Genomic DNA, 144,179 nt, shown 5'->3' with positions numbered 1-144,179 from the left:
TAGCCACAGAGCTAGCTTCAGCCCCACCTCCAGCACATAACATGTCTTCCAAATAACAAAACTCTTCCACATACTCGAGACACTCACCAACAAGGTCAGTCCTTCCATGCCTGACAATCTTCACCTGCTCTCCCCGACACACGGCACACATGAAATCCATTATCCCGCAGTCTACCTCTAGTACCACTACATATCTTATGCACTCACTTATCACAGACTGCACAAGATGGAATTACTTTCCATGCCCTTGTGGCAGATCTCACATGGCCACTCTCCCTCTTCTTTGACAGTACTGCCACCAGCCTTATACACCATCTCTTTAGTATCTGCATTTACTTTGAGCCCTTGTGTTTCATACCATCTCTGCACTTCCCAAATCTTTCCTCTGTCTTCCTTTCATTCTCTGTAATCAACACCAGATCATTAGCATACATCATCTCCCACGGGAGTCCATTTCTGGCGTCACATGAGAGGGTTTCAAGTACCATGATAAACAACAAGGGGCTCAAAATTGACCCCTGGTGCACACCAGCATTCTTGGAAAACTTGTCACTCAAATTTCCATTCACACTCACCTGGGTGTGAGCACCCACATAAATGGCCATAACCACCCTAACCAGCCACTCCTTGATCCCAAGCTTTCTCATTGCCCACTTCACCACCTCTCTAGGGACTCTGTCAAAGGTCTTCTCCAAATCAACAAAAACAAAGTACAGTTCCCTTTTCTTTCCTATATATTTTTTCCTGAAACTGTCAAACAATGAATATGGCATCTGTGGTCCCTTTGCCTGACATAAACCCAAACTGTATCTCATCAATATTCACATTTTCTCTAACCATACCTTCTAGAACTCTCTCCATTACCTTCATTTTCTGGTCTAAAACTTTATGCCTTTATAATTTCTTCTTTCCAGGGCATCACCCTTCCCCTTGTAGACATTTACAATTACTGTACACTCTTCAGCTAATCATCAGGGACAACACACTCAGTTATAATCGTATTTATCAGGTCAGTTACTAACCTTGCTTCTGTATCTCCTGAGGCTTTCACTGTTTCACCAATCAACCCAGACACACCTGGTGCCTTCCCCACCTGCATTATTATTATTATTATTATTATTATTATTATTATTATTATTATTATTGTTCAGGGAGCTCTTGCCTCTCCTGACATTTAGAGGGCTCTCCCTACGTGCTGGGGGGGTCTTTGTTTGCAGCATGTGTTAGGAGTGTAATGCTGTATGGCAGTGAGACCTGGGCAGTGAAGGAGAAAGATATTCGCTGGCTCAGACGTACAGAAATGACAATGATTAGGTGGATGTGCAGTGCGTCCCTGCGTCCAAGGCCTGGAGGGGCTGGGTTTACAATGGAAGAGTTGAGAGGTAGGATGGGACTGGAGTGTATTGGTGTTGTGATGAGGAGAGGTAGATTGAGGTGGTTTGGACGTGTGGAGAGGATGGGGGATGATAATTGGGTAAGGAAGGTGAGAAGTGTTAATATTGGGGGTGGGGTTATGAGGGGTAGACCGAGAAAGACATGGGACGAAGTTATTAAGTGTGACCTTAGGGTTAAGGGACTGAACAGGGAGGCTGCAATGGATCGTGCAGCGTGGAGAGCCGCCATTAGGTGACCAAGGCCGACACATGCAAGCATGTTGGAGCCTTTAAAAACGAAAACGAAAACTTAGTCCAAGTAACATAATAATGCTTTCATTTTGGCAACTTCATCATAATTGACAGAATGTAGCATGGTTACATAACCTAAAAATGGATTGTAGTTTCTTAAAATGACCATTCGATTAGGTTATACATTTGGTAGAAAATTACTTTGTATTTTCCTGTAATGATTTTGTACCTTATTTCTACTTACTTGCCTGAGAACCAAACCTTCACTTGTAGTAATACTTTGCAGAGGTTGTATAAAAGACATAACTAAATACATACACAACTATAAGCTTTATTTTTTTTTTAATATATTGCATATATGAAATAACAGATTATCACATAATACTGCCCACAGCTTATGGGTAGAGAGCATACAAAAGTTTGTAAGGAAGTAAGTCCCTCTACATTACATAACTACATACTTAACCCTAAACTTTGGATGTGTATATTAGCACACTTAGTATTACACAGCAGGTACAAAGCTGAAATATTAATTGCACACACACCATATTTAATGCTGGACTGATTATCCTGGTACTATTCCTGCACAGCTCATTATTAAAACATGTGACATTCTTTAATATCGGTTCTATTCTTTGGTTCAGTATACTGTATATGCATGCAAGGGAAATATTTAAAACACCTGATATCAAAGTGGATTGTCATACTGTTGTGTATTGCTTAACATGGGTTATAGTAATGATATGCATATGTAATATGGGATGAAACTTCAATAAATACTTAAATGTAAACTTTGTTTCAGAAATGCATCGCATAAATGTCAGAAATCACAGAGGATAATCACACAATATTATTAAGAGTTTGTGAGCAAAGAGCATACTTGAACATTACATAACTACATACTTAACTTTCAAATTCTGATTAGCAAGTTAGCACACTTGGCAACACACTTCAGGTACAAAACTGAATAATACATTGTATAGGTGTCTAAAATCACAGAGGATTATCACATAATACTGCTAAAAGCTTATGATTAAAGAACATACAAAGGATGTATAAGGAATTTAGTACCTGTACATGACTGCATACTTATCTTTGGTGAGTATGTTAGCACACTTGGTATCAAACTTTAAGTAAAAAAGGAATTATACATTGCATAAATGTCTAAAATCACAGATAATTATCACATTATACTTGTAAGAGCTTATGAGTAAAGAGCATACACAGTATGGAAATTTGGCTTACAAGAGATATCTAGTTATTTTACAATGATAGCCTCAAGAGGTTGTACTGTATAAGGAATTAGCCTATACCTGTTCATTGCATAACTCATTAGTATAACATGTGACATTCTGTAACAATGAATTGAGTATGACATTTAACTACACTCCATATTTAAGCCTACCTATAATTATTTGACTGTTTTTGTAATTTTCCTAAACTTTTTTCGCATGTTACCGAGACTCACTTCCTTATTCAGTTTCCGTATACGAAACTGTAATCTGCAGCCAGATGGAATTCTATGACATCTTTAGGAATTTCAGGGACGATATTAGTTGCCTTGTTGACCATTGACCCAAGTTAGTTGCTCCCTGCTCTTAACCTGTCTCCATGCTCTTCTCGGAAAACCTTTTCAACCATCATAAATTTTGTAGCATATTGCTGCATCATGCGGTTAAGACCTCCATTACTTTTTAAACTTACCCAGTCAGAAGAGGCATCCGCTACTCCACCAAGGAAGGGATATCTTTTTTTAAACTTGTTGACAATATATCCTAAAACATAAGCATGTCCTTCAGTTTCATTTTCTGGTATACAGTGTTGATCAACCAAGATGGTTTCATCCATAGTGTCATCATTTACCAAGTCCTTAACCACAATATCTCTACATAAATCTGCACTAATACAGAGGTTGTCTAAGATGTTTGCTGAATTCTTTTTAATAGGTGAACTACAAGCTTTAAAATATTGTAATCCTTTTGCAATACTTGGATCATCTCCATCAAATTCAATATTTGCTTTTAAAGATAGAAGAACTTGTTTATGATGTACCGGTAGTATATATCTCTTGATTCTCTGTTTGAAAGTAACTGGACAAGGGTGGTCGTAAAAACTACCCATCTGACGAATCACCCCAAAGAAATTTTCTAAAACATCCTGATTCAAGCGTCTAGTGAACAAGTAAGTGAATCCAAATCTTTTATGCAAATCATCATACATGGAAACAGGTGATTTAGATGTAATGACAATTCCATTCTGAAAAGGATACACTTTGTTTGATACTTTTGATAACTTTATCAAAGAGATCATTTTATTAATTATGTCCATTTGGTAAGAGGAATGGCAAAATGGCTCTCTCTCCTTCTTATCCTCTGTACCACTGGAATTCAGTACATCAAACCACTGGTCAACAATAGGAATGCAATCAGCTGTTGCCCTCCAGATGCCACTTTTCAAAACTTGATTTTTCCCCAGCTGTTTAATAGCTTTGCCCACTGAAGATGAGAGGAGATGTGCTGCACTTCTGACCTTTTGCCGTTCTGAACCAATAACCAGTAGAGATTGTTTGCTAATTTTGTATGCCATTTTAAAGGCACCACATTCATAATCAACCAATTCAAACAAGGGTATTTTACTGACTGGTCCTAAGGGTGTTTCTATTCCATGATCAAGGAGATTGTTTCGAATTAACATTAACAGATATGGAGCATCAGCAAATACATAGACACATCTACTTTCATCAGCTGGATTTCTGAAAGATGTGGTGTCCTGGCTTATCCCTAAAGTAGAGAACAAGCCTCTGTTGGAACCACTCATATCACATACTGTACCCCACACCTCAAAACCTACTTCTTCAGCACTGTTAATAATGGAAAATAACAGTTCCTTGATCATTTTTGTGTCAAAATTATAATAAACAGGTTGCTTCCACTTGCCAATAATGCCTCTAGCCATAACAACTTGAACATATTCATGGCTACAATAAAGCTTGTCTGCAGTTCTGTCATATACATAACACCTGTCAACTTTCATTTCATCAAACGATATCATGCAAGCTTTTTCCCCATTGGTCATGGATTGTCCTTTTGCCTTCATCATTCTTAATATTGAGTTTAGAATACCTGGTTCAAAATTAATATCTTTAACCCATTTATTCAAAGTCGAAATTGAAGGAAGAGGCAGTTTCCAGTGCTTTCACATCCCTCTGTAGCATTTGGCACTCACACTTCTAACAGTCAGAACAAAGGCAATGTCATCTTCAGTCCAATGTCTTGCTGATCTTTTGGTTATTAGACATTTGATCTGAGTATCAGTGAAGTATGGTTTCAGATATTCCTCAACAGCCTTTACTGTATTATTTTTCATACACTGCTTTGCATCGTTAATGGCAAAAATTAGTTTTTTTTTTTTTTTTGGTCAACTTTTAACATTTTATTTTTATATCTCAACTTTAAATTTTCTTTTTTTAATCTTTCAGTATCACTCTGTTGTTTCTCCAACTGCAATTGTAAAAAATTTTCATCAACCAGTGTCAGTGGCAAATTAGAGGAGGCTTTTGACATACTGCTGATGTTGGCTGAAGGAATGGCAAGGGCTGACGGCAGGAGGTCAGCACCGGTTGTAGGCATGGCAGAGGCTGATGGTAGGTGGTCAGCGCTGGTTGTAGGCATGGCAGAGGCTGACGGCAGGTGCTCAGCGCTGGTTGTAGGCATGGAAGGAGCTGGTGGCAGGTGCTCAGAGCTGGTTGTAGGCACGGTAGGAACTGACGGCAGGTGCTCAGTGCTGGTTGTAGGCATGGTAGGAGCTGATTGTGGATGACCAGTATTTCTAGGAGGAACAGTATCCTCTGTAGTAACAGCACCTGAAGTAAATATATTATGGTATAAAGACTGGAGAAAGAGAAGAATATAAGAGAGCAGTGGAAGAGCGATTAGACAGGTACGAGTGGGAACAGATGAGCAATGTGGAAGGAATGAACAAGATATTTGTGGAGGAAATATGTGCAGCATGTGAGGAAGTATGTGGAGTGAGGAGGAGATGCAAGGGAGAGCAAGGAACAGCATGGTGATGTGATGAGGTGAAAGTGGCTCTGGCACAAAAGAAGAAAGTGTATAAGAAATGGATGAGAAGTAAAGGGCAAGGAGAAATAGAGAGAAGGAAGCAGGAAATATATGTAGGAGAGAGGTAAAATTGATAGTAAGAGAGGTTAGGAGGAGGAACTTGAGTGAGAAGTGGAAGGAATCAAAGAAATTGTTCTTGAAGGAGGTGAAAATAGTGCAATAGGGTAATAAGGGAAGTGTTAGTAAAACTTAGTAAAGGGAAGTAATAAGGGCATGTTAGGCAAGGTTACATAATAGCGTACAACATATTGTGATGGCATGTTACAAGTTCATACTTCCTCCATTATATATTACAGCTCATCAGCATACACCACTATGTACTCAAAAGGGGTTAAAAATTATATATTAGGGTTGAACTCAAACTTCAATGTTCATATTTTGAAGGCCAGGTATGAGCACTAGCTAAATCTGATTTACTTTAAATGAAGCATAACCATACCTGTGAAAGTTAATGTTTTAGTGTTTTTTCAATGGGGTGATAATGAACCTTATGAAAAGAAAATAACATTCACTCCAATATATGGTACCCAGACTATATTGTAATTGGATCCAAAATATGAATTATTGCTCAATCAATAAACCTGTCTATTTTTTTGTAAAGTTTAAATCACTTACAGGTACCAGCAATATGAAAAAAGCAATGTGTAAAAATCTTGCTAACTTTACTTCTTAATTAATGCCAATGGGCAAAAATCCCTATTGACATTTCTGCATGCAAAATGTTGTTGCTAGTTTTGGTTAGCCCCAGTCCTGCCAGGCCAGCAGGCCCATCTGCAGCTGGTTTGCAACTGCCCCTGTAATTTGTAATACAGTAATATACAGCTACTGTACCTTTTAAGAGGAAATTCAGTGTACACCAGACATCTGATGGCCTATCATTTTCAGGGGATGGTTGAATTGTAGTTGAACCACTTGAGTTCCACACCAATTCTGCAGCAAGCTTCCTGTTGTTCCTTTCAGTAATCCGCTTCTGCCTTTTGGTTGTGGATGATTCTGTAAATGATGATAGAGCCTGGATTATAGTTCCAAAACATGAACAGCACCTTGGTAAAATAACTTTAACATGACCTCATTTGACACCCTGGTATTTAGGTATTTTACAAGTTGGCAATATGCAGTTCAGGTTAGGTTATGTGAATTATTTTGGTTATTATTTCCAACTGGGATTATGGGGGTTCACTGATCCTGAGGGAGTACTGTATACTATACACATATAATATTCCTGAACTGTTTATTGCCTACTTGTAAAAACCTGCCAGTACAGTATTTATACAGCCTTATGCAAATAGATGTAACTTAACAAGTATCCTAACATTACTGTGGGTAATGCTAACATGACAAAAATAATCATATCTCTCTGTGTCTGCAAAGGATGATTAATTAAAAGTAAATGTTCTTCATTACCATATTGGAAGCTGCCTCATAACTCATTTACTGTAAATTGTCTCAAGATCACACCACTGAAGTTTAAATTTTCCATAGTCCATGAAAATATGTTTAAAAATTCTGCTAGATATTTGCTCTGATCAACACAATCGTTAACAGGTATTTTAGATGACTTTCATCACCATGTATGTGCAAGCCATTTTACCTACGGTACCTACCTTCATTTTCATGTGTTCTTTGGCAGATTTATGTCTGGAACTGCATCAGGTTTCAGTAGGCGAACCTTAGCAGGTGGTTCCCTGGACAGAAGTTCGTATTTCAAATGTCTGGCATACTGGGACTGGCTAAAATGATAAGAGCAGACTTGGCCAGCATCTGGAGAAAATGTGTCTGCTCTTCTGCACAAACTTATCCATTTTTTTCTGATTTCACTGTTTTTTGGGAATCTATGGAGTTTATAAATACAGTAGTTCCCTTACTCCTCCCGCTACACCCATAGACGCTACAGCAGCCCATTTGTATTAAAAGTACTAATTAAAGCAAAAAAACAAATAAGTGAATCACCATACTTACACAGTTGTCTGAGTACTTGATAAGACTGCTATACATGTATATATCTTGTACAGAACTAAAATCTGTTCATTAGGGATAGGCTGGATTTGTTAATTGAACACGACACTCAGGCAGGAAACTCAACCAAATGTACGCAGTTGTCGTAGGCAGAGACAACAGTTAGGCATCAACTGAGCTGAAAAGGTTGAGAGATCTTTGTTAGGCTAAACACACTATAGGAACTCAACCAAATTTATGCAGTTGTCATAGTTTGGGGAGAGAGAGCATTCAAGCATCAACTGAGCTGAAAAGGTTTAGGGATCTTTGTTAGGTTAAACCCATTACAGTACATGTATACTGTAGATGCCATCAACAGGTTATTAAAGGCTTGCATGTGGATAAAAGCAAATGTAATACTGTACTGTTGATAGTTCTAGTTTTGTACTTTTATTATTATTTTTATTATTAATGCAGCCCACCTTATCTATTAGGTGGAAATTATAGTGAGGATGAAGATGATGAAGATGATGATGATGATGACAACAGCTCACATACTTGTGTGATAGTTTCAGTTTCCTTGGTTCTGGATCCTACCTTGCTTCTGTGTGGGAATTAGGGTTGGGATGATGACCATGAATATTTTGTGCTGGTCTTTTGCCAAATCCTTTTTAATGCCTTAGGGAAAATGGCCTAAGGTTCACATTAATCATCAGGAGTTAACTAGAAAGCATTAGTACAGAAGGATCGGATATGTTATGTCACCATGACATGGCTTGGAAATTATCATTTGATGATCCTTATCCATAACATTGCACTCTTAGTTGTAATAATATGGCCATAAATCCTCTTTATAAGTCTGGGATGCATGCAGGCAAATTTCTGCTTTAAGTGAAGTACCTTAGAGATGTGTTAGAGTCATGAGGAGGGCTAAAAAGCCAAAGGCAAATCTAAAACAACAGAACAAAGCAACTTTATGAAGAATGACAAGCAGTGTTAACAGGAAAAAAGGTGTTATTTATCAGCAGTGTATTTTGAAAGTTTTCAAGGAAACAAAATTGGTACATCAGTCTGTTTCATGACAGTAAAGAAAAAAAATCTTATGCAGTTCTTTAGTACCCCTTCAGAAGCGTAGGAGTACGAGGCTAGTGTTTTCAGTCCAGACATTTAATGGCAGAGTGACCAGGGCCGTTTCTTGCTATAGGCAAAGTATGCGGTTGCCTAGGGCCCCCAATGCCACTAGGGGGCCCCCAGGCTGCCAATATTAGCTTTTTAAGAAATTAAAATATGTGTAAAGTGACTCGAGGTTGTGGTGCTTGGCTATTTCTTGGCCGTCTTGGCTTTTGTTCGCGCCTTTTCGTCCGGCATCCCTGGTCTAAGATAGGGGCCCCCAAACAGCATTCTGCCTAAGGCCCCCAAAAGGCTAGAAACAGCCCTGAGAGTGACCATTGGTTCATGTATATCTGATCTGATCTTGTTTCTCCTGATTTACAGTATGAGTTGAATGGAAAAGTTTGTAATATTTTCAAACATTGCTGCCTGATATGGGAAAAGTTCTGATAATTTAGCGTGATCCCTGACTTATGAGAGGACTGGCTAAATGTATGATACAGTATAAAAAAATTGTACAGTATATACTTTCAGATGGATTTATGATCAGTTTTCTGCCATAGCTGTGATTTCTTTTTTTCAAGTTGGATGAGGAGAAGAGAGAACTGAATTTAACCCATGTCTCTTAGTTATGAGATGAAATTGATCCTGAGTCAGTTGTGAATCCCTCATAAGATTTATAGTCCTTAACCCCATGTACCCCATAAGAATTAAAGTAAGCCTGGTTAAACTGAGGTAATATTGAGCTGGTTAAATTAAATGTTATATGTAGTAAGTTAAATCTAGTAGGTTAAACTAAGTACAGTAAGTTGAGTGTTGTAGGTTAAAGCAAATAAGTTAGAATGAGTATATTAATTCTATTATGTTAAATCAACTAGAGTTCATTAAGCCACTGTGATTCAGTAGATCAGATCTGCCAGGCATTGGTTTTGAGACTTGACCCATGAGTGAGGGTCCCATCATACTGAAGGAGTTAAATAAATCTTGTACCCCGTTCCCTGTGGCCACAAGAGAATTTTCTCATAAGCCCTTCAGAATTACTGTATTATGTAGCTATATCAATTTTCAGAAGTTTTGACATGTTTGAGGCAATCATTCTACCTCCTGACTGTATTTCACTTACTGTTCAATTTTAAGGTCTTTTAGTAATGTCTTTTATGTAACATTTCTTCATGCTGCTGTTTCCTTTTTATTGCCATGTCTTCTTGATTCCATTTCATTATATAATTCAGTGTCATGGCCTGTATTACTTGGCGATTGGAGTTTGTTATGTAGTTCAGTTTTTTGGGCCATGGCATAATTTAATAATGGTAGATTAAATATAATATTGGCCATCATTTTTCCTGAAAATCTTGCACCTCAAAATTTGCCAATGAACCCCTGCATAAAACTTCCAGCATTTAATCAGATAATCATAGTACTGTCTGAGTTACTAATATTCATGAAATTCACCCTGTTTTACCTCAAAGCGTATGTGTGGTTGATATGACCCTTCTGGCTCAATAGTCGAGATGGAGAGAAGACAGTTTTATTGTCCCTCTCCAGCATCAACCAGAACCTAATTCTCAATACAAAGAAGGTGAGGTATGATTCAGCAACAGGTAAGAAAAAATAAATAAATGAAGATGAAAAAATATAAATTACTATCAACAGTACATCATGGTTAATGAAATGGCCCACACATATACATTCAGATGGTTGTAATTACATAACTTGTTTTAATATGAGGGACCTGGGTCACTCATACAATTCAAATACCAGTTTGTGGTTGCTTAGAATGAGTCATAGTTGTAAGGAAGGAGTAAGTCTCCTGGGTTACCATTCATACTGACACCCAGTCTAACAACAAGTGGCCATCAGCTCAATTACAAGGGATTAGGAATTTATGTTAGGATAGAATTAATGCTCTGTAGGCAATTTTGATCACCTTAGGAGTTCCCTTCACACTGTCTCTCTTCATATGACATCTCCTTGGTTACTAGTCTTATCATCTGTGCAGTCTTGCCACACTTGCCATCAACTAATCTGAAAGGGTTGGAGATCTCTCAGGCTAGAAAAAATAACTTGTAGACAGTTTTAATAATCTTCAGAGACCCCATTAGCCATTGTTTCCTCTGGTAGAACTAGGCCAGTAAGCAAGTTTAATCTCCTTTGGAAGAGTCTCCAAGTAGTAAAGAAGTTGATCAAGGCTTTAGCCACTCCAGTTCATGTACTCTTTCCTAAGCTGAATGATATTACTTAGAATTAACAGGATTAAAATACAATACCAGATGCAAAGACCCATGGATTAAGTATTTTATTTCAGTTTTTTCCCGTTCATTCTTTCCTCGTCTTTCTGCCTACGGGTGACTTTACAGTCCCAATTCTGTCTTGCATTCATTCATTCTTTCCTCTTCCTTCTGCCTGTGGGTGACTTTACACTGAGTGACAAGCCAAGTGGTTTCCTGTACACCAGGAAACCATAAGCCGGTGAAGGTTCATATCCAAGGGATGATTGGGGTTTATTGCTCACGTAATGCCTCTCAGGGATGAGTGAGGTTGGTCCCTCTCATCTTAAATGTCAGGACCAACTGCCTAGCCCCGGGCTCCTACGTGCCTCATGGGGCAACGTAGGATTGGATGATGGATGGATGGATGGATTTCAGTTTTAACCACACACTTGAAAGATGAACTGATTTTATTCATGCTTCCTTCAGATGATATTCAGCATGGGAAAGACTTTGAACTGGAGGGGTTATATCGTATCATTTATGAAGGTTCCAACATGCTTGCATGCATTGGCTTTGGTCACCTAATGGCGACTTTCCATGCTGTTCGATTGCAGTAGCTCAGTAGTAGCGCTTGCTCTTCACAACCATAAAGTTGACAGTTCGAGCCCCCACCAGGGTAGCGTATACGAGGTCTCTCCTTGCCCTTCAGAGCTATGTGGTCCATTGATCCTAGCTGGTTGGGATTAGTCCTCTGGCAACCTTTGTGATCAGCCTCCTATCCCTGATGTCACACTCTATGACCTTGTTCCAAGCCATTTTCAGTGTCCAGTTGCCATCCTCCATCCTTTCAACATGCCCCATCATTCAATCTACCCCTTCTTATTACAGCACCGATACAATACTCTTCAGTCATGTTCTTCCTCCATTAATCCCTTTAATACTGTACTATATGTCTGTCTCAAGTTAGATATGATGGTCTGGTGGTAGAAATAGATAGTAAAATGAGAATATAACTACATCTTTTGGATTACAGGGCACAAACTGCTCCAATGATTAGCCTTTATTCTTGCTAATTTAAGACTGTTATTCAGCTTGGGTAAGACTTTTCAAACTGGAAGGGTCACATTACAACCTTCAGGAACCTGTTCAGTAGGAAAGTAATTAAAGGTTGATAGCTTTTGGACTGAAGGGGTTAGGGACAGGCTTCATTAAGCCATTCTTGTTACCTTTAAACTGTGTTAATCAGCATAGGAGAGACTTTTCAAACTTGGAGTCCCATATGACATTCTTTAACATGTGTAGGAGAGACACTGGATAAAGCCTGATTGGAGATATAGTATATTGAACTGGAAGGACTGCATACCTTACATCCTTCATTAGCCATTGCTGCTACCTCTAAATAAGAATTATCATACTGAAGGTAATTACTAGCAGCCTTCATTAACATATTACTGTACTGTAATTAGGAGAGAGGTTTCATAAGTTGATTGGAAGTCAGGAGACAGCAGGAATATACCATTACTGTTGAGGGGGATGAATTTGTGTGTAGGCTATGATATAGGAAGCATATCTCAGAATATGGATGTACAAGGTTAATCATATCTTGTATAGTACTGACACTTTCAGATTTGATAGCTTTTCCTTTTGTAATCTTTACTGAATGATGCAATCAGTTCATGATTACACATTATATAATCTCAGACTTCATCTGTGTCATTGTAGTTGGCTCACCTTGACAAATTTTAGTCCTTCTGTTGCTTAGTTCCTGTATCTAAGTGGCAGAATAAGACAGTATTATGGTTTTGCATCCTCCCCATAGATCTTCATTGTGATTTGCATGATAATATAGTCTTTATCTCTAGAAACAGCTCAGCATTCAAGGTGGAGAGATGCCAGGTTTTTGTCAGTTTAGGGTGGACATGTAGTCTATATAGTTTGTCTTTATTGTTTTATGTATTCATTATTATTATTATTTTTTACTGTGGATCAAATTTAGCGATTCATCTCTTCCGTTTATAAATCGGTACAACAGATAGGCTTTCATTCTCTGAGTTCGCACGGAAGGTATGAGCAATGAGTACTGTACTGTCTTCCTGTGCAGTGTATATTTTGTCATTTGTACTCTCATTATAAGTTTCATTAAAGAATTTGTATCATATGTTTAGTTTCTGTGTCACTCAGTGTGTTAAGTTTATGTAATATATGGTTAATCGTTTAAGTCCTGCCGTTCGCTAGCAGTCTAAGTTGCAGTTTTTACTTTCTCCCTTTATATAAGTAGCAACTGCTCTATATTCTTTCCATAGCACTTGTTCATGATTAGCATTAAACTGCAGGCTTAGGTATTCCAAGTAGCTCAGGAAATTTCGAGATATCTCCACCTAAAGCGACATTAATAGGTACATAACAATTTAGTTTAGTCTGTGCATGTTGTTCAATTTCCCATTTTTTGTAAACATGTAAAGAAATAAAATACAGTAGAAGTTTTAGCCGCTATCCTTGTGGGGCCGCGGTAGCAGGGTCAGCATGGTGCTGGCTTGCTGGTCAGGAAGACCCGGGTTCAAGTCCCGGTGTGATAGAGGTTTGTTTAAAATGTGGCTGAGGGAAGTTTGCGTAGCAGGCTTTCCTTAAAACCACAAGGCCCCATACTTAACACTTCAGCTCACATACACCAAGACACTTGCACACACTACTACACACATCAAGACGCGCACACACACACACACACTACTACATACATACACACATCAAGACACACGTACACAGCCACCTTCACACACACACAAGACACGTACACAGCCACCTTCACACAGTAGACACACACACACACAAGACACGTACACAGCCACCTTCACACAGTAGACACACACACACAAGACACGTACACAGCCACCTTCACACAGTAGACACACACACACAAGACACGTTCACAGCCACCTTCACACAGTAGACACACACACACAGTAGACACACACACACACAAGACACGTTCACAGCCACCTTCACACAGTAGACACACCACACACACACAGAGGGTGAGACAGACAGAGAAGGGTATATACAAATCACAGGGAGTGAGAGAGGAGGGGGTTTTATTAAAAAATACAATTTTGGTATACCTCCTGTGGCAAAATTGATATAGCCCCCCCTTTAATATTTTTTGGATATTTTCATTTAGTGCCCCCCAGGCCCCAGACCCACTCGGCTGAACCAATTGTCTGGCGTCAGCTGGAACATGATGCTAGAGTTATGTCGGTCGTGAGGGGGTTAATGGTGACAGTATTGACACTGTCAGGCTCCTATGACTCACTCAGTCGAATAAAATCGTCTGAGTCCGCTGAAATGGAATACTAGAGTTGTCCCAAGCACCAGAGGGTTAAGAATCTTACTCAGGGGGTTACCCCCTGAGTGAGATTCTTAACCCTCTGGTGCTTGGGACAACTCTAGTACCCCATTTCAGCGGACTCAGACGATTTTATTCGACTGAGTGAGTCATAGGAGCCTGACAGTGTCAATACCGTCACCATTAACCCCCTCACGACCGACATAACTCTAGCATCATGTTCCAGCTGACGCCAGACAATTTGGTTCAGCCGAGAGAGGATCCTAGGATCCTGAGAGATACTATAACATCACAAACAAAATACAAAATGCCTTCCCTCCATCTTGAACGTACTATAATTCATTTACATTAAGTAAGCTCGTATTTTCGTATTTTTGCAGCTTATTTCATGTATCTTAGTTAAAAGAAAAAAATACTACGAGCCGGTGAATAAAACCAACACTTGTAGACGAAGAATATAATTACCAAACAGTTTCGGTGGACACTGCCACCATCTTCAGTGGTCAAGATAGTGAGAGGGAGTGACATACTGACCCTACAAGAGTTCCTTTTTATGCGTGTGTGTGTGAAAGGGTGGGGTAAATGTGAGGTGGGGTGGGGTAGATTGTAAGCGGGGATTAACCCAAGGGGGATTTTTTTTTGGGGGGGACATTACCGGACGGTCAGGTGTAATTCCTATCTGACCTTACCTGTGTCGTAGCAGGAAGGGACGTCTCTTCCTGCTACGACACAGGTAAAGTCAGATAGGAATTACACCTGACCTGTCCGGTAATGTCCCCCCCCAAAATCCCCCTTGGGTTAATCCCCGCTTACAATCTACCCCACCCCACCTCACCTTTACCCCACCCTTTCACACACACACGCATAAAAAGGAACTCTTGTAGGGTCAGTATGTCACTCCCTCTCACTATCTTGACCACTGAAGATGGTGGCAGTGTCCACCGAAACTGTTTGGTAATTATATTCTTCGTCTACAAGTGTGGGTTTTATTCACCGTCTTTGATTATCACGCAAGAGTGATTCATCCAGCCAATACTACGAGCTCTGTATCTTTTCATAGCCCTTCTTCGTGACTAGCATCGTATTCTAGTTATCTATAGTTACAACTGAGCATTCAAGTTGGAGGGATCACAACTTTAAGCAATTACAGTAAACAAACAAACAAAAAGCAAGTGTCGTCCTCTTGACCTCTCGTCTTCGCAGGCATGCAGCGGTGGCGCCATCTTGTGCGTGGAATGCGTGAAGTGCAGGCTCTTGAGTGGAAGGAGCACGGAGCCACGGAAGACTTAATAATATTCGCTAGTCAGCCAGTCTAGAAGCCTGGGACATTTGCCTGAAATAATAATAATAATAATAATAATAATAATAATAGAAATAACAAAACCAGCCATATACATAATTCAATATCTTAGTCACTCGATCTGTCCATTCCGCCCCTTCAGTACGAGGACGCATTTCTGTAAGCTATTTTTTATAACATGGGAGGTTTGATACGTTTGATTAAGCCTATCCATAAGACTCCTAAAGCTGAGTAAATGCCTCTGAAAGTTGCAAAATATAAAATATAAAACGTCTATATGATACAAAAAGCTTTGTTCACCTTCGGGATTCGATCTGTGGCGCCTAGAACAAGTGCTGACGTCATGTTTACACTTTGCTACTTTTAGACGATTTCCTGGAGCTTAAAGAAACCCTCTCGGGATGATGGGACACACAATAACCCCTTCAGACAGAGAATGACTTAGTTACTTTGTTCTAGGTAACCGGACGATTTTATTCAGCTTAGGAGATCCCCTCGTAATGAAGGGGTTGATGGTGACTGTATCTAACCCCTCCAGTACGAAATTTCTCTCCAGAGTTGAAGAAAATCGTCTGGAGGAAGAAAGATGAAAATCGAAAATAGTGTTAATGTGGCGCGGTGTTGCTCCCGTAGTAGGGAAAAGCTACACGTACGATAGCAAGGGTTCTTTACCCTGGTACGTACTCTGGCCGTAGCCGGGAGCTGATCTTTCCGACCAGAAGCAACTGAAGGGCGTACAAGGCCGCTCCTTCCCCGCCACGTATAGAGACCGTCGGCGCGGTGTTGCTCCTGTAGGGGAGAACAGCAGGAGAGGGATGCACTGGGGCAACTCTCTCTCTGGGGTGTACCAAAGGCCGGAGCCTTGGGTCGCCCTACCCTCGTACACTTTATTAGGCCGTAGCCTTGGGCCTCCTGCCCTAGAGGGTGTAACAATTGCCGTCAATACAGTGTTACCTGGGACTGAAGCTACTGTAGTTCAGTCCCACCCCTTTTCTGACGATGGTTGTCCCGCCCGCAAGGTAGTTGCCTTTCCCCGGTCACCTGGTGTTGGGGCAGTTGCGGGGAACAGGGGCTCAGGACTAGTGTCCTGGTGACCCTCTTGATCGGGGTCACTAACCCCACCGTTGTATCCTCCTGGGGTGGTGGTGTGGTGGCGGCCCGGTGGTGGGGTGGGGGGTGGTGAGGTGGGAGGTCCGGCGGCAGGCACGGCGGGCATTTTAGGTAGGGTAGGGATGGGTCGGTTATGGCAGGGTGGAATAGAGGTGGGTCCATTAGGGCAGGCGAGGGTAAGCATGGGTAGGTTATGGTTGCGTTGGGGAGGGTAGGATAGGTTATGGCAGGGTAGGACAGGGCTGGGTGGTGGTGGGCTGGGTAGGGTAGGGCTGGGTAGAGTAGTGTAGGGCTGGGTAGGGTAGGGTAGGCTGAATCAGAGTAGTGTAGGGTACAGAAGAGTGGTGGGTATAACTGCCGTTTAGTTCCGTCATATCCAACGCCTATTTCTCTCAGTTATACTACACTGTCTCATCAAATTTGGGGCGATCTTCTCTACGATTTTTGTTCTTCCCCGCTTAGTTCAGTCCTTTAGTTCATTCATGACCCTTGGCTTTCCTTTTTATTTTTTTTTTATGTGGTGGAGCGCAGGGGCACGAGGCTAGACCACCATAAGTCCAGAATATTTAAGGGTAGGCCACCAAACTACGCCCTGGTAACGTCTACACGTCAAAACATCTGTCCACCTCTGGGACTTGAACCGCGGAGCGCTGGACGCAGAGCTCCCGGTCTGCGGATGTCACTTTTACTCTTTGCTAGCTTCTGACGATATCCTACAGCTTCAGAAAACCCTCTTAGGATGACGGGACAGAATCATTTAACCCTTCAGACCAAGAACGATTTATTTACTCTGTCCTAGCTGACCGCACGATTTTATTCAACTTAGGAGATCCCCTGACAGAAAAGGGGTTGATGCTGGCTGTATCTAACCCCTCAAATTCAAAATTCCTCTCCAGAGCTGAAGAAAATCGTCTGGAGAAAGAATGAAGAAAACTGAAGAAAGTGTTAGAGTGAAAAATGAGTTAGATAAGATTGGTCTGGTTAGGGCAGGGTAGGGTTGGGTCGGTTATGCCAGGGTGGGGTAGGGTGGGGTCGGTTTTGGCAGGGTGAGGTAGGACTGGGATAGTTTTGGCAGGGTGGGGTGGGACTTGGATGGTTTTTGCAGGGTGGGGTAAGATTGGGTCGGTTATGGCAGGGTGGGGTAGGGATGGGTCAGTCTTGGCAGGGTGGGGAAGGGACGGGTCGGTCTTGGCAGGGTGGGGTAGGGACGGGTCGGTCTTGGCAGGGTGGGGTAGGAATGGGTCGGACTTGGTAGGGTGGGGTAAGATCGGGTCGGTTTTGGCAGGATGGGGTAGGACTGGGTCGGATATGGCAGGGTGGGGGTAAGATCGGGTCGGTTTTGACAGGGTGGGGTAGGATTGGGTCGGTTTTGGCAGGGTGGGGTAGGGATGGGTCGGTTATGGCAGGGTTGAATAGAGGTGGGTCGATTAGGGCAGGCGAGGGTAAGCATGGTTAGGTTATGGTTGCGTTTGGGAGGGTAGGATAGGTTATGGCAGGGTAAGATAGGGCTGGGTGGTGGTGGACTGGGTAGGGTAGGGCTGGGTAGGGTAGTGTAGGGCTGGGTAGGGTAGGGTAGGCTGAATCAGGGTAGTGTAGGGTACAGAAGAGAGGTGGGTATAACTGCCGTTTAGTTCCGTCATATCCAACGCCTATTTCACTCAGTTATACTACACTGTCTCATCAAATATGGGGCGATCTTCTCTACGATTTTTGTTCTTCCCAGCTTAGTTCAGTCCTTTAGTTCATTCATGACCCTTGGCTTTCCTTTTTTTTTTTTTTTTTTTTTTTATGAGGTGGAGCGCAGGGGCACGAGGCCAGACTACCATTAGTCCAGAATATTAAAGGGTAGGCCACCAAGCTACGCCCTGGTAACGTCTACACGTCAAAACATCTGTCCACCTCTGGGACTTGAACCGCGGAGCGCTGGACGCAGAGCTCTCGGTTTGCGGATGTCACTTTTACTCTTTGCTAGCTTCTGACGATATCCTACAGCTTCAGAAAACCCTCTTAGGATGACGGGACAGAATCATTTAATCTTTCAAGCCGAGAACAACTTATTTACATTGTCCTAGCTGACCGCATGATTTTATTCAGCTTAGGAGATCCCCTGATAGAGATGGGGTTGATGATGGCAGTATTTAACCCTTCCAGTTCGAAATTTCTCTCTACTTTAGAGGTGAAGAAAATCATCCGAAGGTAGAGAGAAGAAAACAGGAAGAGTAATGTAGTGGTGAAAGGGCTGTACAGGGGAGGGTAGGTTAAAGTAGGGTAGAGTTGGGTCGGCAATGGCAGGGTAGGGTAGGCTGAGGTAGGCTAGTGTAGGGTTGAGAAGAGTAGGGTAGGGTAAATTGAACTGAATAAGTATATACAATAAAATCTAGCGATACAACAACCAGGGTCATATGCCGCCGGACGACAACGAGAATAAAAGCACTCGAAAAGATGAAATACACACACACACACACACACACACACACACACACACACACACACACACACACACACACACACACACATACACACACATACACACATACACACACACACACACAGTCTCTCTCTCTCTCACACACACACACACACACACACACACACACACACACAAATACAATTCATAATTAAAACAAGAAAAACACTAAGAACACTAAAACCACTGTATACTAAATTTTACACGGTAGTGCAGCTGCCTACACCAAGCAAAGGTTTCCCCCTCCACCACAACAAGCATCCTCTCCAAGTACCAACAGAAGACAATCCCTCTCCTGCCCGGTGCTCAGAGAGGTAACGATGGCGCAATTCCCCAACAGTGGACACCATCAGCAAAAGCCGAAGAGTCAGGGGGACGAAGCATTCCACACAGAAAGTAGGGGGAGAGTCCTCCATTAAAAATCAATGAGAGAACCAGGAATGACCCATTCGGAGCCAGCATAAAGCCGTCTCCCACCTGCATTCAGACCTCGGCAAATGAAGGGGCCCGTTTACCCACAAATATCACACATTTTGTTGGCCCCCACCGCATCCCACCTACTCTGCCAGTGGGAGCAAACAGTGAGTGATTAGATGAATATCACTGAGCGAGGCAGGGGAGAGGTGAGGATGGGCGAGAGGCAGCAGCCTTTGCCAGAGCGTCAGCATGCTCATTGCCCACAATGGTACAAAACCACAAAGCAGTCCCTAGCAAGCACAGCCATTCTAAAACACTGTAGACAACAAAAGAGGATTGGACGGGAAAACACAAAATGGAGATCGGCAGAGTCGCTAAAAACTGTATAACAAACAGGAGGGAAGCTAAATATCAATTTGACTGCGAGTAAAATAGCAGTAAGTTCTGCGATAAAAGTAGATACGATGGGGGGAAGACTCCTACCACGAATGAAATCGGGAAATATAACACCCAAGCCTGTCCCCTCACGGGATTTCAATCCATCAGTACATACGAGAATCGAGACACTGAGAGGAAACATGTTCTAAAAAAATAGCAAAGAGTCGCCTGTGAGGAAAGAAAGGCCCCTCTCTCAGGAAAGTAAACACACGGTTGCACCCCTGAGAGGAGCCAGGGAGCCATCCTTGGTACACGCACAGGACAAACAAGAAAGGTTGGAACATCCACATCCCCCATGGCAGCCTTCACCCTGTACCCAAACGGATGTGGATAGCGAGGATACGGCGAAGCAGACACTCCCTCCGGAACAGAGCCAACAAAATCTTCCTGAACTTTAGCAAAGACGGTGACACTAAGGACACTAGTTTGAGGCACTCCCTCATCTTGAGGATATGAGGGAAACAAGGTGGCACCAATACGGAAAAATTCCATAATCAGTAAAGGCAACCTACCACGCAAACCAAGATGGTGACCTGCAATACCTGGCTTGTGAAACGGTAGGACAACAGCCCCCCGCCAAGAAGCAGGAGTGGACGAATATCTCCAAATTCTATTTATAAGACTCAGGAGGAAGGACACTGCTTCATCATCCAGGTACCTCAGCACTGCAAGGGGAATATTATCGACTCCGGAGAAGCGTCATAACAGGGAAAGGGTAGACCAAAGTTTACAACAAGACAAAGGGATGTTGTAAGTCTCTCCGCCCCCAGAACGGATGTCCAATACCTTAATCTCTTCCACCTCCCTAAGCCTGGCAAAAACCGAAGAACGAGTATCCCTACAGGAGACCTCAGCGGTAGGATAGGGTAGGGAACGCTAGGGCAGGGTAGGCTGGGGTAGGGTAGAGTAGGGCAGAGAAAAGTAGGTTAGAATGGGTTGGTTTAGGCTAAAGTAGGACAGAATAGGAGAGGGGTAAAATGTGCCTAGTCCAGGAACGAAAAATAATCAGTTATCCATGTAACTAGCGTTTTCTATTCGGTAGATTATTTTCTTGTCTGCCTAAAGTATCGTGATGTACGAACAATGAGATTAGATATCGAAACTGTAAGATGCGAATTAGTTACAAAGACGGTATTTTGTTTTGGCTAACGTTACATCGATACGTTCAGCTAAGAGCAACTCGGCAGAACTGAACAGTATATGACGTGCTAGATGAACGCTGTGACCGGAAAATAAATATATATGTATATATACTTCAGCATACAGTAAGCGATTTTATGTTAACTGAAGAGAAGCCACCACAGCTAATGGGTTAAGTTTACACACACACACACACACACACACACACACACACACACATACACACACACGTTGCGAAAAGTTTCACTGACGAAGTGGGTGGTTACTGTCCCCCTAGAGCAAGGGGACTGGTGTGTGCGTGTGTGGTCACAGCCTTGCCATTAGATCGGACTATATGAGCTCTCAGCTCCCTTCCGGGAGGGTAAAAGCTGACGATCACGACCATCAAGTGATCCTGACCGACCCGGTGAATTACACACACACACACACACACACACACACACACACACACACACACACACCATTACTTGCAACTGGCTGGCCTATCATACAGCCATATCCTATATTCATGAAGTACAACGGATCTTACATTTATGTAGTATGTAAAAGAAAAAAAAAAAATGGTTATATAATACAGAACTGGGAAATATGATGATGATGATGATGATGATGATGATGATGATGATGATGAGGGGAGTAAACAGAGTGAGATAAGGAGAATGAGAGAGATGGATGGACATAACAGTGAATGTATTATGTATATTAACCTGACAAATGCCGAAGTAAGCTGGTAAGGGTGAGGTAATATGGAGCCTGACCCTACCGTGACACCATATAATTATTGATTTATCCACCGATAGATCTATCTATCTATCTATAGCCCGACGCCCTAATCCCGCAAAGAGTGGCTGCAGACAAAACGCCTCCAAGTCGCTCTGTCACCCACCATTTGACTACCCTCCCCCCAACTCACCCCCCCCATATACCTCTCAACTCCATCCCTCCACCTCATCCTCGGTCTACCCCTCCCTCTCCCTCCCTCCACCTCACCTACATACACCCTCTTAGTCAGTCTTTCATTCTCCATTCTCTCCACATGTCCAAACCACCTCAGTGTATTTCTCCTAATCTTGTCAACCACATCCACATCCACCCCACAACGTTCCTCCACTTCTTCATTCGTCAACCTGTCCCTCCATGTCACTACACATGCTCCTCTCAAGTAACTCATTTCCACTGCTCTCAATCTTGACTTGTTCCCCTCTTGCAAGGTCCACGCCCCGCTTCCATACGTCAGGGTAGGGATCACAATACTATCATGCAGTGACTTTTTAACTTCCATACTCACCTCCCTATTTCTCATCACTGCTTTCAGTGAACCAACAACCTTCCCTCCCTGCTGTACCCTTTCACGCACTTCATCCCCCAAAGTTCCATCCTTACTCATCACACTACCCAAGTACTTGAATGCACTCACACTCTCCATATCCTCACCATCCAACCTCACTGTACATTCTGTGACTTCATTCCTCTCAAACACCATAACTTTACTTCTGTTTACATTAACTTTCAGCTTCCTCCTCCTACACACTGTCCCAAATTCATTCACCAAACCTTGCAACTCCCATTCATCTTCACTCAACAATACTGTATCATCAGCAAACAGTAACACCGGAATCTTTCAAATCTCACCCTCATTCATTAGAGCCACCCCCACATCCACTGCCCTACCCTGCACCTCCTTTACAACTCCATCCATGTATATATTAAACAGCCATGGAGACATCACACAACCCTGTTTCAGTCCCACATTGATATAAAAAAATTCACTCAGCTCACCATCCATTCGCACCGTAGCCCTAGCTCCTTCGTACATACTCTTCACAGCATTCAACAATTTCCTCTCCACCCCATATATTCTTAATACCTTCCACATACCTTGCCTATCTATTCTGTCATAAGCTATCTCCAAGTCCATGAAGGCAGCATACACTTTCTTTCCCTTCTCTAGATACTTCTCCACTATACATCTTAGAACAATTATCTGATCTACACACCCTTTTCCCTTCCTAAATCCCCCTTGTTCTTCTCCAACTAGCTCCTCTGTCATATGCCTAACCCTATCAATGAGTATTCTACCATATATTTTACCAGTCACACTAAGAAGGCAAATACCCCTATGGTTACCACATACTTCTCTCTCCCTTTCTCCTTTGTATAAAGGAACAATTATACCTGATTTCCAGTCCTCTGGAACCCTTCCCTCTTCCCAAGCCAATCTACACAACTTGCATATCCATTCCACAACAATCTCACCCCCATACCTCAGCATTTCACCACACACTTCATCAGTCCCTGGGGCCTTTCCCATCTTGATCTTCTTCATCGCTTCCACTACTTCCGCCCTACTGATCTCTTCCTCCCTCCTCTCATCTCTCCTTCTCCCAGTCATTCCCCAACCACTTACACTCGCACTGTTGTCACCCTCTACATTCAACAAATCCTCAAAGTGCTCCTTCCATCTCCTCACTGTAGTGGAAGGGTTAATGTAATGTGTGTGTGTGGGGGGGGGAGAGAAAGAGAGAGGTGGGGGAGTTGATGAAATGATGTGGAAAAATACTACATGTCTTGTAATCACTCACCTGGATTGCCAAAATTCTGGTGTGCATCTCCCCCTGCCTTCGACCTCCATTTTTCTAACGCTGTGTGTCCAGGTACAGCATGGTCTTGACGTTGGCTTGCTTGTCTGACTATCTTGCGTTGGTGTTCAGCCTTTGGTTCCTTCTCCCTGAAAAATGAAATAGTGTTAGTATATTGTATTGCTGGCACTTACTGTTAGGAATTTGGCTCAGAGGAACACGCAGAGAGCATCAGGAAAAGGGTAATGAAAATAAAAAAAATAAGAAAACTGTATAAATAAATGAGGGAAACCTGTCATAGAGGTATCCAGGAAAAATGGCCTTGGGTTCATTCTTCCTTGCATGAAAAAAATAATAATAATAATACAGACTCCTTCAATACTTCGTCTTAATTTAGTCCTTAATCTTAAAACTATGAGACCAAAGGAGAATTAAAGACCTCAGTTTTTGACGGTCACTAATGTAAGACTAGCAGGGATGAGATTTATTAGCCTGCATGCCACATTTTGAGTTCCTAATTAAGATATCATACAGGTAAAATCAACACATCAGTACAGGTGCATAATATCAGTGATGGTTTTATGTGAAAATTCTGTATTTATTCAACATAATGACATATTATTATTATTATTATTATTATTATTATTATTATTTAACTGGTACAACCTGATGATTATAATTGGCTCAGGTGTGAACTATGCAGGCAGCTGGGTTGTCAACAGTCTCCTTCACTCCTGCCAGCGTCTAGAGATTTCTCCTAAGATGGGTGAAGCTCTACTGAAGGGAAGAGGCTGTGTGTGTGTGTGTGTGTGTGTGTGTGTGTGTGTGTGTGTGTGTGTGTGTGTGTGTGTGTGTGGAGGTGTGGCTGTGTATGAAGGTGTGCCTGTGTATGGAGGTGTGGCTGTGTGTGTCTGCAGGATATTACACAAACCATCTCCATAACGTGGTGTCTAAATATGTATATCAACATTTCGTAAAGCCTCTTATTTCCTAAGTACAGAATCACCCACTGTCTATCAATAAAGATAATATATACTTACATATATTCACACCATATTACTTCTACCAATGACATACACACACTCTGACACATAAACATAACCAATACTTTATAATATTTCCACTTTCACAAACATCACACTCCCTACACACCCATCCCATTCCCAGATGTACTTTGCCAGCATGTGGTAGTTAATTCTGCCTTTCACTCTCCCTCATATTTCTCCACTTTCATATGCATCATCCCTCCTACTGACACCCATCTCCCACTGGCACCTCGTCAGCATGGTAGTTAATTCTGGCTATCACTCTCCCTCCGACTGTAAGGTCCGACCCTACACTGAACGTAGCATAGATTAATAAAGATATATATTCAAGCAAAAACTCCAGGATTATGTTAAGCTGAGAGAAGACCTTACAGAGCAACAGAAAAGAAAAATCAATTGACTCGCTACTATGGATGTATTTATATCTCAGTGCTCTTTCTTATATCTAAAACTAATCTCTGGAGGGGTGACCACAAACAAACTGCCTCCATGTTACCCTGTCATGCATCATCAGGCTGCCTCTCCTTCAACTCACACCAGCATCGTTCATATACCTCTCCACCGCATCCCTCCATCTCATTATTCTCGGTCTCCCACTACTCGTCTCTCCACCTAACTCACATACACTCTCTTATACTCCTTTCACTCTAACTTGTCCTAATATTACTGTCTCTGTCTTCAGTTCTGAGCTGTAGCAATACGAATACCAGAATATGACGCGTAAAATAAATAAATAAATAACAAGCATCATGGTAAGAACGTACGTAGAACCGTAGTACTGCATTATATTTTCCTGCCACTGAGCTACATGAAATAAGCTACAAAGGGACGAAAACCTGGGCCAAGTTAAGGTGGAAGACCTATAGGTACCGTAATCTCTCAGTCTTCATTCCACATGGCCAAACCATCTCAAGGTACCTCTCCCAACACCCTCCAGCGCATCCACATCAACACCACAGCGCATCTTTACTTTTTCAGATTAATACAGACGATTTGGCGCAGCAGAGAGAACTCGTAGCTATCAAAGAACGAATGAACAGTATCCTCGCTTACCCTTCTGTACCTCAAGAAGACGGGGAAACTGTTTACACACTATAATTCTATCACCGAGTTAATATACACACAGCACCTGCGTCCTCCCCTTTCTCGGTTAGAGGGTGACTGATGGGATTCGGAGCTTCAAGGGTTCACAGAGTTCAAGTTCGAGACAGAAGACTCATTTCAATCATGCTCGGTAACATTTGCTTTACTGTATATTTCATTTTACCTATACTCTTTTCACTTATGTGTTATATACTTAAACATTATCATTATCTATACATTAACCACTTCACTTTGAGAACGTCTCTTTGTCTCTGTTCATATTACTGTCAGACGATTTTAATTATCTAGAGTAAAACCTGTCGAAAATGATCGCTTATAGCATCATCATCCATTAACCTCTACGTAAGATGCGCCTTTTTAATTATATCTGCCACCGAGTCTCAAGATATTAATATATATAAAATGCCCGCCGCCGGACCATCCACCCCGCCACCCCCCACCCCACCACCGGGCCACCACCACCCCACCACCCGAGGAAGAGATAACGGGGAGGTTAATGACACAGGGCAAAAGGGTCACCCAACCACCACTGACCTGTGATCCTTCTCCCCGCAACTGCCCCAACGCCAGGTGAGCCTAGATCCGCAACAACTTCAACGGTGGGTTGACCATCGACAGTAGCGGGGTGGGACTGATCTAGCATCTGCCATAGTGAGCCACGAGGGAACACCACCCTCACCCCAGAAGGGCAGAGGGTCCCTTGGTGAGCCACGAAGTGTTCGCACCTGCTGCCACAGTGAGCCACGAGGGAACACCACCCTCTGCCACACACCCAATAGTGAGCCACGAGGGGCCAGTACCCTCTGCCACAGTGAGCCACGAGGGAGAAATACCCTCTGCCACTACCAGGACAGGAGGTCCTTTAGTGAACACGAGGGAGAAATACCCTCTATCACAAACAGGGCAGGAGGCCCAATAGTGAACTATAAGGGACCAACACCCCTAGCCACCCCAAGGGTAAGAACCCCTTGTACAAAGCCAAAAGTGGGTCCCAGGGCCGATCGACCTGGCGCCACGGCTGTGTCGGAGACAAGAGAGAGAGTCGCCTCTGTGCTACCCTCCCTGTGTAAGAGAGAGAACACGGCCTCCGTGTGTCCTCTATATTCAGCCAACTCCTGCAGGAGTAGCTGGACACCACCCGGGAGAGTTGCCCCGAAGGTGTCCCCCGAGCAAAGACCCAGTCCCAGTCGGGACCTACCTCCCACTCCCGGGAGATTCTTGTCTTCCCCAGGCACCAGCAGGAGACGAGGCCGCAGCCCACACCTGACGGCGCGTCCCCTGACAGACCTCCACAGTCCCCGGACCCCCAGGCGAGCCCAGCAGCCTACCAACGCTGTCCTCCTCCTGCCGCAGACCCTCCGACGCCAGACACGACTGCTCCACCTGTTTGGCTCCAGTCCTGAGGGCCACAACAACAGGTCGAGGCCCCACATAGACGGGCCTCCCTGCACCGTGACGACGGGACCAGAGAGGAGGGTCTACAACAGGTCGAGACCCCAGGCAAGAGGGTCTCCCTGCAACGCCTCAGTGGATCGGACCCGGGTCGAGTCTCCCCCCAGCGGGTACGGTGATTCCCGCCACGGGTAGAGCCCCCGGAGGTCCCCTTAAAGTGACAGAGTGATATCGCCCCAGAAAATCGGGCAAGATTAGTGACATTCCCTCCTACACCAGGGGAAGTGAGACAGGGACAGTGATACAGTGACAGAGTGAATAAGAGGGATCCCATCTATATGTGCCCGTGATTACTTTCCCTTGATTAAAGACTATAAATTCTGGGCCCGTGAATCTAATGTTGTTCCCCCAGCCCAGAATAGAGGAGTTCCCCCTTAAAAGTGCACGCGCGGGCGAGAGTCGCCGCGCCGAGCCCAGCCAGTAAATTATAGTGATCTGCTCCCCCTGTTCTTTTATAGTAATATTCCTCCCCTGGACCATTAAGCCTATACATCCCTATTGTACCAGTGCACTAAGACCTTTTGGACTGAAAGACAGTCACATTCACTTATAGAACCTTAACCCATTGTAAAGTGTAATTACAGTGTGTGTGAACATCCCGTGCTACCTTAACGTAACTTTGTATATCTGTATTCCCTGTCCAGAATATCATTCTATGTAATATTGTCACGGTGTTAGAATTAAGGTAATAGATGTGTTAAAGGTGGACTGCCTAGTTTTTATGTCCTGTTCCTTTGTTGGTGCTTTACTTCCGGTCCGGAAAGAGGACCCCGCTCAGTAGCTAGTGTTTCTAGTACGAGGAGTCAGCCTAAAAACACTCAGCATAACAGTAAATGCCATGCATGAGTGCTGGTAGGTAGGGACGCCCACCATCCACTCACTCGGTGTGTGCTTCCTTCAGGTGGCTCTGCAGTGAGTGACAATCCAATTAAGCGCTTTCCTGTAACCCAAGAGACCATTAATCACGTTGGATGGTAACCACATAACCAACAAATGGTTGCTGTCATGGGTTAAGACGCTCAAACTGGACGTGGAATGTAATAATTTGAAAGCCTAGGGTTGGCTGGGGTCCATTGCTCACATGTCATTCAGGGATGCATGACTGGTCACTATCGCCTTGTGTCTGGACTGAGCAGCGTGGGCCAAGTTTCCCTTATTCCTGATGGAGCAGGAAAGGACTGGATGGAAAATAATAATATGCAGGAGAAAATCGCAGAGTAATGAAAATCATGGGTTGAATTGCCAAGAATAAGGTGCTACGAAGCCTTTTATACCACCCAGACTAGTCCAATTGAAACCCATGGGATAAAACCTATAGCCTAGAAGGTTGCTGCTCCCACTGTGGGTTGCATATATATTAAAAACTCAAAGTAAACCATAAATACACAAGTTCCCCGTACTATTTTCGCTTCCTTCAGTGACTAAAACAACTGCAAATTTTAGGGGTAACTTGTTCATTAAGTTTTTCCTTGTAAGGGATTGCTAAGAATCGTGGAAATACTGTAAATCCTAGTGTGGCATAGGTGATCCCGCCATTACCTGGGGCAGTTGGCGTGGTGTGGGCCTCTGCAATGCGTACTAGACTGTTTTTGCTGCAGACATGAGGCCTTGGTGTGAGGAGGCAGGAATATCAGTTGGGAGGACGTGGACCATTTTTTAGCAAGATCGTGGGCTTCGGCGGATTCAGGGGGTGCTGCCCATGGTTTATCACGCTGAGATTAGTATATAGTACTTTACACACATGAAATACATCCTTCACTAACTGGTTTATCAAATACAAAATATACATGGTTGACAAACGTTACTTGGTCAAAAGAAAGGGGATATCACACAAATTGACATAAGAGTTATATCAAATTTTCATAACTTGGAATGCGAGAAGGATAACGCCCCGAAAATATTCCTGAATATGCCCCTGGTTGGCATATTCTACAGGACTGTAGTTTTAAGCAGATACTATTTCACCCTTCCCTCATTTTAACATTTTTTATCTAAACTGAAATAGGTAAAAATCAAAGTAAATTAATTAAAGGTATCCTTTATGTACAGTATTATAATGAAGTTCTAAGGATCAGACAAGGCATGAGTATTTCTATCAATGCCAACATATTTTTTTTAAATATTTTTCATCCACACAAAAGCACTTTCCATATGAACTTTATTGTAAAAATTATCGTAATAATGACTCAAAAATTTTCACCTGACACAACGGACAATCATCCACGAAGTGATATGATGGTTGTCCCGGCTCTCGGCAAGGATTCACAGATATATTTACAAGCAATTCCCCCTTGTAACTCTGAGAAGCCTTCATGTGGTAGCACTGACATAACATGGTGGCTCAAATGCCTGGTTACACAAATATCCCACAATACTTCCCTATCCCCCAAAAGAAGGTTGGCGAGCTACAGGAGGGCAACTTCAGCCTGCTGTCTACCAGGTTCATATTCAGATCAGCCCTGAATTGCAACCACTACTAATAACCTGACCACCTTTTTACAAGAATGAAAGACGAGGAAGGATTCTGCACTCACCAGTCCTTCTTCCTGTAAAACAAACCTTAATTACAAGAGGAAAATTATCTCGTAACTAACATTTGCTTTTTTAGGAAGAATGAGGAAAGGAGGGTGCGTATTTTTCCTGCAGTCTCCAGTTCATCCTGTAAAAAAACAAATTTAAATAACTCTGGCTCATCTGGATATAAACCAGGTGGAATGCAGCCAGAAGTTGGCCTCATCCTGCGGCCCACCATCCTGCTTTGAGGGGATGATATGGATATTCTGGGACCTGTGTATAGCTGGGCAATGAATCCAGTTGGTTATATTATTGCCACCGTGCGAAGAACACGGTGGCACAAGAGGCTTCATAGCACCTTTTCCTTCAGTACTTCGTTTGCATATTACTTATTAATATTCTCAGTGAATATTATTTATATCATCTTAATACCACCAGTTTGCATCAATAACATACAAGAGAATACCAAGGTGTAATGTGCTTGATAAACTGCTAAGGAAAGAGTCCTATGATTCTCCAGTGCTAACAAGACCATGGGCCTAAGAATACAGTAGCAGAATTACAATCGTACGTTTGTTTGAATATAAACCCGATAGACTACATGCTTAAGTTGTCCTAATACTGCAGTCCACCAGTGAGGTAACTGCGGGACATTAATATAACCAGGCAGCTGAGCCTACCTCATTATATCAGTTGCACCACATGAAGGCATCCCACTCAGCACCACCCAGGGAACTGATCACAGATTCATCTGTGAATCCCAAAACCGGCCAGGGACCGAGATTTGTTTTTACAGGAAGAAAAAGAGTGCACAAATATTCCGTCTTCCATTCTCCCTGTAAAAAACAAATGGTAGTTAGGACCGCCGGGTGCTGTGGTCACGACACACTGGAATGCCACCCACCACAACCACATGCACAATCTAACAACGAACACTGGCACCGAAGCATTTTATTATTACTAGGAGGCTCCAATCCAGGACACAGCTATTTTCACTTCATTTCTGCCACTTCCTAATGATTTTATTCGGCTTGGATTTTTTTTTTTTTTTTTTAAATCTGGATGTTGGTTATGGCTTTAAACACACACACACACACACACACACACTACAATGATGGACTTATTCACTTTGGTATAGATTTTTCAAAATTATATTTGTTATATACCACTGTCGCTTCAATACACGTCCTTTCCCAGGCTAAATAAATCTCCTGATAATTTGATAAAACTTCAGATAGATTTTTTTCAACTGGAAGGGATAGTTATGGCCTTAAAAATCCTTCAATTATTATTTTATTCAGCTTAGGATAGGCTTTTTGAACTGGAAGGGGAACTGAGGGACATTTGCATAACCGGCAATGGAGCCACCTCATTATATCAGTGCCACCACATGAAGGTATTCCTCTTCAGCAAACCCAAGCTGAATAATATCACCAAAAAGCATTAAGAATGAACCAAAAAATGCCGTACCCTGAATTCAAATGGGATAAAGTTGTACAGGAAGTCCTCATTATAAAGTCAAATATGCTTATGAAAATAATGTATCACATTTTCTATACAACTGGTACTGTGAGTCGGGGAAAAGTGTGAAATAAACTTTATAGGTAGGAAAGAAAATTTTACATGTACTTTCTTCCATTACTAACCCTCTCATGGTTGAAACAACTCTAGTATTAACTTTTTTTCAAGGCAATTTCTTTTACCAAGTATTAACCCTCTCATCATTAGGACAACTCTGCAGTAGTATTAAATATACTTGGTGAGTCACAGGAGCCTGTAAGTGCTTAAAGCAGGAAAGAACATCCAGTACAGTGATCCCTTGGTTATCACACACTTGGTTATAGCAGTTTTCATTATCAGTGCTTGAGCAAATCAGCACTCCTGTCATTATCATGCACTTTTTGGCTACAAAACTTTGTTCTTATGCATCTGACCTAGTCTCTGAGAGCAATTACGGTGTAGAATCTACTGTTTCTGATGATTTTGAGGGATTAAAAGATGAGGCCTTACTCAAGGAGTTAATCTCAGGTGGTGCAGACCACCAACTCTCCATCTCCATCCCCTTGCCTCAGAACCTCTTACGTCAAGCCCATCTCAGGTCCCTGTGTGTTACATATTCTTCCTTATTGTGTCCTTTTCATCATTTGCTATTAACCTAACCATGCCAAAGCGTGTTTCTGAAACCATAACAGTATGTAGGAATTTACATACAATAACCAAGGGATCGCTGTACTGTATTCCAGCTGACTAGATATGGGTCCGAGTTGAGAGTGTTCAGATTACAGAACAACATCTGATTTTGTATTCCAACTGACTTTCTTCAGCTAAGGGTGTGTCACAGGAGCATAGGAGTGTTTAAAGTAGAAAATAACATCTTGTTTTCCAACTGAGAAGAGATGAATACAGGAGCTGGAGAGTAGTCAGTATTAAAAAATCACATCTAGCATTCTAATCGAGCTGACCGCAGATGGTTTTATTCAGACGAGAATGATTCATAGCCTGTGTTTATAGGAGGGGGAAAAAAAAAAAGTATTGTATTCTAACTGATCACAGATTATTTTATTCCGCTGGGTGAGTCATACGAGCCTGAGTGTTCAATGCAAAAGAAAAGTACATCTAGTATTCTAATCAAGCTGACCCCAGATGATGATATTACACTGATAGTGATTCACAGGAGCCTGGGAGTTTGAATCCTAAAACACAAAGCTGATGACTTATAAAAAGGACTTCCTGTTGTAGAATGATGAGGTGGGGACCAATTGTGCTATTGCATAATAACTTGAAGACTGGAGTTACTGAGATCTGTACATAACCAAAACATGAACATGAACAATCTAATGACGATAAAGGCTATGTCATCTAGGAACAATTTGGATCTTTCTTTACACGAGGGAACACCGGCCCTAACGACCGTATGCAACCTATCAACTGCGTATTTCATCACAGTCTGAAGAGAGGGAGTGTGTACATTGGGATCTGGGTTGGAAAAAGCTTTTATTTTAAATTATATATATATATTATGTTAATATAGAATAATATATATATGATCAGTCCAAGAACCCGAGGTACTGTAAACAGTCGGCTATTTATTGAAAAGTAACTGAGCCTAAATCGGCAGGCATGAGTGTCATTTGTTTTCTATATGAATAAATTAACAGTAGCACCAAAAACAAAAGTTGGGTGAAATATCTTGAGAAGACTGACTGACTGACAGACAGACAGACAATTTGGCAGTCAAAGTCCATCACAGAATGCACTCAGGCAGACCCACTAAATTTAGCACAGAGTGATCTTTTAGTAGTACAGTAGTAGACTTAGAAAAGTTTAACAATCAACCTCTGAAAAGATCTATATATTTTAACAGAGTAACACAGTCTAAGGGCCTTTAACATAAAGGCTGGAATTAGACATATTCTAATGAAATCTGTGATTAAGAAAGTTAAGGTAAAACTGGAAAAAAGACCCTATTTCACTAGTTGAAGTACTGGTCAAGCAGTTTCTTGTTTGTTATTTCATTTGTTTTAAAAGACTTTGTACAAGTAAAAATGTCAACCTCATTCACATGATGTCAGTTTTCCATGCTATATAATCTCTCTTCAATCTCTTAACCCTAAGATCATATTGAAGCACCTCATCCACAGTCTTCTTTGGTCTACCTCTTTGTGGATTCTCTAAGATCTTGACACATCAGGGAGGAAAATAAGCTCTTATGTATGATTTACTTGAGAACAGTATGTCAATCTTTTTACCTGACTGCACATAGGCTGCTGTGAATAAACTGGACATCAACAGAATGTGGATTATCTCTCTAATGTAGCAGCACATGCCTGGCTATGGCGGTCAGATTTATGATACACATTCAAGCCATCTATTCTGTGATCTGGAGGCCAGCTAATTCACATGATCTTACTGCCATATTTTCGTCCTCCATTCTCTACACAGGTGCAATTACCTCAATTTTCCTTTACACACTACATCACCAATGTCTTCCAGCAGAGTCCTTTGCTCCTCGTTCTGAATTCTGCCACTGACAACTCTGTCAAATGATGGACATCATTCAGGTAAGTTAGAAATGTGATGGTACTGAACGTGACACATGACACAGAACTCATATTCCAGTTTTTGGATATAATATGGCCACAGAACATGATAAAAAAAACATGGAATATTCTTCTTCCAGCTTTACCCTGACCTACAAAATCATACAAATGGCATCATAGTGTGTCTGATTCCAGCATAAGTGAGACTTGGCCCAAACCTGGATCATCACAGGCAACAGAGGTCCTGATATATATATATGTATTTCTACTAGTTCTCCTGCATAAACAAAACTGCTATGGACTGAACTGGTCTCATCATCTCCGTTTGTTCAAGTTTTCCTGTCATGTAAATTTTAAACAACTCTAAAAAATGCTATCCTTGAGATACACATGGTTGAGATTTTTTTATTACATGCGAGAATCTTCATGTACTCTGGTTCTCTTGTGAGCTTATGAACTTGTACGATACCACCTTGATTACGTTACCTAAATACTGAAAATAAAAACCTAATGACTACTTTAAAAACTGCATATATATTATTACGCTCTGATGGAATGGTCAGATAGCTAATAGTCATAACAATCGTGCATGAACAAGAGGAGTCCTGAAAATGGGGGGAAGGGAAAATGTGCAGCTACGTAAAAGCAAGGAAACAAATTTGTAATATCATCCATCCCCTAGAAGAAATGTCATGACTAATATTGAAGATGACCAAGTGCATGCTTAAGTGGCTGGAAAATAGTGCAGTTGCAGACATGGATAATGGTCCAAGTAGTTTAGTCCTTCACCTTAATTTGGTCCAGATTTTTGCCCAACAATATCAATCCATGTTTATAGTTCTTTCACTTTAATTTGCTCATATATGGTGGATTATTCTACTTACAGCAAAGAACTGAACCAATTTTCATACTGTTTGCAGTGATGATGATCAAAACTTATGCTTATAACAGAAATGGAACTTCTTTATACTGCATTTATATCAATGGCGTGGATCACTACTTCTGTCTGCCACCACACCTCAACCTAAGACTGGCCACAGCAACACTATCCAACATGGAATACTTCTTGTACATTAATACTCCACCCACACATACTAGCCTTGCCATCCTATTTTAGTCATATTTTAAGTGCATTAGGAGATTTCTTGACACCTCTGCCAAAGTGATTTTTTCTCCATATTACACCTGAGCATCGTCTTGTATGATACTGATGGAAACTATGTCATGTATGAGTAAAATAACATACAAAAGAATGCTATGATGTTGCTCAACCCCAGTCTGTCTGATTGGGAAGACACATTAACCACAGGCAGTTAACTCATTCTGTGGCCCAGCCTACTGGCATACTATATAGACGATGTAAGGATATGGTGCCCCTCTGTGGATGATAGCACCTCACCAGGGTCTCATACCAGAACTCTTCCCCATGGCAAGGTGAAGGGAAATATGAGGAGGGTTGGTTCACAGGTGGATGTCACAACTCCACCCAAGCTAAGGTGTAATATGCAAAATGAATCACAGGATGAGTTGGCATAAAGCCTCCTAAGACACTTGGAAAACAGACCACAGACCAAGCACTGAACTCGTTTTTAAATAGACACAGATTCTCAATTTACACCACTTTCGATTCATGCCAAGTAACTTACACAAGATTTTCACTACACACCAGGTAACGTACAGATTTTCGATACCGACCAGGTAACTTAAACAAGATTTTCACTACACACCAGGTATCATCATCATCATCATCACCATCATCATCATTGCAGCCAGACCTATTCTCCCACTGAACTCTATGATGTATTTTTCAATTAATTCTTATTCTTACAAGACAACTTTATTCAATGTTGGGATGGTCTCACAAACTGAAGGGGTTGCCTATACCTATAGTTCTTTCGCCTTAACTTGGCCTTGATTTTCATCCTTTTGCAGTTTATTTTACAAAGCATGGTGGCAGAAAAAGAAAGATATGGCTCTACACCTATTGCACAGCACTTCTGCATGGCTAGCATCATATTCTAGTGTTAATCTGAAGTCACAAGTCAACATTCAAGATGGATAGCAATTTTAGGCCAAGTTAGAGTAAAAAAAAAAAAAAGTATATGGCTATGTCTAACTCCTCTATTGCTAAAAGTCTATCCTCAAATGAATAAAATCATCAGGTGAAAGAAATAATAAAATGAACATTGTGTATTCACTTTGAGTGGGTTATAGATGGGGAGAGATACTGTACATAGTGGTATTTGGAGCTGTAGCCCCAGGTTCATATGAATGTGAACCTAGTGAACTGCAAGCTAAAACTGCCCTCATCCTGCAGTCCACTGTCCTCCTTTCAGGGGATAAGGAGGGTGATGTGATATTTATATAACCAGACAACTGAGTTACCTGGTTACTTTGGTGCCACCACATGCAAGCATCTCCAGCACCATGGGGTGAGGTAGGAGCCAGATACAAGGAATGAGGCATCATGATAGCTTTGGCAATATTAACACCATCCATCCATGCACCATCCAACCCTTTACTGCCCCATCTGGAGTGTAGAGACATTGACACCAAGAGTGGCAATATGTGAGCAATAAACTCTAACCATCAATGGAATTCAACCCTAATGGAACACATCTGGCTGCTGCATCTTAACACACAAACAAAAATATATCTGTGTCCATAGTTCTTCCACTTAAAAAATTCATGGCACTGTGAAATAAAAAAACACATACCTGTAAGTCTCCCACTTTTGTACTTTTCTCATTTCTTGTTTCTGGATCATGGCTCACCTCATCTTAATGTGGGAAAAAAGGCCAGGATGATTATGATGATGATGAAGCTTCTTTGGCTTAACCCCTTCAATGCTGTGTTTTTTCATTTATTCTTGCTGTCTTGTTTTGTTTAACTCAAGACTATCAGAAATGGAGGGGTTAGATACTGTACAGCCTAAATTAACCCCATCACTACAAGAGACTGTTTCTAAGGCGAGATATTGTCGTCGTTCTTGTTAACCCTGGTCTGTCTCTGGCCAAGCAGACTCATCAGCCAAAGATAAACAAGTGATTTTGTGAGGCCATCCTACAGGTATAGCATAGTACATACACCATGTAGGGATCTGGTGACCCCTTTTGGTTGAAAGCCCCTCCCCAGGGTCAGACCAGGATCCTTCCCCACAGTGAGATAAATATCATCTGTTGGTAGCAAGAATAAACTAAAAACATATCACTGGAATGAATGGGTTAATTCTAGATACAATTCACCACTTGATACTATACCAGTTGATACATTATACCAGTCAATATACCAGTCCTTTACTAAATACCATTAATACACAATACACACACCTGTATTCCTGGTCAGCTTACACAAGGCTTCCTTGCACCTTTTCCTTACTAGTTTATTTCTGTATTTGGCATATTCATATTCCTTTTGTGTGTTACTAAGGCAGTCCATCCATCCATCACCCAATCCTATGTTGCAATAACATAGGAGCCTAGGGCTAGGCAAGTTGGTCCTGACATTTAAGATGAGAGTGACCAGCCTCACTCATCCGAGTAGCATTACGTGAGCAATAAACCCCAACCATCCCTTGGATATAACAATGCACCAGCTCAATCCGATTGGAGTGCCTTAATTACTCCTTAAACCACCAGGTGCCATAATTTGGTTATATGGTTACCACCCTGCATTGTAAATGGTTTCCTGGTGTACAGGAAACAATTTGGCTGGTTACTCACTGTAGAGCCGAGCCACACACAGGAAGAAGGAAGAGGAGAGAATGAAGGAAAGAAAGACAAAAGAGGGAGTGTAAAATCACCCGCAAGCAGGAGGAAGAGGAAAGAATGTAGGAATGAAAGACAGAACAGGAAGGAAGGAAGAGATGAAAGGGCAGATGCCCAAAGCAACACTACATTGAGTGAGTGGATGGTTATCAATATTTGGCCACTAAGCCTAATACATTTAAACAGCTGGGGGCAGACTACAAACTGAAGGGCTACAAAAGCTTTAATAAACCTCTTCAATATGACAGATCTATCTCAAGTAAAATACTGAAATCCAGAAGCAGAAAAAAATAAGTTAAAAAGAAGCAGCATGGTGGAATGAAGAGGTGAGACAGGCTGTGGTACAAAAGAAGAAAGCATACAATGAATGGATGAGAAATAGGGGTGTGGAAGAAGTTGAGAGGCGGAAGAGAGAGTCATATGTAGAAAGGAAGAGAGAGGTGAAAAGATTAGTAAGAGAGAGTAAGAAGAGAGTGGATGAGGAATTTGGAAGGAGTCTGAGTGTAAAATGGAGGGACTGTAAGAAAATGTTTTGGATGGAGGTGAAGAGAGTAAGACAGGGTGGAAGTGAAGTTGCCAGGGGAGTGAAAGATAAAAATGGTAGATTACTAGTGGAGAAGGGAGAAAAAGTGAGAAGATGGAGAGAACACTTTAAGGTATTGTTAAACATAGAGCATGGAAGTAATGCGAGTATAAGTGGTTGAGGAATGGCTGGGAGAAGGAGGGTGGTGCTAAGACAGGAAGAAATCAGTAGGATAGAAGTTGTGGAAGCAATGAAGAAAGTCAAACTGGGGAAAGCCCCAGGAATTGATGGAGTGTGTAGTGAAATGCTGAAGCATGGGGGAGAGATAGTAGTAGAATGGATGTGGAAGATGTGCAGATTGGCCTGGGAGGAAGGTTGAGTCCCGGAGGATAGAAAGTCAGGTATAATTACTCCCTTGTACAAAGGAAAAGGGGAAAAAGCAGTGTGTGGTAATCATAGGGGCATTTGTCTTCTTAGTGTAACAGAAAAAGTGTATGGTAGGATACTTATTGACAGAGTTAGGGAAAGAACAGAGGAATTAGTTGGAGAAGAACAGGGAGGTTTTAGGAAGGGAAGAGGTTGTGTAGATCAGATATTCATTCTTAGATCTTTAGTGGAAAAATTTCTAGAGAAGAGAAAGAAGTTGTATGCGACTTTCATGGATTTGGAGAAAGCATATGACAGGGTGGATAGACAAGGATTGTGGATTTGGAGAAAGCATATGACAGGGTGGATAGACAAGGATTGTGGAAAGTATTAAGAATATATGGAGTACATGGAAAGTTGTTGAATGCTGTGAAGAGTATGTATGATGGTGCTAAGGCAGCACTGCGTGTGGATGGTGAACTGAGTGAATTTTTCTCTTTGAAGGTTGGGTTGAAACAGGGATGTGTCATGTCTCCATGGTTGTTCAATCTGTACATGGATGGGGTAATAAGAGGTACAAGGTAGGGCAGTGGATGTTGGAGTGGCCCTGGTGAAAGAAGGTAGTGTTTGGAAACTCCCTGTACTGTTGTTTGCAGATGATACAGTGTTGTTGAGTGAAGACGAAGGGGAGCTGCAAGGCTTGGTGGATGAGTTTGGGAGAGTGTGTAAGAAACAGAATCTTAAGGTGGATGTAGGGAAAAGTAAAGTGATGATCTTTGAGCGAGATGAAGTCAGTGAATGTACAGTGAGGGTGGTTGGTGAGGAAATGGAAAATGTGAGTATGTTTAAGTACTTGGGTAGTGTGATGAGTAAGGATGGAAGTTTTGAGGGTGAGGTGATTGAAAGGGTACAACAAGGAAGAAAGGTTGCTGGTTCCTCGAAAGCAGTGATAAGAAACAGGGAAGTGAGCATGGAAGTGAAAAAGTTACTACATGACAGTATTGTAATACCAATTCTAACGTATGGAAGTGAAGCTTGGACGTTGTTGGAAGGACACAAGTCAAGAGTGAGAGCTGTGAAAATGAGTTATTTAAGAGGAGCCTGTGGAGTCACATGGAGAGAGAGGCTGACAAATGAGGATATAAAGGGGCATTGTGGTGTGGATGTGGATGTGATAGGAAGCGTTAGGAGGAACACACTGAGGTGGTTTGACCATGTGGAGAAGATGGAGGGTGAGAGACTGACAAGGAGAGTGTACAGGTATGTGAGTGAGGTGGAGGGTGGGAGAGGGAGGGGGAGGACCGAGGATGAGATGGAGGGATGGAGAGGAGAGGTATATGAGGGAGGGAGGTGTGAGTTGGGAGCAGGGCAGTGAAATGGCGGGGGACAGGGCGACGTGGAGGCGATTTGTTTGTGGCCACCTCATACGGGATTAAGTCGTCTGGCAATAGATAGACAGATATAAAAAGGAAGTCATCCAGAGTCAGGGCATTAAAAAGACAGACTATTCAGATGCAATATTCAAGATAAACTGTTGGTGCCAGAAAGCCTCCTGAACCCTTAAACTGCGACATTCCCTCAAACACTAATGACTGAGTCTGTGATGTAACTATTGGAAGCAAAAATATATTTGTAACTGTTGTTTCCAAATCTAACCACTATATCAAAAAAGCCATTTTCACGGTCACTACAGCCCAAGATTAAGTACAAAATTTTTTATCATAATTGCACTATATCACCATGTTTATGCAGAAAATGAAAAAAAATCAAAATTATAGAACTGAGGGGGATGTGAACTGTATAGACGGCTGCCTGGGGGTGAGGGACAAAGTGACATGGAGACAATTCTTCTGTGGCCACCACTTCCAGCACTATGGCATCCGGCTACACAGGGACAGATTATATTAACAAATCATAACAGCACATTAGGGACATGGATATGATCAAAGGTGCAGCAATTTAAGGATTAAGCCTACAGGAATACAGTTCACAGACACAGTACATCTGTACTAACTCCTCTTTCTACCAAACCTGGGCCTGGATTCAAAAACAAACTTATGATCAATTCTCTGTTGTAACTGTGATGTTTTTGTAGGAAGGACAAGGAGTACTAAATTATATTTTACTCAGGGGAAGGGGGGATACAGCTGTATCTAAGGTCCTAGAAAAATTATTAACTGTTATCTTGCTTTGTAAAAAAAATCTTCTTAGCTCTTGAATTTGAAAAAATCTTAGTCATTCAATCATCAATCAAATGATGCCATGCTTGCTTTTAATGGAATTCCCATTTTGAGGCTGGCCATGGTACAGCTGATGTTTTCTAAGGACTTGAAGGTATACCAAGTGCCAAAACCAGTTACTTGTATCATTTATAAAGGCTCCAACCTGCCTGCACGTGTCGGCCTTGGTCATTTAATGGCAACACTCCACGCTGTTCAATTTCTGGCTGCCTCCCTATTCAGTCCCTTATCTCTGAGGTCACTTTATGACCTCATCCCAGGTCTTTATCAGTCTGCCTCTGGCAACCCCACTGTCAGTGGTGACACTCACACTTTCAGCACCCATCACAACACCCATACACTCCAGTCCCATCCTTACTTCCCAACAGTTACTCAGCTTTACAGGCAGGGCAATGAAAGGGTTGTAGCATTTTCACATATCTCTAGTGCTTCCTGCCAAAACAATTCCTAGTTGCAACAGAGGACTAAGCATACGACTATTATTTTGAAGAAATGACGATAAAAATGGGTGAAGTCATGTCTCTTGTGCTTTCTGCAAAAACAAATAAGAATCTTATTCTGAAGGAAGGACAATGCAGAAGGTATCACCTTTTCCTCTCCTGTTCTTCTCCCTAATACGAAATTTCAGTTATGACAGGCGAATGAGAATAGGTTTGTTTGAGAATCAAAGCATGGTCTTATATGGCAAAACAGACACACACACCAACATGGAGCAGCCACAGCAGAGAGGGCAATAAGACCCTTAACATTTTCACTGTTGTTGCTACGGCCCTTGGCTCATCTGAAAGGCGAACCCAGTGGACTGCAGACTTAAGCTGTCCTTTGCTGGCAGTCCACCATCCTCCTTTTGGGGGCTAGAGGACTGCAGGCACAAACTGCCCTTCTCTTGCAGTCCAACATCATCCTTTCTGAGGCACAGGGAAATAGCTGTGGGACTCTTGTATAACCAGTCAGTCGATCCTCCCAGTTATATCAGTGCCACCACATGAAGGCATCCCTCTCCAACATGGGCCTCAATGGTAAACGAGCCTTAAAAAAAAAAAAAAAAAAAAAAAACAGCAAAGTTCTTGATTATTGTATACACACCTTCAAACGCTCCAGCAATATATGTGGTGTATGATGAAATAAATATCATATATATTATGTCTCTATTTAGCCCACACTCTCATTAGCTTGGAAGGCCTTCGAGCACCTATGCCTTAGTGATTTATTTTGCATATTAAGGTTTATTATTCCTTGAAGGTTATTTATACCTCTTTCATACTGATCCAGATTTTTGTCCTTTTGCCGTTTACAACAGAATATAATGATACTATGGATCTACATTCTTTCCACACTTCATGATTAACATTGTACTTTGGTGCTAATCTACTGTGATGACTAAGCATTCAAGATGGAGATATGGCCATTTCAGGCCAAACTGGAGTATGAAGTGATATGAGATCCAGAACTAAACAGGTCAGGGAGATGTGCAGGAAGTCTTGTATTAATTTACTGATATTGTATGTAATTAAAAATAGAAAGGGGGCAATATCAGGTTGTTAGAGTAAGAGAGGCATTATATACATATATATATACATATGCGATGGAAGAGTTGAGAGGTAGGATGGGACTGGAGTGTATTGGTGTTGTGATGAGGAGAGGTAGACTGAGGGGGTTTGGACATCTGGAGAGGATGGGGGATGATAATTGGGTGAGGAAGGTGAGAAGTGTTAATATTGGGGGTGGGGTTGTGAGGGGTAGACCGAGAAAGACATGGGACGAGGTCATTAAGTGTGACCTTAGGGTTAAGGGACTGAACAGGGAGGCTGCAATGGATCGTGCAGCGTGGAGAGCCGCCATTAGGTGACCAAGGCCGACACATGCAAGCATGTTCGAGCCTTTAAAAACGAAATGAAACGAAACGATATATATATGTAATATATATATATATATATATGATGTTAAAGCTATAGGGGATGTTAAAGTTAAAGGAAGTGAGGAGTGTGTGCAGCAGCACAAACTATCGATTTGTGATATGGTGCTTAAAGAACGAGTGATGAAAAAGAGGACTAATGTACCTAGGAGGAAAATATGGAAGATGAAAAACCAAGTAGTAAGGGATGTCTTCTATAGCGAGATGAGGAGAGTGGTGGCTGAACAGGGAGCTGTAGACAGAGGCGTTAATGAACAGTACAGAGCCCTCAAGAACAATCTCTTGAGAGTTACTGATGTAACATGCAGTTGGACAAGAGGACCACCAAGACATAAAGTAACTTGGTGGTGGGATGAGGGTGTAGAAGCTGCAGTTAAGGAGAAAAGAAGGCTTTTCTGGGAATGGAAGAAGGGTGGTAGCAAAGAGGAATACTTGGCTGCCATGCATAGGGCTAGAAGAAAGGTATACAGGGCAAAGTCTGAGTCAGCGAGACTTTTACTTGATAACCTAAATCATGGGGAAAGGAAAAATATGATATTTAAGGTGGCAAATCAGATGAAGAGAGACAATCGGGATATTATAGGTGAGCAGTGTGTGAAGAATGATGAAGGAAAAGTAGTTGTGAACAGTGAGGATATTAAAGATGCATGGAGAGAGCATTATAGCCGGTTGTTGAATGAGGAGTTTGACTGGGACAGGGAAGGTTTGGAGCCAGCAGATCCAGTGTTTGGCCCTTAGCCTTTGATTGATGCTGCTGCTGTGAGTGAGGCAATAGGGAGGATGAAGGTGGGGAAGGCAGCAGGTGTGTCTGGGTTGGCTGCCAAAATGTTGAAGGACTCAGGAGATATAGGGGTTAGGTTAGTCACTGACCTGATAAATATGATTATTTATGAGTGTGTTGTCGCAGATGATTCGCTAAAGAGTGTAATTGTAAATGTGTATGAAGGGTGACCAAGGCCGACGCATGCAAGCATGTTGGAGCCTTTAAAAATGAAACAAAACGAAACAATATATATACATACTGTATATATATACAGTATATATATATACATACAGTATATGAGACACAGGAGAGACAGAGTACTTGTAATAAGGGATGCAAAAAACTGGTAAGGAAGAGGTGCTGGGAAGCCTGCTTGTCCGATGAGATTGTGGGTCTTAGCCATCGGCTAAAATATCAACATTACCCCCACAACCAGGACGTTAACTAAACTCCATAAACTTCTGACAGTTTCATCGGTATGTTTTCACCTGACATGAACTGCTATAGTACGTTTACTCTAACCTGGCAAAGATCCCTCACCCTTTGGAGCTCAGTTGATGGTCAGGTGTAGTTAGACTGGAGGGTTGCTCTGACCAGTAACCAAGGAGACTCATTTGAAACCTCTACATTAAGGGTCACTGAATTTCACACGACATGGTATTCAAGCTATGGTCCGGTTCCATCAGTTGAAAACAAACCGATAATAGTGACAATGATGATTTAAAAATGATTATAAAGAAGTGTATCACTAGAATGGACGTGTGTAAACTTTCATTTTGATCCAGTTCCTAACCTGTGTGATTTACTATAGTCCGTTAAGTTTCCTGGCTGGGATGCCTCCACCCCACCTCCCCAATGACTGGATGATAATATCGCTGGGGAGATGAACTGCAGTTCTCCATTATTTTACCTAATTATAAAGCCTGTCCTTGTTTTATGCCAGAAATGTGTTCCAAATGATAGCAACTTTCCCCCCCCCCTAAAGTTTGAAAATACCATATATTTTTTAAATTTTCCAAAATACTGCAACAATTTTTTTCTCATACATTTCAAAATACAGTACATATATTACTCCAAAACACTGGATTTTTTTTTTTTTTTTTTTTTTCATTTCTAAAAATATCACTTTTTCATGTTTTGAAATATCACAACCTTTTCTCATACATCCCAAAATAGTCCCCCCCCCCCTTTTTTTTTACTGTTCCATAATATTTACCTTTTTTCATACAACTGCTGTTAAAACTTTGGGGGAACTAGTAAATGTGCTTTAAAAGTAGTTACAGAATGTATATGGGCAATTCTTCAGTCATTAACTATGGATTTTATGACACTGTTGTGGCCCTAGGTGAACTGCAGGCTGGTGTTCCCATCCTGCTATCCACCATCCTTCTTTTAGGATGATAAGGAGGGCGCTGAGAAATGCTTGTATAACCAGGCAGTGGAGCGGTCCTGTTATACTGGTGCCATCACTTGGCATCTCTGTCCAGCAGCATATTTCATTGTCAAAAAGTGTATTAAAGCAAGTAACTTACAGTGGAGTCAATTCTGGGAGCCTGAGTGGTGAGTGAATGGGAGTGTGGCCCTGTTACTTGGGCAAAGTATGAGTTTTCTCCAACTATGAAGCATTTCTTGCTCTCTGGACCCTTCCTTGCCCCATCCTTAAGTGGGAAGAGGTCTGGATGATGATGAGATGATGATGATGATTTGATACTGTACATATAACAAGGGTTTTGACATTTAACTTCATTATGTTTTGCCTTTAATTTGTATCTCTGTCACCCAACTGCAGCTCTGAATTTAAGGTGGGGGTGGGGAGGAGGCATGGACTCAGACATGTCAAGTCAGAATGAATGGACTATAGTTAAAATCCCAATACAAGATTATAACAACTACACTTGTTCTGTGAGCAGCAACGGTTTGGATAAAATGTGGGAAATAAAAAAACACAAAAAAGAGCAGCAAGTTACGTAAAGATGGGAGGGGAGGAAGGTTGGTTTCCCCCGTCCTTGCGTAACTTGGCTAGGCACAATCCTCTACTCTCTGCAATACAAACTGGTGTGAAGATTGTACATTTCTTGATAATTCTTGTGTCCTGTGGGGACGGCTCAGTCGGTGTTGCCGATGTTTTCATAGCATTTCACCTATTCATTCAATAAAATATTAATAATAATAATAATAATAACAACAATAATGATAATAATAATAACAGAATGAGAAAACATGTATGGATCAATACCAATACTAAAATTATACATTTTAATAATAACATTAATAACAGATCAAATATATCTGGTTTCTATGCATCCATCTATTGTCCAATCCTTTACTGCATCATCAGATGCACAGGGGCCCAGGGCTAGGCTTCTCATTCCTGTCATTTAAGGCAAGAATGATAAGATGCTCATCTCCAAGTGGCATTATGTGAGCAATAAACCCTAATCATTCCTCAGATTTAAACCCCTGAAGAGCCACATCCAGCTGGAGCACCTAAACCCCCTAGACCACCACACATCTATTTAATTTTACTCTGCATGATAAATGATAATCACTGACCGAAAAAAAGTGAAGGTAATATCTAACGGCTGTATTATCAAAACTGACCGAGCAACAGTGTAAGTTTACCCAAGAGCAAACACAGAAATGGTAACATGTTATCATCACCACCACTGTTTCAGAAATTATTATCAAAATTTTGAGGCCAGGCCACACCGTCACTCTCTCAAATTTGACAAAACTGCCATTACTGGCAGAGGTGTTGTTCCTGTTGCTGCACCTGTCTATCTGGCCGAGCAGACCCATCAAACATTGGGACGCAACTGCTTCTGTAGGACCGTCCTACAGGTACAGTACAGTACATAAATCATGTATGGATTTGGTGCCCCCATGCAGCAGACACCACCTTACCACAGCAGGACCAGGGTCCTTCCCACGGCAAGGTGCATGGAAATAAAAAAGGTTTGGGCTCTTGGGTGGATGCCACAGTTGCTCCACCAAGGGTACTTCACTCCTCAATGTGAAGGCTCCTCATCAGCACCACCGACAGGGTAATTTCGGTATGCATAGATAACTCACCCCCACAACACACATCAACTATCAAGAGGGGGCAACATTTACACCAACTTGTACACCTAATAACTTGGGCTCAGTGTAACTAATGAAAAAATTATCTTTCATGTGAATATCAACCCTTGTAATCCAATAAACTGTTTTCTTATATTTAATTCTTGCTATCTCCATGTGATTTTATTCACTTTAACCTCAACTATTCAACAACCCTTTTCATATTTTATTCTTGCTATCTCCAGATGATTTTGGTCAATGTAACCTCTTCAGTATCATATTCTTTACTTAATCCATTTTTTTTTGTAGCTTATTCTTGCTATCTCCAGGCAATTTTAGTAAACTTTACCTCTTCAATCCAACTACATTTTTTTTCATTTTATTTTTCCTCTATCCTGGTGATTTTTCTCAAATTAACCGATTCAATCTAAAAACATAATTTTTTAAATGTAAAAAAATATTACCATGATTTCCGATAGGTAGACAGATAAACTACAGAGCTACTACTACTATTGCTATAAAATATCCTTTTTTAAATAATATAATATCTGTAAAATATAAAGAATACTCTAAACTAACAAGCAACAGGGGAGGCGGTGGCTCAATCAGTAGAGAGGTAGCCTGCAGTCCTAACGGACCCAGGTTCGAATCCCGGCTGGGGCAGGGAACAGTTTAAGGATTTGAATTTCATTAAAATCAGGCTTTACTGATCTACCAGAAGACCCGCCGACATGTCGTAAAAATACCCCCGCTAATATCAATACACCAGTCCTGTATGAGAGCCCTAGCATGTCTTCAATATGGACGGTGGGTGTTAGCGCCGAAGTGGTGACATGTAGAGGTGTATGGTATGTAGGAGGACTGCTGGGTCTTGATAGCAGGCTGTGAAGCCTATGCCCAGAGTCGGACACATAAAAAAAAAAAAAAAAAGATAATGTTTGACACACGATGGATCAGACAGACCTTTCATTTTAATTCACATGTTCATTTTAACTCCTTGAATGAGGGATTTTTTTTTGTTTCCCCAACCAATGAATTTCTTCATGTTACAAAATGCCTCTCATGCGTGTTTCCTACATGTCAATGAGTGGGCTGGCAGAGGGTTAGTGCCTCTCCCTGTAAAACAACTAACTCAAAGTAAAACGGCAACCCCTTATGGGATTATGGCATGTGGCTATATATAGAAAGATAGGAAATGCCTCTTGCACTGATAGCATATATCAAGACTATACAGTATCTAATCCTTCCAGTAAAAATTTGCATTCCAAGCTACATAAAACCGTCATGAGATGGCAAGAATACAATGACAAAATCCCAGTGAGTTAAATTATCCTCGTTGCTACCAGATGATTTTAATAAATTTAAGAACGGGCTATTATACTTAAGGGATTTATTAATGTCACTGCAATGGGCAAACTCTAGTTAGTATCTCATTCTAGCACAGTTTTTTTTGGCTCTCTGGAAGGTGGGGTGGGAAAGGAAGTCTGGATGATGATGATGATATACCTAATCCCACTGACATGGCTTTGGTATCCCTTTTAAACCTGAGTCATTAGATTGTGGGGGGATTGCATGAATCATATTTTAGTGTGATGAGATAAGATTTTTCATTTTAGTCTTGCTACCTTCACTCAACCTTATCACACTTGGTAGATAATTTTCACTCTGGATGGGCAACAGAGCCTTCATTTACCCCTTCATTACTACAGTGCTCATCTATCCTGGACAAGATTGTGTGGAGGAAGGAAGAAAAAAAATAAAAATGCATGACCTCACACTGAAGGCGATGACAATTCTGGCGACACATTTTTCAGTTTATTCCATCTGGGGAAGAATTTCTGAACTGGTGGGGTTAGACACAGCCTTCACTTACCCTCCAATACTACAACACTCTCCTATAGGGAACAAAATCATGTGAAGTGACAGAAAATAAAGTGATAAACTAGTGGAGTTAGATATAGCCTTCATATATCCCTTCACTACTAAACCCCTCTCCTTTACTGAACAAAATTGTGTCGGGATAGCAAGAATAAAATAAATGAATATGTGATCGGACTGTGATGGGGTGGATGGAATGGTTTTCAACTTTCTTCCACTTGAGAGATCTTTTCTACACAAGTAGGGTTACGTACAGCCTTCATTACCCCTCCACAACTACAGCACTCTCCTTCACTGAACAAAACTATGAGGGAATAACAAGAATAAAATATGAGAGTGTGTGTGATCAGCTTGTGAAGGGGAAACCTGTTTCACTCTGCTAACATGCCAGTACTTTAAATCTTCTTTTTAGCTCAACACAACATTAAGATGCCTGGGTGAGACTTTATGAAATGGAGGGGTTAGATACAGCCTTCACTTCTTTACTACCAACAAAATCGTAAGGGGATAGCAAGAATAAAGTGAAAATTTAAAAAAATGCCTGTGATCCTATTGTGATGGGGTTTTTAAGACTGGAAGTACAACACATCAGGCATGGTGATCCTGAGCTGGGGTAGTGGACTGGTCTACATCCTCATACACCCCATACGACCTCCACTCACCCTGGAAGACACAAAACAACAAATACTATACACACACACTAGAAAAATAATGTGCTGGCATGTTCTACTTACTAACTGAGGCATTTAGAAGTGAAAGTAGGCATCATTATTTCATTTTTATTTTCAGCTTTAAGTCTGTTTTCCAAGCAGCATCAATTTAATTTGAAAGGTTCAACCGGCAGCACTCCTTTCCCTCACTCTACTCTGTTCCAGCTCTCTAGTAATACCTCAAGATCTGAGGTGCAGTGCACATCATCTTGTCCCATGTCTTCCCTGGATTCAAGATAACTGTGGTACGTGAAGGCAACCACCATCCATCCACTTGATGCAGAGTGTACTGCAGGTGACTGTCACTCAGTGACGAGTCAAATACAGCAAGAGATCACATAATGCGCGAATTTTGTACCTTGAAGCTCGCGCTTTATGAGAGTAAATGCAGATAAAACAAAAGTGATGACACCTAGGGTTGGTGGCAGTACTATCACAGAAGGGGGCAAGTGGTCAAATGCAATTTGTCACAAGTGCATGGGAAGTGATTCCATTTTGTGCAGTGTTTATGACAGTGGGTGCATAAGAATTGTAATGGTATTAGAAGGAGACTGCATGATAATGCTTATTTCATGTGTGCACTGTGTTGGAGAGAGCATGTGGATATTACCAGACATGAAAGGATTTTACTTGCTGATGAGTCTCTTGAGTGTGTGGAAGAGTTTTGTTATTTGGGAGACATGTTACATGCTGGAGGTGGGGGAGGAGCTAGCTCTGTGGCTAAAGTGAGGAGTGGTTGGAAGAAGTTCAGGGAGCTGCTGCCTCTCCTGACATTGACAGCACTCTCCCCAAGTGCTACAGGATCTTTGTATACAGTATGCATTAGAAGTGTAATGCTGTATGGTAATGAGACCTGGGCAGTAAAGGAAGAGGATATTCACATGCTCAAATGTACATAAAGGACAATGATTAGGTGGACATGCAGTGCATCCCTGAGTTCAAGGCCTGGAGGAGCTAGATTTATGATGGAAGAGTTCAGGGGTAGGATGGGACTGAAGTGTATTGGTGCTGTAATGAGGAGAGGTAGATTGAGGTGATTTGGGCATATGGAGAGGATGGGGGATGATAATTGGTTGCAGAAAGTGAGAAGCATTAGTATTTGGGGTGGGGTTGCGAGAGGTAGACCAAAAAAGACCTGGGATGAGGTCATTAAGTGTGACCTCAGGGTTAAGGGACTGAACAGGGAGGCTGCCAGAGATCAAGTAGAATGAACAGCCACCATTAGGTGACCAAGGCCAACGGATGTAAGCATGTTGGAGCCTTCAAAATGAAACGCAATGAAACGACAATTATATTTTGATCATAGAGAAAATCATAAATGACCTTATTTCTGTACTGAGACTGCCAAAGCAAAAAATTAAATTATATAATATCATCAACAACACCGACTATGAAGGAAATTCAACATATTAAATGACATATCACAAACTTATCAAATGACATAACATCATTAACCTGTACCTTTGTCAAACACATTAACCCTATGAGAAGTTCAACAGATTAAACGAAATAATATCAAAACCTTCTACTCAAACATCATAACAAATTTCTTTCTCATTAACATTACTGTGTGAAGTTCAAAAGATTACCCGGAATAATATCACAAATTTACACCCTTCTCAGCAACATTAGCTCTGAATGGGAGGTACAATAGAGTAAATAGTATATCACAAATTTCTACTTAAACAGCATAATGTCACAAACTTCTACATAAATTGCAAAGGTATCACAAACATCAACTTAAAAGACACAATGACATGTACCTTTCTCATCAACATTAGCTCTCAGTGGTTGGTTCAAGAGTAGGCTCTCCTTTACTCTCCTCCTGCTTGGGTTGTTGGCTGCCCTCTATACACCCTTGGCTTGTGTCTGTACTACCTGCCTTGCTGCTGCTGCTGTTACTAGTGTCCTCGGTCTCCTCAGGACCCCCAGAGCTCCGCATAAGACCCCGTGAAGCCAAAAAGCTGAACCAAGTGTGCAACAATAGGTAAACATGCAAAGGTACAGAGCACTGTACAGCTACCTTCACTTACTGGTGTGTTGGAGGTTTTATGTGGTGCCAGTGCATCTGTTCACACCTCACATCTATGGGGACAGTTGCAAAAGTAAAGACATATGATATAATCAGATTCATTAATCACATAAGACCTTCAACACACCACTCCCTGCAGTACTTATGGGTGAAGGTTAGTGTACATTCCCTGAAGTTCCTCGTTTACAGGCAGGATTTTAGTTTTGGGTTGTCTAGATTCCATGGCATGTCTCCTATAAAGACATCCATCCAGTCAATATATAAACAATGCATTGCCACACAGCCTAAAACTTGAAGCCCATCTGTAACTGTGGAACTGGAGGGGATGGTAATGGAAGAAAAGTATTGTTTTTGGCCCTCATAATGGCATGCAGAAACTTAAATGATGTACTGACACTCCCCAGGTCATACAAATCTCAACTTGTGGAAATGCTGTAAGTGTGACAGGTTTATCACTGCAGTGTGTACATAAGTTTATCATTAGAAGAGTGTAAGCAGTTGCTTCACTTATAAGCAGACTGTACCTTATCAGTGTGTGTGTGTGTGTACTGATTATAGGTTAATGCAACTTACACACAAATCCACACTTCCACAAAGCCTTCCAGAATGGAACCCTTGCCTAACCTGGGTGTGTAACTAATGTGTCTCAAGTGTGAATAGGCAGCTTCTGGTTATCTCCTGGATATCTTTTGTTCCTAATGGCCTATATCATCCATCCATCTGAAATTTATTTTAATGAAAAAGCTGTTTTTGATTTTCATTTTTATTTTTATGTGAAAGGAAAAATGAATTTTATGTCTGTGCTTCGATATCCGACAAACTCGCTGACCAAACACTCCCATTGGTACGCAACACTGCCAGATATCCGAGTAGGCCTGTATGTTTATCAAGTGTATGCTGAATTGGCTCTGCAATCCACTGCTTCTGACAATGATATCAGATGTAATAGTTGTTCTTTCAAGATTCAGGAAGAATGACACAGGCCAAAGTGACAAATATATCAAAATATTTGACAAATACAAGCCTGGCACCATCAAGCCTCACAACACACCATCCTTTGCTACATTAACCCCCTGAGAACAGCTTTGAGGTATTTAAGGAGCTTACATTGGTTTGGTGCTGCAGAGGGATGTCTTAATGTGGCACCACAGATATGGCTTTTTTTTTTTTTTTTTTTTTTTTTTCGACTCTGAGCATATGCTTCACAGCCTGCTATCAAGGCCCAGCAGTCCTCCTATATACTATACACCTCTACATTTCACCACTTTGGTGCTAACACCCACCGTCCATATTGAATACATGCTAGGGCTGTTTCATACAGGACTGGTGTATTGGCATTAGCGGGGGTATTTTTACGACATGTCGGCGGGTCTCCTGGTAGATCAGTAAAGCCTGATTTAATGAAATTCAAATCCTTAAACTGTTCCCTGCCCCAGCTGGGATTCGAACGTGGGTCCGTTAGGACTGCAGGCCACCTCCCTACCGATTGAGCCACCGCCTCCCCTACAGATGCCCAGTTATACAATTGTCCCCCAGCTCTCTCCCTATCCCCCTATAAGAAGATGATGGACTGTAGGGAAAGGGCAACTTCAGCCTGCATTCCACTGGGCTCACATCCACAGGAGCCCAACAACAACACTGGCAGTGCAAATGAGGAAAACATACAGTCCTTAGAGGGTTAATGAGCAGTAGCTAATTTGAAGACATAAGTTGGAGAATGATGTCCATGGTGTTGAGGAAAATTATTAACCTTCAGCATGATGACACTTTTTAAAGGGGCTAATTAAGAATACATCTAACCTTTTCATTTCAAAAATTCTAAGTTACTTAAAATAATCTTTCAGTGGCATACCCAAAATATAAAAAGTATCATCACAGTGAAACAGTTAAAAAGCACCTAAAATGTACATGAAAAGAGGAGATTGTGTGGGGTAAATACAACAAGTTCTTTATAGTTGGTGGTTGGCTGCATGGTTGACTGATGCTACCATAATCACCATAATGACATACTGGGAGAAATGGCTTTATAACTGACTGTGATATGCTCAAGGAAAAAAAAAACTCAGGAACAAAGGTTAAAATACTGGAGGTAAAAAAAAAAAAATGAGGGATACTTATACTATAGGCACAGGTATTTAATAAACTCAAGAAAACAGAATCATGAACAAATGATAAATGATTAAACAACAGTATAGAAGAGATAAAAATAATGAATTATTGATAACAATTTATTTCTAACTTTGGTCATTTGGTACTAATGAACATTAACTTGACAAAACATCCCATACCCCTTGAAAGTTCTGATGGCTTTGTCTGACTAGAAACAAAGGAGACTCAGTCCTACCCCATAACTATGCACACCCAAATTTCCAGTAACCATAATATAACATTCGAGTCATGAGGATCAGGTGGGAAAAGAAGGGCAGAAAAAAGGAAATTCTAACACAGCCAGACAAATACACACACATCTTCACCAAGCAAGGTCACTTTTACAAACTAACATTTTTATTAGTATGCACCCTGTGTATTAGTAGGCTCCTATATCAATGGCATACTTCCACGGAAACCTGAACCACCATTGCAAGAAAAGTTCCTTATCTCTGTGGTGTCCTCACAAAGAAATCTCTAAAAGCTACCATTGCAAGAAAATGCTTCTCAATGGAATTTCTCCTCCACAAATACTAAAAGCTACCCTTACAGAAATTATATATATACAGTATACAGTACAGAGAGAGAGAGAGAGAGAGAGAGAGAGAGAGAGAGAGACGATCTTCAAAAGCTACCAGTACCCTTGCAAGGAAAGCCTCCATATAACTGTGCTTTCTAAAAAATACATACAGAAAGCATCCCTTAAATAAAGCTCCCTATAATTAAGGTTCCTCCCACTGAAATCTCCCAAAGTTATCCTTGCAAATGCCCCTTATGACTGTGCTTCCCGCCACAGCAATACTAAAGGCTTCTTATATTTCCTTCCATAGAAATTTTCAAAAGCTACCCATAAAAAAAAAAAAAAAAAAAATCATCCAATCATATGTTGCCCCATGAGGAGCATAGGAGCCTGGGGATAGGCAAGTTGGTCCTGACATTGAAGGTGAGAGTGACCAGCCTCACTCATCCCCGAGTGGCATTAAGTGAACAATAAACCCCAACCACCCCTTGGATATAACCCTGCACCAGCTCAATCCGATTGGAGTGCCTTAATTACTCATTCAACCACCAGGCACCATAATTTGGTTATATGGTTATCACTCAGCACAGTAAATGGTTTCCTGGTGTACAGGAAACCATTTGGCTGGTCACTCAGTGTAGAGTCACCCATAGGCAGAAGGAAGAGGAAAGAATGAAGGAAAGACATATTAAAGAGAGAGTGGAAAGCCACCCATAGGCAGAAAGAAGGGGAAAGAATGAAGGAAAGAAAGACAGAAGAGGAAGGATCGAAGAGAGGAAAGGGCAGACACCCAAAGCAGCAATACACTGAGGGAGTGGATGGTGAAACTTATGTATTACTGAACATTATCATTGATTTTTATTTTTCTATTTTTTTACCTTTTCTGATATGCACATAAATCTCTGCTTACTCTTAACTCACCCCAAAAGAGAGGGAAGATGTTGCCTATAAATGCAGTATGTCAATGCTATTTGTGGAACTGATATGACTACATAAAATGTCTAGTTTATTCCTTAAAAACTGGTAATATTCCATCTTACTGGAAACGACTTAAGAAAGGCATGAAGCTAAAAACTGAGTTAACCTCTGAAATTACACAGGTGGTGAAATCTACACATGATGTGATGGAAGGAAAGGGTGGTGAGGTACAGTCGTGTTCAGGAGAAATGATACACACTTACTCATCCAGTGTATTACAGTATCCATTGCTGGTAAGATTTGGAACAAATTCCCTCACTTATTGGAACACTGATGGCCAGTGCACCCGGCAGTAAGTGACATGGTTACACATCTCACCAACAGTAGATATGAGGAGGTGTGCATCCCTACTTATGAAAGCGGCTGTACTCAAGAGAGGGGTGTGTGGGCTGAAAAGTGGGCAGCTTGATGGAGGAGGACAATGTGACAAGGTGATTCATTTGATGCCACCCCTTCCCAGAATAAGGCCCCCGGCTACAGAAAGACATGGATAGAGCGATACATAAACAGAAATGGAATTTAGAGGCAACAATGCATATTAAGAAGTAAAAAAAAAAAAAAAAAAAAAGCACATCACGATGGTACAATTTACTCACTTGAAGTTGTCTGCTAGATCTTCCTCTTCCTTCTCCTCCTCCTCTTCCACCTTCTCCTCTGTACTGGTTTTACCCTCACTATCATCTCCTTCCTGATCACTGCACATCAAAGTCATGCAATGCATTACTACCTTACTACATCAATAATCACATGCAAACTTAGCACAAATCACAAACTAAAAACTAAATGTCCTCTCTATATTGTTGGTGTGAGTCCAGGTTCATCTGGATGGTGGATCTGGTGAACTGTGGCCACCTCCAGTCCATTATCCTCATTTCCGAGCATAAGGAATTAACTGAGGGACACCATCACATGAAGAAATCCTTCCCCAGTGCCAGTCCTCTCCATAAAAAAAGGGTTCATCATGACTGTGAATCCAGCATTTGCTTTAACAGTTTGTACAGAGAAACACCATGTGCAGAACAGGGGCCCAGTTTATTCCTGAAGAAGCCAGCTTTGGTGAATGTCAAATAAACTATGCCCCCGTTTTGCACTTGGTGTTTCTCAATACATTATCATGGCTTTTTTTCCCTTCTCAAGGATGGGGTGAGAGAGTAGCATTATCCACTTATAGAATGTAGGTTTTCAATCAATTTCAAGGGACCTGAGTGAGAGCATTATTTTGCATAGTAACTCCCTGCCTTCCTGTTTACCAAAAAGGCAGGAAGTTTCTCTTCCTTGATGAAAACTTAGCCACTGCAGAAACTTGTTATAATGCTCTCTCCAGGCATCTTTAACATCCTCATTGTCCACCATTGCCCATCGTTCATCATTCTTCAGAGACTGCTCACCTATGACTTATGCTGGAAACTCTATCTATCTATCTATCTATTGCCAGATGCCTCAATCCCGTTTGGGGTGGCCACATACAAATTGCCTCCAAGTTGCCCTGTCCCCCGCCATTTCACTGCCCTGCTCCCAACTCACACCCCCCTCTCTCATATACCTCTCCACCCCATCCCTCCATCTCATCCTCAGCCTCCCCCTCCCTCTTCCCCCCTCCACCTCACTCACATACACTCTCTTCGTCAGTCTATCACCCTCCATTCTCTCCACATGGCCAAACCACCTCAGTGTGTTCCTTATAATGCTTCCTATCACATCCACATCCACACCACAATGCTCCTTTATATCCTCATTCATCAGCCTGTCTCTCCATGTGACTCCACAGGCTCCTCTTAAATAACTCATTTCCACTGCTCTCACTCTTGACTTGTGTCCTTCCAACAATGTTCAAGCTTCACTTCACTGGAAACACAATAAGTAAATGTAAATCAAAATTCCAAACAATATAAGATTCTTTTAACACAGCCTGGCATGCATTCTACATAATTCAAACATAAATTAGCTATTGTAAAGGCATAACTAAAGTTACGATACTTTGCCATGCTCATCTCACAACTCGACAATTTTATTACATAATAAGTTCTAGAAATGTTAAACAACTTACTACAGAGGAATCTCCTAAATCGCACACCTCAAAACAGGGAATTCATAATATGCGGCAACATCATGTGACAGTTTGCAAGGTCTGTAATTCATGGAAACTATACATAACTCGTGACTACAACCTTGAAAATGAAGGTTTACTGATGCGTTCTTGAACATCTGTTATGCTATGTTTGCACGAATGGTGTGTGTGTGTGTGTGTGTGTGTGTTTCTCTCTCTCTCTGGGAGGGTGGGGGTAAGGTGGAGTGGACTGTGAGTGAGGAGTTCATTAAAGGGGAATCGGTGCAGGAAGAGACGTTTCCACCAGGGACCTCATTTTACCATGGTCGATCATAAACCTCCTAAGCCTACAACTTCTTTGAGGAAGGGGAAAAGCCAAAGTTAACTTACAGTACATCCATAAAGCCCTACCCCCGTCCCGCGTCCAATCACGCAATGTTGTTAGTCGCAGTCATGTAAGAATCTTAAAATATTGTTCATTTCCATTAAATAATTTACTAATTTCCTTTCCAAACTGTTAGAGTTTGTTGGTGACCAGTTTGATGTTGGTGTGGAGTTAAGGGGGTAAACTTTTCCAAAATGACAAACTCATAACTAATTTTTCCCATTAGTTACTTCTAAATTGCAAAATTCTCAAATTGGAGCATGTGCCCTGTCCCATACGACCACGATTTAGGAAATTCCTCCGTACTAAGCCACAGCATTATCATCTTCTCTCCAGCACAAAAGTTTACCTGACATGCAGAAATGACTGGTATTTCATCTCTGGATTTCATTCTAACTGTTGCCAGACAAATTTATTTTGATAGAGAGAACTGGACACAAGCAAATGTTAATACATTCTTTGTGCTGACTTTTATATATCTATCTATCTATATATATTATATATACCGGAACATATATATTATATAAATATATATATATATATATACTGTATAGGAGGAGGATATTCGCAGGCTCAGATGTACAGAAATGACAATGATTACGTGGATGTGTAGTGCGTCCCTGCGTCCAAGGTCTGGGGGGCTGGGTTCACGATGGAAGAGTTGAGAGGTAGGATGGGACTGCAGTGTATTGGTGTTGTGATGAGGAGAGGTAGATTGAGATGGTTTGGACATGTGGAGAGGATGGGTGATGATAATTGGGTGAGGAAGGTGAGAAGTGTTAATATTGGCGGTGGGGTTACAAGGGGTAGACCAAGAAAGACATGGGACGAGGTCATTAAGTGTGACCTTAGGGTTAAGGGACTGAACAGGGAGGCTGCAATGGATCGTGCAGCATGGAGAGCCGCCATTAGGTGACCTAGGCCGATGCATGCAAGCATGTTGGAGCCTTTAAAAACGAATGATGATATATATATATATATATATATATATATATATATATTATACATATATATATATATATTATATATATATATATATATATATATATATACAAAACGGAATCAAATTAATTCTGTTTCGAGTTGTGTGGACGTGTACAAATCAGGTTACACAACAGCCAATACCTAGGTCTGTGAATCCAAGCACTGGTCTACAGTGCAGCCGTGACATGAGTCTCACCTGGTTTGTGGGTTTGTGGGGGTGGTGGAGGCAGGAGGAGGCTTCTGTCCCTCGCTCTGCACCTCAAACGCAGCATCAAAATTGACGCTAGAGAAATCTGCTTTGAAGGCCTCTTGGTTGGATGACTGAGAAGGGAGGTTTTCTAAGAAGACTGCTTGGCCTTGGGGGTCCTGGGGCACCCTGCCATCTGCCCTAAACACATTGCTGAACACCGGGGTGAAGGACGGCTTGTCAAACGGGTCAGTCGAGGTGGAGCTTGAGAACGCACCAAAGTCCGCCCAGCCGCTGTTGTCCGAGGTGTCAGACAGAGGCGCCGACTGCCACGGGTTGTTTGGCTCCCCGCCGGCACCAGAACCACCCTCATCCCCACCACCACGCTTGTCAAACACCTCTGCCCAATCTACCAATCCACAACGCATCAACATTACTATAACATTTCCTGAACTGCTGCCATTTCATGACATTTATTCTTATAATGAATCAAGTATCAATTAACATACCATACAGCTTGAATGCATTAATGCAAAGATAAACATGTATCCTAACTACATCAAAATTAGACATCATGCTTTAACTACCAACAACAGCTTTTTACAATATCCCTGTACATCAAATGCCCCATTTCAATTAGTGTCACTGGTTTGGCCTCATCCAACCATCAAACTTACCATCCTGATCCACCTCCATCTTGGTCTCACCCGCCCGCAGACTGCTGAAATCATCTTCCTCGTCTTCTTCAGAACTTGAACCACCTCCAGCTTCCTCTGCCTTTTCACTGCTGCAAATGCAAATCAATTATCATTATCAGGAGCTACACGGGGAAGCCTTCATGTGGAGTCACTTACCACTTACATAACACGGCAGCTCATGGTACCAGATTAAACAAACATCCTTCAACTCCCTCCCTATCCTACTTTCCTCTGCTCTTTCACTCTTGAAAAACAAACCATTACCCTATCATCAAGTGTTAGAGAGGGATGTTTTCAAGAGCACTGATATACCTGGGTGGCTCATAATACCCAGTTATACAAGTATTCCTCAACTCCTTCACTATTTTCTGAAAGGCAGATGGTGGACTGCACAACAGTAACTTCAGTCCGGTGTTCATCACATTCGAAGGAGTCTAGTACTAATAATAACAACAAAATCATCCCTAATTCCTACCCAATTCAATGGAACTTTACCAACTTAACCTAATCAGTTACTCTACCCTGTCCTACCTAACTCAATCCAGGACGAGAAATCTGACTTTGGTGGGAATGTGAAGGTAATGAGCTTCTCCCTGACCATCCAGATATCCTTCTCACCAATTGCAGCCCAACTAATTCCAACTAAACTCAATGCAACACAGACCAAGCTAAGCTAATCTAATTCACACCTAACTTAATCATATCTTGCCTAACCCATTTCAACCTATCTTAAACCAACATAACATGCAAAATAAATGAACATAATCCAATATCCAACCAAAACAAATCCATTCTAACTTATCTGAACTGAACTTATCCCACCTTAAATTAATCTAGGAGTGCATAATTAACCTTGGAGGCTGTGTGAAGGTGATCTGCTTCTCCACATCAGTCCAGATATCCTCCAGGTGCGGGTCGGGACAGCGGGCGGAACACAGCTCCTCAAACAAGTCCTGATCTTCAACCACCGACTCACCCCCACCCTCCACACCCTGCCCACCCTGGGATCCACCCGTCCCTGAGACTGCTAGGGACTGGGTGGTCAGCCGTTGTAGGGGACCACTGAAGAAAAGTATTACAGTAGTTAGTATACCATTACCATAACCATCATCTTACTGCTCTTAAATTATTAGCACCATAATAACCATTTTCAGTATCATCACCATCTTTCTCTTCCACCTACAATCATCATCATCACCATCCTCTACCTCCTCATCCAAAACCATAATCATGATAATCAACAACACCCCTGGGACTGAACTGCTCCCAAATTACAAACAAATGCAACTGACTAGAGAGTATAAATTATGGATCACTCTGCTGTGTCTGGGAGCAGCAAGACTAAATCAATTGAATATTTCAGCGAAGTGCTTCAAGACAACTGAGGGATTCTTAGCCTCTAACATACCTTAGATTGTCATCAGGATCCTTGAACTCATCATCAGCATAGCGGAAGTCACCAATTACATCCATGTCCATCTCCTTAAAACCCTGAAGGTCAAAGGAAAAAATATATATATAAAACTGACGCCTTTAATTTTTACAGCATAAGCTAACATATGGTCACTGAAATCCCTTATTAACACACACTTGAATGCAGTTATCAGTAATCCTTCCAGTAGGTAAAGCCAATGCCAATGAACAGTGCGTTCCCTTTAACCTGCCGTGTGCTGGCTATTTTTAGCCCTATGGGTCACCCCAGTGCCGGCCATTTTACAACCTTTTTTTTTTTTTTCTGGCTAAAATGGTAGATTTTGATGTGGAAACAACGAATTTTGCCCTTAAAATGCTCATCGTGGCTTGGAAATGAGTTATCGAGTCCTGCATACTCGTGTACAGGTATAGCCGCTCTCTCACGCTCACCACGTACACGAGAGAAAGCCGTTTTCTATGTAAGGTATACTCAGGTATTTATGCTGGGAAGGTATAGCAATGTTCAGTACACTTTTCTGATTACTTATTACTTCAGCATCTATCACAATTTGCATGTCTTTCTCACTGTGAATGCATTATCTTACACTTACTTGAAGATAGGTACAACCTGACTTCATTATGTGCAGTCCTGGCACTTACAAGAAGGTATTAACAACTTGACTTCACTATATAGTCCTTACACTTACAAGAAATTATTTACAACTTACACTTACATGAAAATATTTACAAAATGCCTTCACTATGTACAGCATTGGATAAGGCACACAGGCAGAGTGAGCCAGAGCGAGCATGAGGAGGGGAGCAAGTGAGTGTATGGCCTTGACAGCCCGGGGGATGGTAGAGGAACAGTTAACTTACATGCCTGCCAATTTTTACCTGTGAATCTTGAAAAATGCGGTCACTATGAAAGTTTTTTATTTTAAACCGTTTTAAAACGGCACTGGCACTGACCGCAAAATTATGTCAGACTGTGTTAAAACGGCACTGGCACGCAGCGGGTTAAGGCCATGTCCACACCAATTGCTTGCTGGTGTGAGCGGGTGTTTTGCATCATTGTAACATACAAATGGTCCCACCAGACATGTGTGGGTGCAGACAAGAACTTCTATGGGTAACAGTGATGCAAAACTCCCATCCGTGCCTGAATGCATTTGATGTGGATTTGGTCAAAGGCAAAACAAATGTCAAAAGAGGGTGTGAGCAGGGACGAGTTCAGTGTGAGACACTGTGTAGGGCATGGAAAATGACAAGATATTACCGGCCCAGGGTTTTGTTTGCTGGGGAAATACTGAGCACTGCTTTCGAATGTACATTTGTAAGCCTTAATATGTGCTCACTCACTCATCTTAACCTGCATGCACACCAAATGCTTGCTGGCATGGGTGAGCATCAGTGTGGCTTTTGTATTACTGTAACCTATACATATAGCCCCCCCACCCTTTTTTTTATAATAAGTGATGCAAACACCTGCTTGCAACTGCTCTCACCTGCAAGCATTTGGTGTGAACACGGCCTTATCTATGGATCAGGTGAAGTCATAGCAAGGATTTCATGTCAAACACAGACCTTTGTCCAGTGTCACATGTTCAATTGAAACTTTGCTAGAAGTACACTAACAGTTCATGATGGCTGGAAAACCTCCAAACCACCAAAAGGGGTTTGTTTGCTGATAAATCCTCATTATGACTTCCCTCCAGCCAGCAAGTATGAGCAGAGAAGGAGCACAAACTACAGACTGTACAGTAAATCATTTTAATTATCTTAGAAGTTTTTTTTTTTTTTTAGTATTACCCATATATACATTATTTAATACTTTACACCCATGACAATTTATACAGTACTAAGAACACCTACGAGACATAATTAGAGGAAAATGTTCAGAGACACTGCTTTAGAAACAAGGCAGGTACAATACAGAGGAAATACAGTACTGTACATGAACGAGAAGGATGAAGGATATTAGAGGTTATAGGTGGCTGGCTAGCAGTTACCCTGGGAATTACCATACAAAGCATGGCTATAATACTGATAACCCACTTTACAATGAGCACTCTCAGGCAGGTAACTCAGCAAAAAATACACAACTCTCAGACTCATATCACTGGAGAATTAATATGAATGTTTTGCCACAATATTGATAACCAACTATACAATAACCACTCTTTGGCAGAGAACTTAACAACAAATACACAAAAAGACTCACACCAAGGTTAGATCTATCAGACATTTTGTATTTCCTTTCCCTTTTGATGAACTGTGGTAGCAGTATCCCTAGGTTTGTCAGAAACGTGAACCAAGTGGACTGGTGGCTTTAAGCTGATCTTCTACAGTTCATCATCTTCCTTTTGGGGGATGGGGAAATAGCTGAGGGCCATTTGTATAACCCAGCAGTTGAGCAACCTGGTTATACTGGTGCCACCACACAAAGGTATCCCTCTCCAGCACATCATACGACAGACGGAGAGCTAAAATAAAACTGTCCAGTCACAGCAGCCATAGTTTGAAGTCAGTCCTAAGTTGAATTAATCATCCTCTGCTGAATCAAACCTTATGAATACAAAGACAGAGGAATGAAGAGAATATACTGTAAAAGAAGGATAAAAGAGAAGGTGAGAGATAACCGATGAATAAAACGACTGAAAATGGAAAGAAGAAAATGAAAAAACTAATGACAGGAAATACAGTGGCAGGAAGTAAGGAAACAGGATGAGAAGTATGACAGTGAATGATAAACCAATGAGTGAAAAGTTGGACAATGGAAAGAAGGAACTGAAAGAGGGCGTAAGAGAAAAGGTGAGATATAAACCAATGAAAAGAGACAGGGGAAGGAAAAGACAAACTGAAACAAAGGATTAAAGACTGCTAACACTGCCAAAGGAATGCACGATGGTCTACATAATTTGCCATAATTATTTAATGAATACAAAAGAACAACGAATCCCAAGACTGCGTTTGTATGGCTTCATCTCTGATTCCATAAATCCCTTTCAAAGACCAAATTCCAAAGAGTAAAAAGGGTGTCTCTTTGTCTGTGGAAAAACTATACCAAAGCTGAAAGTACCTCGGTGAAGAAATAAAAGAATGTGACCAGACTGAAAAAAGCCTGGAAGAAGAAAGAAACAGTAAATACAGTGGGTCTTCACACTGTGGTGTGAAGACCTAAACAGAGGATAAGAGAGAAGGCAAATGATAAAATGACGAATAAAGAGACTGACGAAGGAGAAATACAGGATAAGAGAGAAGATGAGTGAACATGCTTGTTGCCTGGTGGTGAAAGCAGGGAAAAAGAAACGTGCTAACCTTCTTGACAAGGCCATTGTCGTAAGACTGTGGGTAAAAATGTGAAACATCGTCGGAATCGTCATCGGACTCAAGCTGGTGGTGGATCCCATGAACCTGGAGATGGTGATTTGTAGATGGTCTTTATTTTGCTTATCCCTACTACAGGATTTATTTAGTTTCATTTAGTTTCACTTACAAAGCCTCCAACATGCTTGCAAGTGTCAGCCTTGGTCACCTCTTAGCAGCTCTCCAGGGTCAATGCATGAAACCATGTTGATGCCTTTCTAAATGAAAGTAAAGGTTTACCCTGGAGTAGGTTGTCCCACAAGAATTTTAAGAAATCTCAGGAGGTAATATTATGGCTTATTCTGAGTAAAAAAATGTTAGTTTAACATGGGTCTAACTACCACCCATAATTAATCCATAAGGTCACCAGTCGAGTAACTGGCCACTCGTGAGTTTTGGGCTACATGGAAGTTGAAAATATTGACTCCGATAATTTCCTTAGTATCAGTACACAGGTATATTGCATTTAAGACAAACAAATATCCTGAGAAAATAGCTTTGACGTAATATCAAGTACTTGCTGCACAATGTTATGCTTTGATTCTGTCATAAATAATGAAAATAATAAGCCATTTCTCAAACTGTGAAAAGATGAATGGTCTTTGAAATTGTGTTTTCCTATTAACCCCTTCGGTACCAGACCTCCTACTGCACGTGACGTGGTGTATCCCAGCTTTCTCCCATGGAGTACTGGTGCAATATTATACCAAATAAAAGTGTCATGTATCTTATGTAACAAGGAACTATTCTAAACCGCTTTCTAGTAGATCTGAATGGAGTAAATTATATATATCAATAATAGTAATACTAATACTAATACTAATAATAATAATAATAATAATATTTATCATCAACAATACTCACAGAGAGAGGAAATTACCTCTCAGTCAAAAAAGCATTTGAATGCATCTCTAGGTGTTGTAAGGGGTGAGGGACCTAGGGCAGGATTTATGTCTGAGAATTGTGCAATGGAGCGTGGTTTTTCTTCTGGCCGCTTATCATTGAATATGTCCGACAACAAGCACCAGCCTCCCTCCACGACACGTTCCTCAATATCACTCGTTTCGTCACTTATTTCACTGCTTGAGAGGTTGTCATCACTCTCAGTTCCACTATCATCTGGTATAAATTCTTCACCAGAACTATCACTGAGCTCCTCCGCCATGTTGAGAAAAAAAAACGGCAGAAAAAACAGCGAAAAAAACAGCACAACACCCCCCTGACTGACCACAGTAAGCAACTGATTGGTTGAGCTGGCTTGCTGATAGAGCACAGACGTCACAGAGTCCCTAACCAAGAGTTCCCTGTAACTGGACGAGACCGAAAAGGGGAGGAGCTATAATTGGACTAATAGGTGTGTCCCGCATTCTGTATCAATGCCTGGGCCAGCTGCTCTGTACTTCCCAGACTCATCACAATAATTTGACGTCGGGGGAAACGTCATGGCCCTGCCGACCGGATGGATCATGACTTTGTATTTACGTCATGGTACCGAAGGGGTTAAAAGCAATTTCCATGCATAACATAGTTATGCTTGGAATCATGTCAAAGCTGTTTCTGCTGGTTATTTATGTCTTAAATGCAATTTACTTGATATAATGTACAAATTATTTTCACACGATATTTATCTACATTAAACGCAATTTGTGCTACTACTACAGATATAAGCAACGTCAATATTTTCAATGTCCTTGTAGTCTAAAACACACAAGCTGCCAGTTATAGCTATGCTATTGTTAAGGACTGGATCCATGCTGATATAACATTTTTTACTTAAAATTAGCCCTAAAATAATGTTCTCAAGTTTCCCAAAAATTTCACTTGACACTGTATACCAGTAGTCGATTCCAAAATTACACTTAGACCAGACCATGATTTACTCTCTTCCACACCTGCATGGCCACACTCCCTCATTCTAACTTCATCATCCATAACTATATTTCTAATTCTGATCTGGCTATAGTTCCAGGTAGAGGAGTTAGGGTGAGGGAGCATGGGCGGGTGCAGAAGGGCGTGAGTCATAGGTGAGATAATCTAATTTGAAATGGACTGCTGGAGGTTCCTGGTCTGGAGAGGGTCAGCGATTACTCTCTTTCAGTATGGAGATGTCTCTTGAAATTTTATCTTTGCTACTACCTGCCAAATCATTCATTCTAATAAAATATTACGGTATCTGGAAACAGCAAGAAGGAAATGAAACAGTTGTCTTGTACCAAACAGGTTAAACGTCTGAATACAGTAATGTCTATCATCATCATCAAAAGTATCTATTCATTACACAGATTCGCACTAGATCTGCAAGACTTATTCAGCTCGGCTGGCAAACAGCTCTCATGGTGATGCAGTTCATCATCATCATCAGCAGCAGCAGTTTGAGTATCCACTGCAGGACCAGCCTATCCTGACCGAAGTCGGGACGATACAGCCAATGTATCTCTACCAAGTGGCTTAGGCTGTCTGGTAGAGATTGTATATAGGGTGAGAAGTGCTTGTAAGCGTAATTGTAGTGTTGGAGTGGCTTTGGATGTGTGTGTAGTCTGTGAACCAAGTGTAATCGGCCCGCGCAAGCCGACTGGGTGCAAGCATACTTTATAGTAAGCGACACTGGTTCAACCACAGCACCCTTTGTGTCCGCCAATGCAGTGCGTGGCTGGGTGAACACTCCCAAAGTTTATTACCCTGGCGGGACGCGAACCCTGGTTCACCCATGTACGAAACACACACTCTACCACTGTACCACAGAGGTTCCTAAGAGTGGTCATTTTCCTATGTTGCATAAAACTTTGAGTAGCAACACTTAAAACAGTGTAGCTATAAAAGACATCACCATAATGTAGGAGTTCAGGCAAGCATTATGGTTGGGAGAAAACAAACTGACAAAAAATAAGTCTCCAACGTAAAAACTACACATCTACGTAAAGTATATGGACTCTTGAAAAAAATAAAAAGGTAAATCAGAACGATGAGAGAATAGTACTGTCACTACTTCAGGCCTGGTGGTGCGCAAAGGAGGAAGATGATACTTGAGGATACAGCCACTTCTTGTCATATTTTTTTTTTTTATTATTATTATTATTATTATTATTTTTGCAACTACAGTAATCCCTCCTTTATCCGGACATAATAGAGCCAAAGGCAAGTCCGGGTAGTGGCAACATCCGGATAATGAACACTATTCCCCTACCATACCCAGACTCAACCTACACCCACCTCCAACCTATCTATCTATCTATCTATTGCCAGACACCTCAATCTCGTTTGGGGTGGCCACAAACAAATCGCCTCTAAGTCGCCCTGTCCCCCGCCATTTCACTGCCCTGCCCCCAACTCACACCCCCCTCTCTCATATACCTCTCCACCCCATCCCTCCATCTCATCCTCGGCCTCCCCCTCCCTCTTCCCCCCTCCACCTCACTCACATACACTCTCTTCGTCAGTCTTTCACCCTCCATCCTCTCCACATGGCCAAACCACCTATACCTAACCTATTTGTACCGTACCTATGCTTAACTTGGCAGTTTTCTGGTCATTCAGGCATATCTAGACATCAAAACACACACAGGAATATCAAGAGTAATGGTAAACACCAAGAAAATCATGCAGAAAAACCACTGAAAACCAAAAAACACCTAACCTAAACACAACTGTATGTACAATACCCATCCTTATTTTGGCAGTGTTTTCCGGTCATTTCGCCATATTTTGACATCAAAACATACACAGGATTATCCAAAATAATTTTCAACACCAACAAAACCATGCAAAGAAAACAATAAAAACCAAAAAACGCCCTACCTATACCACTGTATGTAGAGCACCCTTCCTAATTTTGGAACTGTTTTCCCTTCCTAATTTTGGCACTGTTTTCAGGTCAATCTACCATATTTAGACAGCAAAACACACACAGGAATAACCAAAGTAATGCTAAACACCTAGAAAACCATAGAAAAAAATAAAATAAATAATGAAAACCCAAAAATATCCCAACCTATACATGATTGTACGTACAGTACCCCTCTTAATTTTGCCGCTGTTTTCAGATCAAACTGCCATACTTACACATCAAAACACACATAGGAATATTCAAAGCAATGCTAAATACCAAGAAAACCATGGGGGGAAAAAAAAAAAAAAATCTATCTATCTATCTATCTATAGCCCGACGCCCTAATCCCGCAAAGGGTGGCCGCAGACAAAACGCCTCCAAGTCACTCTGTCACCCACCATTTGACTACCCTCCCCCCAACTCACCCCCCCTTCCCTCATATACCTCTCAACTCCATCCCTCCACCTCATCCAAAAAACACCCTCCCTGTACACCACTGTATGTAGAGTACCCCTCCTAGTTTTGGCACTGTTTTCAGGTCAATCTGCCGTATTTAGATATCAGCACTCATATAGGATTATCCATATTAATGCTAAACAACAATAAAGCTTGCATAAACAAAAAATGAACAAAACACTGACAACAGTTTGAAAATCTGTTGTCTGTGACGAGTGATTGCTCCCAGGCTCACAGAAAATTCCAAGGCCAAATATGTCAATGGAAATTGGTTATATTGGTATAAATAGTATACTGTACTATCATCTTCACTGGTCTTTAAGATAAGCTAATAAAAACTTACAAGTAAAAGTACAGATATATAGCAAGAATGACAAGTAAAAGCCCCTCCTCTCTTCCTATTTCTCGCATCTTTCCTGTCACTTCTTATTGCTTTTCTTTCCTTTACAGGTGGCTTTACATTGAGTGACAAGCCAAATGGTTTCCTGTAAGCCAAGAAACCATTTACAACGCTGGGTGGTAACCATATAACCAAACCATACGTGCTCCCTACGTGTGAACAAGTGGGTTGGTGGAGGGTTAGTGCCCCTCCCCTTAAAACAAATAACTCAAAGTCAAATGGCCACCCCTTAAAGGATTATGGTGTCTGGCAATAGATAGATAGATAGACAAGTAAAAGCGCAGAAATATAGCAAGAACTGTGTTCAGGAATAAAACTTACTTTCAAATAACTTCCCATCAACCTAGTGCAAAATTTTGCCAGCACCTTCCAGGCATGGGCATAACTATGATTATAAATAAAAAAAAAAATCATAATCCAGGGCTCTGATTATGTAATCAAAATCAAATCATAAAAAATTAGGCAAGCAGTGTAATCATAATCAAATCATAGTCAAAAATTACGCTGCAGCATTAATCATAATCAAATAATAATCATATTTTTCTTGACAATAATCAATAATTAAAATGTGATTATTGTGATTATTTCTTTGTATTTTCCATGGTGCAGTTTTCTTTCAAGTAAATTAGCCAGTTACATACATGTTCCAGGTCCAAGTATGTTTTAAAGCTTAGTAGTTCACTACCTCACATGTTTTTCGTTTTCATTTTCGTTTTTAAAGGCTCCAACATGCTTGCACGTGTCGGCCTTGGTCACTTAATGGCGGCTCTCCACGCTGCACGATCCATTGCAGCCTCCCTGTTCCCTTAACCCTAAGGTCACACTTAATGACCTTGTCCCATGTCTTTCTCGGTCTACCCTCATAACCCCACCCTCAATATTAACACTTCTCACCTTTCTCACCCAATTATCATCCCCCATCCTCTCCACATGTCCAAACCACCTCAATCTACCTCTCCTCATCACAACACCAATACACTCCAGTCCAATCCTACCTCTCAACTCTTCCATTGTAAACCCAGCCCCTCCAGGCCTTGGACGCAGGGACGCACTGCACATACACCTAATCATTGTCATTTCTGTACGTCTGAGCCGACGAATATCTTCCTCCTTCGCTGCCCAGGTCTCACTACCATACAGCATTACACTCCTAACACATGCTGCATACAAAGACCCCTTAGCACGTAGGGAGAGCCCTCTCAATGTCAGGAGAGGCAAGAGCTCCCTGAACTTCTTCCAACCACATCTCACCCTAGCCACAGAGCTAGCTCCAGCCCCACAACATGTCTCCCAAATAACAAAACTCTTCCACACACTCAAGAGATTCACCAGCAAGTTCAATCCTTTCACGTCTGACAATCTCCACCTGCTCACCCCGACACCCCAAACACATAAAATCAGCATTATCTCGCAGTCTACCTCTGATACCACTACATCTCTTATGCACCCATTTATCACACACACTGCACAAGATGGAATTACTTCCCACGCCCTTGTGGCAAACTGCACATGGCCACTCTCCCTCGTCTTTGACAGTACCGCCACCAACCCTAGATATCATCACTTTTGTTTTATCTGCATTTACCCTTAAACCCTTTTGTACTTGTTTATCTCCTATGATATATCAGTCAAATACACACAGAGCCTATACATGTTCCAACAAGCTTGAAATATATGGCACCACCCAACACGTTTGTACATGCACATGCTGCTGACTATATAAGGCAGACATCTGGTAGAGATTCATCACTCCACTCCAGTCCTCAACAAGTACATCTCCGTATCATCATGGGGCCACCAATACTAGACCATTTTCATGGCAGCTCCAAGGCAGATCCTACTACTCAAGTGAAACTGAAATGCAAGCACTGTGACAAGTTTGTTAATGATAGCATTAGATGGACTTCAAATTTCCATACTCACATGAAGGTAAGATAACTTATAATTGTATCATTATGTACAGTACTAACAACTTTCTATAGGAAATGAGTTAAGCTGCTTGTTAATATTGTACTATTCTACAGTGATGGATCAACATTCACACCTGGGATTCAACCATATGACTATGTGATCAGTAGGACTCATGCTAACCATATGGTCCTGAATTCAATCCCAGGAGGGATTGCTTCATATTAGATTACTTGTATTTGCATCCCCAACCAATGACGTCTGTAAACTGCCTCTGAATCTCCAATGGTAAGGGGTGAATGTGTATAAAATTGTGTTCACCATCTTCCCCGTAGTCATGTGGTTAAATCACTCAGATTCACATGGATATGGTGGAATACTGTCATTATGTATCACCTCTTACTGCCACATTTCTGCATGCATTGTAGGTGTACTAAATTTATGATGCTTAAATGTTTAAATGGCATCAAATAAAATGCATATAAAGGATATAAGCCACACACCATTACAGTTGAGAGTGCTCGTTGGGAGAACACAATAATTAATGGTATAATAATGGGTGCTCTTGGATAACAATGTATAAATTCTGCACTGGCATCTGACATTCTTGAAGATGAATGCAGACCTCAGGCCAAAAATGCAACCCGATGGAACAGAGGAACAAGATGCTTCGCTCCCTTCTGAAGATTGATCCAATCAAGCTTGATCAGTTAGATTGTCCAGTAAAGCTAACCAAATATGAACTTAATCTCATCAAGGAAATAACTGACATCTTGACACCAATTGAAGTAGCAACTCTAGAGTGTCAGGGAGAGAATGTTGTAACATCAAGCAAAGTAATTATATGTATCCGTGGACTGAAAGCTGAGCTCGAACAACTATCACAGACATACAGGTCAAAGATGATTACTAAGCTCAAAAGCTCAATCGGGAGAAGGTTGAAGATCTAAGAAGACATGGAGATGTTTCAGCTGGCTTCACTCCTAGATCCCAGGCTTTAAGGTGGACTGGTGCTCACCAGAAGAAGTCAAGGTCATGAAATCTCTACTGAGGTCTAAAGTAGATGAAATTACGCCTAATGAAAGAAAGGTTCCCATCAGGAAAATAAGGATGCCCCACCCAAGAAGAAGTGCAAGCTGTTCAGATTTATGACACCATCAGCATCAACGAGCTCTTTCCTATCTACATCAACTCCATCACAAGTAGAATCCTACCTGAGTCAGCCAACAAGATTTGATGATGATGGTGATCCCCTTCTCTTCTGGCAACAGAACCACTCAACATTACCTGAACTAACGATACTGGCTCTCCAATATCTGTGTATCCAAGCATCATCAGCTCCAGCTGAGACACTTTTCTCTATTGCTGGGAAAGTCTATCGTCCTGAGCGATGTAGAATGACAGATGTTTGCTTTGAGGAGTTGATGTTTATCAAATGCAACCAACATGTAACTGAGAAGTAATGTAGCTTACATCAAATGTAGCCCAGAATAAATCAAGTGTATAATCATACTTTTCAGTTCTATACGTATCAATTGAGCAATTCTTTGTTTTCATTTTTGCTGTGCCCAACAAATTAATAAACTTACGGAGGACTTGAGGGACCATGATTTGAAAAGAATTTATAGAAGTGATGTATTAAAGCACACACCAATAAAACCCCTTACACAAAATATAAGTTTTTAATACCATTAGTTAGTGATTTAAACAGTTATTACCGTACTCAAATATGGAACAGTGCACCTGATAGATGTAATCTGCTAACTATTTAGGCATTGTCCTTAATCACTGCTAATCATTATTTTTCTATAAATAATCACAGTGAAATGTGATTATAATCATAATCTAATCATAATCATGCACAAATTGAAAAAAATCTAATCATAATCAAAAATACAAAAACCAAAGTAATCATAATCAGAAAAACAAAAGACAAGTAATCATAATTTAATCACAATAAAAAAATATTCCAGATGATAATCAAAATCAAATCATAATCATTTTTTATAATCATGCCCATGTCTGGCACCTTCCAAAAGTCAAGCACAAGTCTAGATGCAGAATTTCCTGAGCTTTCTCGTGGTCACTTCAGAATATCGATACGACCAATAGTAGTCTCATGCACTCATCATCAAACCCCCCAGAATCCTGACTCCACAGGACTAACCATTCACACTTACATGTTCACATCACCTATCAAACCAGTCAATGCAATACCTATCACATCACTGGGTAAAAACACAAGGGTTTAAGAGAGCATGTGGTACAACTCACAGGCAGGGGTGTTATCTCATTCTTCCGGTTGACCTCTGCTAATGCACCGGACACAAAGTCATCCCATTGCGTTGCAGTGTCCCCAGGAAGTTCCTGAAAAATGACATAATTATTATTTATTCGCCCTATGATATGATGTGGTAGGTGGGGGCGCCCATCATCCACTCACTCAATGTAGAGGTGCCATATGTTCTCCACACTAAGTGACAAGCCAAATGGTTTTCTGTACACTGGAAACCATTTACTACGCTGGGCGGTAACCATATAACCGGGGTTTCTGGCAGGGTTAAGTGTCCCCCAGATTCCCCTATCCAAAATCACTTAATCATGGCAGTTGTTTCAGAGAGCCTCGGAGGGCCCAATATCTGCCCAGGGTCCCAACCAAATGGGCAGACTAGCATGGTCATGTGGAATGTGAGAGATGTGAATGAGGAGAGCAAGAGGGTGGAAGTGGTGCATGTGTTCAAGAGTGCGAGACATGCCGTAATGGCACTGTGTGAAACGAAGATGAAAGGGTGCGAAGTGGAGAAGTGGGAGGGTGTGAAATGAGTAAGATGAGGAATGAATGGGCAAGGAAGATGCAAGGAAGGAGTTGCTTTGTTGATGAATGAGGTGTGGCAGAGTTGAATGAGAGACTACAAATGTGTCAGCTCGAGGTGTAGGTATGTCAAGTTCAAGTTTGAGAATGTGAAACTGGCAGTGATTGTAGCATATGCACTGTGTGAGGACAGGAGTGAGAGAGAGAGAAAGACAGGTTTTGGGATGAACTGGGTGAAGTAGTGGGAGAAATGCCCAGGAGATATAAAGTGATTGTGATGGGGGATATGAATGGAAGAGTAGGCACTGGTCCTGAGGATGACATAATGGGTTGTAATGGAGTACCAGGAGAAAATTATAATGGGAAGAGACCAATCATGTTTACAGTGCTCTGCTCTCTCTATCCCCATTCATCAGGCTTTCAAAATATTCTTTCCATCTGGTCCTTACTTCATCTTCGATACCCGGTACTCCGTTACTAACAAACGGCCGATACTTTGCTGATACCGATACCGATACTTTTTTATTTTGATTTTCTTTATTTGATTTTACTTTGATTTATTTGATGCCGGTAACGTGAGTGTTGTTAATGCAGGAGAAATATAGTAATCGATATATAATATTAATATATGATAATGTTACATCATATATGTACTGCAATTATTATATAATATCATAATCATCTGTTTATCAGTGTCATAAAACATGAGTATCTTGAATCACACACACACACACACACACACACACACACACACACACACACACACACACACACACACACAAAAGGGGCCGATATTGCCGATACCAATACTATCGGCACATCCCTACTACACACTAATCCACTTGCTGTTCAAGCCCCCCAAATCCTGTCTCTGTGTTCCCAAAACAAATGCACAGCGAGTCACCTGAATTAGCTGCTTGATGCGGTGCTCATTGGGGCCAAACTCAGCCTGTTGTACGATGGTGTTGGCCACTTGCCGCAGGTGGCCCATGTACCCTCGCAGATTGTGCAGCTGCTTACCACTGTGGGAGGTAAAACAGACATGGTTACATTAAGGCTCTACACGCTCATTGGGATGATAACAATAATCTTCTTAAATTATCATCATCATATAGCCTTTACATACTTAAGGGCAGGATAAAGGTAATTCCTTTACATATCACCATAATCATCATCATTCAAACCTCTTTTCCTACCCAAAGAAAGGAAACATAAATGTAGGTTGTTGTTGTCTGGACCAAGTTCAGCTGGACATAACACGATTTACCGCATGCTGATGAAGGGCAACTTTGGCCTGAGGCCTATCAATGTTATATTCAGATACCGGTAAGCCTCTGGTCACATCAACAACATGGGTGTACTTACTCTTACAATTCAGTGGTCTCTTAAAGTTGCCAGTGCTCTGGACTGCAGGACAAGGGAACCTTAAGCCCGCAGTCCACTTGTGGAGAGATGCAATTTCAGTCTAAGTCAACTTAGTTCACATTCGTAACAATCTGAGGTAACAAAAACAATACTTACTCTTGTGATTCCATGTCTGTTCATAAACTGTAGAAGGGTGACTCAAGCCTGCAGTGAACTGGGTTCACACTGAGATGATCCTGGATATACTTACTCTTGTGATTCAGTGGTCTCTTCATAAGCTGCCAGTATTCGTTGGATGATGCGACACTGTGAAAACAACTGTGTGAGGAGATAGTGGTTAGCGGGGCTCTGGGGTGAGGTGGGAGGCGGCGCATGGCTTACGATGGCAGTAAGGCATTGTACTACTTGTGTGTGCAGGAAGTTGTTTAGCATGAACCTGAAAAACAGGTCCTGAAAGATAAACAAGATTAATTCATTAATATTCATCATCATACTTGGGCATGCAAGAAGTTGTTAAGCATGAACATGAAGAACAGATCCTGTATGAGCAATAAAAATAATCTTCAGCATCACCAAGATCATTACCATCACCATCAACATCATCTATTACCATCATCCCACCCAATTTTTCCCACCCAAGGATGGAGTTATGTACTGAGCAAGAAAAAGCCTAACAGGGGGAGAACTATCAACAGCATGCCCAATTCAGTGGGCCACGTACTCAATTGTTCACCACTCGAGCCTCCAGAGGGCCAGAATCCTGACTCCACCTCATAAGCACATCATCCATACACATGTGCTTCCTATTATCTACTAGAGTCAACCTGATGATTATGAAGTTAAAAAAGGAAAGGGATACCCAAGTGATTGTTGTAACAATAAACCATCCATCCATCCATCATCCAATCCTATGTCACCCCTTGAGAAGCGTAAGAGCCCGGGGCTAGGCAAGTTGGTCCCGACATTTAAGATGAGAGTGACCAGCCTCACTCATCCCTGAGTGGCATTACATGAGCAACACACCCCAACTACCCCTTGGATATAAACCTTCACTGGCTCAATCCGACTGGAACGCAATAATTACCCACTGAACCACCATGCGCCAAAATTTGGTTATATGGTTACCACCCAGCATAGTAAATGGTTTCCTGGTGTACAGGAAACCATTTGGCTTGTCACTCAGTGTAGAGTCACCCACAGGCAGAAGGAAGAGGAAAGAATGAAGGAAAGAATGACAGTAAAGGGAGTGTAAAGTCACTCGTAGGCAAAAGGATGAGGAAAGAAAGAAGGAAAGGAAGAGGAGGAGGATGGAAGGAAAGAAGAATGGAGGAGAGGAAAGGGCAGACACCCAACAGCAGCACTACATCGAGTGAGTGGATCAACTATAGTGTGCTCTAATCTGATAAAGATCCCTAACCCCTTGAGATCCACGGATGTTAGCTTAGGAATCCATGCATTAGGTTCTCAACTGCCAATTTATTATGAACACAAAGTTATTAATACTTCCAGTATAATGTACTTCACTAATCCGTACATAATTACAAATCCTCACAAACAAAACCACATGGGCAGCTCACCATGAGATACTGCACAGTGTTGAGCTGGTATAGTGCTTCATGGACTATGGGGTCATTTGCAGCCACCAGGGCAGCCACTAACGTCACTACCTGTAACCGCGTACTGCCCAGTGGCTCTACTTCAGCACCATATGCCGTCAACAGCAGCCCTTTCTGTTAGGGCCAAAGGGCAGGGTTTATGCATCATATAAGTAGACATGAGAGGGATTCTTGCAAGAGAGGGGCTCTAGACATGGGAATGAAAGAAACTCTTTGACAATACTCAACATAACGTTGACAAAAACAGAGAAAATCTTAACATAGTACACATGCCCTTAAGAACATGCCTTCCTGGACAAGACGAGGAATATGAGTTACGGCTTAAAACAAGGGGACAAGAAAGGACCTATTTAACTATCCACCATCTTTTACTGCTCTATCGGTAGTGTAGAATCCTAAGGTTAGGCTACTTACACCATACATTAATGGCAAGACTGACCAGCTGTTCTTCCTATGTGATCATTAAGCCCCGACCATCCCACAGATGTACACCTTCAGGGGTCACACCCAATGGAGTGCATGAGGAACATATTAATGATGCACAACACTCATGGCAAAAGCAGAAGGGAAATTCCAGAGGCCAGATGACTTGATTTGGTTAAAGAAAAGCTTTATATCTTCTATCAATCACAGAACAAAACAAGGACTGGTGAACCTTGGGTGGATGAAGAAGGATCTCATGGAGGCTGGGAAGGCGCTTGGCAATGGTTCGTGCCACCACATTTCTCCTTTTCTCCACATTGCTGACATCACCTGCCATCAAGGACCCGTCTTGATGCTGGCTATTGGAGAAATAGGATTATTTTAGACTTTCATAACTTGGCTACTCAATTAACAAGATTATTTTGCTCTTTAATATCAGTCACTTCACTTAGGGAATAGGTTAAAATATCATCCTCAGCCACACCTATTTTTGCCACATAAGGATGGGATAAGGCAGGATCCAGAAAGCAAGAAATGGCAGGATCTACAGTGCATGGAAAGAGAAAGAAAGAGACAGAGGAGAGGCAAGGAAAATGAAAAACTAATCACCAGCACACCCAGTGAAATCAGCCATACATTCATTCATTACCAAGTTTCTCCTTTTCCCCCCACACTGTCACTAAACTCTTTTTACTCTAACTTGACCTAAAACTGTCATGTCTTCATCTTGAATGGTGGGTTGTAACAAGAGATTAAAGCTAGAATATGATACCAGTCATGAAGATGTGCAACAGACAGTATGCAGAGCCACAGCATTATCCTTTTCTGCCACTGGGGTACAGGAAATAGGTAATGAAATTCTGGGACAGGTTTAAGCAAAAGAAGTATAATTTCATCTACAATGTCCCTACCTAAAATCTCTGTCACTATTTTATTTCACCTTTCTCCTCCTTGTGGTTTCTCTATGTATTGCTTTTCATCTTCCTGTTGTTGCTGCTGCTGCTGCTGCTGCTGCTGCTGTTGATTCTGCTGGAGCATAATATTGTGTGGCTGAAGTTGGAGTGGGGAGCGAGCAGCCAGTAACGTAAGCAGGACGTTGATGACATGGGAAAGGGATGACTCATTGCGCTCCTCATGTAGTAACAAGTCCAGCATCTTGTTTATCATCTCCTCACTGATGAACGATAGTTTGCTATTAAAATGTGAATGTGGTGAAATTTTTTTGGCCTATCTGATGGACCCAAGATTCCATGGGCTTGAAAGATAAGCAAATGGAGGCATGGCCCAATGAATTGGACAAGCTGAGACTGTCTGGACATTGCTGCTCCTTACCCTGCCCTAGGGTGAGAAAGGAGGTCCGGATGATGGAGAGAGAGAGAGAGAGAGAGAAAAAAGCATTGGGGAAAAAAAAAAAAAAAAAGAGAGAGAGAGAGAGAGAAAGATAAAAAATATATAAATAAAAAAGTGAAACAAACTGATGGTGAGTGAGGACATGAATCCACTGCAGTCCTCATTTAGTAACAGACCCAGCATCTCGTTTATCATCTCCTAACTGCAGAAAAAACAACATTAACACAAAACAATTTTAAAAAGGAGGTACGTGGGGAAGCTCACCATCCACTCACTCAATGTAGTGCTGCTCTTGGATGCCTGTCCTTTAATCTCTTCTTTCCTTCATTCCTCTTGTCTTTCCTTCATTCTTTCCTCTTCCTTCTGTCTACAGATGACTCTACGTTGAGTGGCAAGCCAAATGGCTTTCTGTACACCAGGAAACCATTTACTATGCTGGGTTATAACCATATAACTAAATTATGGCATATGGTCTCATCTTAAATGTCGGGACCAACTGCCTAGCCCCATGCTCCTACGCTCCTTATGGGGCAACGTAGGATTGGATGATGGATGGTGGTTTAGTGGGTAATTACGGCACTCCAAGCGGACTGAGCCAGTGCAGGTTTATATCCAAGGGATAGTTGGGGTTTGTTGATCATGTAATACCACTCAAGGATGAGTAAAGCTGGTCACTTTCATCTTAAATGTATGGACCAACTTGCTGAGTGCAGGGCTCCTACGCTCCTCGTGGGGCGACACAGGATTAGATGATGAATGGTGAGTGAATGAAACTGTTACACTCATGCTGCCTCCTTTGGAGCATAAGGGTTCCAAGGCTGGGCTACTGTAGTCCAGACCATTTAAGGGAGACCCACCAATGCCCCTGGTAGTCCTATGTGACAGATAAATCTCTGGTCAACTTAAAGGACAAAGTATTAGACACAATACTGTAGTAACAAGGTATTCAAACAGTAACTGGATGACCCAGCATGTATAAGAATGGAAAATATAAAAAACATAAAGTGTGGTTCCACAGGCAGAGAATGGCAAGGACTAATGTGGCAAAAACAGCACTATGTAAGTGAAAGTGAAAGCTTGTGACCAGTAGCTAAATCCCTCACCCACTCAACATACAGTAAAAGTCCAATTATTCAGCATCTATGGGACCAGGCAAATGCCGAGTAATCGGATTTGCCAAATAATTGAAAAACCCACCAAGTCGGTACCTTATAGACCATGTACTGGTGAACACTTACACAGTATGTATTGGTTAACACTGTCATCACTACTTACAATATTACAAATGTGTGTAGAGAGAGTACTGTATACAGGTTGATGCTATACAATACTGTAATCAATACAGTACTATACCTGAATCTGAAAAATATAAAAATTAGTGAACATAACATGTGTAATGACACAGTAGGCCTAAAAGTCACAGAAAACACTTCTTGGACTGCCGAGACGATTCAAAGCATCTGCCGTACAATCAAAGACTTTCGTAAATGGGACTGATTTCTCAAAACTGACGAAATTTCAGATCTACTGAATAATCAGCTGCCGAGTAATTGGACTTTTACTATACTGTAGTATCTCCAACACTCCTTCCTTTATTCATCTCTCTCTCCTTAATATTTTACCTCCTAGATGCCTCCTTTCCTTTAACTGTCTTTCCTTAATATAATGCCTCCTATACTCCTTCCCCTCCTTAATACAGTGCCTCTCACCTTTCCTCCATCCCTTCCTCCATATTTGTCTTACCTCTCCACCATTGCCAGAAGCAGATTGGTGGCCAGGTATCCTCCCAAGTCATAGTCTTTAAAGCTGCTAAATCCCTTTCCCCTCCTTAGCATAGTACCTCCAGCACTCCTCCCTTCCTTCAACCCTTCCTCTATATTCCTCTCACCTTTCCAGCGTTGCCAGAAGTGGGTTGGTGGCTGGCTGTCCTTCCGAACCCGCGTCCCTGCATATGGTGCTGATCTCACACAGGATGTTATCAGCACTGGAGTGTTCATCAGGGTCTGCGTCGGGCGAGAGCCGACCCACCAACCTCTCCACCAGCTGGCACTCATTCAACCACTGAGGAAACAAACCAGCTACACTCTACTTTTATTTGGTGTATAAATGTCACTATAATTTACCTTCAAGTGGCATAAAACTGCCAGCTCCACATCTTCCACCAGCAGGCACTATACTCATTGTAATTTAATATGGCCTATGACACTGCAACAATTTCCACCAGTCAGCACTCCTTCAACCACATACAAAACAAACCAGCTATACTCCTGTTACTTTAATTTGGCATAAAACTGACATCTCCACAGCTATATTCTTTACTTTAACCACTTCGCACCCAAACACGCATGAGTGGTTAGTGGGCAGAGCTTCTGAGAGCTTCAGTGGCCTATACCAGATGCAGAAAACACTCCCACTCTGTACCACAGAGTGAAAAGCACTGAGAAAACATTGATATAAAAAAACGTAAAGGTGTAGGTTGCAGACACACTCACTGGGAGCAGCACGGACAAAAATACATATGTCCTGAGCATGAAGGGGTTAATTTGGCCTCTTCCACCAGCCCGCACTTGTTCAACCACTGAGGGGGAGTGGCCAGGTAAAATTACCAGCTATACTCTTCGCTACTTTAATTTGGCTCAGATTTCTGTCATTTTGGGCCCAAGCTTAACTGAATGTGAAACCAAGTCTGAAACAGCCTGGCCTGTCTGTTGGAAACTCCCCAGTTCCACACAAGGATGTGATCTCTCATCATTCTTGGGACAGCCTTTGTGACCAATCCTCTAGGCACAGTAGGTTGGTGGTCTTACAATACTCTGTGCAAAGAAGAAACTTTGCTTCCCAGTTCAGTTGCACTTGGAGAACACATGTAAGTTAACCTTGAAGTGTGCATTTTCTGTGAAACCTGCACAAACATATGTAAGTTAACCTTGAAGTGTGCATTTTCTGTGAAACCAGCACAAACAGAAAATAACATTGATAAGGGTAACCAAACTATTTACCTTGTACATGACAACCTGCCACCCTAATAATTCACTAATTTTCAAAAAAAAAAAAAAAAAAAAAAAAAAAAAAAAAAAAAAAACTTCCAAAGTGGCATCACTGGGTACTAACTTTGCCTAAAACTGGCATTTCTCCATCTTGAATGCTGTGCTGTAACAACAGATTAACAAAACAATAACGTACTAGTCACAATGCAGTGTTTTGATGTGTAAAGCCTTGGTAGGGGCATGTGATGCAAGCTACAAAGGGACAATAATCTGGGTCAAGCTACAGTCAAATACCTGCAACAGCAATAGTGTAACTGCATGTTACCATGCCCGACTTCATCCAAAAAGCAGCAAAATATGATGGAATTCACTTTTTACCCCAAAATAAGACATGTGAAAAATTTACACATTTGGAGGTGTGGTGGGTAATACTTGGTATGTCTGCCTTGATGCCAAAATGACTTTTAAACACAGACTGATCTTCATTCATTCATTGCCAGACGCCATGTATCCCCAACGAGGTGGCCAAGGGCTTAGAGTTGTTTTACAGGGAGGGGCACTAATCCTCCACCAACCCCACTTGACAGACTGATCTTACTTTGCCTTAATACCGGCAAACCCAGATTTACGATACCTCTAGATGCAATACCCCAGAATAATGATGAAGGTAGAAATACTAACCTACCCCGCCCATCGTAGGCCTACCCTCAGTTTTGCATTCGTTTTTTTTTTACCAGTTTTGATGATATTTTAGACTTAAATTTTGTGTTTAGGCTGATTTGTAAACTGCTTTTAGACTTACTGTGTTTTCGTCATAGGTGGAATGAACACTGTCATTTGGGGTAAGGATTCTCCCTCATCACACGAGCTACAAAACAGTGTGGACAACTGAGCAACTCAACACAGAATATTTTGTTTGACCACTGAACTGTCACCTAACCCATCACGGAATACAAAATAATAATTTTAAATAAATATTAATGATTATAAAAACCTCATAGAGTAAATATTTCATGCAATGATGAAAACTGTGACTGATAAATCATGTTTACATTCAGGCTGTTCAAGGGAAAACACTTTGAAAATACAAAGGAATTTCTAAATAAATGTTGGCAAATAAGATAGAAGAAAATAAAGGAGCTCAGCAACCAGAACAGTAGCTAAAATGACATAAAGAGGGGTTTTTGAACAGGCTATCCCGATCGTATCATAAATCAATGAATCATGTGTTTAACATTCGGGATGTTCAAGGGAAAAACGCTTTGAGAATACAAAGGAATTTCTAAACAAATGTTGGAAAACAAGAGAAAATAAAGGAGCTAAGCAACCAGAACAGAAACAGACATAAAGACATAAAAAGGGACCATTGAAAAGGCTATCTCAATCGCATCATTGATCGCATTCCCTGTCAAAGGAATTCCGTCATAACCATATAACCAAATTTTGGCGCCTGGTGGTTTAGTGGGTACCGGGTAATTATTGTGCTCCAATCGGACTGAGCCGGTGAAAGTTTATATCCAAGGGGTGGTTGGGGTTTATTGCTCACGTAATGCCACTCAGGGATGAGTGAGGCTGGTCACTCTCATCTTAAATGTCAGGACCAACTGCCTAGCCCCGGGCTTCTATGCTCCTCATGGGGCAACGTAGGACTGGATGATGGATGGATGGATGAACATCCAACGATTCTCCGTCACAACAATTCGCACCCTGGATGATTCTGTGTCATTCATACATTATTATTTAATTGTCCTGGAACTGTATGATGGTGGGATTGTACTGTATACAATGCTGCTGTTTCTCTTCTACTGAGTTTGAGTACGAGTTGGAGATCGAATTCTCCAGTGACCTTGACTGTGTACAAGCAAGACGGGCACTGGTTTTAGGCTTAGGTTAGCTTCTTTTACTGCTGTAAGGCCATTTAGAATGGCTTTAAACTTTTTTTCGGACTTATTTGGGTGGGTTTAGGACCTGGTTGGGGGGGAAACCCAAGGCTAAAAAACGCATTCCTATACTGTACTTCACGTTAAATCTACCCCAAGATACGATATCCCGCCTAGCGATGGGCTTTTATGTAACCAATTGCAACGTTAAATTGGGGTATGCATGTATTCTCTTGTAAGTTATTTCATAATGTATTGTATAAATTATAAAGGTTCCAACATACTTGTATGGATCAGTCTTGGTCACCTAATGGCAGCTCTTCAAGCTGCTCAATCTCTGGCAGCCTCCCTATTCAGTCTCTTATCCCTGATGTCACACCATTAAAATCATGTGATTGTGTGTGCATGTGAGAAAAATACAAGCTTACCAAGTCTGTTGAAGTGCAGAAGACAGGTCAATACTGATACTATGCTTGGTGATGTGAAGGCTTACTGGGCCAAGAAAGTACATGTACAGTATATTCAAACAATAATAATATCCAGTCCTGAGATGCACCCACCTGATGCACACTCTGCCGGATCTCGTCTTCCTCCACATTGCAAATGAGGCGCAGGAGGAGATCCATGATGGCTGAGGTCCCCACATGGCACACGGCTAGCTCCACAAAATCACCTTTGGATTTTAAAAAGTCCAACACCTGGAAGCAAGTGAACTGATAGGAATACCAGTTCTAAAGAGAAGAGAAGAGAAAATACACTTTATAAGATACGCATAAGGGCAAGAGACATTGGTTGTTGGCTTTACAAGTGAGGTCTTTCTTCCTTCACAGCAAAAATAACAACAACAACAATGACATAACAGAGAGAATCACAACTGAGGCTACTGACTTAACACCTTGAATCAAATGACATATTATCATTCAGTCCTTGCTGATTTTGTATGATTATAAAGGGTGGTCCACATGAGAAGTTCCACTTAGGAGCTCCAACTGTTCCAAACTTAATAAACTGAGGAAATGGAAGTTAGACTTTTTGTTTTGTTTTCTTTACAAAATCTCCAACATGCTTGCATGTGTCAGCCTTGGTCACCTAATGGCAGTTTTCCACACTGCTTAATCTCTAGCAGCCTTTTAGTCAAGCCTGTTATCCCTAAGGGCACACTCCATGACCTTGTTCCAGGCCTATTTCAGCTTGCTGCTCACAACCCTACCCTTAACAATCACACCTTTAACCATCTGCACCCACTTGCTATCCTCCATTCTCTCCACATGCCTAAACCATCTCAATCTACTCCTTCTAATCACAACACTAATACATTCAAGTTCCATCCTTCCTCTCAACTCTTCATTCATAATCCTACTTCCCATGGTACCTTCACAGTTCCTCCAAGGAGCAGCATTATACAAATGACATGAATCTGTGGACAAACTTCGTAGGTGCTATGTGTCCATAATTCCGTATTTTATCTTCCATTTTCTTGATTTCAATTTGGCACACTCAGAGTTAATCTACAGAGATCTTCACAGATAACACTCCACTTCCACTCCACTGGGTGATTTGGGTGATTTCTCATCTCTTGTGGGAATGGCTCAGTCAACACTGTCAGTCTACCCTGCATCACATATCCATTTTCCACTCCCCTTCTACTCATGATTTCTCACGTGCTGCAGGGACAGTTCAGTCAGTATTATCACTGTCAACCCTCCATAATTTATTTCCTACTCCCACAGCCACAGCCACGTCAATAACAACAGACTAGCCCACCTCCACAACATATAAGATACCAACTGATGAGTTTCTAATGGAGTGCTATTTACGAATCTCCCTCTTGTCAGTTTGAGTGAGACTTTTTAAACTGAATGGGTTAGATACTGCCTACATTTATACATTCATAAGTTGAATAAAGTCATCTGTAGATTTTACTCAGTTTCAAGGGGATTTTTCAAACTGGAATAGTTAGACATAGCCTTCACTGACCTGCACATTATGAGACTTTGAACTGGAGGGGTTAGAAACAGCCTCCATTAACCCAGTCAATAAGAGATACAGGGTGACCCCCCCAAAAACTCCAACATTTCAAAGGTAAATGAAAAAATAAATGGTTAAAGATAATCAAAATATTATTTGCACACATGAAACTTCATTCAATACAGTTTTTATTCATCATGTTTTAAAGATGACACCCTCCAAATGGTGGCCGTCATTGTCTATACACGCTTGCAGGCGATTTCTGAAGGCTGCCACGGCTCGACGGGTCATGTCGCGTGGAACAGCGGCTACCTTCTGCTGAATAGCAACCTTAAGGGCTTCAAGAGTTTAGGGTCAATGAGTTTACAGAGCCACTCAAATGAAAATGAGCTTTGTCACTGCACAAGAGAATAGCATCTTCCGGAACACGTTGCAGAACGTTCTCGCATAACTCCATGCAGCTTATCCAGTCTCTCACATTGAGTTCTTGCACAACCATCATTTTGTATGGATGGAGGTGAAGGTCTTTGTGCAAGATTCTCCTTGCAGTTTCCCGGGATATCCCTACAGCTAAAGCATGCTTCCGCACAGAACGTCTCGGAGACTGCACAACAGATCGTCCCAATGCTTCAATATTCTCAGGCGTACGAGTGCTCCTAGGTCGACCAGGTGATTTTCTTTTTAAAGCTGAGCCTGTTGCCCTGAATTCTCAACCCACTCCAAGATGGTTTTCTGATCTGGAACGTTATGGTTCTGTGGAATACTGAAACATCTTCGAAAGGCCTTCTGCACAGTGATTACGGGACGGTTATTTGTGAAAAAAGCTTCGACAGCAAACGCACGGTGTGCTCCCGACCACGCCATGTTGGCAACTGAGGACGGTTGGGGTTGGGCTACCAACAGACCCTAGCCCCGCCCCTCCCGCCTCACTACTGCCAGTAGTGGGAGTTTTTTTGGGGTCACCCTGTATAATTCCTAAATTGAATAGTTATGTGGAGACAAAAAGAATAACCTACAAAACTTATCACTGGACTGTCCGGCTTAACAACTTAATTCCTGGTTCTTAGTTTGTTCATGCCAATACCAGACAATATCATTCTCTCTGTCGCACTTCAAATTTTCACTTTTAACAGTTTTCTGATGCATACAGGGAGATCAACGTTGGGTCTCTGCGTCAAGACCCTCATACAGTTTTCTACATGCTTGGTGGTCTTTTGGGTTAAAGTACTTCAACTGAAGGTGGTCTGGTCCATAATGGTCTACTTCCAATGGGAGGATGGGTTTACTGTTCACATTATGCTGGTCAAAGGTGAGACACTGCTCACTCTCGCCTTACATTTCTGGAGTGAGTAGCCTAAGGCTGCACCTCTACACTCCTAATAAGACAATACATAAATGAAGTACAGGCAGCTGAAGAAGTTTCATCCATCTTCCAATCCCGTGTCGCCCCATGAGGAGCGCAGGAGCCCGGGACTAGACTAGTTGGTCCTGACATTTAAGATGAGTGACAAGCCTCACTGATCTCTGAGTGGCATTACGTGAGCAATAAACCCCAACCACCCCTTGGATATACACCTACACCAGCTCAATCCAACTGGGGAGCCTTAATTACCCACTAAACCACCAGGCGCCATAATTTGCTTATGTGGTTACCACCAGCGCAGTAAATGATTTCCTGGTGTACAGGAAACCATTTAGCTTGCCACTCAGTGTAGTAACCCACAGGCAGAAGGAAGAGGAAAGAATGAAGGAAAGCAAGAGAGAAGAGTGAATGTAAAGTCACCTGTAGGCAGAAGGAAGAGGAATGGATGAAGGAAAGAAAGAAAAGGAAGAAAGGAAGAGAGGAAAGGGGAGACACCCAAAGTAGCACTACACTGTGTAAGTGGATGGTGAGCATCCCCACCCACATACTGAAATTAAGGCTACTGTATATCTAACCCCTTCAGCTCATAAATTCACTACTGGACTAAAATAAAATCCATCCATCCATCTCTCATCCAATCCTACTTTGCCCCATGAGGAGCGTAGGAGCCCGGGGCTAGGCAGTTGTCTCGACATTTATGATGAGTGACCAGCCTCACTCATCCCTGAGTGGCATTACATGAGCAATCAACCCCAAGCACCCCTTGGATATAAACCTTCACCGGCTCAATCCAACTGGAGCACAATAATTACCCACTAAACCATCAGGTGCCAAAATTTGGCTATATGGTTACCACCCAGCATAGTAAATGGTTTCCTGGTGTGCAGGAAACTATTTGGCTTGTCACTCAGTGTAGAGTCACCCACAGGCAGAAGGAAAAGGAAAGAATGAAGGAAATAAAGACAGAAGAAGGAGTGTAAAGTCACCCGTAGGCAGAAGGACAAGGAAAGAATGAAGGAAAGAAAGACAGAAGTGGATGGAAAGAAAGAAGGATGGAAGAGAGGAAAAGGCAGACATCCGAGAGCAGCACTACATCGAGTGAGTGGATGGTGAGCGCCTCACCAACCACACAAAATAACATCCGAAGATAGCAAAAATATTAAGCAAAATATGTCAGCACAGAGGTCTCTTGCCATTTCCTGACTATTTTATAAACTCTCTCCAGCACCACAGCAAGAATGAACTAAACCAATGCATCATGGGACTCAAGGGGTTAACGTGATCAAGCTAGAGAGACATTCATTCACATCATTCTACAAAGCAAATGAGAAAAGGATTGAAGGATGCATCTGGCTGGGCCACCCTTAACAAAATAAACTTGTAGATGCCAATATCAATCTATTTTTATTGTTTATTTTTAACTCTATCTCTTTCAATCCAATGACATCTTTAACTTACATTCTTTCTATCCCCTCATGATTTTATTCACTTTAGGACAGACCCCTAGTACTGCAGTAACTGTTGTAATTGTTGTAGTTGTAGCCACAGCTTCATCTGAAATGTAAACTCAGTGGACTACAGGCAGATGCTGCCTTCCTTCTGGAGTCCACCATCCTCCTTTTAGGGAATAAGGAGGGGAGATGAGAGATGCTTATATGACTAGACAGCAGAGCTGCAGTTAAGTCTGTGCCACCACATGTAGGTCTCTCTCTCCACCACCAGTGAATGGGTTAATGACGTCTATACCTAACCCCTCCAGTTCAAAAAGTCTATCATAAGCTGAATAAAGCCCTCTGGAGACAATAAGAATAAAATGTTTAAGAATACATCATTAGACTGAAGGGATTAAGTCAACAGCAATTCAGAATATAAATGTACAGAACCATGAAAGCTTTTATATACATGATAATAACTTGAAAATACTGTAGCTCCATTGCTATCTCAATTTACCATGCAAATGTTAACAGGAAAAAACATAAACATAATCTGATAATAGAGACTAACATGACCCAGGATATTATGGAAATTATGAAGAAGTGGGAGATAAGAAGAAAAGTTTGTGCACAGAAGACGAGGAGGAAAACAGACATTAAAAAATAAAAAGTTAGAGACATGAGAAAAGTAAAGAATGAAAGTAGAAATAGTGGATGCTGTGAAAGATGAGAGGAAAAAAAATCTGTGCAAAGAGGAGGAGGAAGAAGAGAAGGAAATGAGAGATGCAAAGCAAAAGAGTTATATGAGAAAATGAAAAGAGAATAAATGGATGCAGTAAGACACAGATGAAGTGTCTATGCAAAGACAAGGAGGAGGAGAAGGGGGAGATAAAAAAAAGGATATAAAAATTTCCAAGATTCAAAGTTGTGCTGATATACAGAGAGGATGTATGACAACCTGACAATAAGGACAGTGTGGCAGATGATCTGAACAAGAAGGAAAAAAAATATATTAATAAAGCACCCTGATGGATGGATGGAGGGAAGAATGAAAGATGGAGGACAGGACAAAAAGAAAGGAAGGAAGGATGATAGGCTGGAAGAAATGATAAGCTTGAAAGAAGGCAGGAAGAAAGGAAAGGGTGATGCAGGAAGGGGAAGGAGGAATACAGGAAAGAAAAGGCTGAGTGATAAGGAAAGAGGAAAAAAAGAGAAAAAAGACGAGATTTGCTACTTTGGTCAATCTACTCTCAACCCAAGTACTGCTCACCCTACCCAAATCCATCTAATTTAACCACCCAGTCTTAGAAACCTGTCCTACCTTAGTGTATTATCCTCATCTAACCTACCCTACCCTATCCATTCCTAACCTAAAGCAAATTAATCTAACCTACCCAACCCTACCCTACCCTACTCTAACTCTACTCAACATTACCCTAATGTAACTTCCCCTACCCTAACTAGCCCTGCCCAACCCTACCCTACACTAATCTAATGTTCCCTATCCTACCCTACTCTACACTACACTAACCTACCCTACCCTAGATATTTGTCCCCACTGTTCACCACTACCTCACCTGCATCATTCTTCACAAAGTGAACAAACTATAACATCTCCCCCCTCCCCCTCTTGCCAAGACCAATCCCACGACCTAGGCTGCTACTCTGCTTTTTATGTCTCTGTAACTAACCTTTTTTGGATAACTCCGCTAATCACAATCTTTCTTTACCCTTAACTGAAACTAAGAATAATGTACCTTTACTCAACCACACCTCCTGCTCACTCACCAAGACCCGCCCCATGACCTAGTTCACTACGCTGACCTAGCTACTCTGCTTGTAGTGTGTCTCTGTAGGAATAAACTGACCTGCTCAGAGCGTCTCTGCACCAACATGCCCAGCACTTTGGAGAAGAATGATGCCAGCAGTGGGTTCAGTGGCTTCTCTTGCTTTAGGAATCTGGCAATGGATAAAAACAGCATGAGAATAACATTGATTACTGAACCCTGAGGAGAGTATGTATATATATATATATAAGAATGCAACAACTGTATATACTGTACAGTATATGCATACAGCATTCCCTCGATTATCCGATGTAATTGAGCCACAGGCATGTCCACGTAATGGCACCATCTGGATAATGGACTTCTCCCCTGGCCCCCCTTTGTACATAACCTAACTTTGAAGGCTAGTGTAAACGGCCACTACAGTACACCATACAACACTTGTTCCTGTTGTTTAACACTATTCTATCTGGTCATGCAGACCTATAAACCACAGCCAAGCAAATGCCATGGTCAAGCAGACCCGTCAACCACAGACAAGCCCAGAAGAGGCTGGATGACTCCGTCGCTGATGCCTGTCCAGGATGCAACACAGCACCCCATACTATTAAGCACATTATGGAAGACTGCATTGCACATAATCACCTACGCCAACAACACAACATACACTCTTTGAGAGCTCTGTGGGAAGGCCCGGTCTCAGTCATGGCCTTCCTAAGGGACTTGGGGCTGTTCGGCCAGACTGCCTAGGGAACAACTACAACTACTACTACTACCACAGACAAGCAATCACCACTGCAGGGCCATACCCTGCAGTAACCATGATTTCCATCCAGATGTGAGCATTTTATCTGGATAAGCTGAAAAAATGTACGAAAAACAGTTTTGAAGAGCCAGGTCGAAGTGTCCAGATAATGGATTGTCCAGATAGTGTCTGTCTGGATAATAAAGGGATTACTGTATATGTCTTGGCATTTGGTCTGGCTTGCAGTCAATGGAAAACACCAGCTACCATGGCCAACCTCAGTCTGAGGATTCCTGAGGAGGAAGCAGGGCATCGGTTGACTGTTTATTATTATTATTATTATTATTTTTTTTAAATAACAGAACAGTGGAAAGGAAAACAAATGAAGAAAAAAAAAAATTTGATTCTGAGTGTAAAAGTATTTACAAAGCACTGTACTGCACCCACCTGTATAGGACATCAAGGAGACTGGTTGAGGCAACAAGCTTGTCAATAATGGCAGGTACATCAGCCGTCAGGAGTTCTGCTGCGAGGTTAGCATACTTGAAGCGTATCTTGAGATCACTGTCCGCCGACGGTTCATTCACAACGAGGTAAACGAGCTCATCCAGGATCTCTGCACGGGTTAGGCTGCAGGGAGAAAGGCAAGACAGCGTATTATGCTGCTCTTGGCTATACTGGTGCAGTCTGTATGGTTACCCCCTAAAAGGCTGGCAACGTTACGTACTGTCCGTGTGTGAGGAGGAAGGCATCACCTGGCCATTTTGTCTTTATTTATTAGTGAAATTGGGCATTATAGCATCCTTGTCACCTACTGTCCTGCCCTCTACCCCCCAAAGCACTGAAACAAGTAAAATACAATGTACATACATAAGTTGTAGTGCTATAAGTGTTCAAGTAAAACAGAATATACATATGTAGGTTTTATTGTTATAAGTGTTCAAGTAAAATAGAAAACACATACATAAGATTTTGAAGATGCCGAACAATGTAAAGAATGCATAAATGATATATTTAGTGTTCAGTGGCAAAGAAAAAGAAAATAAGCGAAGAGTCCGCTATCCTCGCCACGGGAGCGCCTGGTGATAAGCTGCCTGCCCGCACTCCTCCCTTGCTCCTCCCCTCCTCCTACAGTCAGCAGAGGCGTACTACCATGTAAGTAACACCTCTTACCTTCATTTTTCATCCATTTTCATCGATTTATGGATGTTTAGGTTTATTCCTTGTTACTTTACTTTTCCGAAAATATGCCACCCCACAAGGTCATATACAGTAATTAGTAAGTCGCCCGCCCATAAGGATTTAAGGCCATGTCCACACCAAATGCTTGTTGGCATGGGCATCTCTGCAACATACTGTACACAAGTTCTCACCCGCACTTGCCTGCAAAGAGGGTGGCCACGTGTAGCTATGGGTTACATCTTATAGTGATGAAAAACTCCCACACACACACACACACAGACACACAGACACACACAGACACACACACACACACACACACACACACACACAAACACACACACACCAGTAAGCATTTGGTGGGGATGTGGCCTAATGCAAAAATTCAGTGAGTAGAATTTACCCCTTCAATCCAATGATGTGCTTTACCAATTTATTCTTGATAGTTTCACATGCTTTTATTGTTTCTGGGAGACCTATTGTACTGAAAGGGTAAATGAAAGCTATACCAAACCTTTCCAGTTTGAAAAGTTTCTCCAAACCCAAATAAAAGTGTGGAGACAGCATGAATAAAATGCAAAGTAGGGCATCAGACTGAAGAGGTTAACACTTTCTGCCCTGATACTATTTTCAATTTTATTTTTGTAGATATCTGGCAATTTGACTTAACATTTGGGAAGCACTCTCGTAGTGAAAGGGGAAATGATGACTCCAGCTAACCTTTCAGTTCACGAGGTCTATCCCAGGGTGAATAAAATCATCTATAGACGGCAGGAATACAAATGGTGACAGAGGGGGACACCTTCATGTGGTGGCATCAGCATGATTGGGTGGTGTAGCTGCTTAGCTATGAAAACTTTCCTCAGTCCCCTCCCCCTCCCCTGAAGGGAGGATGGTGGACTGCCAAATGAGGGCAACTTCAGCCTGCAGTCCACCAGGCTTATATTCCATGGAACTTGGGCTACAAGTACAGTACAGTATTTATATATCTATCAACTTTCTGTTCTAAGCCATGAAAAGCACAAAGCATACATCATGAAAAGGTTAATACTGTAATAAAATCTACAGTACTTACAAAACAATCAATTTCCCGTTCTGAGCCATGCAAGAATAAGACAGTATCATGTATATGCAATGTTCAACAGGTTAATAATAGACTTATTGTGTTGATGAAATTAATAAAAAAATTTACAGTACTTACAAATCAATCAATTTCCTGTTTTGAGCCTTGCATTCTTGAAGGAGCTCATCCTCATCCATAAGTTCCGAGAGGGTGACATCCTGGGGAAAAAAAAAAAAAAAAAGAAGTTGTAACAGCAACATAATACTAGCATATGATGTTAGTCATGAAGAAGTGCTATGGAAAGGAAATGCAGTAAACCTATACTGTATTCTTTTTCTTCTAACTTGGCCTAAAATTGCCACCCCTCAGTCTTAAAAGCCAAGTTGTGACAATATAACAACCAGAACACAAAAATATAATGCTAGTCATGAAGAGGTGCTAGAGCATGGAAATGACACATGACTAGAAGTAACAGCATAAACTACATCTACAAAGATTTTACTCAGGCTTGCTCTTCAATTCATCTCTCCCTCTTAAATGCTGACTTGTAACACCAGAATATGATGCTAGAATGGAAAAAGTGTAATGGAAATCTTGTAAAATCCTTGCCTAATCTTTTCTGACATTTAGCTCTGTGAAATAAGAGGCGGTGGCCCAATCAGTAGAGGTGGCCTGCAGTCCTACTGGACCCAGGGTCAAATCCCCGCTGGAGCAGGGAACAGTTTAAGGACTTGAATTTCATGAAATCAGACTTTACTGATCTACCAGAAGACCCGTCGACATGTTGTAAAAATACCCCCGCTAATACCAATACACCAGACCTGTATGAGACAGCCCTAGCATGTACTCAATGTGGATGGTGGGTGTTAGCGCCGAAGTGGTGACATGCAGAGAGGTGTATGGTATGTAGGAGGACTACTGGGCCTTGAGAGCAGGCTGTGAAGCCTATGCCCAGAGTCAGACACACACACACACACACACACACACACACACAAAAGCAGTAGGTAACAATTCTATCATCCTATCTTTTGTTGCCCAATTACAAGTGTGGTGTCCAGGGCTAAACTTAACAGCACCTCCTATGTGATACATTGTGCATATGTGTTAGTAATCTCTTGCATGTTATCTGTCTTTTATAACACCAAAGTAATGCTGAAGAGGGATGCCTTCATGTGGCGGGACTAATATAACCCAGTACCTCCACAGCCAAGTTATGTACACTTCCCTCAATTCCCTTCGTATCTTCCAAAAGCATGATTGAAAGCAGAAGTTTGACTTCAGTAGCTGACAGTCTACCAGGTTCACATTCAGATGAACCTGGGGTTGAGACTATTACAAGTACACAAATAACATATTCATTCATTTATTCATTATCATCTGATCCTGGGTTGCCCCATGAGAAGCATAGAAGCCCAGGGTTAGGCAAGGTGGTCCTGACATTTAAGATGAGAGTGACCAGCCTCACTCATCCCTGAGCGGCATTACGTGAGCAATAAACCCCAACCACCTCTTGGATATAAACCTTCACCGGCTCAATCCGATTGAAGCGCCTTAATTACCCACTAAACCACCAGGTGCCATAATTTTGTTATATGGTTACCATCCAGCATAGTAAATGGTTTCCTGGTGTACAGGAAACCATTTGGCTTGTCACTCAGTGCAGAGTCACCCACAAGGAGATGGAGGAGGAAAGAGTAAAGCAAAAAAAAAAAAAGAAAAAGAAAAAAGGGAGTGTAAAGTCATCCACAGGCAGAAGAGGAAAGGATGAAGGAAAGAAAACCAGAAGAGGAAGAATGGAAGATAGGAAAGGGCAGACACCCAAAGCAGTATTACATCAAGTGAGTGGATGGTGAGTGCCCCCCACCTACCATGGTGAAACAATACACACCAATATATTCTTAGCAACCATTAGCCAGTGTATTTAGTAAATATGGTGAAACAGTACACACCAATATATTCTTAGCAACCACTGGCAAGTGTACTTCGCATATACTGTATGTTGATGCGGTACACAGCAATATTATCGTACCAGCAACCATTAACCAGTGTACTTGGTAAATATGTTGATACTGTACAAATAGAAGTGTAAAAAAAAAAACAGGACTTACTTCCTTTTGTAGAAGAGTTTCTATCTGGGCGGAGGAACCAAAGTTGTACTTCCAAAACATCTTGTTTCACCTGAAAATCAACAATGAAAAAGATAACCAGCTATATTGTATAACTTCATTCATATTACTTTTACAGTGAAATCATTTTACAGGAGTGTACTGTATTTGTGCTGTGATGAGGAGAGGTAGACTGAGATGGTTTGGGAATGTGGAGAAGATGGAGGACGATAACTGGGTGCAGAAAGTGAGAAATGTTAATGTTATGGGCAGGGCTGTGAGAGGTACAAAGACCTGGGACGAGGTCATTAACTGTGACCTCAGGGATATGGGACTGAATAGGGGAGCTGCCAGAGATCGAGCAGCATGGAGAGCCGTCATTAGGTGACCATGGCCAACGCATGAAAGCATGCTAGAGCCTTCAAAAATGAATGAGTGAATCATATACAGTCTAACACAGTAGGGTGGTCCTTATTACTTTCGGGGAAAATTAATTCTGGAATACTTTATTTGCTGGCATTGTATATTGTGAGTTTAGTTGTAAACTGTTGAGACACCAGATTTTTGTCAAATTGGATGATATTTACTGGTGGCAATCTTAACCAAAGTCTGAGACTAATAAGCAAAATTATTGTTGTGATAATAATCTTTTTAGTTACCGGTACTTGAAAAAAAGTGTTTGCTTTAGGCCTAATTCATTGGAGGCGACATTTTAGCAATACAAAACCTATATTTTTCTTCTTTTTTCGGTGATTTGCCTTCTGAGTTATTAAGCACTTATTTACTATGACTGAAGTGAAACTGTCAACGCCAGTGATGAAAAGCAGGAGCAAAAGCAAGATTTGTCTTGTTGACCAACCAAGACTACTTGGAAGTAAATTATCTTCTTGTGGAGAAGTGTTAGCATGACTTTTTTACCTAATGTAAGAACAGATGAAAGATCTCTTTGACACTGCAAACATGAATGCCATTGACCTCATCAAAAATTGTGAGGATAAGGAGTTTCTTGTGGCTCAGAGGGAGAAAGGGAGGCAAGGCTCTATGTTGGGTAGAGGTATACCTCAATACTGTACACGATACCTCTAGATGCGATACCCCGGCTTAACAGGGGGGTAGAAATACCACCATACCCCGCCTAACAATGGCCAAACCCCAGTTTAACAATGGATTTGATTTTTTGAGTCCCGGAGGATTGGAAGTCAGGTATAATTATTCATTGCAGCCTTTATAAACGAAACAAAACAATATCATGGTGACTTGAACATCAGTCAACTCACTTCTACATATAAATTATACAAATGGAGATCCACAATACTATGATATATAGATCAGCAATGCACCCATGACTACTACTGACAAGTCTCATTATTAAGTCTATTCATTATCACCTTACTGAGGTACAATGGGCTCACACAGTATGTGTGATCACAGTGCACGAACTGCATAGTACATGAGTGACCAAAATCATAACCGTAAAATTTTGAATGCGCGAGTTTAGCCCATAATAAGAGAGGCAGAGATGACGAGTGGATCAAAGCTGCTATTTTCCCAGACTAAATGATCCCTCTCCCCCCGCATGACATGCCCATCGTGACATCAGTCGTTACGTAGATGCACAAGCCGTACCAGGCTTCGAGGACGTAACATTGGCGGACGTACGAGAGGCGCACACTGCTACCAAGGAACAGCCTCCCCAGGAAGTGTTGCATCGGGCTGACAAGGCTGAGGCTGAGCCCGAGGCCAGGCAGAGTCAAGTAGGCTACAGGTGCCTAGTGTGATGCAAGGCGGCACGGAACCATCTACGTCATGGTTAAGCAAGATCTGTGCGGCAGTAGATAAGCTCAAAGAAGAACTGAAGGAACAGGAAATCTGCCATCAAAGAATGGAGGAGGTTCTTGCTAATATTGACAAAGCCTTCCGTTTCTACACAGACAGGCACAGGCAAGAAATTAACAGGAAGAAGCAGACAATCATAACAAGTTACACATGGCGACCTCAAGAAAGTGAAAGTGAGGAACCAGCTACATCGTCTGATCCAGTTCCTGTAAAGAAAGAAGAGGATGCAATGTCAGTTGTGTCAACATTAGACCTCGAAGAGTTTTTGGCCGAAGTGACTGAGTCTCAGGTTAGGGGGGAAGGTGTTCAAGAGGAGTCTAGTTATGAGGAGGAAAGTGTTGATGTGGTGGGTGGTGCAGTGGCTGGTGCAGCAGAGGCACTTTAAGTGTGTTGCCACGCCTTGGAACCCCTACTATCTAAGCCCATCAGGACTATCATCTACCGTTTTTAAGGTGACTGACCATAGTTTTGTTATTTTAGCTATATCCGTAGTATATGTCGTTAAAATTTTCCCTTTATTAAAATATCAAGGTTTGAGGGGGTCCCGCCCTTATGTTATTTTTCCATAAGATAATGTATTCACAGTATGCGAGGTCATGTACCGTCCATCCACTTGCATACTGTGCGAGCCCATTGTAGCCACTCATGTGGCTCCATAAATCACAATGTTGTATATTTTTACAAGTCCAAACAGTTGTTTTTATGTTCATCTTGCTTTTTCCACTACATTCTGTGTCACTCAATTTTGGAAACTTTTTCTATTGCACATGACACCTTCCTGAGGATGGGGTGGGCATTGCCCCCACACTCCATCCCTAAGTTTATTAATTGCCTCTAATAAATTTGTAAAGGAAACAGTACTGAAGAAATCATTTATACTGATGAATACAACTTACTGTAAGCAAAAATTTATCAGTATCATTAGAGTGACTTTGTAAAATTTACCCATGACTGCTAATTAAACATTAATCCCCAAAATACTCGATGTACACCACTGTTGTATAAAATAATTTCGACTAATACACCAACAATCTAATCAATGTAACGCTGACGTAAATCTTCTGAAGAAAAAAAAAAAATAATAATAATAATTACGTCCATGTTCCACAATTTTATCAAATAAGGAAAAACTGGGTTCCGACCTCACCTTGATATGAAGAAGCTGCTCATATTACTTCACTACCGTTGCACTAGGCACGAAATCAACATCAATTCGACGCCATGACGGAAAATTAAGGCAGGTGGAAGGGTGGAAATAATAGCTACGGTGAAAATCCAATCCGCCCTTCAGACCTGAGCTCCCTGTTGATTTGGCATTGACACTCAGTTTTCGCGTATATATGGACGATTGTAAGGGTTATCTGGATGTGCCCAAAGTTCCTTTGTGTGTCAGCTGGGCCTGAAAATTTTTTAAGCGTCCTCAATTTCTGGAAAATGTGAGAAATAGGAAGAGAAGACGATATCGAGCAGCCGTCGTGTCACAAACAAACAAGATGATGCAAAATGGCGCTGGCTAGTAAATATTTCACCCTATTTTATGCATTTTTCTTGCCTCCCTGTCCATCAATTAATAATAAGACACACCTACTAATTTTTTCTTTCATATTTAATAAGAGTGCCGGCTGTTGATATAGACATAAAACATCCTGAAACCCTTATGTTTAATAATGAATGCCCTCCAGTACGACTTCTTATCTCTAGTGTATTATCTAATAATCACCTTTATTTATTATTGCCTGCTATATTAATATTCAAAATAATAGTATAATGGCAGTTATTGTCTTTCTCACAAAGACGCCTGAATAATTCACGCTAACGGAATGCTGTTTGAACGACTCGAGAGAAAGCGACCTGGAGCTAATGATTTTTTTTTTTCCCCCTCCATGATGATAAGGTGCTAGGGGGTGCCTTCATGTGGTGGCACTTATACCAACAGCGGTGGAGTTGCCCGGTTAAGCGTCCCTAACTCTTTCCCTATCCTCTTAAATCCCTAAAGAAATGTCCGTAAATCCTGTCCTTATCCCCCGAAAGGCGGATGTGGATTATAGGAGAGGGCAACCAGACTGCAGTCAACAGGATTCACATTTCAGATGAGCCTGGTGCTACAATTACTACTCCTTCTACTACTTTTGCTAAGTTGCTACAACTACTATTTCTCCTACTACTACAAGTATTACTGCATCTGCTACTACTACCACTACCACTTCTACTACTAACGTAAGCTGCTATTACTACCATCACTGCAACTACTGCTACTAACTTGCTATTACTACCAACACTGCTGCTGCTGTTGCTACTACTACTACTACTGCCGCTTCTGCCTAATAGAGAGGGGCCCGAACCTGGGAGTAGTGCCCCAGGAGGCTGCTCTATCAGTGGGTGCGTAATGACAGAGCAGTTACAGTGCCAAGGCACGCTTGGTGGGTGTCCCTTTAGCTGTCCTGGCAGGGTGCCCTGAGGCCACCACCACAGCCACTGGTAAGGCTAGTGGGCTAGGAGCCGTAGATCCACTGCCTGGACCTTGGCCTGTGCAGTGGGTGGGGCCTGTGACATCCCTTTATTAATACCAACTATGACTAAGTACAAGTTTCAAAACAAGCCTGAGGACATTAAATCATGCAGGGGTATGAGAGTGGGCTCATGGGATGTAAGAAGTTTAAGAGGTAGAGCAGGGGAAGTGGTTGAGGTATTCAATAGGAGGTGGCTGGATGTGGGATGTTTGCAGGAAGTCCAGCGCATGGGTGGATCAGCCAGAAAGATTGTTGGGATGGATTGCAATTATAAGTTGTTATGGCAGGGGGTACAGACTGATACGGGGGTGTGGGTGTGTTGGTTGCAGAGAAATGGGTGGAATGTTATGAATGTTATGAGAGTATGTGATAAGATATTAGCAGTGAATATTTTGTTCACTGGAATGATGTTTGCAATTATATCAGCATATGCTCCACAAGCAGGCTTGAATGAGGTAAAGAAGGATATATTTTGGGATGACTTAATACTGTACATGCAGTAGGTGGTATGGGGGATGATGAGATGGTAGTTTTGGGAGGGGGACTTACATGGTCATGTAGGAAAAGCAGCTCAAGGATTTGAAGGAGTACATGGAGGATGTGAATATGGTATAAGAAGTGAGGAAAGGGAAAGGATACCTGAGTTTGAGGAGGCAATGAACATCATTGTGTGCAACACACATTTTAGGAAAAGAGATTGAGCAGCATGGAGAGCCGCCATTAGGTGACCAAGGCTGACGCATGGAAGCATGTTGGAGCCTTCAAAAGTGAAATGAAGCAAATGAAACTATTATCACTACAACAACTAATAATAATAACATCACTGCTACTACTATTGCAATATTACTACCACAGTACTTACTGCATTGCTGGCTTAACATCTTCTCAGTACTGGCAGATGATGTTACTTAGCAAAAGAAAGACTTCAAACTGGATATATATACCCTTTCAGGGGATAAGGAGAGAGGTGACAAATGTGTGTATAACCAGGCAGTGGAGCTGCCTGGTTATATCAGCGCCACCATTTGAAGGAATCCCTATCCAGCATTATTCTGAAGGATAAAAATACAATATTTAAATGAAAATTTCCATGTTCTGAACAGAAAAATATATATACAGTACATCATCATCATCTTCACTGTCACCATAACCCAAATATCCTATTACAGTAAATCAAAACATATACAGAAATTGGGAAAGGAGAACAAAGAATAGGAAAAGCTATAAACAATGTATAATTAAATGGGGTGATACTTCCATTTACTCATCCACTCTATGTGTTACATTATACATCTTTCATTTTTATCAAGCCACTGTCACAGTATCAGTTGGGTTGTGCCAGTCTTCATCATCATCATCATCATCATCATCATCATCCAGACCTCCCCTCACACCTAGGAACTGGATGAGGTAGTGAGGCTGGTCACTCTCATCTTAAATGTCGAGACCAACTGCCTAGCCCTGGGCTCCTACGCTCCTCATGGGGAAATGTAGGATTGGATGATGGATGATGATATATACATCATCATCATCAGCCGTTTGAGTATCCACTGCAGGACCGGCCTATCCCTACCGAAGTCGGGACGATACAGCCAATGTATCTCTACCAAGTGGCTTAGGCTGTCTAGTAGAGATTGTATGTACGGTGAGAAGTGCTTGTAAGTGTAATTGTAGTGTTGGAGTGGCTTTGGATGTGTGTGTAGTCTGTGAACCAAGTGTAATCGGCCCGAGCAAGCCGACTGGGTGGAAGCATACTTTATAGTAAGCGACACTGTTTCAACCACAGCACCCCTTGTGTCCGCCAATGTAGTACGTGGCCAGGTGAACACTCCCAAAGCTTATCACCCTGGAGGGCGTGAACCCTGGTTCACCCGTGTACAAAATGCATGCTCTACCACTGTACCACAGAGGCTCAATATATACATACATATATATATATATATATATATATATATATATATACTGTACACAGGTACACCACCAATTTTCCGCCATCAGATGGTCCAGCACCTCTTTTAGTCCAGTCAAAATTACGAGAGGACACTACAAATTCCTGTGCACGCCAAAATAGTTTATCAAGCAGTCACAGATGGTGTTAAGTTTAGTACATGCTCACTTTGATTGCTTATACTGCCTGCCTTGGTGGTGATCCCTGTATTTTGTCTGAGTCTTAGCTTATTTTACTTTCATTCAACCCTAGTTATGGCTTCAAAAACATTTTTGCAATTAACCACTCCTAACCATCAATTTCTGTTCTTGTGAATATGACATTTCTTACAACATTTACCATTCTTTTAGTTAAGTTGACCCCTAAATACTAAATCACCACTTCAGTTTATTCTGAAAAACTACCACAGGCAAACCAAATCTTTTTTCCATTACTGGTATTTAATGAGGCACTTTACAGTATATGTGAGTGAGGAGTGCATAAAGCGTTATTACTTTTTGGGGTTGTTTATGTTTGGAAGCCAGCTGCCGCAAGGCACACTATTACCATTGTAACTGATAGTGACCTTGCCACATTGGACACCCTGATCTTCATGAATATTTTCAATCACCTATCTTTTCAGAATGGTGAATTACCAGCTATTTGGGGGGATTTAGTGCAGTAAGACATTTATATTATGCTAAAAACAACAATGAACAGGATAAGGTAGAACTGCTGAAAAGCTGGAGCATGGTGTTCCTTTACAGAAGTTGTCACACATAATTATGGTAATGGTTTGTCCACTGTTTATGATATGAAGAAGCAGAAGGGAAAAAATACTGAACTCTATGCACATAGTGATTAAAAGAAGCAAATGAGCATTAGAAAATTTATGAAAGATGGTAGGAGTACTGCTGTGAGCACGATCAAGTGATGATGGAAAGGTTGCAACAGCATCAGAGTGATAGAGTGGACTTGGTGGGTAGCATGATAATGAATCTGGCTCATTTGTTCCATAAAGAACTTAAATTAGAACATGAGTATGATTACACTGAAGGATAGTGGGTCTGGGGTGTCTTGCTGAGTTATTGTACATGACCTATGTTGGTCCCTGTTGAATTATTATATGTGACACATGTGACCTCCCTCAGTCCGGCCAAATGATTCAACTGGCGAGGCTCTGGAACCAAGGGTGCTGGAAACTGGTGCTGTACCTGTATACACATTCATTTTTCAGAGGAGAGAGACGTAGCAAGAGAAAGAGATGGAATGAAAATTTCACTGTTTTCCACTGGCCCTTGGTGAGTAAGTTCTCGGAGCACCTCACATATCACTACACACAATCCATTTACCCTGTGATGCAATTTTGTCATTCCCACACAACACAGGGAAAGAGTTCATATATGAAGAGTATCCTGTGAGATGTGTACCAAGTTCAGGAGGTTTTTCCGTCCATCATTCATCCAATCCTGTGTTGCCCCATGAGGAATGTAGGACAACACAGGATTGGATGATGGATGGACGGACAAACCTCCTGAACTTGGTACACATCTCACAGGATACACTTCATATATGAACTCTTTCACTGTGTTGTGTGGGAATGACAAAATTACATCACAGGGTAAATGGATTGTGTGTAGTGATATGTGAGGTGCTCCGAGAACTTACTCATCAAGGTCCAGTGGACTAATTTTCAGTAAGAAATGCTATATCAACATAGGTCCAATTCTCAAGTGTTTTGGAGCTACAATTACTGATGACCTTATGAGTGAATTATGAGGGCCAATGTTTTTGTCCATAAGGATTTCAGTACTTGTATCTCAATTATGGTTGAAAACTGGACCCATATTGATATTGTGTAGCATTCTTACTGAAACTCAAGCCCAAGAATAAGATCCTGATGTTCACAGAGCACCCTATACATTCATTCATCCAATAATTCTAGCACTAGTGTACCTCAGAGCATTGCAAACTGTATAACAGACCATGTAAATGTATGTACAAGTGTACAAACAATAAGGCTTCAGAACTGGTGGTCCTGGCCAGCACACAGTTCATAGCAAGCGAGGGATTTCACTGCAATCTTCTGCGATCTCTCGGCCCTTCATGAGATCTCACCCCCAAGCTTTGTTAACTGAAAAATGAATGAATAAAGTTACTATCACTGAAACATTAAATTAAAATGTTACTGCCTATCTGTCTGTCTATCTATGTACCTACGGCCAGATGTCTTAATCCCAGAAGGGGTGGCCACAAATTAACTGACAATAATTACAATGATGCTGATGGTGTAGCAGATGGATGGCTACCACGGACCCTAGAAGGTACTACCATGAGAGTGAAATGTGACTGCAAGCTTGGTAATGAGCCACACAATCATCACTAATGGGCAGGAAATATTAAGCCACAAGTACAGTCACTTGGTGATCCTTGTTTTGAGTGACTGTGCATAGAGTCAAAGTCCAAAATGAAACTCTCACATGGTTACAAGTCATTTCAGACATATCAAATTTCTTTTTTCTCCAACAGCTTCCTGTGACTACTGGGATGTAATCAGTTGGTTCTGGCATCAGCTGTACCATGGTCAACCCAAATAATTTGATTCCTTAAGAGGAAAGATAGCATCATTCCTAGATTTGATTAGATAAACGATGATACAGACCTGCGCAATGAACTGTTCAGCATTGACAACGTCGGTGCAGCCATATGTGATGCGCTTACCTCCCACCCCAGCCTTCTTCTTAGCATAGCTTACCAGGTTACTGTACTCGACATAATTCCCTCCTCCAACAACGAACACCACTGCATCCTGCAAACATAGTATACTCCTATAACTGGTGATGCACAGGGACACTTTTATGTCGCAGCACCTCACTGAATTTCCTGCAGCCACAAACAAGTATTCAAGTTGTAGGATGATCTCAATTCCATCAGGTGAAAACAAGCTAAATACAGCTTAGGATGATGAAAACATCACCACATTCAACAGTAATGCAACATTATCACATCCTGCAAACATACAGTATTAGACTTGGAATAAAATACCTAGACTGCAGTGGTGAAGAAATATTACAGTTACATGAAGGTGTGTTAATGCCAACTTTAACATATGGATGTAAGACTATGGTGTGGCATGAAAATGAAAAGTCAAGAGTGAGAGCAGTGGAGATGGGACTGCTGAGGAATGTATGTGGAATGCAGCGAGTGGATAGGACGCAAAATAATCTGATCGTGAAAGACGTGGAGTGAGGAAGTCTGTGGACACCAGAATCGAAGAGAGTGAACTGAAATGGTATGGTCATGTGGAGAGAATGGATAACAATAAAGTAGTGAAAAAGGTATATCTGAGCGAATTTGAAGGAGGAAGGAGGCAAGGCAGGCCAAGGAGAAGGTGGAGGGATATGGTGGATGAGTGTGTGAGGAAGAGAGGTTTGGAAGTCGGTGAGGCTAGGGGACTGATAAGAAATCGAGTTGGCTGGATGAATATTGTGAGGAGAAGCGCATGATCAGGGATTCGGCACCCCGCTTTAACGTGACAGCATCTGGACTGACTGTATTGCAGCATTTCCCAACCTGGGGGAAATTTCCCCCTGGGGGGAAATTTATTGAGGGAAATACAGATTACTAGCTATTAGCCGACAGCAAACAAATCTCATAGAATGTGGTGACAGACTTTTCTTCAAGTACTGCAAAAAAATATAAAACACTAATGGTATGACTGCCTTTAGTCAGAGAGAGAGCAGGGGGGGCGAATCTGAACTGGTGAACTGGTTGAAGGGGGGAAAAGACAGAAAAAAGGTTGGGAACCATTGCTCTACTGGATACATTTTTGTGAAGCTACAGAACGTGGTGAATGTTTCTGGCATATCAGATACAGCCAGGATTCTGGGAACTTGAATGGTGGGCGAATGGAAGCATGGCCCATTGGACTGGGCAAATCTGGGCTGTCTGGACACTGCTACCCCTCACCCTGCCCTAAGGTGGGAAAGGAGGTCCGGATGATGATGAGGATGACGATGATGGCGCAGTAATGAATATACCATCACTTCTCATCAGTAATTCAAACTATCCTTAAAGTATAATGGTGATGAAGATGGATGACTCCAATATGACCAGACAGCTCTGCTGCCCGTTTATATAAATGTTCCTTAACTCTCTGTACCCTGAGAGGAGGATGGTGAGCTGCAGGATGGCAACTTCATCCTGCAGTTCACTGGGCTCATGATCAGGTGAGCCTCAGGTCTGAAGTATTACAGTACTAACCTGGAATGGAGTGCGAGTGCGAGTGGCTGAGTCACCGGGGCGCAGGAGTTTAGGGTCAAAGTAGCGGTACTCCTTGTCCTCCTCGCTGCTCTTCAACTCCATCAGGTGGTCCAAAATGCGAGTGATGGGCAATTTCTGAAAAAAGAAAGGCAAACTACAGTATACTCATGTATGAGTTGCAATAGTGATAAGGATTGATTAGTGTAGTCCAGTGCAGTCTGGGATAAATGATCAGCATACTTCCCTTGATGACATCCATCCACCCATCATCCAATCCTATGTTGTCCCTTAAGAAGCATAGGAGCCCGGGGCTAGGCAATTTGGTCCAGACATTTAAGATGAGAGTGACCAGCCTCACTCATCCCTGAGTGGCATTTTGTGAGCAATAAACCCCAACCATCCCTCAGATATAAAGCTGCACTGGCTCAATCCGATTGGAGCACCTTAATTACTCACTAAACCACCAGGCGCCATAAGTTGGTTATATGGTTACAACCCAGTACAGTAAATGGTTTCCTGGTGTACAGGAAACCATAAAATATTCCCCCCCCCCAAATAAAAAATCAAATACGAATGCACGTGTGTTGAAAATGACTTACTAATCTTTCTAGCTCAGTATACAGTACAGGTCTAATTTATCTCTACTAGTTTTACACACTCACATTCTCCTTTTGAATGAAGCTCTCTCAAACAGCAGTCACACATGAAAGTCCAAGCACATCTGAACATGAACCCAGTGGTCTGAAGGCTGAAATTATTCTTTTCCTGCAGTACACCAGTCTCCTTCGGGTGGCAGGAAAGGAAATGAAGGATAGCTGTATGACCAGGCAGTGAAGTCCCAATTCTATCAGTGCCACCACATGAAGGTTTCCCTCTCACACATTGTTCTCCCAAGTACGTATGTCTGTCCAAAATGTCATACACATCAATACAGTATACAGGTTTAAATGATCTCGACTGATCTTACACACTCACATTCTCTTTCAGCACAAAATTGACTCCCTCTACAACAAGCGCTGACCCCTGGTTCATCAGTTTGGAGAACATGGAGACAGTCTTGGCAACTCCCCCAGTGTACTCAGACATGCCCATGCCAGCTGTCATCTGCAGAGGAAAATACACGTCTTCAATTAATTCTTTCTTCAGTGTACGACCGATATACAAAAAATTGTTTTCCTTATTATCATCATCAAAACATCATTGTCATAACACATTTCCTAATAAATTAACTGTAGGAAGAATGACAGACAAAACCATCATCATCATCCTACCTAAGGATGGAATGATGTAGGACCCAAAATACTGGGAAAGAGAAACTAACAGCATGATCTGTGAAATGAGTCTAAAACCATTTCTAAATATTATTTTGTATTAATGAAAAAACAAGATAAAAAATTTACCTTAATCAAAGACTTCCATACCGGTTTCATCTCACAAACAAACCATCATCATCATCAACATAATCATCTTACTACCTCTTAGGAACTCTTCAAGAGGGGATGGCTGTAACAGATACACCTCTGGGCTAACTTATCTTCACACAACTCTCTCATTCTCTCAAATGTTCTTTCTCCTCTTTCATCAACAAGCTGCGCCACTCTCAAACAGTGCTCTTTCTTCTCCTGAGCTAATACACTGCACCATTCTGCTTCCATATCAGCTGCACATATCTTGCATTTAAGTACTCTAAAATAAAGAGGGAAATTTTAAAAATCCCACCTTCATCAAAGACTTCCATCGCTTGAGATAGAGGAGTGGCGTAGTGTCAGCTCCAGCCTCCATCAGGGCTGTGGCATACTCATCAACCTCGGCATCCGTCATGCTGGCAGAACACAGGTACAGGATCAGGAATGTACGCAGCTTGTCCATTGGTAAGCCACACTCGCTGTCACGGATTATCTAAGGGAGAAAAAGAATTTCGCAATCACTATCATGTGTTATCTATAAGAGATAATAAATGTTAGTGGTAGGTGGGGCACTCACCATCCACTCACTCAATGTAGTGCTGCTCTCGGGTGTCTGCCCTTTCCGCTCCATCCTTCTTTCCTTCCATCTGCTTCTGTCTTTCTTTCCTTCAGTCTTTCCTCGTCTTTCTGCCCATGGGTGACTTTACACTCCCTCTTCTGTCTTTCATTCCTTCATTCTTTCCTCGTCCTTCTGCCTGTGGGTGACTCTACACTGAGTGACAAGCCAAGTGGTTTCCTGTACACCAGAAAACCATTTACTATGCTGGGTGGTAACCATATAACCACATTTTGGCGCCTGGTGGTTTAGTGGGTAATTATTGTGCTCCAATCGGATTGAACCGGTGAAGGTTTATATCCAAGGGGTGGTTGGAGTCTATTGCTCACGTACCGGTAATGCCACTCAGGGATTAGTGAGGTTGGTCACTCTCATCTTAAATGTCAGGACCAACTGCCTAGCCCCGGGCTCCTACGCTCCTCATGGGGCAACGTAGGATTGGATGATGGATGGATGGATAATAAATGTAAGGACAAATGTGCCTAGCTCCAGGCAACACAGGATTAGATGATGATGATGATGATGATGATGATGATGATGATGATGATGATAAAAAAAAACAAAAAAAACAGACGCTTTACTCTATATCTACATCACTATCATGGATTACCTGCACAAGAAAAGGGAAACAAATCAAACGCATGCACAGGATCCACTCACCTCAAGTAATGGTCGCTCCAGTGTGGCTTTACCCATGATTTTCTCCTCAGCCTCAAAAAACACATCCAGTTTGCGAGACTTGATGCCATTCAACAGCGCTGCCAGGGGATGAGACAGAGTTCAACTGGTTATCAATTATTATTTCTCGTGAGGTGAATGGTTACTATCTACCTTGAGTAGCTCTGAGCTATCAAAGGGGTGGTGTGGGCCCAAGGCATGGTGGCTGGCCTTCCACAACACCCTAATAAGGCATAACCATCCACACTTACACACTTCACACTAACTATCAGTTAAAATGGTCAACAAAGGCCATAACAAAGGTTGCTAGAATGAATTAATAAATGTACTTGAATTCAAATTACCAGGAAAAAAGGTAAACAAGTGAACCTAATTCACCCAACTCATCTGCTAGCCAATTTCCACTCTTTTATTGGTAAGTTTAATGAGTGATGTGATAGCAGTTTTGTCAGGAGAGGGAGTGGTAGCAAGGAACAACAGATAATAAATCCATCCATCCTTCCATCATCCAATCCTATGTCGCCCTATGAGGAGCATAGGAGCCCGGGGCTAGGCAAGTTGGTCCTGACATTTAAGATGAGAGTGACCAGCCTCACTCATCCCTGAATGTCATTACATGAGCAACTAACCCCAACTACCCCTTGCATACAAACCCACACCAGCCCAATCCGACTGGAATGCCTCAATTACCCACTAAACCACCGTGTGCCATAATCTGGTTATATAGCTACCACCCAGCGTAGTAAATGGTTTCCTGGTGTGCAGGAAACCATTTAGCTTGTCACTCAGTGTAGAGTCACCCATAGGCAGAAGGAAGAAAAAGAATGAAGGAAAGAGAGACAGAAGAGGGAGAGTAAAGTCCCTCGTAGGCAGAAGGAAGAGGAAAGAATGAAGGAAAGAAAGAAGGAAGAGGAAGGAAGGAAGAGGAGAAAGGGCAGACACCTGAAGCCGCATTACATTGAGTAAGTGGATGGTGAGAGCCCCCACCTACCACTATAAATATGATCAAATTACTTAGGAAAATAGGAAAATTAAGGAACCTCACTTATCTATAACAATACTTATGTGCTTGTCAACCTCATTTTTTTTTTTCTTGATCAGTTCTGGCAGTGATGTGATGGCAGAGATTAGCTTGGTAGTGTTGCCATGACTGCAAGAGAGGTAGCAATGAACACACATAGTCAAATTAGAGGACTTGGAAAAATAGCTGTACATATAACCCTGACTTACCCATAGCAATACTCATGTGTTTATCAATCTCTGCTTTCTTCTTGATCAGTTCCGGGAGTGACGTGATGGCAGAGGTCAGCTTGGCGGTGTTGTCGCTGAGCAGGTCGAAGGCGTCGGAGTCTGGCAGGTCTGTCTTGAGGCCCTTGATGTGAGATTCGGCCTTCTTGTACTCCTCCAGTTCTGCTTCCACTGCTGCTGCCACATCAGGGAATGCACTGCCTGAGGAAGTTAACCAGGATGGCATTTTACCAGTAGCTAATCTGTTGTTCTTCACCAAAGAGAACTGGGCCACTCTCTCAATATGAATGCAAAAGCTGTGTTGGCATCAAATTTGGTGAGCTTTAGTTATGGGATAGACATAAAAGTGTCTTGGTAACAGGTCAAATTTAACCTCTAACCTGACTACACCTGGTCATCAATTGAGCTGAAAAATAGGTTAGGGATCTTTGTCACTATACACCATAAAAGTAAACATTAATAAACTGGCACTAAACACTACTTTTCTATCATCAATTGGACCTCATTCTGCACCTATGGATGGGATGAGGTAGAGTCCAGAAAAAAAAAAAAAAGCTCTCAAACTGACACTCGTAATCATGGGAAAATGTTGCTGGTGAACTTTGCTTTAAATGATCGATTAAGTTGCCTTGCTACTGGCCCCTATGCTCCTGGTGAGAAGAACAAATATTGGATTGGATGAAACACAGATATATAGTATATACTGTACATACAACAGCACACATGACACAAACCTTTATGAGCCTTCCAAAATGCATCAACATTATTGAGATCATAATCCTTGGCCTTGGTCCTTGGGGTGGGGCTTGCTGGGTGTGTTGGGTCTTGTTCAGTGACTGTCACTCTGTTTAGCCCCAACCCAAGTACGTCATGGCACAGGGCTTGGTAGGTCCAGGTATGGTGCAGGGGAGTGGCAAGGTCTACGTTGCGATCCACAATTACTAACAGTGGTCTCTGGAAACTGTAAAAAAAAAGAAAAAAAAAAGCAATAGCTACATACTGAAGCAAAGAATATAAATCATCATCATTATGGGGTGAAAAAAAAAAAAGAATAAAGACAAGGTCATTGCTGTAACTGACAATTACTTGACTATTAATACTGGTCTCTGAAAATAGCAAAAAACAAAAATATAAATACAGGTACAGCGCCAATTTTTCAGTACTGGACTGTCTGGTACCTTATTCATTCATTTTCATTCATTGCCAGACACCATGTATCCCAAACGGGGTGGCCAAGGGCTTAGAGTTACTTGTTTTACAGGGAGGGGCACTAATCCTCCACCAACCCCACTTGACACGTACCTTATAAACCGGGAAAAATTACACAAGGCCACTTGAAATTCTCGCATCTGCCAGAGATAGTGTTGAATGTAGTGTGATCACTTGGAATGCTTACAGAGCATGTCTTTTTTTTTTTTAATGAGTCTGACTCTGGGCAAAGGCTTCAGGGCCTATTTTTCGGGGGGCCGTGGCTTATCCCAAGGCCCAGTAGTCCTCCTACACCTCCACATGTCACAACTTGGGCACTAACACCCACTGTCCATATTGAATACATGCCAGGGCTGCCTCATACAGGACTGGTGTATTGGTATTAGTGGGGGTTCTTTTACGACATGTCGGCAGGTCTTCCGGTAGATCAGGAAAGTTTGCATTATGAAATTCAAATCCTTAAACTGTTCCCTGTCCCAGCTAGGATTTGAACCTGGGTCAATTAGGACTGCAGGCTCTCTCTCTCTATTGATTCAGCCATCACCTCCCCCTCCTTTGGTGGTGCCTGTATTCTGTCCAATTCTTATCTCATTTTACTTTCATTTAACCCTAGCCATGGCTTCTACGAAAGATGCAAGTGTCACTGGTGGTCTCAAGAGTTCAAACCAGTCTATTCCACTACAGTAAGACCTCCTTGATCATGGTCAATTGGTCTGCCAAACTACTGCAATGATGAAACCCCTCAATAATTAAATAAAGCAAAAATTGGGAATAAATGTTAATTGGTTCAGGGCCCACAAATTTACAATCACATTTTTGCCAAGTACCCAAATAATCTATCTATCTATCTATTGACAGACACCTTAATCCTGTAAGGGGTGTCCACAAACAAATCGTCTCCATGTCGCCCTCTCCCCTGCCATTTCACTGTCCTGCTCCCAGCTGCCATTTGGTGACCAAGGCTGATGCATGTCAGGTTAGATCAAACACACTATAGCACCAGAGAGCTATTAAATGATAATAATAATAAAAATACGAGTAAGGACTATGACCTACCTTAGCTGTCCTGCAGTGAATCCCTCCGAGCCAAGACCTGTGAAGAAAGAGTTGCGAGTATCCCGGAGGTTCTCGCGAAGTTTCTTGTCCAGGCGTTCACCGACACTCTCAGCCGCGTTACCCCTCTGGCACCGGATGATTGGTACCTGACCTGTGGACATCATCATCAGCCTCATAACCATGGTAACTGTCATCATCAACTCACCCCTTCACTTTTATGCTGTGGCACTGAGATGCCCAGTTATAACACTTCCCTCATCCCCTCCCTATCCCCTGATAAGAGGATGGTGCACTGTTAAAAAAGGGACACTTTAACCTGAAAGTCCTCCAGCTTCATGATTCAGATGAACCTGGGGATTAAATATTAACAACAGCAACAATAATAACTACTACTACTACTACTACTACTACTACAACTACTACCATGCTTTTTTTTTTTTGTTTTTATGCGAGAAAGAAGGAACCAAAGGCCATGAGCCCGCAGTAACAGTTCCCTCCAAGAGAAAAACAAAATACAATAGAGAGCCAAATTCAAGATCCGATCATTTTGAGATGCCTGGACACACTGCGTTTGAAAGACTGGAGATCATAGGCAGCAGGAAATACAGACAGAGGGAGACAGTTCCAGAGCTGTACATATTGTATTAATAAGTGGATGTTATGAATTAGTACATGAAATATAAGTTTCAAAAATATATACCACAGTTATGTACAGTATAGTGGTAGGTGGTGGCGACCATCATCCACTCACTTGATGTAGTGCTGCCTACTTCTTCCTCAGCTTTTATCATTCTTTTTCTGTGCCTGCCCTCCTCTCTTCCTATTTCTCCCATCTTTCCTGTCACTTCTTATTGCTTTTCTTTCCTTTACAGGTGGCTTTACATTGAGTGACAAGCCTAATGGTTTCCTGTAAGCCAAGAAACCATTTACAACGCTGGGTGGTAACCATATAACCAAACAATTACGTGCTCCCTACGTGTCATCAAGTGGGTTGGTGGAGGGTTAGTGCCCCTTCCTGTAAAACAAATAACTCAAGAGTCAAATGGCCACCCCTAATGGGAGTATGGCATCAGGCAATAGATAGATAGATATGTAAAAAGCCCATACACTTACCTAAATTGACAAAGACTGCGAAGAGACTGTCAACGATGGAGTCCATTAAGGTTTCAATATCCGTGTCCTTCACATCACCACGGTTTATGGCTGGAAAAAACATCACCATCATCATCATCATCACACTGACTTCTTTCCTAACCTATGAATGGGGTGATGTAGTGTTCAAAGAGGGAAGGGGGGGGGAACTCTAACAAAGGGAGAGCTAATAAGAGTCTGTCAAATTAAATGGATCACATATTCATTTACTTACCAAAGAAGCTCCTGGAATTGTGACTCCACCTCACAGGCATAAACATCCACACTTGCATGTCTTTCACATTACATGTCAAATTATTTTATAATGAAACAGTCTACATCAACGGCATACGAGAGAAGCTAAATAACTAAAGAAAAGGAACTAAGAAGTCTTCAAAATCTCTAGAATACAGTAAAAAATCATCTGATGCTAGCCAAAAGAGTAAAACTATGGACCACTTTGGCCAGATGGAATGAATGAAGAATGAAGGACTGTGGATGAAAGTGTATGCGAATGAGGTGGAAGGGGAAGAACGAGGATAAGATGATGCAATGGGACAGAAGAGATTTGTAAGCTGGGGAGAGGGCAGCCTGATGGCAGAAGACATGTCATACTGTACTGTATCAATCATTTATAATGGCTCCAACATGCTTGTATGTGTAAGCCTAGGTCACCTAATGGCAGCTCTCCATGCTGCTTGATCTCTGGCAGTCTCCGTAGTCATTCCCTTATCCTTAAGGTTGCATTCTATGACCATGTCCCCAGTCTGTTTCAGTTTACCTCTCATAATCCTACCTCCAACGTTAACACTTCTCTTTTTCCACATCCAAGTGCCATCTTCCGCCCCCTCAACATGCCCAGACAATTTCAATCTAGACCTCCTCATCACAATACAAGTCATCTCCAGTCCCATCCTTCCTCTAAACTCTTCAATCATAAACCTAGCCCCCCCCCCCCAGGCCTCATATTCAAGGGTACACAACACATCCATTTATCATTGTCCTCTCTGTATGTATGAGCCTATGAATATCCCCTTTCTTTACTGCCCAGGTCTCACTACCATACAGCATTGCGCTCCTAACACCTGCTGCATACAAAGATCCCTTAGCAAGGAAAGAGAACCCTCTCAATGTCAGGAGAGGCAACAGCTCTCTTAACTTCTTCCAATGACTCCTTACCCCAACCACAGAGCCAGCTCCAGCCGTACCTCCAGCACATAACATGTCCCCCAAATAAGAAAAGTCTTCTACACATTCAAGAGACTCACCAGCAAGATTAATTTGTGACCATCCCTTTTCTGGACTATGGCATCTGCCAGAGACTAATCATAGGAAGTGAAAGCACTGGACCTTTGGTGGCAGATGTAACACAAAGTTCAGGTCAAGTTAAAGTGAACAGTGCGCAGTGATTGATGATACATAATTAAAATGCATTGAGACTCACCATAGTAGGAAAACGCATCAGATCCTTGGTGCCGAAGTGTGAACATGTCTTCTTCCAGACTCACAAAGTTGACATGTTGATCATACACCTGTAGAAAACATACATTAAAACTATCTATCTATCTATTGCCAGACGCCTCAATCCCGTTTGGGGTGGCCACAAACAAATCGCCTCCAAGTCGCCCCGTCCCCCGCCATTTCACTGCCCTGCTCCCAACTCACACCCCCCTCTCTCATATACCTCTCCACCCCATCCCTCCATCTCATCTTCGGCCTCCCCCTCCCTCTTCCCCCCTCCACCTCACTCACATACACTCTCTTCGTCAGTCTTTCACCCTCCATCCTCTCTACATGGCCAAACCACCTCAGTGTGTTCCTCATAACACTTCCTATCATATCCACATCAACACCACAGCGCTCCTATATATCCTCATTCGTCAGCCTGTCTCTCCACGTGACTCCACAGGCTCCTCTTAAATAACTGACTCATTTTAAACTGTGAATAATGACTGCCCACGTAAAACAGCCCCCACAGCCACAATTCAACAACTGTATGCAACTGTCCAATAACCTTTTGCAGTGCCCCAAACCATCACCAGACATAATCAAACATATCTCCCTATCCTCAGATGCACCTTCTTGATATTAGCCTCAGTCAGCCTGGAATGCAACCACAGTCTTCAATTTTCAGAGAGCTGATTAGTGATGTGAAGTTGAGGCATGGTTGGTTGGTTTTCATCTGAGGGAACTGGGTCACTCTCAACTTGAATATTAATTTGTGGTTGCATGAAATTTGATGAGCCTTAGACATACAGTAGGAATATGTCTACTTGATTACTAGTCAAATACCATATATCCTCCATTCTGACTACATGTGACCATCTACTGAGCTGAATGGGATTAGGAATCTTTGTAATGTAAAAACAAATCAACTATAATATGCCATGACTGTTACTATAATACTGCATTTTTATTAATAACATTATCACGTGTGTTCCCTACGTGTCAACAAGTGGGCTGGCAGAGTTAGTGCCCCTCCCTGTAAAACAACTAACTCAAAGCCACATGGCCACCCCTTAAGGGATTACAGTGCCTGGCTAAAGATAGACAGATAGATTATTATTATATTATTATAATTATTATTATTGTTACTACTACAGTGTGAGTATAAGTGGTTGGGGAATGGCTGGGAGAAGAAGAGATGAGAGGAGGGAGGAAGAGATCAGTAGGTCGGAAGTAGTGGAAGCAATGAAGAAGATTAAGCTGGGAAAGGCCCCAGGAATTGATGGAGTGTGTGGTGAAATGCTTAGGTATGGGGGTGAGATTGTTGTGGAGTGGATATGGAAGTTGTGTAGATTGGCTTGGGAAGAGGGAAGGGTTCCAGAGGACTGGAAATCAGGTATAATTGTTCCTCTGTACAAAGGAAAAGGGGAGAGAGAAGTATGTGGTAACCATAGGGGTATTTGCCTTCTTAGTGTGACTGGTAAAATATATGGTAGAATACTCATTGATAGGGTTAGGCATATGACAGAGGAGCTAGTTGGAGAAGAACAAGGGGGATTTAGGAAGGGAAAAGGGTGCGTAGATCAGATATTTGTTCTAAGATGTTTAGTGGAGAAGTATCTAGAGAAGGGAAGGAAAGTGTACGCTGCCTTCATGGACTTGGAGAAAGCTTATGACAGAATAGATAGGAAAGGTATGTGGAAGGTATTAAGAATATATGGAGTGGAGGGGAAATTGTTGAGTGCTGTGAAGAGTATGTACGAGGGAGCTAGGGCTACGGTGCGAGTGGATGGTGAGCTGAGTGAGTTCTTTGATCTCAATGTGGGACTGAAACAGGGGTGTGTAATGTCTCCTTGGCTGTTTAATATATATATGGATGGGGTCGTAAAGGAGGTACAAGGTAGGGCAGTGGATGTGGGGGTGGCCTTAATGAATGAGGGTGAGATTTGGAAGCTTCCGGTGTTGCTGTTTGCTGATGATACAGTATTGTTGAGTGAAGATGAATGGGAGTTGCAAGGTTTGGTGAATGAATTTGGGACAGTGTGTAGGAGGAGGAAGCTGAAAGGTAATGTAAACAAAAGTAAAGTTATGGTGTTTGAGAGGAATGAAGTCACAGAGTGTGCAGTGAGGTTGGATGGTGAGGATATGGAGAATGTGAGTGCATTCAAGTACTTGGGTAGTGTGATGAGTAAGGATGGAACTTTGGGGGATGAAGTACGTGAAAGGGTACAGCAGGGAAGGAAGGTTGTTGGCACACTGAAAGCAGTGATGAGAAATAGGGAGGTGAGTATGGAAGTTAAGAAGTCACTGCATGATGGTATTGTGATCCCTACCCTGACGTATGGAAGCGAGGCGTGGACCTTGCAAGAGGGGAACAAGTCAAGAGTGAGAGCAGTGGAAATGAGTTACTTGAGAGGAGCATGTGGAGTGACATGGAGGGACAGGTTGACGAATGAAGAAGTGAAGGAACGTTGTGGGGTAGATGTGGATGTGGTTGAAAAGATTAGGAGAAATACACTGAGGTGGTTTGGACATGTGGAGAGGATGGAGAATGAAAGACTGACTAAGAGGGTGTATGTAGGTGAGGTGGAGGGAGGGAGAGGGAGGGGTAGACCGAGGATGAGGTGGAGGGATGGAGTTGAGAGGTATATGAGGGAGGGGGGGGTGAGTTGGGGGGAGGGGAGTCAAATGGTGGGTGACAGAGTGACTTGGAGGCGTTTTGTCTGCGGCCACCCTTTGCGGGATTAGGGCGTCGGGCTATAGAATAGAATAGAATAGTTACTACTACAGGTATTATTATTATCATTATTATTACCATCATTGTTATTAGCTACCTTTTTAATATTTGCCTCACAGCCAGCTTGAAGTGCAGCCAGCGCCAAGTCCTCAATCTTCTGCCGGCTGATAGGCGAGATGAAATTGAGGTAGTACGCTGAATATAGTCCATCCGAGAAGTCTTGGCAAATCCGCATCAGGTTCTCCTCTGACGGGTGACAGAAGTATATTGCTGGCACCTCTGGAACTTCCCCACGCTCACTGTGAAGCAACCTTGAAAGTCAGAGGAGAGAGGGCTAATATTATTATCCCAACCTCTTTTCCCACCTAAGGATGGCATTAGGTAGGGTACCGAGAGGAAAAAAAGAACTGACAGATGGAGAAACTAACAAAATGTCTGACCAATTAAATGGGTCACATTCTCATCCACTTATTATGCAAGCCCCCAGAATACTAACTCTGCCTAAGGGACATAAACATCCACACTTTTATGGTTCATACCACCTAGGCTATCATTGAAAATAAAGTAACATCTTACATATGGAGTGTGACGCCCATTTCTCTGAGATCCTTGACTGAGAAGAGTGGAGAGATGATGTCCTGTCCATGCTTGTCATAAATCAGGAGTGAGAATGGTGTTTCACTGCCGACTGTATTGCCTCCAGTCCCGGTGTTGAGGTTGATCATCCGACGCAGTGATGCTGAAGCATGGATGTCAGAAGTAAGATGTGTGTGGTATGACTACTGACTAGGAATGCGTACCAGTAGTATGTGAGTGAAGTGAAAGGGGAGAGGATGAGGAAGGAAATGAGGGTGATATGGAGGGTTGCAGTGGTGTGGTATATGAGGAAGGGGGTGTGAACTGGAGAGGGCAACCTGATAGCAGAGGAAAGGGTGACATGAAGGTAGTTTTATATGGCCATTCCTTCAAGGATTAGCCCAGATACTGTACTAACTTCCAAAGAAAATGACCACAGTGTAACTTAGTCAGATTTTTAATGCATTTTAAGAGGGAAATTTTTCATTTGTAACATGCTTTAAATGTGCTTTAGCACATTTAACCTAAATCATCCCAGAAAAAGCCACTGACAATACAGACATATTGTTACAACATACATAAACATAAGGGGATGCTTCCTCTTCACAAATCCTTTATAGGGGGTGGCCATGGTACAGCTTAAGTTTTTTATGGGCAGGAAATTAAACCAAGTGACAAAACCACGACCACAGTAAAAAACTTTCATTACTGGGAAATTTCATGTTAATTATTCATGTAAACTAATCCAAAATGACCTACACTCATTTAACCAAACCTAGCTATGAATGGTTATATCAGCTTCTTACTGTATATTTAGAGGGGTGCTAGAGAGGGATGCCTTCAAGTGGTGGTGCCAGTATAAGCCAGCAGCTCCAACATTTAGTCATATTGGTGCCATCATCTGAGAGCATCCCTCTCCAGCTTATTACTGTATTAACCACCACAACTGCATTACCAATTTGTTTATCTCGCAGTGACGCAGACATTATGCTCAATCTTCTTTTTTCCCTGAAGAAACACGATTCTATCTGATGTGTACAAAATACAACCCATCCACATCTGCACTGCTGTCAACTTAATACTGTACTGTTTTTGTTGTTCAGATTTGAGGGCTGCCACAATGGTTGAGATGATTACCAAATCCTGTTTACAAATAAATCTATAGTGTTGTTATCTGCATACTGGATGACTGTTCACTTTTAATTTATAACACTTGGTTCACAGCATCCATGGGGAAAGTTAATTGTTCTTCTTCATAATTTCCTTACTCAACTTCAACTAACTTTTATAGGCTATCTAATTTTTAGTTCACTTAGTTACATACGGAGGAAGCTATTATTCTTAACTTAGCTTTATAATGCTTGATTCAATGCATCCACTTCCAAAAGCTCAAGCTAATTGATCCTTGCTCATATCCAGCTCTAACCTCACTCAAAATTCAGTTCTCTAGTTTATTGTTGGTTATACTTTAACTGAGCTATCACTCTTAGCTATTAACACTCAGCTCTCTCCATCCAGTTTGGAAAGCAAAATTATGCTAAATATTCTCACTTATATACAGCACATTCCTTCATATATACACTCTGGAGCAGCTGTATACCCTGGCTTATGGTATCTAATTCACTGCATCCTTCATATTAGCACTGCTGTCAATATATTCTTGCTCCTTTTATCTGGGGATTTAACATGGGGGTCTACGTGGAGTTTCCAACCAGCACTCAATTTTCCTTGAAATTACGTATAGCTGTCGCCTTGGTCAGTGCGATTCTGTTCGTAATTACACGATGAAATACCGGTAGCTGTACTGACTAGGTTATTATATCCAGTTATTATATCCACATTCGTACTGGAGTCAATCTGATCTCGTTCCTGTTGTCGCTCCCTGCTGTATGGGGTTAAGTTAAAGGGATTCCACGTCGAGTTAAATGCCCACACGCATACGTCTCACTAATCAATTTTCCTTATAGCTGTGCCTTGGAAGAGTCGTCACCAAGGTCAATACTTGCTTCTGTTGGCAATTACACGTAGAAAGGGCTATATTTTCCGGGTAAATTTCACCCAGTCCACTGCATCCAGCTGTGACCCGCCCCGAGCCACCAAAAGTCACACAATGTTTACGTTTACGTGGAGAAAAGCAGTTTATCTAATCTTCAGGACAAATATTTTTCATTTCTTAAATCTTGGGCATAATTGAACATTGTGTTTATCCAATTTTAATATATATTAACGCTCTGCATTCTAACTTTGAGTGGAGAATAATTTATAAAAAAGAGATTAGGAAATAATGTAACCTACGGGGAGCCAGACTAGGCTGCCAACTTGTGATTACTAATATTTGGAAAAGTATTTGGTAATTATGCAATCTTTTCCACATTTCGCTGTGCTTTTTATCAGTTGAACACTTACAGCTTTTCTTTTAGGTAGCATGCCCCTATATGTTATGGAATTGCTCCAGTGAGGGTTATATGTAGCTATTGACATAAAGATTTGGAGGAAATGGCCACATGACAGGCACCAGGTGCAGGAAAAAAGCCCCTAAGACAAAAGCCCTTTCGAATAAGAACTCCTAGAACAAAAGCCCCTTAGGATAAATAGAATACAAACTTCGAGGACAAAAGCCCCTTAGAGTAAAAGCCCCCTGGGATGAATGACCTTGGGGTAAAAGCCTTTAGGACAAAAGATCATAAAAACTCCTTAAAAAAAAAGAAAAAAAAAAGGGGGGGGTGAAAGCCACTAGGATAGATTTCACCCTTCCTGGGAAAAATAATACGAGTAATGTTAAAATCCTTATTAAAACCTAACCAAACTTAATCTGATTGAACCTAACATAACCCCTCTTTAAAATATTGAAAATGATGCTGCTCTTTTTTTTTTTTTTTTTTTTTTTTTTTTTTTTTTTTTACCATAATGACAGCTGCAAGCCTGTGACAGTTCAAACAGAAACTGGCTGAGCACTGGAAAGAGTACTGGTATTTTTTCACAGAGCTAAACCTCTGCCTGCACATGATAGTGGAGAAGAGATCCCACTGGCTCCAGGTCCATAAATGCCAAAACTGTCTTGCAGTTCCTCTCTCATGCTTTTGACAATGAATCTGCCTTGGTTAGCTTCTTGTATCAGTTTTTTCTTGGTCTCTGCGCCCCACTTCACCCTGGCCTTAGCTGGGAAAAGTTATCAGTATAATGATGATTATCTGCCTTATTGCAAATATTACTCTTCAAATAATGCATTCTGTTGTTCATTAGTGTCTCCCATAATCCCTTCCTGATCACGGTAGTTTGTGAGTTTATTTGCAGCCAGATGTCTTAATCCTTGAGGGGATTGCCTTGAACAAATCACCTCCATATACAATATCTCCAGTTCAATCTCTCCTCAGTCTTCCTCGCCCCCTCTCTCCCTCCACCTCACTTACATACTTTCCTGGTCTACCTCTCATAATTCACTCTCTTCACATGGCCAGACCATCTCAGAATACTTCTAACATTTTGAGCTTGCTTTTTAAATTTTGTCATCTTTTAATTACTTCTCTTTATATACTGTATCGCTAGATGCCTTAATCCGGTAATAGGTGGCCACAAACAAATCACTTCCCTGTCGCCCTGTCCTCTGCTATCAGGCTGCCCTCTTTGCAGCTCACCCACTCCTTAGTCATATAATACTGTACTTCTCCATCAGATCCCTCTATCCCATCTGTCTCTTAATTTTAGCAGCTGTAAATAAAGCCCATCTTAATTCATTGCAGGCAGATATCAAAATCATGACGGTGTTATCGCGGCTGACACATGGCTCCTGGCACATCCGACTTGTGTCGCATCGCATCTGGTGTCAGGGGAACAGAACACCCTCAAACACTGTCATTCACCGGGGTTTACGGCAACCTCGGGGGCATAACAGGGAAGGAGGGATGAACCTTGCCCCTAAAATAACCCTTGAGGCCCCTAATGTAGACAGAATGGGACCTGGCCTAGTAAAGAGCACCATATTTGCTGTAGGATTTTGTGGCCTGTCTTTTGTGGGTGCAACAATCTGGCAGTATGAGAGAGTAAGAGAGCAGCTTCAGCGACAGTCATGGTCAACATGGGTATCTGAACAGTGGAATACCATGGAAGGCTGGCAGCACAAGGAGGGGGAGTTTCGGAAAGCAGTGAACAGGTGGTGGAATGACCTAACTGAAGGCCAGAAAGTGTTTTGGCCTGTGTGCTTTGTTAATACAGTAGTGTTTGGGTGCTGGAACAACCCAAGGCTTCAGCAGACCATGTTACGATATTTTGTAAGTAATCCTGCAGCCCGAGCTGTCTGCTGGCCCATGGTCCTCTCTACTTTCAGTCATTTTGCATTTTTGCACTTAGGGATGAACATGTACGTCCTGCACAGTTTCAGCTCAACAGTGTGCCGAGATCTAGGACGAGAGCAATTCCTGTCAGTGTATCTAAGTTGTGGTGTCCTCTCATCACTTGCCAGCCATGTCTTCAAGGTGGCCATGCGTTGCCCAGGTCCCTCTCTGGGTGCATCTGGAGCCATCATGGGCATCCTGGGATTCTTCTGCACACGCCATCCGGACGCCCAACTGGGTATTGTATTCCTCCCTGGCTTTACATTCTCGGCAGACACAGCTCTCAAGAGTGTGATGTGCCTGGATACTGTAGGCATGGTGATGGGATGGCGGATGTTTGACCATGCTGCTCACCTTGGAGGAGCGTTGGCAGGCCTCCTGTATGCATACTTTGGACAAAAATACATCTGGCCCAAAAATGAGCCAATAATGAAAAAGTGGCACAGTTTTAGGAACCATATTTCTGACTCTTCCAAAAATAGGAGTGAAAGAGATAAATAATGTTGAATGACAATTTAAACTGCTATGAATTGTTCAGATAGAATTATAACATACAGCCACAAGGAAAAGTTCACCAGCACTTCTCTGCCTGCTGTGACAGTGGAAGGTTTGAGTTGTTTTAAAGGATTGTTGAAGAACTTTTGCTTATGGCAGTACTTGTCTGCTAAAAATATTTTTACATGAATGAATGCATAATGACAACCTTTTATACTTTCAAAACCAAATTTCTGATTTATTAAAAGAAAAGGAAACAGTGAAAGAGATAAGTAACAGTGTGGTAAACTAAGCCATTAATAAGAGCCAGGGTATAGGCTGAGACTCATGCACTGTTCCAGATCTTATTGCACATCTGTAATTTATTTTCTTCCAAGAGTCCATACCTTTTCCAGCTTTGCTATCAAAACCAGATATTAGTATACCCGGTAGCTGTCATTTAATTTGCTTTCGCTCACAATATGGCAACTCCCATACACCACAACGCACCTCATGCATCTCAGTTGTACAGTACAGGCAGTACTTCAATATGACCCCAGCAAAAGATCTTTGGGGATCTCCAGTTGAAGTGGCCAGTCCTGTAGTCCACTGGTTTCATGTCCAAATGAACCTGGAGTTGCAGCAATTTCAGCTTGGACTCAGACTGTATGTACTTGTGGCTGAATATTTTCTGCCTAAGAATTATAATGTAATTGTGTGGCTAATTTACCATGCTTGTAGCAACACTTCACTCTCTCATTGTAATACATCCTTTGGTCACTGACAGTCATCCATCAGCTACCCAGAGTAAGCGGACATTATGATTTGTATTCTGAGTTACTTTGAGCATTTTGTAACACACTTCATTATTTATTCATTCTGCACATTACACACAAAATAACCTCTTTTAATGCAAGCTATATTGATGTTAATATAAGTAGCATACAGGAGAAGGTTAAGGTGTAATATGCAGAATTTATCACTGAGGAGGAAGTGGTATGAAGCTTCCTATACCACTATATGACTTTGTGGTTCATAATGTACAGTCAGCTGCAGAAGTCCATTGACCTTCTTTGTCACTTTCATTGTTATAGATGTCTGAATGAAACATAATGGACAAAGGTGTGCTGATATGGTACCTGATTATACAAATGTCCCCAAAAGGAGGATGGTGGACTGCGAGAGGGCATCTTCAGCCTGTGGTCCACTGGATTCACATTCTGATGAGGCTGGGATTGCAACTTCTACGGCTGTCACCCACAGATGGATGATAATATGCACCTTAGTCCTGTGTCATATTTGCATGTGTGAATCCAGCAGTAAAAGGAGCAGTAGAGGCAAATGGACTCATGTAATTGTCTGTACTCTGTTTTATTTATTGGTCAGATGTCTGCAGTATTGTATTTTTATATAAATTTGGGGAGTAGAATTAAAAGGTATATTTTAAATTTTGACTGTTGATAGAATGTGTGATATTTTAAATATAGTACTGTCCTGTATATAGGCTAGCTTAAATTAGCATCTTGGTAATTTAGTACAACACTTTTTGTTTTGGTGAGAATTATCAGGGTGAAAATAACACCTTAAATGCTGGGATTGATTAGCCTAGCCCTGGACCGCTATGCTCCATTTATTTGGGGCAATTTGGGATTGGATGATGATGATGATGATGATGATGATGATGATGAAGATGATAAAGAAGCCCCATTTATGTTCATTCAAAAGACACCAATCCAAAATTAATTCTGGCTAGCACACCGATTTTTCATGTGTTACCCCATAGCTTTAATGCAGTCTTCCTTCAGTCCAGTGTTGTAGTTTATACCATAATATGTTCTTGCTATTTTATAAACTGTTTTGTTCAGCTTTGGAAAAACTTTGAACAGGAGAGTTAGAGACAACGTCCATTTATCCCTTCAGTACGAGTTATTTTACGAGTTAAGAAAAATCGTCGGGTAGGAACACGAATAAACCACAGAAATACATCATTGGAGTCAGTATGGACAGTGGGTGTTATTGCCAAAATGGTGATATGTGGAGGTGTATGGAATGTAGGAAGACTGCTGGACCTCAGGGAATGAGCTGTTAAAGTCCGTATTTAGAGTCAAGCACATTAAAGAGAGAGAAAGAGAGAGAAAAAAAACACATGCCTTCTTGTTTCCTAAAACCATATGATCTTGTAGATCAGGGGTGGGGAACCTTTCTCCTGTTAAGGGCCATTAGGATATTTTAAACATTTGCGGGCCATACAAAATTATCAACTTAAAATCAACTATAGCCCAGTCAATAATATATACATATACATATATATATATATATCCATGAGTTTATGAAATTACATTTATGAATTGCCTCGCGGGCCTGATCAGATGGTCTTGCGGGCCTTATACAGCCCGGAGGCCGGACGTTCCCCACCCCTGTTGTAGATGGTACAGTACTTAAATGGAGGCTGCAGGGTTCTAAGCAGGGGCCATTTCTCTGAGGTAGTGCAACTGGTGCTGTACTTATGAAATGATAGTCCTATGTTTATGTCAGAGTTTTGAGTGCTGATGAATTCTTTGCAAATGACACATTGGAGGAATAATAGATAAACCACTCCTTGTTTTTATTGTTTTATATTATCATCAACTTTCTTTGTTTATGAACAGTACCACATCCAACATAATATAGTGACAGTTTATTGTATTTAAGTGAGATCCAAACTTTTGTGTAATAGTAAAATAAGAGTAACTCTTACCATCATATTTCATTATCCCAGAGGACTGAGTACCATATATTCTTTTCACTCTAACTTGGCCTAAATTTGCCATCACATCATCTTGAATGCAGTTACAACATTAGATTAACAGTGAACTGTGATACTAGTCATAAAGTAATGTTATGGAAAGGATTTACAGCTACAGCACTGCCTTTATTCTGTCACTGAGCTATATAACAAATGGGCAAAAATCTGAACCAAGAAGATAAAGAAAAAAGTAGGATTTTTGGAAATATCACAACTCTCCCTACAACTGATATAGTAAAATTAAGGTAACTATTTACAGCAGTGAAATTTTAACAAAACTTTACAATTCACAGTACACTATTACACAGTGACCTATTGACTAATAATTAATTTGTGGATGCTGGCTGTAGACATGCTGGTCAGGATATCAGTGATAATAAGAAAGGCCTCACGAGTAATAAGAGAGAGAGGAGAGAAAAGAGGAGAGGGGAATGGATGATGAGAGGAAACAACAAGAGAGGGATGGAGAGAGGAAGGAAGGAAATGGGAGAAAAGTGGAGGGGAGGGGAAGGTGTAGAATGGAGAGGAGGAAGGGGAGAAGAGAAAGGAGAATGAGAGAAAGAGAGAATAGATAGGCTGATAGCTAGACAGACAGATGGATGGATGGATGGAAATACAGAAGTCTCTCATCCTCGTGCAGTATAGACAGACAACAGACTCCCACACCTTCATCTTCCCCATATATATGTACTTTTTGCATGCTTCTGTGACAGCCAAAAGCAAAATAATCTATCAAAATTAACTGAGAAAATATTATGCGTTCCCATCCTGACCAAAAAATTAGAGCAAACAAAATCTTATGCAACTTGATATTTGCAAAATAAATTCATTCTGAAGTACCGAAACACTCACTCTCCTTAAGGCTTTTGGGATGAAATGATGCATTCTGGAATGTTGGATTCGAATTTTTTCTTGGGAGTCAATGCAAGATCACAGCCAAGCTGGGAAGGCATTGCAATATGAAAAATTTTGTTGAGTGTTTTGCAGATTGTTGTGTTACTAGACACTATCTCAGAAGGAATGAAAGGGAGTGAGGGGGAAGAGGAGAGAAAGAGGGACAGAAAGGAAGGGAAGAGAGAGAAGGCAGACTAGAGGAGGACGAGGCAAGAGGAGGAAGAGAGAGGCAAGGAGGAATGGGAGACAAGAGGATGGAGAGAGAGGGAGGGAGGATGCAGATTGAGAAGTATTGAGAGAAAGGGGGTTGGAAGAAATTTTAAGGACGCAGAATATCTCTCCTCAGCTATGGTGTATGCGGCCACACACTTACGTTCTTAAAAGTGCTAGACACACTAAGCAATGGTGTACCTTTAGAAAATACTTCAACGGATTTTTGAAGTTACGACAGTATAAGGTACCTAATTCTATCTACTGATAGCCTAATGACATGATCCCATAAGGGGTGGTGGGCAAAGGAGGCCTCCACTGCCAAACAGCATAATATGATATCTCATTAAGGAAACCTTCGTAAAGATGACATTGATACAAAACTCAATATGGTGGGACTGAATAATTTTGTATAAAAAGGGAACACTGCTGGGAATCAAACAAGAACAATCTAATGTTAATAAAAATATATTTGTGATATCTTTTTTACGTGGGGATTCCAAAAACATCCATCCATCTGTCCTAATATTTCCATCTGTGCACAAAGGCACGTGGAGAGGATGGAGACATGAGACTGACAAGGAGATTACGTGAATGAGGTGGAGGGACGAGGGAGAGGTGACAGAGAACGAAAAATGGAGAGATGAGGTGGGGATATATGAGAAAGAGTGATGTGAGTTGGAGAGAGGGCAGGCAGATGGCAGAGGCCAGGGTGACGGAGGCGATTTGTCTCTGGCCATCCTTTATGAGATTAAAGGGTCTGGCAATAAATAGATACATGGCATAAGACGCAGACGTTACTAATTTATCACATCACCATTAGTCTTTAATTCCACATTTATTTATTAATTATTACTATAAAAGCACCTTATTTCCACTGGAGGAATATTCAAATCCATTATCATCATCATCATCATCGTCATCCTCTTCCTCCTCATCATCACCATCATCATTATCATTATCATCACTTTTTCCTAACCCACGGACAACATGACGCATGATCTAGGAAGCAAGGAAAGAGTAAGTACTAAGTAGGAGAACAGTCAACAGCAAGATTGGTTAAATGGACCACGAGAATACTATATAATTCAATCCTATCACGTCCTCGGCCATCCATGCATGTTGCCCCAGTGAAGCTGAAGGTCTGTGTGTTGGTAGCGATTCCGTAATCTCCAAAACACTTGACCTGATATCTCCTCCAGGTAAAGGTGCTGAAGATGAGGCAGATGTGATACCCAGCCCATAATCTGGTCTGCCGTGGGTTGCCAGTCCTGTGGGTCGCTTACATGGAGATGCAGGGTGGAAATGTCAAGGGTTAGTTTATCCAGTACAGGTGCTAATCCACGACACACACTTGTACTGAGGGAAGCAAGCCTTGTTGATGACCCCAGTAGGCCTGTTAACAGTGCTTCCCAACGCGCAACATGGCCAACTTCAATCCCAGGGTCATCCTCATCGCCAGGGCCATCCTCATGTAAGCTAAGATTACATAGGGAGGGGCAGGGGGCAACTACAAGACAGGCCTGGGGGTTCAAAGGTGCTCTAACCTGGGACCTGCTCCAAACTCGCACCTCCAGACTCTTCAAATTTGGGCAAAGTTCTAGGAAGTGTATGAGGGTGGCTGCATGTAGGCGCTGACCTGGTGCAGCTGCCTCAATGGTAAAGGAGGTGAAGGAGGCACCATGGGAGATGAAAAGAGGCTGGAGGGAGGCACGAGTTAGGTGGGCTTCATCACTTACATTCACATGCACTTGTGACACATTAGGCCAGGTGGAAGCCAGCTGCACTAAATGATTTCCAGCTGCCTCGCATACCTTAAGAGAGGACTGGCTACCACAATCAACACTAATGCATGTAATCTGTGGGCATGACTGGGCTAGATGCTGTACTAGAGATGGGGATAGGGTGGCTAGGGTTGGGGTATCTAGGTATATGGTAGTGAGAGCTAGGGATGGACAGGGTAGGAGTGGCACCATGACCCTTCCACAGTGACTACCATACCCATCCTCAAATATGTTGGTCTTCCATGGACTAGTTATGGTAGTTATGGTAGGGTAAAGAGCCAAAAGGATCCGCTGGAACTCCTGTGCCACTTCATGATCACCATACGCAATCTCAACCTCGCCCAGGTCTGGGAAACTCAACTGTATTGCCCCACTTTCCCCACTACGCAAGGCACGGGTCACCTCGCGTCTGGTTGCACCACTGAAAAAGGCCCTGTAGAAGGCGCTTGTGGATATAACCTGCCATGGAAAATTATGCAGGAGCTGGAACGACGTGAGACCCGGGCAACATCGTCCAGCAGTAAGCAGGATGTTGTCAGTGATGTTGATGTGGGAGATGTGCAAGGATGTGAGTTTTGGCACCCCCCTCAAAATGGCCGCCAAGATGCTTGGGTAGAGGCCTCCATATACACTTAACTTCTCCAGCTGGGGGAAGGGCGCAAGTTTCAAAACCAGTCGAGCCACCCAGCGCTCCCAGGCAAAGGGCACCAAACACCGACGGTCCTGAGAAGGGGCGTATCATCATCATCATCACTGTTATCATCATCATTATTATTATGTAGCCCTCCTGTAGCAACTTTTCTTTACAAATAACAATCATCATCAGCATCATCATCATCCAGACCTCTTTTGCTATGGAAAAGGTAGGGTAAGGTCCTGATAGACATATAACCAGACACGGATAGACAGACAGATAGATAAATAGATACAGCACCTGGTCAGCATAGTCTGGGTCCAGGAACACGTCATGGAGAAGAGTCAGGCGAAGAACAAGACACGTCAATTGTCGGGGGAAGTCTAGGTAGTGACGTGGGTGTACCTCTGTCGTCCCTGATATGGCATCCAGCAGCCACTTCTTTGGTGTTCCTGGCACACTGCAAACCCATAGCCTCACACTGCATACCACACCCTGGGGAAATGTCATACTGTTGAGATACACACACACAAACACCTTAAATACACTTACACATGATAGACGCACACACACAGGATACACACATAACACCCTCCTTTTTCCTTCCATCTTCCCCCCTCTCTCTCTCTCTCTCTCTCTCTCACACACACACACACACACACACACACACACACACACACACTCTCTCTACATGCACAAACACCTTAAATACACTTAGCCTACACATGACAGATGCACACACACAGGATACACACATAACACCCTCCTTTTTCCTTCCTTCTCACCCCCCACACACACACACAATTATTTCCCTATTTTAACTGAAAGCAAATGTAAAGCACCTAATTTCTTCCATAAATTGCCTTGTCAAAACACATCATCTACTACTACTACTACTACTACCACCGCGACTTTTCAAAACATACCTTCACCTGGAACATAGCATACTCCATAACATCCCCATCAATGTCCACCCTCCTCTTTGTATCATCATCATCGCCATCACCATCACCATCATCATCATCTCGCACCAGGAGGTCAGTAGCTGCCCTAGCGATCAACACCTCGGCAGGAACAAGGCTGATAGCAGTTCGAACTCTGAGGAAGTATTCAGTATGGTAGTAGTAGTAGTAGTAGTAGTAGTAGTAGCAGCAGCAGTAGTAATGGTAGACATAATTTTGTCTGGTGGAATATTTAAGTCACCCTAACTTGACTGTGGGGAGGAGGTGAAGGAGTAAAACGAATAAAATGAAATAAAAATAGAATTCAGTAATTTCTATAACCTCAATAACGTTTAACTGTAAAGCGTCTGGTGTCTGTACGACTGAAAATATAAACAGGCAGTCTTACGGCACAACTCAAGCTAAATAAAGTGTAGAAAAAGAAAAAAATACCTGTTCTCAGTGCTGTAGACCAAACAGCGCGCCAAACCTCTCGCAGCGCAGCATTGAAGACTTCGAGGTGATTTCCAAGTCATATCTGCTCTCTCTCCTTGCGGAGTCTCTGTAGTCCCTCTGCTTGCACCTTACTGAGCCACTCACACCTCTTGAATACGAAGCGGTGGTTGTATAAATTCTACGGGCCATAGTTAGGCTATAAGGTAGGCATGAGTCTCCTTTTACCTTACAAATTTGGCTGCTGAATACTACCTGTGCCTTGAAATAGCTTGGAAAATGCCTCTAAACAAAGGTGTCAAATCTATAATAATAAAATCAGTCTTGAAAAATACTACTCACACATCGAGACGGTACAAAATGAAAATAAACTATCAGTTGAGAGATGGTACTGCCCTCCCTACCCATCCCAAGACTGACTCACTCGACCAGACGTTCCGTAACCCGTGTGTGGGTGGGATTTAGGCAACGCCCTTGATCCTCAGTTGCAACACGCTGCAATAATAAAAACACCTGTAATAACATGAAAATCTCTTTATTCGTATTGACATGAGAATAAATATTGCACATGCATACCTTGTATTGATGAAATAACACATAATGGACGAGTTTCCGGTCAATTTTTTTTTTTTAGTAGGATGTATAGGTAAAAAATACGGAGAAAATCACTATGCCAACCATTTTTTTCCAAAAAAATTGTGCAAATACATGAAAAAATAGTAGATAAAGTAGGAGCACAGCATAGGAATGGTGTAAACAGTGGCAGCTGTTACCTACTTCTAGTCGATTTCATTGCAATTTACCTATCCAACAGATACCATCCATTTACACAACGAAAAGTATTCCTTCACAACATACCTGAATAAGGGAGTTTGGATCTACGGTGGCCATGTCGTTATATATCTTGACAAATACTATTGCAGTCACTTGTACAGCCTTGTGTGGTGGACTGGAGAGTCGTCTGCAGTGTGAATCATGACGTAAAGTAAGAAATATATATACCGTAAGCTTCTAAATACATGGCAGAGTGCACTTTTCATGTTAACCCAGAACCGGAAACTCGTCCATTAGGACAGAAGAAATTACAAACGTGGAAGAATCCTGTGTGTGTGTGTGTGTGTGTGTGTTAGAGATAGGACAGTTATAGAAGCACAAGAGAAAGAGACAGTGGGGTGGAGGATGTAGAAGTGTGTGTGTGTGTTAGCCAGAGTAACAATAACTATTTCTAAAGATTAAAGACTAACAACAGTACTAAAGAGAGTGAAATGGGAGAAAAAAGAAAACTACTGATTTTTTATACGTGACATAAAAATGAAAGTAAATTAGAGATGCACTGGACGTGGGAAGAACTGGTATCATGTCAAGGACCTATAGTTATGGCCTTGCTTCTCTGCCCACACACACACACACACACACACACACACAGGAGCGATCCCCCCTCCCTTCACACACACACACACACACACACACACACACACACACACACACACACTGTATATATCATATAAATGATATATACAGTAACACTGGAAATGAGAGCTATCTGAATGTTTGCAGACGATGCAAAAATACAAAGGAGAATTACTAACAGACTCTTGTAAAGAGCTACAAGAAGAATTAAATAAACTTCATGAATGGAGTAGTACATGGCAAATGGAATTCAATGTGGACAAGTGTTGTCATGTAATCTAGTTTGGTAAAAGTGGAAAAAGACCTGATTGGGATTATAAGTTAGGAAATAAAACCCTATACACATCAGAAAGAGAGAAGGACCTAGGTGTGATTATCAGTAACAGACTATCTCTCGGCTGACCACATCAGCGAGAAGGTACGGAACATGTATACACTGCTTGCAAATATGAGAATAGCATTCACATACATAAATGAAGACATGCTAAGAAGGATAATAACATCATTCATTAGACCAACCCTGGAGTATGCATCAGTAGTCTGGAGTCCTCATCTCAAAAAGCATATAGACAAGATTGAAAAAGTTCAAAGGGCCGCTACAAGATGGATACCAAGCTTAAGGGACCTAAGCTACGAAGAAAGACTAAATAAACTGAATCTACCAACACCACAGGAGAGAAGGAAAAGAGGTGACATGATAATGCTATAAATGCATATCAGGAAAGGAGAAAATAGACACAGATGATTACTTAACATATGGAGAAGCATCAGCAAGAGGACACTGCAAAAAATTGCATAAGAAGAGAGGTGATAAAGACGTAAGGAAATTCAGTTTCCCAAACAGAGCAATTGATCAATGGAATGCACTACCGAATGAAATAGTGTGCCAAAACAATTCACAAATTTAAGGATATGTACGATAAATATGGTCTAAGACACGGGACAGTACGAGCTTGACTCATTCCTGTAAAGATACAATTAGGTAAGAACAATTAGGTAAGAACACACACACACACCATGTGTACACAGAACGGGCCAAACTTTTGAGTGACATCCGTAGACTTTCACGGACAAGTAAATCTTAAAGAATGAACGGCCGATATTAAGCTAGGTTAGGTCACTTTGGGCTGGGATTGGTTGAATGGGGTCATTTTTGGTTGGGTTGGGTTCAGCTGTATTAGCTATAGACGGATTAGGTTAGACTGGGTTAGAATACGTCGGTTTAGATGTGTTTAGGTTGGGATATATTAGGCTGGGTTAGGTTGGGTTGGATTAGGCCATTTTAGGCTTGGCTGGGTTTGGTTAGGTTAGGTATGGTTAGGTTAAGTGAGACTGGGTGAGATTAGGTCAGTTTAAATAAGGTTAGGCTGCGTTAGGTGAGGTTATGTTAGGTGGTTAGGTCACAACACACACACACACACACACACACACACATACACACACACACACACACACACACACACACACACACACACACACACACACACACACAATCACCAAAATTCTAGACACTGACATAAACGACACACACACACACACACACACACACACAATCACCAAAATTCTAGACACTGACATAAACGCGTGAGTTTACAATTCTTCCCATCACCAATGCACCAATAACAAGCAAGGACACATTACTAGGCTTAAAGCGGAGATAATATCCCTTTTACTCTTAGTCTTGAATCGCTACCTGGCAATCTTGAATGCTGAGTTATAAGGATAGATCTGCGGTACAATATGTCTGTTAGTCAGGAGTAAGTGCCACGAAAGTACAGGCGTAGTACTGTCTTGTTCCGGCACTGACCTGTGTGATTATAAGCTTCAAGAGGAGGAAAAGACTGACCAAGTATACTGAAAGGATACTGAAAACTCAATCCACACTTACCATAGGCCTTTGGTTCCTTCTTCCTTGCATAAACAAAAACAAAATCAACTTCATATCTTTCTCTCCCAAGCATTTTTTTTTTTTTAATCACTGACAAGGTGTAATATGAATGGCGGCCAGTTTTCGTATGTCCTGAAGCAACTGTCAATTGTTTAAATATACCGGTACTAGGAATAACTTCATATATCAATGCTCAGTAAATCTCATTCAGAATACGCTGTGCTATTTCTGTAATTTGTACCTGTCTAGCTAGCTGTAAATCTATCCATCCATTCATCCATCTATCTATCTATCTGTCTGTCTATCTATCTATCTGTCTATCTATCTATCTATCTGTCTATCTATTTATCTATCTATCTGTCTATCTATCTGTCTATCTATCTATCTATCTATCTTTCATGGCAGCCAATGAAAACCTGGGATACAAAAATAAATACCTTTATTCTGAGTATGGGGAACTGCACACGGTAATGGAGATACTTTTACGACACAGGCAGAGAAATTTTGACAACACATTCTTTCAACAGGATCCCCTACGGCCTCCTCCTCAGCGGTTTATCCTCACGCCTTAAAATCTTCGGAATAAACACACACCTTCCTGGATTTCGTCACAGCTCATCCTCAGCGACTATCTCACACCTCGAAATCACCGAAAAAAACACACACCTTCCGGAATTTCGTAACAAGTCTCCCTTAACGATAAACACACCTTTCCAAATCTCGTAACAATTCTTCCTAAGCGATTTTTTTTCATGCGTTGAATCTCATTACTGATACAATCTATGTCGATATCAAAACCATATTAGTAATTCACGCATCGTATGGTGGGACATGTAGAATTAATCGCAAAGAAACAGGTGTTACGTATCCCTCTGTACCATCAAGAACACCTGCCAAGTATTTCACGGTCAGTCCTACTTTCTAACAATTTCTCAAGTAAAAAATGGAAGAGTTTTTACCTAAGGAGAGATTTCTGTACCCCTTTCACTCTAACTTGGCCTAAAACCACCATCCTTCTGCCTTGAACGGTGAGCTGTAACACTAGACTAACACTAGAATATGATGCTAGTCACGAAGAGGTGCTACGGGAAGGATGCAGAGTCTGCCAAGTTAATGTGAAAAGGGTACAGGAGTTTTAACACCAGGATCATCCACACGTGAACCCAGTGGAGTGCAGGCTTATGATGTCCTCTCCTCCTACTCCTCCTGCAGTCCACCATCCTCCTTTCGGGAGATAGGAAGTTAAGAGACATACTGTATAAGCAGGCAGTGTCGCCGCCTGGTTACATCAGTGCCACCGGGTGAAGGCGTTCCTCTAATGCGTCCCTCTCCATCACCAAGAAGGGATTACATAGTTCTATATACACACTTATACAATTCATTTATATTATAAAGTGGAATAAAATTAGATATATATAAACAGGGTTGTACTGCCTCATAGCTGGAGATGTCTTGTGTGTGCCGAGAATGGCTCAGTGTGCTGGTGTGGGGAGAACAGACATTTTGACTGCCTCAGAAAATACGTAATGAACCACCCAATCAAAGGAGGCAAAAAAAGAAAGAAAGAAAGAGAGTTACGGGAAGTATTAAATGAGGCAGGATAAACAGCAGTGGCACTTCTTCGTGACTAACCCCTGTTACAACACTGCAATCAATATGGAGACTGGTCAATATTAGGCAAAGTCTGAGAAAAAAATACACTAACATCCTGAGACAGATTAAAAAAAGGAAAGAGGGAAATACCTACATCTGCAACTCCCACACCAGCAGACTGAGAGGTCCCTGGAAGACACAAGGCAGGTAGTACAGCATATGGACCGCCCTATATGATACAAAAATGGTCCATCTCACCAACTTAATATACTCACTTCTCTATTCGTCTACAAAAATACAGATAAATATGAGTATATCTTATAAACAAACGAAAAATAATGGGAACTATTATCTTACATGTACGAAAGGGTTTGCTTGGTTAGCGTTCACTTTACGTCCTCCTCCTTTCCGATTATTTATTTTTCGTTTCACCGACTCTCTCTCTCTCTCTCTCTCTCTCTCTCTCTCTCTGATGAAGGATATGTGTTTTTAGATGTTAAACTACACTCTTTTTACTCTAACTTGTCCTAAATTATCATCTCTTCATCTTCAGTCCTGACCTGTAACGATAAACTAATATAACTGAATATGCTGTTAGTCACGAAGAAGTGCTATGGAAAGGATGTAGTGCCCTAGTAGTTTTTCCGTCCCTGAGCTGCGTGATGTAAGCTGCAAAAGGACGAGAACCTGGGCCAACTATGAGTAGAAAGAGATTTACCTTATCAAAATACTTCGCCTTCTTCCTTAATGTATAGGCAGTCAATATGTAGCATTACTCTTCCATTGCACTGGGTGATTTTTGTTTGTTGTGGGGTTCAATCAGCAATACTACTACTACTACTACTACTACTACTACACACACACACACACACACACACACACACACACACACACACACCATCAAATCAACCCACACACGACAAAATAGAGCCAGTGATACACAAGAAATAAGTCGCCGAGAAAGGAGGACCACGTAAAGGAAAAAATATATATATATACATACACATACACCCTTGGCACCTCGACACTGGGCTCCCATTCTCTTGGTTTTAGGAAACTCGTAACACCTCTTCCTTAGTGATTTATTTTCACTTACTTCTTACTTATTTTACTTAGTTCACAGCGCCAACCTCGACACCGATCTCACAACACACAGAATATTTCCATGCCAATAGCAATGAATCGCTAAGGAAGAAGTGCAACGTGCCTCCTAAAACCAGTCAAGAGTTAGGGCCATAGTTGCCTTATTATGTCTAAAAATAGGAGACTTTTTTTACACTAGGAACGTATATGCTAAATCAACTGCCAATCTGATTTAACCCCCCCCCCCTTGTGGAGTATATAAGGGGGTTGGCTATGGTGGCAATGTGGTGGTGGTGGTAATGATAATGGTAACAGCAGCAGTAGTAGTAGTAGTAGTAGTAGTAGAAGTAGTAGTAGTAGTAGTAGAAGTGGTCTCAGGTTCATCTGAAATGTGAACCCAGTGGACTGCAGGCTGAAGCTGTCCTCCTGCCGTCCACCGTCCTCCTCTTGGGGGACAGAGAAGGGAAATGAGGTACGTCTGTATAACCAGGCAGCGGGGCCACCCAGACATATCAGTGTCACCACGTGAAGGCCTCCCTCTCCAGCACAACAGCTCTCAGACTTAAACCATAACACGTAGGCTACGGCTAAACACGAGAGCTGACACCACTAGGCAACCAGGAGCCTTCAGTTCAAGCAAATTTTCTTATTGATTTTCCTTAAGGCTTTGGAAGAGTTTTGGGCCATTTCTGAAAAACCACATTACCCACACGACACCGATTTATAACCAAGTATCGCCATGTACCAGAGATTTTGATGTCCCACGAGATTCTCAGAAAGTCTATGAGATTATTTTGGTGAGAAACGTTGAGTCAGAATGGCTATACTAACACACACATGGGCTCAATTATAGGGAGGCCTTTTTCATAAGGCTATCAGTAACTGTAGCTCGCGTTGATATAGCCTTTACTACTCAAAACCACTGGGGGAGGGAGAGAGAGAGAGAGAGAGAGAGAGAGAGAGATTGTATACACACCTATCTCACTTCACAAAATCTTAATATACCAACTCTTTACTGGAAGCATTAATCTACTGCCTGACGCGAAATTTTTCATCCTGCGAAAATTTTACCACATATTACAGAGTTCCAAGGAGAAAACCATGAACCAAAAAAAAAAAAAGCGCATCGGAGGCCCCTTTGCGCCCCTTCCTAAGCGATTTGTTTTGTATATTTCACCTGAACATTCTCTTACATGTAGCTTGCATAAATAACACAAATGGACACTGTGTGTGTGTGTGTGTGTGTGTGTGTGTGTGTGTGTGTGTGTGTGTGTGTGTGTGTGTGTGTGTGTGTGTTCACTTTCTATACAAATCCTTCAGTGTGTGTGTGTGTGTGTGTGTGTGTGTGTGTGTGTGTGTGTGTGTGTGTTCACTTTCTATACAAATCCTTCAGTGTGTGTGTGTGTGTGTGTGTGTGTGTGTGTGTGTGTGTGTGTGTGTGTGTGTGTGTTCACTTTCTATACAAATCCTTCAAATATTTATCAGATATTTAAAAAGACTATTTTCCAAAAGTGAGGTCATAGGAAATTACACTACCTCTATACACATTATATACACATACATCCAAATACCTCTGCTTCTATAAATACCCCAGTACATATTACACACATACACACACACACACACACACACACACACACACAGTCCTACAAAATTTATACTGTTCTGAATCTTCTTAACAACAGACAACCTCAAACTTAGGCCACTTATTCTATGTTATTTTTCATTCTTCGTCTTCTTCTTGACATTCACACGCGTTCAGTAAATACTACCCGTTCCTTACTTGTGACTGGGATTATGCTGTGTGTGTGTGTGTGTGTGTGTGTGTGTGTGTGTGTGTGTGTGTGTGTGTGTGTGTGTGTGTGTGTGTGTGTGTGTGTGTGTGTGTGTGTGTGCGAGGTGGTGGGTGGTGTGGGTGGATAAACTTATACTAGCACCAGAATGGGTAGTCTTTGAGGTACTGACACAAAGCCGGGGGCAATGATAAGGTGGTGGTTGGGGCAGCGCAAGTTAAGTTTATAGCTAATCGACTGAGGTGTTTGAGAGAGGGTACCCAGCGCTTCAGTGGCTGGCGTATTGTGATGGGGGAGAACACAATGCCCTTGGCGTCCACCCACACGTGCCGGTTCAGCTTTCGGTTCAGTCTGATGTAGTATTCAACCAGAGATATCAGGTGTGGGAAATCCGGCATGGTGGTTGTCACGGCCGCTTCGCAATCAAGCCGGAATCTCCCCTGCGCATAATGGACCCGTACGCTGGTCGGCCCACGCTCTGTCTGTACACTCAGGGAAAAGAGGAAGCGCGAGTCCGCAGAGTCCCGAACTAGGAAAGTCCCTAAGCTAGTGTTGTGAAGGAGAGTCTCTGCCTCGCGCCACGACACTCGCTCCCAGTACCACCCACTCTCCAGCAACGCCCGACGAGTGGCCACAAGACACATGTCCTCACTGTGTCCAAGAACTCCACTCCCTTGTCCACCGCACCCCATCCCATGTCCAAGTACCCCGCCCCCTTCCCCAACGCACCCCACCCCACCCACCCCTACGCACCCCACCCCGCCCGTCCCCAACTTAGCCACCTCGTCGACTATGCCGCCCCCTGACGTATGCATGCGGGCAGATAATGTTGGGTGGGGCAGGGCGGGGCTTACACTATCTGGCCACCGGAACTCTCCACTGCACACGGCTGGGCTCTGGCACGACATGACACACGGGGAATGGATCTGCGGTTGACACAGTAACGGGCTGCCACCCACGGCAGGGAAGTGAAACATGTGTCCACTTATATGAGGCGTGGCGAGTGGTGTTTGATGCTGCTGCTGGTGATGATGATGATGATGGTGCTGAAACGGTGCCAGACGGGGCCCTACTCGAAGTTGTGCCCCGAGTGAGGCTCCCGACACGGACACACCCGACACGGACACTCCAGGTGCGTGTGTCTGTGGCGCGGGTGTGTGTGTGGCGGGGGTGTGGGTGTGGGTGGCAGGAGCAGCTGCAGGCAGCAGTGTGACACAGCCGCAGCAGCACGAGGACGCCGCCAGCACGTGGTGACAGCTGGGACATGTCAGCATGTTGGCAGCACCTGCAAAGAGGAGGCAGACTTAGCACCATGACTACACGAGGCCTATCATCATCATCATCATTATCTAGAACAATTGTCCTCTCTAATCAGCACATTTTTTAAATACATCTTCCTCATATATCTATCTATCTGACAGAGTAAATTCAACTATCAAGGCAAAAAGGCGTGTCAGACCCTTATCATGTGCTTATCCATACACATTCAACCAACTCGACCCCGCACCAGTCCCTTACCAGTTCCGTCTTGGTTGTCACTTATATCAGTTTTACATTTTCAACCTTGTCATGTGCTTCTCAAGGCCTTTGGTCCTGTCTTCCCTAAAGAAAAAAAAAAACATACCGGTGCATATTTCATCCAGCGACTTGACCCTGTCCTAACTCCCTCCTGTCTGTTATTGGTTTCATGTTAACCCTCTCACGGTGAGACCAATTCTGGCATTCTATTCCAGCTAACGTGAAATGATTTTATTCCCATGAGTCCTAAGATGACTAAGAGTGTTAATATCAAACCTTCCATCCTCGGCACAACTCTAGTACGTCCTTTACTCCGGTTAACGTCACACGATTTTATTCAGATGACAGTGTGTTCTATGAACTTGGAAAACTTGGAAGATGTAGCTCGAGAGGGTACGTTTCGTTTACAAAGGCTTCAACATGCTTGCATGCGCCGGCCTTGGTCACCTAATGACCTCTCCATGCTGCTCAATCTCTGGCAGCCTCCCTATTCAGTCCCTTATCCCTGACGTCACACTCTGTGACCTCGTCCCAGGTCTTTTTCAATCTGCCTCTCGCAACCCCACCTCCAATGTTCACATTTCTCACTTTCCGCACCCAACTGTCATCCCCCATCCTCTCCACATGCCCTAACCATCTCCATCTGTCCCTCCTCGTCACAACACCAATACACTCCAGTCTCATCCTTCCTCTTAACTCTTCCAAGGTAAATCTAGCCCCCCCCCTCCAGGCCTCGCATGCAAGGACGCACTACACAGATATCTAATCACTGTCATTTCTGTACGTTTGAGCCTACAAATATCCTCCTCCTTTACTGCCCAGGTCTCACTATCATACAGCATTACGCTAACACAAGCCGCTTACAAAGGTCCCTTAGCACGGAGGGAAAGGCCTCTCAATGTCAGGAGAAGCAACAGCCCCCTGAACTTCCTCCACCCACTCCTAGCTCCAGCCCCAACTCCAGCGCATAACATGTGTTCCAAATAACAGGACTCTTCCACACACTCAAGAGATCAATCCTTTCATGCCTGGTAATCTCTACATGTTCTCCCCGACACATGGCACACATTAATCATCACTATCTCGCATCTACCTCTAATTCCACAACATCTCTTATGCACCCACTTCTAAAAAACACAGCACAAGATGGAATTACTTCCCACGTCCTTGTGTGTGTGTGTGTGTGTGTGTGTGTGTGTGTGTATCTATAAGTGTATCTGTGTCTATGTACGTTTCTCGTAACCTTATATTTACCCATGCAATTAGCTCACTTTAGGCGTTTTCCGCTCAAAAAAAAAAAAAAAAAATCCTCTCTCGCAAGCACATACAAACATCCATTTTATTCAGATTATATAAAGGAATATTAGATTAGATGTTTCGTTGGGTGGGCAGACTCCCTAACACCTCTTCCTTAGCTATTTATTATTATCGACCGTCGCAAGAGCACAAAAATACCCTCCCCCCCCACGTCCTATCCAGCGAGAGGGAGTGGCGGGAGATGTGATCAATAAAGGGCGATGGGGAGGGACGGGGAAGGAAGGGAGGGGGGCAGTATTCCTAGAAGTTCCCTAAGCAGACTTCATCATCATTCTCTCTCTCTCTCTCTCTCTCTCTCTCTCTCTCTCTCTCTCTCTCTCCACACACACACACACACACACACACACACACACACACACACACACAGACAATGGTGTTCTCGTGGTCAAGAGGTCAATCGTGTGTGTGTGTGTGTGTGTGTGTGTGTGTGTGTGTGTGTGTGTGTGTGTGTGAGATAGTGTGATATTTGCTTTCGTGTGTGTGTGTGTGTGTGTGTGAGATAGTGTGATATTTGCTTTCGTGTGTGTGTGTGTGTGTGTGTGTGTGTGTGTGTGTGCGTGTGTGTGTGTTATATTTGCTTTCTTGTGATATTTTTGTTTAGGCTCCTACAGGTTCTGGAGAGGGACTCCTCGTGGTGGCACTGATATGGCCAGGTGGTTCCACTGCCATCTCTCCACCTTCAATGCTGAGGTGTAGCAAAGAGAGTAACACATGTATATGCTGCTAGTCACGAAGAAGTGCTATGGATTGGATGCTCTGTTTACTTCACCACCTGTCTATTTACCTGTGTGTGTGTGTGTGTGTGTGTGTGTGTGTGTGTGTGTGTGTGTGTGTGTGTGTGTGTGTGTGTGTGTGTGTGTGTGTGTGTGTGTGTGTGTGTGTGTGTGTGTGTGTGTGTGTGTGTGTGTGGTTAACTTTACAACATCGATCATCATGGGAAGAATCGAAAAGAGTGTGGTAGGGCAGTGTGTGAGGCAGGAATGAATGAGGTAGAGAAGAGTGAAACAGAGTGACGTAAGGCATGATGATGTAGAGTGAGGAAGAGTGAGAGAGAATTGGAAAGAGTGAGCTGGGGTGAGGGACCTAGTCAGGGTGAGAACTGGAACTTGGTAGGGTGAAGCAGAGAGAAACAGTGTGGGGTAGAGTGAGTCAGGGTGATTTACAGTGAGAGAGTGAGGGTGCGTGAGGAGGGTGAGGAGATGAATGAGGCAAGCAGAGGTTAGGAAGGAATAGGCAGGGATTAGGAAGGTAAGCAGGGTTGAGGCAATTTAGAGTAGGCAGGAGTGAGGCAGGCATGGAAGAGACAAGGGTAAGGCAGGGATAAAAGAGACTGGGAAGGTTAGGCATGGGTAGGCAAGGTAAGGCAGGAATGGATGGTTAGGCAGGGTGAGGCAGGTCTTCCAGGAACTATACAGGCAGACCGAATTGGCCCTCGTTGTCAGGGTAACGTTCTTTCCTCCCTGCCCCCCCCTCCTCTCTCTCCTTCTCCCTCCCTCCACCCTCCCTTCCATCCTTCCCTCTCTCATTTCCTTCCTCCCTTCCTCTCTCCTTTTCTTCCTCCCCTCTCCCTCCCTCCCTCTTCCCATACCTCTCTTCCTAGCTTCCTCCTTCACTCCTGGGCTGAGGAGGCTCCCTAACACTTTTTCCTAAGCGACTTATCTGGCTTATCACGATACCAAACACCTCACTGGTCCCTTCTTCCAATCAGCCATACTCTGCATTAATAACGTACAAAAGGATATTAACCAACCATATCCAAAAACAAATCGCTAAAGAAGGGGTGTCAGGGAGCTTCCTTACCCCATGAGAATACGAGTCCTTGGGTAGGTTCCACGAAAGAGAGAAGTAGAGCGAGGAAGAGGAATTAAATGAAGATATGAATTATGGTGCACGATTAAAATATAGACGTAGCAAGGAAGGATGGAGGAGAGGAAGGAAGGCTGGGAAGAAGAGTGGAAAGGATGGAAGGAAGGAAAGAGGAGAGGAAGGAAGGAAGGAAGAATGGGAAGAACAGGGGAAAGAAAGGAAGGAAGGGAAAAAATTGGGAAAGGAAGGAAGGAAGGAAAGAATATGGGAAAGGAGAGAAGAAAGGAAGGGAAGAATCGGGGAAGGGAAGAATCGGGGAAAGGAATGGAGGGAGGGAGGGAGGAGGAAAGGTGAAAGAAAGGAAATAAGAAATATGGCGTTCGCATTGAGATAGTCTGGCCTGCAACGTTTTCTTAGAGAGAGAGAGAGAGAGAGAGAGAGATGAAGGTCCTTGGAAGGGTTCCGGGAAATTGTCAATGAAGCAGCTGAGATTCTTGAGAACTCCCGGGATCCCTTCCTTTTGACACACACCCCTAAAAGAAAAAAAAAGAAAGAGAGAGAGAGAGAAAGAAAGAAAGAAACCCTATTCTCTCTCTCTCTCTCTTTCTCTCTCTCTCTCTCTCTCTGAAGATCCAAGGTAGAATACAGTTGTTCTACGAAATTTAAAGAGAAAGCTTTTTTAAATGACCCTACCATGCAAGTTACACTCTGATGGGCTGCCTTCACAGGGTGGCACCGATATTGACGGGACGAGGAGGCTGCCTGGCTATACAAAGAGCCCTCAGTCCCCTCCCTATCCCTCGAAATGAGGATGGTGAACTGCGAAAGAATGGTAACTTTCACTTCAGTCTACCGGGTTCACGTTCAGATGAGCTACTACTACTACTACTACTACTGCTACTACTACTATTACTACTACTGCCTCTTATCTTACTGCCACGACACCCAGTTCTCCTTGACAGTGATAAATGATATTAGATGTATCATACCAAAAATAATATAATGTCACACCACTCCAACAACTGGGTTTGTAGCGCAAATACCACACCATACCACACCATACCTCTACACAACACTCTACCACACTGTATCATACTCGAACACAACCACTGCATCACTCCATTCTCCAAATCACACCACACCACACCACACCACTACCACACCGCACCACAAAGCACAAAACCACATCACACATAGCGTCCCACAATGCACACTACACCACACCGCATAACACCATCTGCTTCTATAACAAGAACACCACACAACACCTCACCACACCACACCACAGTTACGACATGGCCACACATTAACACTAGAAGACGCTCGTCACGAAGAAGTGCTGTGGAAAGAATGTGGAACCGTAGTACTATATTGTTGTGCAAATAAGATGCTCGTCACGAAGAAGTGCTATAGAAAGGATGTGGGGCCGTAGTGTTGTATTTCCTTGCAAACATTAAAATAAGATGCTAGACACGAAGGACCTATGGAAAGGATGCTGCAATGACGAATAGCTGGGCCAAGTTAAGGTTAAGAGGATAGTCACGAAGAAGCGCTAGAAAACTGCAAAAGGACGAAAATATGGGCCAAGTTCAGGAGAAAAGAGTATAGTCACGAAGTGCTATGGAACATGGAGGCGATCTGTTTGTGGCCACCCCTTATGGGATTAAGGCGTGTGGCTATAGACAGACAGATAGACAGATACACAGATAGATAGATAGACAGATAGATAGATAGAGATAGATAAAGTTTGGGTCACTTAGTCTGATCCCACCTGACACAGATTTGCCTCCACTTTTTAATTAATCACCTGCTTAGTTAATGCACACACACACACACACACACACACACACACACACACACACACACACTGGTCATTATATAAGTGTCTTGTTACCTAGAGACAAGTTTTAGGAGTGGCTGACATTGAGATGTCTAATGGACGACCAACCACATCAAACAGGGCATAGAAACTGATAAGAAGTGAGGAAAAATGAAAAACAAGTAGACGATGAACAGCTCTCTCTCTCTC

The 144,179-nt window shown here is 42.1% G+C and overlaps 5 protein-coding genes across 5 annotated transcripts; 1 reads left to right on the top strand and 4 right to left on the bottom strand.

Annotated features, from left to right (window-relative positions):
• Window positions 1-50,764: 50,764 nt before the first annotated feature.
• fmt (phosphatase 6 regulatory subunit 1-like protein fmt) lies at window positions 50,765-97,905 on the bottom strand. The gene is made up of 20 exons (XM_080271072.1): window positions 97,581-97,905; window positions 94,601-94,670; window positions 92,631-92,710; window positions 90,698-90,880; window positions 89,587-89,677; window positions 83,515-83,685; window positions 79,976-80,148; window positions 77,678-77,911; window positions 76,970-77,096; window positions 76,276-76,428; window positions 74,949-75,148; window positions 74,238-74,355; window positions 72,796-72,888; window positions 63,884-63,979; window positions 60,558-60,640; window positions 60,002-60,211; window positions 59,129-59,238; window positions 58,461-58,860; window positions 55,445-55,543; window positions 50,765-51,134 (listed from the first exon to the last, which is right to left on the bottom strand). Exons 2-20 carry the CDS (start codon window positions 94,658-94,660, stop codon window positions 50,948-50,950), a joined length of 2,868 nt encoding a protein of 955 aa, XP_080127198.1. The 5' UTR covers window positions 94,661-94,670; window positions 97,581-97,905; the 3' UTR covers window positions 50,765-50,947.
• A 4,984-nt stretch (window positions 97,906-102,889) lies between these two features.
• On the bottom strand, window positions 102,890-118,234 carry Slh (sec1 family domain containing Slh). The gene is made up of 14 exons (XM_080271122.1): window positions 118,192-118,234; window positions 117,237-117,399; window positions 116,758-116,971; window positions 113,922-114,009; window positions 112,460-112,549; window positions 111,347-111,497; window positions 109,816-110,042; window positions 109,064-109,282; window positions 107,816-107,913; window positions 106,853-107,032; window positions 106,109-106,237; window positions 105,134-105,268; window positions 103,533-103,679; window positions 102,890-103,004 (listed from the first exon to the last, which is right to left on the bottom strand). Exons 1-14 carry the CDS (start codon window positions 118,220-118,222, stop codon window positions 102,975-102,977), a joined length of 1,902 nt encoding a protein of 633 aa, XP_080127248.1. The 5' UTR covers window positions 118,223-118,234; the 3' UTR covers window positions 102,890-102,974.
• A 1,317-nt stretch (window positions 118,235-119,551) lies between these two features.
• On the top strand, window positions 119,552-122,263 carry rho-7 (rhomboid family intramembrane serine protease rho-7). The gene is made up of 2 exons (XM_080271121.1): window positions 119,552-119,586; window positions 120,977-122,263. The coding sequence occupies exon 2, from the start codon at window positions 120,992-120,994 to the stop codon at window positions 122,066-122,068; it is 1,077 nt and encodes a 358-aa protein (XP_080127247.1). The 5' UTR covers window positions 119,552-119,586; window positions 120,977-120,991; the 3' UTR covers window positions 122,069-122,263.
• Window positions 122,264-126,540: 4,277 nt separating this feature from the next.
• Window positions 126,541-130,022, bottom strand: LOC145398170 (uncharacterized). Its single transcript, XM_080271120.1, has 4 exons — window positions 129,743-130,022; window positions 129,275-129,446; window positions 128,649-128,843; window positions 126,541-128,437 (listed from the first exon to the last, which is right to left on the bottom strand). The coding sequence occupies exons 1-4, from the start codon at window positions 129,823-129,825 to the stop codon at window positions 127,028-127,030; spliced, it is 1,860 nt and encodes a 619-aa protein (XP_080127246.1). The 5' UTR covers window positions 129,826-130,022; the 3' UTR covers window positions 126,541-127,027.
• A 7,573-nt stretch (window positions 130,023-137,595) lies between these two features.
• Window positions 137,596-138,787, bottom strand: LOC145398168 (suppressor of cytokine signaling 2-like). Its single transcript, XM_080271117.1, has 2 exons — window positions 138,249-138,787; window positions 137,596-138,182 (listed from the first exon to the last, which is right to left on the bottom strand). Exons 1-2 carry the CDS (start codon window positions 138,781-138,783, stop codon window positions 137,647-137,649), a joined length of 1,071 nt encoding a protein of 356 aa, XP_080127243.1. The 5' UTR covers window positions 138,784-138,787; the 3' UTR covers window positions 137,596-137,646.
• Between the last annotated feature and the right edge of the window lie 5,392 nt (window positions 138,788-144,179).

The sequence above is a fragment of the Coenobita brevimanus genome, chromosome 44 (genome assembly GCF_032717465.1).
Source record: "Coenobita brevimanus isolate Jiangsu-jjx chromosome 44, ASM3271746v2, whole genome shotgun sequence".
In the NCBI taxonomy this organism is placed as follows: Eukaryota; Metazoa; Arthropoda; class Malacostraca; order Decapoda; family Coenobitidae; genus Coenobita; species Coenobita brevimanus.
Note: the sequence above shows the minus strand (reverse complement) of the source record. Positions and strands in the feature narration are given on the sequence as shown.

Bases quoted from the DNA above. Each gene is read 5' to 3' on its own strand.
- rho-7 (XM_080271121.1), top strand. From the start codon at position 120,992: ATGACGGTGTTATCGCGGCTGACACATGGCTCCTGGCACATCCGACTT.
- LOC145398168 (XM_080271117.1), bottom strand. From the start codon at position 138,783: ATGCTGACATGTCCCAGCTGTCACCACGTGCTGGCGGCGTCCTCGTGC. The intron at 138,183-138,248 runs GTGGGGTGGGGT...GCGGTGGACAAG, and splicing joins GGTGGGGTGCGTAGGGGTGG to GGAGTGGAGTTCTTGGACAC.
- LOC145398170 (XM_080271120.1), bottom strand. From the start codon at position 129,825: ATGACTTGGAAATCACCTCGAAGTCTTCAATGCTGCGCTGCGAGAGGT. The intron at 129,447-129,742 runs GTATTTTTTTCT...ATACTTCCTCAG, and splicing joins GTCTACAGCACTGAGAACAG to AGTTCGAACTGCTATCAGCC. The intron at 128,844-129,274 runs GTATGTTTTGAA...ACATTTCCCCAG, and splicing joins ATGCTATGTTCCAGGTGAAG to GGTGTGGTATGCAGTGTGAG.
- fmt (XM_080271072.1), bottom strand. From the start codon at position 94,660: ATGTTTTGGAAGTACAACTTTGGTTCCTCCGCCCAGATAGAAACTCTT. The intron at 77,912-79,975 runs GTGAGAGGAATA...ATCGTTCATCAG, and splicing joins CTTCTGGCAACGCTGGAAAG to TGAGGAGATGATAAACAAGA. The intron at 63,980-72,795 runs GTGAGTTGTACC...CACCATCTCCAG, and splicing joins ATGAGATAACACCCCTGCCT to GTTCATGGGATCCACCACCA.
- Slh (XM_080271122.1), bottom strand. From the start codon at position 118,222: ATGTCTGCGTCACTGCGAGATAAACAAATTG. The intron at 112,550-113,921 runs GTGAGTCTCAAT...TGTTTTTTCCAG, and splicing joins TGATGCGTTTTCCTACTATG to CCATAAACCGTGGTGATGTG. The intron at 109,283-109,815 runs GTTTGTGTCATG...TAACTTCCTCAG, and splicing joins ATTTTGGAAGGCTCATAAAG to GCAGTGCATTCCCTGATGTG.